Source organism: Capra hircus, unplaced genomic scaffold (assembly GCF_001704415.2).
Source record: "Capra hircus breed San Clemente unplaced genomic scaffold, ASM170441v1, whole genome shotgun sequence".
Taxonomy (NCBI): Eukaryota; Metazoa; Chordata; class Mammalia; order Artiodactyla; family Bovidae; genus Capra; species Capra hircus.
The window spans coordinates 1-120,885 of NW_017190149.1; the positions used below are offsets into that span (position 1 = coordinate 1).

Here is a 120,885-nt window from a genome sequence, read left to right on the forward strand (position 1 = left end):
AGAAGATGAATGCAGGACTGCAGCCCCAAAACCCAGACCTGCTGAATAATCATTTTAACAAGTATCAGGTGATTTGTATGCACAGTACAGTGAGAAGCACTGGTTTCTTAGGTGAACTTTTGCCTAGCAAAACTCTCTCCCTTCCTCCTTCCTTTTCTCCCTCCCTCCACCTCTCTTGATTTCTCTGATCCTTGTTTATATTGTAAGCTAACAAGCAACTCTATGGCTGGTAGCCTTAGTGCTCATGCTATACCCAGATAAGGAAAAGAAAAGAGTGGCCAGATAACATATTATAAAGCATGAATTTGTGGGGTGGGAAACCACTGACTCGGTTTCCCATTATACTGTGTGAATGACCTTCATCAAGCTTATGGACCTTTCTGAGCTTCAGTTCCCTCATCTGTAAAATAAAGGTCATTATAGCATTTGCCTCATTGTGCTGTTGTGAGGGCGCTTCCCAGGTGGCGCTAGTGGTAAAGAAACTGCCTGTCAAAGCAGGAGATATAAGAGATTTGGGTTCGGTCCCTAGGTCTGGAAGATCCCCTGGAGGAGGGCATGGTAACCCACTCCAGTATTCTTGCCTGGAGAATCCCATGGACAGAGGGTCTTGGCGGGCTGCAGTCCCTAGGGTGGCAAAGAGTTGGACACGACTGAAATGACTTGGCACCCACGCATGCTATTGTGAGGGTGAAATGAAGAGAAATATGGAAATTGTCTACCACAAGGTCTGTCACACAGTAGATGCTCAGTACATAGCAGTCATTATTACTGAGAGCCATCAGTTTTGAAGTGAAGTTAGAAATAATAAAGAACTAGTATAGCCTTCCCAAGTCCCCGAAAGTCCCTTGAGAGCCTCCAAAATGGAGTGAATTCTCCATTTTCCTCATCTAGTTCAACCTCCTTGATTCCAGTGCCAGCCAGCAGTCACACTAAAGAATTTCTTATTCCCTTGGACTATCTTCCTGTTTTTGCTGAATTAGGAAGATTTTCTACTTTTTCATCGCAAATAGCCCACAGTTCTAGTACATTAACGTTTAAAAAAAGTCTTTTATGGTCTGATCTGGAAATATAACTACCATTTATACCAATTTTTTTCTCCTATGGAAAAATGCATGTCACCTTCCAAACAACTGACTCCAGAGTGAACTTTGAGATCCTAGCCTGTGTACAAGTTGGAGGCTTCCTCAATATCAACATACAGAGCAGTGACAAAGGGCTAGAAAAACCGAGTCCAGAATTCCAGAGGTGGCTGAAAGGTACATGAGAATGCTCCAAGGAGTGGAAAGTAGGGTAAATAGATCAATCTGAGTGCACAGCATCAAGATTTAAAAAGCTAGTACAGGAAGGGAGATTCACCTTGGGAAAGATATTAACAGAGAGCAACAACAACAACACAAACCACTTTTCTACTATATTAAGTTAGGGGCCCCTAATCAGTAGCTTGGGATCTACAAACAATATAGAAGCCTTATAAGTTATCTCCGCAAGGTGGTTGCCCTCCTTTGCCTTGATGTCTGTAATTCACCTGGATTCTCAGTTCAGGGAAGAAGACAGAAAACATCATCCTGGCCCCCATCTTTCTCAATCCCACACCCTGACAGCCAGGTTCCAGGTTCAGTTAGCTTCCTTCTGCCCTTATCTCCTTCTTTCAAGAGGAGATCAAAGCTTCAGGAAAGTAGCACACAGTTTTTCCTTATGAAGAGGGAGAAACCACTGTATTGGGTTAAATGAAAGGACTAGTGAAAACAGGATCCCCAGGATGGAGAGAGGTGGAAAGCTAATAACAAAGAACCATGGAAAAAGCAAACGACTTGTGTGCCTTCTCACTGAAGTGTTTAGCAAGAAGATTGATTATATAATAAACAGGGGAACTCTGAGTTAATAGGGCAGCAAGCTAGCAATGGCGGATGCCCACCATTTACAAATGCCTATTACAATATCCATGAAAGTGAAAGTGTTAGTTGTTCACTCGTGTCCAACTCTTTGCAACCCCATAGACTGTAGCCTACCAGGCTCCTCTGTCCATGGAATTCTCCAGGCAAGAATACTGGCATGGGTAGCCATGCTCTCCTCCAGGGGATCTTCCTGACCCAGGGATTGAACCCGAGTCTCCTGCATTGCAGGCAGATTGTTTACCATCTAAGCCACTAGGGAAGCCCTGAGGTACAATATCCATGAAGCTCTGCAAGAACACTAAGAGTTGCACTAGCTAGTGAAACTGCGGATCAGGGGAGGGGGGTGGAAACTGATCATCAACTGCTAGTGAGGAAGGAGGACCTGGCTCTTGTGGGAAGATGGGATTGGACTGAGGACCATACTTGTGGCCTATATACCCTGTGATTCAGACAGTATAAGTGCCCAAGAAAGAGGAGAAACCTTTTGATTGACTTCTATCAGCTGTCTTCAGGGGCTTTACTCATCAGAAAACCAGAGATTATTCCTTTACTGGGTTTCCCAGGTGGCTATGGTCCATAGCATCACAGAGTCAGACACGACTGAAGTGACTTAGCACACACACATGGACTATACCTTGCCAGGCTCCTCTGTCCATGGAATTCTCCAGGCAAGAATACTGGAGTGGGTTGACATTTCCTTCTCCAGGGGATCTTCCTGACCCAGGGATCAAACCCAGGTCTCCTGCATTGCAATAATACATGACCACCATGAAACAGTTCTATAAAGATAGAGGCTGAGATAAAAATTGCTCTTGGCTGGCTAAATTGTGGGTGAATTTTGAGGCTTCTTCATACCATCCTGCAATAGCAATTTTCTAAAATAATCTTGTATTACTTTTTTTTTTTTTGGCTGTACTAGGTCTTTGTTGCTTTGCATGGGCTTTTTCTAGTTGTGTCAAGTGGGGGCTACTCTTCACTGTAGCGCACAGGCTTCTCATTGTGGTGGCTTCTCTTTCTGCAAAGCATGGGCTCTAGTGCAAGCAGGTTCAGTAGTTGTGGCTCATGGGCTTAGTTAGTTGATGACATGTGGAATCTTCCCAGACCAGGGATCAAACCTGTGTCCCCTGCATTGGCAGATGGATTCTTATCCACTGAGCCACCAGGGAAGTCCTTGTATTGCTTTTATATTTAAAAAAAATCTTGAATTTATATTAGTAAAACATACTGATTTTTGGCAAATGATAAAGCTAAAAAGTCCCTCTCCTTCACTCCTTTCCCCTCACACCTAATCCCACATCCTCCTTAGAAGTAACCCCTGTCACCAGCTTAGTTGGCATCCTTTCAGAGGGGATATATATTTCAAATTTAATCAAGAGAAAAATGTGTCAATTCTAAATAGAGTAAATCCTACTTGTGATAGAAGGATGGAAAACCAAACTGTAGTAAAATAAATCAGTATTTAAAGAAGATCTGTGGCTTCCAGGTGGCTCAGTGGCAAAGAATCCGCTTTGAACCTACATGTCTCATAGGTTCAATCCATGGGTCAGGAAGAACCCCTGGAAGAGGGCATGGCTACCCACACCAGTATTCTTGCCTGGAGAATTTCATGGACAGAGGAGCCTGGTAGGTTACAGTCTATGGGGCCACAAAGAATCAGACATGTGTGAGCCCTGAGCACTAAGAAGATCTAGAAAATAAATTCTTACGTTCTGGGCCTTATACTACTGCTACTACTACTATTAATTACGACTGCTACTATTTTTTAAATTATTACAATTATTACTATTTTTTGAGCCCTATGGGGAAGATTAGGCTTTCCAGGTGGTGCTAGTGGTAAAGAACCTGCCTGCCAATGTAGGAGACATAAGAGACACGGGTTTGATCCTTGGGTTGGGAAGAACCCCTGGAGCAGGAAATGGCAACCCACTCCAGTGCTCTTGCCTGGAGAATTCCATGGACAGAGGAGCCTGGGGGCTACAGTCCATGGGGTCGCAAAGGGTTGGACATGACTGGGTGACTGAGCACCAAAATGTATTATTTCTCTAATTGTCTAACTTCAACCTGAAGATCCCTGAGGGCAGTTTAAAATTTCCCCCAGTTGCTCATCTTCGTATTTTATTTCCTCTTGCATAATCAATCAACAAGTTTTTATTGAGTATTTACCATGTCCAAGCACTGTGCTAAGAAATTTTGTGGCTAGGAACCCAAACCTAGCTATCTGTAAGTATCACCCGGGGACCTTTTAAAATTACAGATACCTGGTCCCCACTCCAGACCTACTGAATCTGAATCCTTTTAATTGGGATCTCTTGGCCTTTTGGCTAAGATCAAGTGGTGGCTCAGACAGAAGGCATCTGTCTACAATGTGGGAGACCTGGGTTCGATCCCTGGGTCGGGAAGTTCCCTGGAGAAGGAAATGGCAACCCACTCCAGTACTCTTGCCTAGAAAATCCCATGGACGGAGGAGCCTGGTGTCCATGGGGTCGCAAAAAGTTGGACACGACTGAGCGACTTCACTTTTTTGTGTGTGGTGATATTGTGTTCCCCCTCAAAATTCACATGTTGAAATCCTATCTATACCTCAAAATGTGACTATATTTGGAGATGAGATCTTTAAAGAGGTAATTAAGTTAAAACAAGGTCATTATTTATTGTTGTTGCTGTTGTTTCGTTGCTAAGTCGTGTCTGACTCTTTGCAACCCCAAATTCTGCAGCACAGGCTCCCCTGTCCTTCACTATTTCCCAGTTTGCTCAGCCTCATGTTCATTGAGTTGGTGATGCTATCTAACCATCTCATCCTCTGTTGCCCCCTTCTCCTTTTGCCTTCAATCTTTCCCAGGATCAGGGTCTTTTCCAATGAGTTAGTTCTTTGCACAGGTGGCCAAAGTATTGGAGCTTCAGCATCAGTCATTATGGTGAGCTTTAATTCAATATGACTGTCCTTATAAAAGGAGGATATTCGGACACAGACACATACAGAGGGATGAACACGTGAAGACACAGGGAGAAGACAGCCATCTACAAAGCAAGGAGAAAGTTCTCAGAAGAAAACAACCCTGCCAACACCTTGATTTCAGACTCCTAGTTTCCAGAATTGTGAGAAAATAAATTTCGTTTGTTCTCTTCCACTTGCCAGCTGTGTAACCTTGGAAAATTAATTTCATCTCTCTGAGAGCTGTAAAGCAAGGCTACTTCATGGGCTTGCTATGAGGAATAAATGGAAAATGGTAGTAAAGCCCTTAGCACTGTGCCTTGCATATAGTAAAGGCTCATTCATGTTTGCTGTTGTTATTAATATTATACCATGGTTGGTCTAGAACAGGAACTCTTGAAAAATCAGGATAAATGAACTTCAAGGGAAAATATTACAGCTGTGTTTTCACTAATCTCTAAACTGAAATTTAGATTTCCTTCTTTTATACATGCAGAGAAGAGATCACAATAGTATTAGCAGTAACTGTGAGTTTGTTACCAGTAGGAATCACAGTTTTATGTCACATTACTGTTATTACAGATGTCTTTAAATATTTTTACACTCATTATTATTTTGAAGTTATTGAGGTTATCAGAGTTGCATCCATATCTTGTCATATACATTAATAACAAGCACTTATATATAATTATATGACAATTTCCATTTTTAATATTTTGGTAAGTGAATTTCAATATGATTTATTTCCTTTGTAACTCTACATATTGTATTCTGCATATCTAAAAACATTGTTCTGAGAAGGATCCATGCTGCTGCTGCTGCTAAGTCGCTTCAGTCATGTCCAACTCTGTGCGACCCCACAGACAGCAGCCCACCAGGCTCCCCCGTCCCTGGGATTCTCCAGGCAAGAACACTGGAGTGGGTTGCCATTCCCTTCTCCAATGCATGAAAGTGAAAAGCGAAAGTGAAGTCGCTCAGTCGTGTCCGACTCGTAGCGACCCCATGGACTGCAGCCTACCAGGCTCCTCCATCCTTGGGATTTTCCAGGCAAGAGTACTGGAGTGGGGTGCCATTGCCTTCTCCAAAGGGATCCATGGGCTTTATTTTATTGTCAAAGGAGTCCTTGGCATAACAAAGGTTAAGAACCCCTGATCTAGAAGGTTTTAAACCCTTACTAACTATTGCTTTGTTTAGTCTGGCTCTTTTGCAGCCCCATGGACTGCAGCCCCCTGGGTTCCTCTGTCCATGGGATTTTCCAGACAAGATTGCCATTTCCGCCTCCAGGGGATCTTCCTGATGCAGGGATTGAACCCACATCTCCTGACCTGGCAGGCAGATTCTTTACCACTGTGCCGTTTGGGAATCCCTTACTAACTATAGCAGCCTACAAACCTGTGAACAATTGTGAAAAGTTTCAGGAAGAATAATCTGCTTTCTCCCATTAAGAAACTTTAACAAAACTGAGTATTGATGATAGGGAAATGGGCTTGCCTAAAAACTACCGTATGTCTTAACTTGCACCTAATTATTAAGAGATTGCAAGTGCTTAGAGACAGTTTCTATTCTCTGCTGCTGCTGCTGCTAAGTTGCTTCAGTCGTGTCCGACTCTCTGCAACCCCATAGACAGAAGCCCACCAGGCTCCCCCGTCCCTGGGATTCTCCAGGCAAGAACACTGAAGTGGGTTGCCATTTCCCTCTCCAATGCATGAAAGTGAAAAGTGAAAGTGAAGTTGCTCAGTCTGTCCGACTCTTAGCGACCCCATAGACTGCAGCCCACCAGGCTCCTCCGTCCATGGGATTTTCCAGGCAAGAGTACAGGAGTGGGGTGCCATTGCCTTCTCCGTTCCTATTCTCTAGATACCCTATATAACCTCTCAGTGCTTTGGTTTCCTCATCTTTTAAGTGGATATGATGGTAGCATCTCACAGGTTTGTTGTGATAATTAAACTGGATAATACTATGTAAAGCACAGGTGAGGTCTCTGGAAGCACTTGGAAATATCTAGCATATGGTAATAATAAAGAAATTCAGCTATTATAATATTAATTATCATACCAGATTAATCAATTTCTTTTCTGGCTCTCTGCAGCACAAATAAAATTTTTTAAACATAATGGTCAGGGCAGAAGACCCGTATAGACATTTTTCCAAAGAGGAAATGCAGAAGGCCAACAGGTACATGAAAAGATGTTCAATACCACTATTAGAGAAATGCAAATCAAAATTACAATGAGACATCACCTTACACCTGTCAGAATGGCTGTCATCAATAAGAACACAAATAACAAACGTTGATGAGGACACAGAAAAAAGGAAACCCTTGTACACTGTTGGTGGGAACGTAAATTTGTGCAGCCACCGTGGAAAACAGTATGAAGGTTTTTCAAAAAACTAAAAATAGAACTACCATATGACTCAGCAATTCTACTCCTGGTTATATATCTGAAGAAAATCACACTAGTTTAAAAAGATACATGTGCCCCAATGTTCATAGCAGCATTATTTACACTCACCAAGATATGGAAGCAACCTCAGTGTCCATCAACAGGTGAATGGAAAAGAAGATGTGGGATATATATATATATACATACATACATATATAACAGAATACTACTTGGCCATTAAAAGGAACAAAATTTTACCATTTGGGGCAACATGGTTGGACTTGGAGGGCATTATGCTAAGTGAAATAAGTCAGACAAAGACAAATACTATGTGATATCAGTTATTTGTAGAATCTAAAAAATACAACAAGCTAGTGAATATAACTAAAAAAGAAGTAGACTCATATATAGAGAACAGCGTAGTGGCTCTGTAGGGGGAAGGGGCAATACAGGGGTGGGAGAGTGGGAGATACAAACTGTTGGGTGTAAGATAGGCTCAAGGATGTATTGTATAACATGGGGAGTATAGGCAATATTTTGTAATAACTGTAAATGGAAAATAACTTTTTAAATTGTATAAAAAATTTTAAACATTAAAAAAGGAAGTCATATATATGTGTGTGTGTGTTAATAAATCATTGACTGCACTTTTTTTAGAGTATGTGATCTTCTTAAAATAGATGTTATGCTTTGTAAATGTTTGATAAACCATAACTAAAAAGTCACCTAATGGTTAAAGGCACAAGCTTTGAAGTTGGAAAGGGGTGGGTTCAAATCCAAATGTCACTACTTACTACTTATGCGACATGAGAGCTTCTTGAACATTCCCAAGGCCATCTCATTACTGGAATCATAACCTACTTCATAGGATTGTTGTGAAGATTAAATAAGATCATATATGTAAAGTACCCAGCACATAGCATGACCTCAGTAAATGATACCTATTCCTTTTCTTAATAATTGCTAAATATGCAGCAAACTTGCGAAGCGGGAGGATTTCCTTCATGCTTCGCGTGAGGTGCCCTGATACTAGTCCCCAGATCTCTTTCTAGCCTTCACTCTCAGTGTTCCATCTTTCGCATCTTGCTCTCCAGGACACTGCACTTCTTTGTAATTCATATCCGCCCCTGCGCACTGCCGCCACCTCCAGGCCTCTGTTTTCTCCTCTCTCGGTGTAGCGTGCCTTTCCCTCCTTCCAGAGCTGACCCCTTCTCCACACTCCCACAGGAGTGCTCCCCCCCACACACACACACCAGGCCTCCATCGTCATTCCCAGATTGTGCTGTTTTTGTCTGTTTATGTCTCTGTTTTGCCAACTAGACCATGAATTCTTTGGGTGCTTGGGCTGTGTCTTACCTCTGAATCCCCACTCACCCCATACTTGGCACAGGGCGAGCAGAGAGTGACTGTTGATGACTCCATCTGAGAAGGTATCACTTTTTCCCCCCTTTCTACTCCACCCTGTCTGTAAGTGGGCCCCCTTCTGCTTGCTGGGTTTATATAAGAACGTTTTGCTACTTGGGAGTCTCTCCATCCAACACAGTATATGTGAGCAGAGGGAGGCTTCACAGAGAGGAGCCAAGATGGTCCTGCCCAGTCAGCCTTTTCAGGACGGTACGCTATATGTCAATACACGCTGGACTTGTGTGCAAATACACAACAGCTTTCTGAACTCTATCTCAGAACTATCTAGATTTTCTTCTAAGTTATATTTGCTCTTGATCAGCCTGGATATAGTATGCAAAGCTGTATTGAATTATTAACAATACTGCTTGCTAGTAAGGACTACAACAAGGGAAATGTCAAGGGGACAAACTCTGGAGTTTAATGGTGCCAAATGCCAAGAAGGAAATACTTCCACCAGGGCCTTGTCCCAAGGTTATGCACAAAGATAAAAGAATTCAGGCAAGTATAGAAGCAAAAGGCCCCTGCAGTTCTCAAAACACAAATTAAATAAACATTTATGAAGCTAATATATTTTGTTATAATGTTTAACATAAAATAATTATAAACAAGAGGGAAAATCTTAAACACTGTAATTAAAAAACAATTCAGTAGGCTATAAGTCTACATAATGCATATGAAATTTCATATTCTACTACCTCCTCTGGCTTTTAACCAAGAACATTTAAAAAAAAAGACAATGAAGAAGAAAAAGGGAAATTAATGCATCTAAACGACTGGCTTTTTTGAGATAAACAGTCTTCAACAGTCTGTGAGAACACAGGGACCATACCCTCAGCTCTGCTGGTCCAGCCAGTGACCTTGCAACCCCTCTTTCCTGTCTTATCTTGGGATCCTGTCAGGAGGCAGGGATACAGATTGGTTTTGGTTTTCTGTGTCTTACAGCAGAGAGAGTACTGTCCTCCTTCCATTTCTGAAAATTGCCAGGCCCCATAGAGCCTTGGAAACAGTTTGTTAGCTGTCCTTTGCTCATCATGGGGGTGATACTTGTGGCACACAGAAGTGAAGTGAAGTCGCTCAGTCGTGTCCGACTCTTTGCGACCCCATGGGCTGTAGCCTATCAGGCTCCTCTGTCCATGGGATTTTCCAGGCAATAGTCCTGGAGTGGATTGCCATTTCCTTCTCCAGGGCACACAGAGGGAATGTTAAATCTATGAAAGCCCGATCTCCAGAGACTCAGATAAGTGGAGCGGCACTAGACAGACAGTGGCTGTTCCCTGACTGGTATCCAGATGTACAGCCTGGCCAAGGAGCCCTCTTAGCTTAGAGGATCTGCCTCTTTTTACCTCGTGTTCTCAGGACGAGTGCAGTGTGAATCCCACTAGGGGGCACCTCTAGCGTCTCCGCCAAGATCTGACTCAGGCAAGAAACGTTCCGCTTTGTGAACACAAGATGGCAGTATGTACTGGTCTATCGCAAGGGCCATGGCCTTGTGAAAGTGAGCTGAAAGAAGGGTGGGGGAGTGCTGACTGAAATCCATTTGAGTTTTAAGCGAAAACTGAACATCAGGAATATTTTGAATTTTTCTCAGAAACTAATAATTACTGAATTCTATGTATACAAACTTCCAAGTCTCCAAGTCCTGAGACACTTCAGAACCATACCACTTACACACCCACGGCTGGGGTTAGACCTGCCTGCTTTCCACAAATCTGCCCTTTCACCTCAGCTCGGCTCCAGGGGTACTTTCTCCTCAGAGCCAAGAATCCTTCAGGCCAAGGTTTTAGGACACTCTACAGTGTCCACGAACAACGAATGACCACACCCCTCCAAAAGGTAAGGATAGAGATCACCTGAGATGGTAGGTAGGACTTCCCTGGTGGCTCAGATGGTTAAGCGTCTGTCTACAATGTGGGAGACCGGGGTTCGATCCCTGGGTCAGGAAGATCCCCAGGAAAAGGAATGGCAATCCACTCCAGTACTATTGCCTGGAAATTCCCATGGAGGGAGGAGGCTGGTAGGCTACAGTCCATGAGGTCGTGAAGAGTTGGACACGACTGAGCGACTTCACTTCACAAGGTGGTTCAGTTCAGTTCAGTCTCTCAGTCGTGTCCGACTCTTTGCAACCCCATGAATCGCGGCACGCCAGGCCTCCCTGTCCATCACGAACTCCTGGAGTTCACTCAGACTCACGTCCATCGAGTCAGTGGTGCCATCCAGCCATTTCATCCTCTGTCACCCCCTTCTCCTGCCCCCAATCCCTCCCAGCATCAGAGTCTTTTCCAATGAGTCAACTCTTCTCATGAGGTGGCCAAAGTACTGGAGTTTCAGCTTTAGCATCATTCCTTCCAAAAAAATCCCAGGGCTGATCTCTTTCAGAATGGACTGGTTGGATCTCCTTGCAGTCCAAGGGACTCTCAAGAGTCTTCTCCAACACCACAGTTCAAAAGCATCAGTGCTTCGGTGCTCAGCCTTCTTCACAGTCCAGCTCTCACATCCATACATGACCACAGGAAAAACCATAGCCTTGACTAGACGGACCTTAGTCAGCAAAGTAATGTCTCTGTTTTTGAATATGCTATCTAGGTTGGTCATAACTTTTCTTCCAAGGAGTAAGCGTCTTTTAATTTCATGGCTGCAGTCACCACCTGCAGTGATTTTGGAGCCCCCCAAAAATAAAGTCTGACACTGTTTCTACTGTTTCCCCATCTATTTCCCATGAAGTGATGGGACCGGATGCCATGATCTTCGTTTTCTGAATGTTGAGCTTTAAGCCAACTTTTCCACTCTCCTCTTTCACTTTCATCGAGGCTTTTTAGTTCCTCTTCATTTTCTGCCATAAAGGTGGTGTTATCTGCATATCTGAGGTTATTGATATTTCTTCCAGCAATCTTGATTCCAGCTTGTGTTTCTTCCAGTCCAGCGTTTCTCATGATGTACTCTGCATATAAGTTAAATAAGCAGGGTGACAATATACAGCCTTGACGCACTCCTTTTCCTATTTGGAACCAGTCTGTTGTTGCATGTCCAGTTCTAACTGTTGCTTCCTGACCTGCATACAGATTTCTCAAGAGGCAGGTCAGGTGGTCTGGTATTCCCATCTCTTTCAGAATTTTCCACAGTTTATTGTGATCCACACAGTCAAAGGCTTTGGCATAGTCAATAAAGCATATTTTTCTCTGGAACTCTCTTGCTTTTTCCATGATCCAGCGGATGTTGGCAATTTGATCTCTGGTTCCTCTGCCTTTTCTAAAACCAACTTGAACATCAGGAAGTTCACGGTTCACGTATCGTTGAAGCCTGGCTTGTAGAATTTTGAGCATTACTTTACTAGCGTGTGAGATGGGTGCAATTGTGCGGTAGTTTGAGCATTCTTTGGCATTGCCTTTCTTTGGTATTGGAATGAAACTGACCTTTTCCAGTCCTGTGGCCACTGCTGAGTTTTCCAAATTTGCTGGCATATTGAGTGCAGCACTTTAGGGGGATCAAAAAACCGCGAGTTTGGAAACTTTGGGGAAGCTAAGTGAAATGGGGAGGATGAGATGAAACTAAGGAGAATGAAGGGGTGTGGAAGTGAGAGGAACAGGGGGGGATAAAATGAGGGAAAGAAAAGGAGAAAGACAGAAACCGAGAGGAGTAAAAGAGGAATGGCAGAGAAAAATCCTAAATAAGGAAATCCAGGAAAGGGAAAAAAAGGAATAAGAAAGGGGGCAAGAAAGAAAGGAAAGGGCCAAAAGAAGTAAAGAAAGAGGAAAAAAGAACATAAAAATAAATGAGAGGAAAAGGGGCAAAGGAACAGAAAAATAAATATGAAAGAAAGAATGGAAGAAGAAAAGCAAAGAGAAGCAAGGCATGGGGGGCGGGCGTGCAGACAGAGAGAGAACTACTAACGCACTGGCATTCCGGGAAGCTGGAGCAAAGACCATCTCAGATGGGGTTCAGGGAAGACATGGGAGAGAGCAATTGAGGGGAAGGGGGGAAAGGAATGAAGGGAGAAGAAACGGACAGAAACCGAGGAGCGGTTGAGCGTGCTTCTGTGAGTTTTGTTGCAGGAGCGTATCGGTTACCCCCGAGGCGCGCACAGCACCCTCGGACACCCAGCACTGGCCACGCGCTCTCTGCACCTCACCCCACCCCCACGCCGCTTCTCGAAGGCGGCGTCTCTCCTGTAGGGGGACCCGTCCGCGGTGGGACCAGGCACATTGGTCCGCCCGTTGAGCTCGAGACCGGGGGTGGCGCGGCGGCTCTCGGGGATTCCTGGCCCAAGATGCGCCAGAAGCACAGAGACAGCCCGAGCCGAAGCGCGGCGAGACTCACGGAAGGAGGCCGAGCGGGGCCGGGCTCCCGGGAGCGCGGCAGAAGGTGCGGGCGGCCCTGCGGGTGCCGGGGCGAGATGGGGGCGGAAGCCCGGGGGCAGCGGGGCGGGGGAGGGGGACAGTACCGTGCCGCCGGCTCCCGGGCGCGCGCGGGCGAAGCTGCGGCGGCCCCGCGTGGTCGGCCGGCCCCCCGGCGGGTCATTTGCATGCTGTCACGGCTCCGCGCTGACACCCGGGCGCGCGGCTCGCTCGCTCGCTCACTCGCGCTCGGCTTCTGCCACCGCTCCGCCGGCGCAGCCCCGGAGAGCCTGAGAGCCGGCGAGTCCCCGAGCTGGCGAGGGAGGGAGGGAACCCGAGAGGGAGAGAGCGAGGGCGCGCCCCGGCTCTCTGTCGGCCCCGCCGCCCGCCCTTCCTGCTACCCCAGGTCCGCCCCCGGCCCCCGCTCTCACACTTGGGAAACTTGGGACGGCGCGGGGGCCGCGTGTGGCACCTCGGGGTGGGGGGGGCGGCCCTGGCCTGGAGAGGCGGAGGAGGAGGAGGGGGGCGGAGAGGAGGAGGAAGAGGAGGAAGTGAGCCCGAAGGATCCGCTCAGAGCTGTTTGTCCAGCTGTTTCTATTCGCACCCCGAGCGGCGCAGCCAGAAGGGGGCCGAGCCGACGGTGGCCGGCTTTTGACGCTCATTTCCAACTCTTCTTCTCCTCGCAGCTTGTCTGTCCCAGACACCCTGGAGTCTCCTCCGGCCGGCCCGGCGGGCGCGCACCTGCCGGCTGCCCCTGACCTCGCGGGCCAGGCGGGCCCCGAGCTGGAGAACATGGCCCAGCCCAAGTCCGACTGCCGCTCACCTGTCGGCCTCGACTGCTGCAACTGCTGCCTGGACCTGGCCCACCGGAGCGGGCTCCAGCGCGACAACGGCGGGGACAACAACAACTCGGGCAGCCCCACCGTGAGCAACTTTCGGCAGCTGCAGGAGAAGCTGGTCTTCGAGAACCTCAACACCGACAAGCTCAATAGCATAATGCGGCAGGATTCGCTAGAGCCCGTGCTGCGGGACCCCTGCTATCTGATCAACGAGGGCATCTGCAACCGCAACATCGACCAGACCATGCTTTCCATTCTGCTCTTCTTCCACAGGTAGGTGGCGGGGCACGCGCGGGTGGGCACCTGGTCCCGGCTGCCTCGCACCTGACTGGGCTGAATGCGCCCCTCCGGAAGGCCGAGAGGGGCACTGGAGGTTTGGGCGCCCAGGACCGCCACAACCCGACCCAGGAGGCTACCTGGATTCCTGTGTGGCTGAGGGGAGGCCTGGCAGGTGGGAGCCCTGTTTGGAAAGGTGCCTACGGAGGCTTTCTTGGGGAAATGCTGGAGCCCAGAAGATGGACAGAGCGATAGAGCGGTAGATGCTTTGGGGATAGCCGGCGGCACTTTCTACCCAAATGCCTGCATTTCTATGACCACTTTGGAGAGTCTGCCATGGGATGCTCTTGGGACCTGAGTTCTACGCTTATCAAAAGTCCATTTCCAAACAGGCAAACTTGGGCGGAAATTGCAAGGGCTTTTAAATTACTGAGTGGCCCTGACTGAGAATAGGGGCAAGCAAATTGTCCCGGCAGATTCAGCTGCTACTGGTGTGGGGGAGGGTAGGGAATAAGAAAAATTAGAGACCTGTGAGAATTTCTTGAAACTCTGGATAGGGGGACCCCTCCCCATCCATGATCCACCATGGATCACAGCCTTCCATTTCCAGTGATAGCTAAAAGCAGCCCCAAAGAGCATCCCAGGACAGGAGGGTGGATGAGTCCATGTCATGGCAAACCTGTTGTTGGAGTGCAGGTCAGACTTTCTAGAAATCCTGCTGAAGGGCAAGGAAGGGAGAGTGGAGGAGAAAAACACAATGGGAAGACCAAAGGTGGCTGCAGTCTTCCAGTCTGAGGCACTCTGGTAAGAGCCGGTCTTGGGCAGACAACTGCAGCAATTTTGAAGCAGGAGAGGCAACTTTAGGAAACTCAGCTGTGGGTTTGGTGTTCTTAGAGCCAGAGGAACGAGGCACTGGTGTGTGTGTGTGTGCATGCGCGTGAGGGTGGGTGGGTGGGTTTTCTTCTTCCTCAAGGTCACAGGTTATGTAAGAGAAAGAGAAACCCTCTCTGGGAGGCCTCGGTTGTAGTACAAGTTATGTGTCTAGTTCCCTGTGTGACCCTGAGCAAGTTGCTTGACCTCTCCGGTCTCTAAGCTTCCTTCTAGTTCTGAGGTTCCAAGTCATGGGCAGGTAATGTGCTCAGACAAGGTAATAAGTAATTTTGGGCTTCCACAGAGTAATTGAATAATTTGATGGTTTGTCGGTGAGACACAAATAGGAAATTTTAAAAGCCATCGAGCTAGGCAAGAGCTACCTCACTTAGTGCTCAGCCCAGGTTAGCTTCCACAGTCCCAGAAGTTCCAGGAGGGGACAAGCAAGGCTACCAACTTCGTTAGCATTATTATAACAGGTTGTATTTGCAGGCATTTTCCATGCCTTCAAAGCCCTTTCTCATCTATTATTTCACTTTAGGCATCAATTTATCTCATTGTCTCTAAGAAACCAGGCCGAGTTTCCAGGGAATCTTCATTTCTGGTGAAAGATTACTACAAGTGTATTCAGACCACAGCCACTGCAACCCTGCCGAGCGAAAGCCCTAACAGGTTCCTAATAGTCTGCTGAGCTTAGGGCTGTAGGTGGTGGGGGATGGGTGGCAGCAGCACCTGGAAAGAGGGCTCATGGCACTTGCACTCTTTCAACTGGGAGAGAATCTGCTCCAAAATGGCCTGACGAATCATAAGAGGGGACAGTTCCTCAGCTCTGGGTCCTAGGTTGGAGGCGTGGGAGGGTCAGACCTAAGTGAGTGAGATGTGAGGCTGAAAGTCTGAAATCAAAGTGTTTACTTGCGCCACACCTTGAGAGGCTTTCTGGTGGTCTGGGTTTCTTGAAAACGGCAAGACCTCCTTTGTCACCTACTCTGTTGACACCTCTTGGTTCTTAGCAAAGCCTGGAAATGCCACCAGGTTGGGTTGGGGGCTGAGAGCTTTGGTGGAGGGAACAGGGCATATCATTGGGAAGTTGTCTCTGAGCACCCTGCCTCCCCTCCTGGGAACAGAGCAACTCAAGCCCCCACGCTGAGGAGTGACAGGTAACCGCTGTGGTAACCACTTTAACAGTTCCAGAAACACAAAGCATTCTGTCATTTCTCTTCACAACTGAGACCTTAGAGACTGGAGATTCTGAATTTGGTTGAAAGTTTGCCTACAATGACACGCTCATTGGCAAAGTAGGAGGCCATTATTGCTGGTCATGGGGTTTCCCCAAAATCTAGGCTGGACAGTCTTCTGAGGGAAAATTTCCTCTTCCTATTTCATTTATTCCCTGGTTTTCTAGCTTCATACCACAGTCATCATTGTTACTTCTATTCCATTTAATTATTTGATACTTCAGATTCCTGCCTGAGTGTCTTTTTCCTCTAACTTGTCTCCTTCATGGCTTCTGGAGAAGCGACTCTTTCTGCCTTTCCTCCTACAGCCCACTCCCCAGCCGCAAGGACTCCAATATTCTTGGGAGGAAGCGTAGGGCAGATTCTTGATTGCCATCTGGTTTTTGCTTTGACCTGTCCCTGACTCTCAGCTTAGCTCTTGGATTCCTTGGAACACAAGAGTGTAAGCAATTTGAGGGTAGGGTGTGTTTTCCACTTACTTGGCTTTCCCTTGACTTCTAATTATACTGCCAGTACTCAATAAAGGTTTTTTTGGGCTAGATGACTGCTTAATTGTTGGTGTGGTCCTATGTAAAGATTTTACAACTTTAATTGACTCTTGGAAAATTCTTATAAGTGTTTAAATCTGATTTTTTTTTCTGGTATGAACCACATGCAGTAACTCTGATAGCTTGGTAGAAGCCCTGATGAACAGTGGTGTGTATATACGTATGAATCAGTGGTAATGGGCATGTAGCTCATTGGTGTGTAAATAGTCCCTCTAAACTACTTGTAAGGGGAGATGTGTTTTACACACCAGCCCTTCAATCTTGTGTTAGGTAACTAATAACTATAATAGATTAATAGCTAAACATCTACTGAGTGTTTACAGCGTGTGCTAAGCATTATATCTGCATAGGCTCATTTAATTTTACACCAACCCAATGAAATGGGTACTGTTATCACCATTCTTCATTTTTTAATGAAGGAAATTAAGGCTGGAGAAAATTAAATAACTTTCTCGGTGCCTTACAATGAAGAGCAGAGCCAAGACTCCACCTAAGATCAGGAGGACACTAAAGAATTGTCGATGAAGGAAGAATCGTTAAGCAGAGGCAAATATTAGCCCGTAAACTAATCAAATGGTTAAAATGTCCTAATTAGGTCAGCTGACCAACCATCCCAGGACTTTCCACCAACACAGGACTTTCAGTGCTCAAACAGGGACAGTCCCAAGGAAACTGGAATGATTGGTCAATCTATTATTAGGGGGCTATTGGCACCCCACTCCGTTACTCTTGCCTGGAAAATCCCTTGGATGGAGGAGCCTGGTGGGCTGCAGTCCATGGGGTCGCTAAGAGTCAGACACGACTGAGCAACTTTACTTTAGTTTTCACTTTCATGCATTGGAGAAGGAAATGGCAACCCACTCCAGTATTCTTGCCTGGAGAATCTCAGGGACGGGGGAGCCTGGTGGGCTGCTGTCTATGGGGTTGCACAGAGTCGGACACGACTGAAGTGACTTAGCATACTGTATTATTTGTTGAAAATGCTCCTAAAACTGGAAAACCTAAGAGGCAGATAGATTATGCTGGGCAAAGAGCTAATTTTTTTCAATTGAAATGCAGCCTACTAAAAAATTTGCTAAGTTGAAATTTGAGGGGCCTTAATTCTCTGATCTGGGCTGCTATGGTGGCTCATTGGTAAAGAATTCACCTGCCAATGCAGGAGACACGGGTTCATTTCCTGGGTCAGGAAGATCCCCTGGAGAAGGAAGTGGTAACCCACTCCAGTATTCTTGCCTGGAGAATCCCATGGACAGAGGAGCCTGGCAGGCTACAGTCCATGAGGTCACAAAAGAGTTGGACACAACTTAATGACTAAACAACAACAAAGTCTCTGATCAGTAAAGTATAGCAAGCTGAAAGGGGAGCTTTTGCCATATTCTGTTGTTGTCGTTGTAATTTCAAATTTATTTCTAAGATTTTACCCAAAACTACTTAATCAGCTCTATTCTTCAGCTCCCCAGCACCCCAGCCAGTGTGATTTGAGCTACTTTGAATCTGAGTTCTCTTGCAGCTCTGAGAGCCCTTGGACTCTACCTTTAAGCTTCTGTACCGGCAATAATTGGTCCCCACTTAGATGCTCAGAAAATAATAATAGCAAGATTTCTTGTTGTTTTACGTGTGTTAATTCTTGTAACCTTCCCTATTGGTGTGATATGTAGTAGTAAAGGCAAAGATGTGGATTCAGAGATCAAGCTTCCAAGAAAAATTTGCATAAAAATTATTTGTGCTTCTCTGAGTCTTCAAAGTAATGATTTCATAAATGTATATTCCTGAACCTGATTTCTGAGGACATAGAGGATTTAGGGGGCAAAACTCTCCCACCTGCCTGCTGTAGAGCTTAATTTTATACTCTAAGATCAGTTTTCTGTCCTTGCCATCTAAAGTTCCTATTCCATAGTGCAGCAGTATTTGGGCCACACCACAAGAAATTCTGATTTAGAGGTTGCAACCGTTTGTCAACTAATTTTGCCATTTGATTTTGAGGATGGTGTACTTTGCTGGGAAAAGGTTTTACGTTTCTGTGTGCTTAAGTCTGTTATTTTTTGCTTTTGTGAGTTTTGTTTTTGGTATCAAGCTCTGAAAGTCCTTTCCTAGGCCAGGGTAATTTAAAATAACTTTTCCCTGAGTGTCTAGTGGTCTGACAAAGAATAGGCACCTTGAATTAAGAGACATCTCTGTTAAAAACACAAATGCATTTGCAGACATGACATTCATGGTTTGTATACCTCATGAGAGCCCTGATGTGTTAGAAATTGTCTTTTTGCTGAGACACAGATGTGAATTCCATGTGCTCAGAGGCTTTGGGTGGTGAGTGACCCTACTCTACCAGCAACTACTATATATACTACATATGTGAGTGTATGTTATATATGTATATAAAGAATATGTATACATTAGGTATATGCGTATATACAATAACATATTTATAAGATAAAATTTGTCATTCTAATCATTTTTAAGTGTGCAAGTCAGTGGTATTAAGTATATTCACAATGGTGCAGTCAGCAATATTACCCATTCCAGAACTTTGGCACCATCCCAAATAGAAACTCTGTATCTATTTAGTACCTTCCCTGGTGGCTCAGGTGGTAAAGAATCTACCTGTAATGCAGGAGACCCAAGTTTGATCCCTGGGTCCAGAAGATCCCCTGGAGAAGGAAATGGCTACCCACTCCAGTATTCTTGCCTGGAGAATTCCATGGACAGAGGAGCCTGGTGGGCTACAGTCCATGAGGTCACAAAGAGTCAGACATGACTGAATGACTAACTCTTCATTTAATTAAGCAGTAATTCCCTGTTCTCCTCTCCCTCCAGTCCTTGGTAACCTCTGTTCTTCTATCTCAGGAATTTGCCTATTTGAGTTATTTTGTATGAGTCAAATTATACAAAATGTGGCCTTTTGTATAGCTTCATTCACGTGAGGTAATGTTGTCAAGGTCTATCCATTTATCAGCACTTGCTTCCTGTTTATGAGTGAATGACATTCCTTTGATGGATACACCACATTTTGTGTCATCCAGTTCATCTGTTCACAAACTCGGGTTCTTTCCACCTGCTTGATCTGGTGAAGTATGCTGCTTTGGACAGCTGTGTCCAGGTATCTTTTTGAGCTCCTTCTTTCAAGTCTTTTGGGTCTCTACCTAGGAGTGGAGTTGCCCAGAACCTACTTTTCAACCCAATTTTGTAGTCCTTTTCTCATAGTCAATTCATTCAAGTATAGTAATGCCCATGAAAAGAGCAAATGTCTATTTCTTTGGGGAGAAGGCCTCCCTCCCCGAGTCAGCTGCTAGTGCTAGTGATTACAATGAAAGAAAGCTAAGAAGTTTAACCAAATGATACAAGTTTTATGAGGGAAATGATGTGCTTTCAGGATGCTCATGAATTGGGGACTGGAAAAAGTTTGAGTGTGTCTCTCTCATGAATGGGTAGGATCTACCCAGGTTTGCTACCCAAGATTTCCTTTTTAAAAGAGTAACACGTACATGTTTTACTCACCATTGACCACTTTGTGTGAACTTGTTTATCAGAACTTCCTTTGGGGGTGACAGCTCATTGGGCATAGGGTTCTATGGGAATGAAACCTATGAAAGCCAAGTTTGGAGAAGAGAAGTAGAGAGATGGGGCCAGAGTCCTTGAAAGGCCTGCTGCAATGTGGGGCTCTGGGCAGCACAGAGCTCGAGAGGTCTGGATGGAAGATTCGTGCTCTTCAAGAAAAGTGACAAGAACAGAACACAAATTCCACCTCCTCCTCCTCCTCAGTCTTGCCAGGAATGGGCCCATGTGAGCCCACACCTCAGAAAATAACTCTTTCCAGGGTGACCTTATTTTCCCTCCTCGCCTGGAGAGAAGGTTAACTGCTTATATTTGCACTTCCAGATAAACTAACAAGCTCTCAATTCCAGGTAGAGCTTTGGCTCCTTTCCATAACAGGTCCTGAAGGCCGGGAGGTCTGGGTAAATGGAGATGGCTGTGTCTGGCCGAGGCTGCCAGGGTCTCTGGGTGCCCTGGGTGGTGGAGCCCAGCAGAGCACTTGCCCGTGCCCGTGGGCTGGCTGAGAGGGATAAGGCCAGCCATGCCTTTACCTTGGCGGTAGCCATTGCACCGTGTTCGCTCATCACGATTATGCTCTTACCTGAACTTTCTCCTCTTACGTAAGGGATCCCTCAAGATATCCACAGAGCCATAATCTGCCATGACTGGCTGGGTTTACATAACAAATTGGTTGGTGTCATGCAGTAGTCTCACTAGCCCTAGAGAAGCCAGTGTGCTGAGTGGGCCTGAAGCTTGGGCCCATTTGATGGGGCACTCTGTGCTCAGTGCACTCAAGGGAGAGCATTCCGTGACCACAGGGGTCAAAAAAGACCAAATTTCTCTTTTAGGTGAAGAAGGCAATAATGGCCCAGAACATGTTGCGCTGTCCCATTGCCTGCAATAATGGGACAAGGGTTAGAGCTCCGCTTGGGGCCACGGGTTTGGCAGAGCAGGACCCTGTGGACTAATGGGATCTCTGTGAAGGCTGAAGGCTAGATCTCGGCCTCAAAGCAGGTTTGATGAGGAGTCAGCGTGGGGAAATGGCTTATGGAAGCCACCACGTACCCATGCCAAAATCCAGCTTAGCTAAGGAGTCAGAGTGGGGATAAGATGGGAGGAGTCTAGAAAATAAGCTTTTTCAAATGCTAATCTGGGCAGGAGGGAGTCTTTTCATGGGGCAAAGCTAATTCACTTGTACCTTCTACCTGGAAATCTCTGCCCCAAAGTGGCTGTTGCCCTATGGGAAACAGTTTGTGAGGTGTGAGATCCCAGCCAGCACGAAGACTGACTGGGAGGTTTCCCATTGTGCAGCACTAGCCTGAGGGGAAACCAGAGCCCTAAGCTGCTTGGTCAGTGATGCCCCAGGCATGCAATCAGCCTTCCTCCCCTGGGAACCACTTTCCTCAAATAGGCCCAGCCTGAAATCAGGCCCCTGCCTGTGGACAAAGCCCCAAAGGGACCTTCCCCATCCTTCCTAGAAGGAAGAATTTACTCACGAAACAGCCTTGGGTATTCAGCCTACTTCCTCTTGTCTTCTCTTCAGGGGAGATGGAGAGCAGCTGCTCACAGCTCAGGGTCTGGCCGGGATTCCCACTCCGAGCTTTGTAGGCCAGTGATTGGCTATAGCTATCCCTGAGGAAGAAGGGGGTGAGAAGTGAGAGGAAAGGAAGTGGTTCCAGCAGCTCCTTCCTGGCTTACCCCCCCTCCCCACACACACAAACACACACCTCCCTTTTAGCCTCACTCCCAGGCTAGGCTGGGCCTGGGCCAGCCTGAGGTCCCTGACTCATATCTCTCGTAGTGCCTTATGTAACAGAGCCAGGTTACTGAGGCATCAAGCTTCTGCTTGCTCAGTGGCAGGCTTCCCTGGGGCCAGGCATTCAGAAGCCTGCTGGGGGTCTAAGTAGAGCTCACTACACTTCCAAAGGAAAAGCCTCCCCTGCCTAGTGTCAGGCCAAGAGTCTGCTCAGAGGCAAGTGCCAGGCGGTGAAGGTGATTCCTCCCTGAGGCCCCCCCACTCTGCAGCACATGTAAGCAGGTAGGTGAGCTGCTATGGACTTAAGCATGGTTTGGGGTGTTCTTGAGGGTTGGCATCTCCTGCTGTCACCTGATGGTGCAGTGCTGAAGTCAGCCTGGTGCATTGGGGGTGGGGGGTGCAGAACTGGTGTCAGAAGTTCTTCTTCCTTTTGTATCTGCTTGTTGTGTCAGGTACTGTTCTGGGGACTTTAGGGAGATGGGTTTAGAGGAAGCTGGGAGGCCCAATCCATTCTTCACAAAGTCTCAAAGTCTCCAGGCTGGCCTGAATTCACAGTGATACCTAGGTCACTTCCTGCTGCTGCTGCTAAGTCGCTTCAGTCATGTCTGACTGTGTGTGACCCCATAGATGGCAGCCCACCAGTCTCCCCCATCCATGGGATTTTCTAGGCAAGAACACTGGAGTTGGCTGCCATTCCCTTCTCTAATGCATGAAAATGGAAAGTGAAAGGTGATAGTGAAGTTGCTCAGTCGTGTCCGACTCTTAGTGACCCCATGGACTGCAGGCTCCTCCGTCCATGGGATTTTCCAGGCAAGAGTACTGGACTGGGGTGCCATTGCCTTCTCTGAGTTCACTTCCTAGCCTTTTCAGAAAATGGCATTACTGGTTTGGTGCAACTGAGCCCCCAGTGAAATGGGACTTGCTTAAGTCTATGACATTTCTCTAGTAAACTCACATGAATATCTACAACACAGAATAGCCCCATCAATCTAATAGTCCACTGGCTCAAAGTTTATATCGAAACCAATAGGTCCTCTTCTCTTTCCTTGTCTCCACCCAGCCTGTCACACTGTGTTGTCAGTGGGTGAATGGCTCACAGGCCTAGTGTCATGGGGGACTCTGCCCTCCTGTCCAAGGAAAGGAAGAAGAAACAGGGAGATAAAGTCAAAAGGTAGCATGGGAATTACTGACAGGTGTGATTTGTATGCAAATCTCAGACAAGCCCAGGACCACCATCTCAGGGCTCAGGAGTGCTGGGCTCCCCAAATTCCCTGAATCCAGTGACAGTTGGGGGTGGGAACTGAGGCAGAGGTGTAGGATTCCCCTTTCTTGAGGCCCCTCCCAGGCCTCCAGCCCCTCACTTCTCTCTATCCCTCACCCTTTCAGTTCATAGTCAGTTGCAGTAAAAAAAGAAAAAGAAACAAAAAGGAATAAGATAACCTGGCCCAGTCCTAATGCACTAAACTCTGCTTCCCCAGGTGCACATGGAACTGAACCACGGCAGGGCCTCATTAGACCTTGTACTGAGCGGCCAAGCACTTCAATTAATCAATCCATCATTTATCGACCATAGGTCTGCTATTTACCCAGCACCTACTGCAGAGTTATTGAATGCCTGCCCTGTTAGGCACGGTAGAGGGGTGGAGGAGGGAGGGGGCAGGACCAAAGCGGTTGCAGCAGAGACCCCAGCCACTGCAGGCTAGGCTGGGCCTTCTACTTCTTGAGGGAAAGGGCTCAAGTTTACTGTTTCTTGATCTGCAAGCCCAAAACTTCAGTTCTTGATCTGCAAGCCCAAAACTTCAGTTCAATTCAGTTCAGTTCAGTTCAGTAGTTCAGTCGTGTCAGACTCTTTGCGACCCCATGAATCGCAGCACGCCAGGCCTCCCTGTCCGTCACCAACTTCCGGAGTTCACTCAGACTCACGTCCATCGACTCAAGTGATGCCATCCAGCCATCTCATCCTCTGTCATCCCCTTCTCCTCCTGCCCCCAATCCTGCTCAGCATCAGAGTCTTTTCCAATGAGTCAACTCTTCACGTGAGGTGGCCAAAGTACTGGAGTTTCAGCTTTAGCATCATTCCTTCCAAAGATATCCCAGGGCTAATCTCCTTCAGAATGGATTGGTTGGATCTCCTTGCAGTCCAAGGGACTCTCAAGAGTCTTCTCCAACACCACAGTTCAAAAGCATCAGTTCTTCGATGCTCAGCCTTCTTCACAGTCCAGCTCTCACATCCATACATGACCACAGGCAAAACCATAGCCTTGACTAGACAGACCTTAGTCGGCAAAGTAATGACCCTGCTTTTGAATATGCTATCTAGGTTGGTCATAAATTTTCTTCCAAGGAGTAAGCGTCTTTTAATTTCATGGCTGCAGTCACCACCTGCAGTGATTTTGGAGCCCCAAAAAATAAAGTCTGACACTGTTTCCACTGTTTCCCCATCTATTTCCCATGAAGTGATGGGACTAGATGCCATGATCTTCATTTTCTGAATGTTGAGCTTTAAGCCAACATTTCCACTCTCCTCTTTCACTTTCATCAAGAGGCTTTTTAGTTCCTCTTCAATTTATGCCATAAAGTTGGTGTCATCTGCATATCTGAGGTTATTGATATTTCTTCCAGCAATCTTGATTCCAGCTTGTGTTTCTTCCAGTCCAGCGTTTCTCATGATGTACTCTGCATATAAGTTAAATAAGCAGGGTGACAATATACAGCCTTGACGCACTCCTTTTCCTATTGGAACCAGTCTGTTGTTCCATGTCCAGTTCTAACTGTTGCTTCCTGACCTGTATATAGGTTTCTCAAGAGGCAGGTCAGGTGGTCTGGTATTCCCATCTCTTTCAGAATTCTGCACAGTTGATTGTGATCCACACAGTCAAAGGCTTTGGCATAGTCAATAAAGCAGAAGTAGATGTTTTTCTGGAACTCTCTTGCTTTTTCCATGATCCAGCAGATGTTGGCAATTTGATCTCTGGTTCCTCTGCCTTTTCTAAAACCAACTTGAACATCAGGAAGTTCACGGTTCATGTAATGTTGAAGCCTGGCTTGGAGAATTTTGAGCATTACTTTACTAGCATGTGAGATGAGTGCAATTGTGTGGTAGTTTGAGCATTCTTTGGCATTGCCTTTCTTTGGTATTGGAATGAAAACTGACCTTTTCCAGTCCTGTGGCCACTGCTGAGTTTTCCAAATGTGCTGGCATATTGAGTGCAGCACTTTCATAGCATCATCTTTCAGGATTTGAAACAGCTTCCCTGGAATTCCATCACCTCCACTAGCTTTGTTCGTAGAGATGCTTTCTAAGGCCCACTTGACTTCACATTCCAGGATGTCTGGCTCTAGATGAGTGATCACACCACTGTGATTATCTGGGTCGTGAAGATCTTTTTTGTACAGTTCTTCTGTGTATTCTTGCCACCTCTTCTTAATATCTTCTGCTTCTGTTAGATCCATACCATTTCTGTCCTTTATTGAGCCCATCTTTGCATGAAATGTTCCCTTGGTATCTCTAATTTTCTTGAAGAGATCTCTAGTCTTTCCCATTCTGTTGTTTTCCTCTATTTCTTTGCATTGATCGCTGAAGAAGGCTTTCTTATCTCTTCTTGCTATTCTTTGGAACTCTGCATTCAGATGCTTTTATCTTTCCTTTTCTCCTTTGCTTTTCGCTTCTCTTCTTTTCACAGCTATTTGTAAGGCCTCCCCACACAGCCGTTTTGCTGTGCCAAAGCAAACTAGGAAGGGAGAGTCTGTTTATGGCAGCAGCTTCCAGCAGGGCCTTAAAGAATGGCCAGTGGGAAGAGCTGTGAGGCCATCTGGTTGGGAGGGAAGAGGGGGACCTTGCCTGTCCAGCAAGTGTCATGGGTCAGAAGGAGCTGGCTGGGGTGGGGACAGAGAAGAACACTTTCCATGTGTGAGAGGCCTTCTCTGGCCCTCCTCTTATGGCCCCTCTCTGAGTTGGAGCAAGCCTCCCCTCAGGGACCTAGCTAGTCTTGGGTAGGTGGAGGCCTTCAGGGCCCAAGAGCAGAAAGGCACCCTTCAAGGATGCTTGCAGAAAGTCCATCAGAACCAGGAAGGCTAAGCATGGGCGTGCAGTTGACAATGGGTACCAGAGGAGTCTGTGGGTATGGCTTCACATCTGTGCATCTCTGGCCTCGGTCTCCACCAGGCCCCTTCTGAGGGGGATAACAGAACCAGGATCATGTCAAGGCGCTGCCCTGAGAATACATATGTAGTGTGGTAGTGTTAGTTGCTCAGTCGTGCCTGACTCTTTGCGACTGCATGGACTTAGCCCACTAGGCTCCTCTGTCCATGGGATTCTCCAGGTAAGAATACTGCAGCGGGTTGCCATTTCCCTCTCCAGGGGATCTTCCCAACTTAGGGATTGAACCCAGGTCTCCTGCATTTCAGTCAGATTCTTTACTAGCTAAGCTATCAGGGAAGCCCACGAATACACACACACACACACACACACACACACTGTTCACCCAAATCTCTCTGGAAAAAAAGTTCCTAGTGGCCCCACAGGGTGTCATTTTAGCCTTATTTGTATCAATACCTTGGTCAAACCCTTCCTTCCCAGATGCCATATAAATGTAGGTCCTGCGGTTGGGCTGAGGAAGGAGGGAAGTCTCAAGCTGACAGGAAAGGAAAGGGAGCTGGAGTAGCAAAAAGGAAGCAGCCTTGGGTCATCTGGGGAAGCAGATTGCTGCTTATGGTCAGCACCTTGCTTTCTGGGGCCCTTGCACCAAGCTAATGTCCTGGGCATGCATGCCCACACCCTTTCCCATCAGTGCTCTGGAAAATTCACATTTAGGTTCACGAGCAGATTCAGTCAACAACAAATATTTCTCTCATGCCTTCCATGTGACAGGCTCACTGTTCAGTTCAGTCGCTCAGTCGTGTCCGACTCTTTGCGACCCCATGAATCTCAGCACGCCAGGCTTCCCTGTCCATCACCAACTCCCGGAGTTTACTCAGACTCATGTCCATCGAGTCAGTGATGCCATCCAGCCATCTCATCCTCTGTCGTCCCCTTCTCCTCCTGCCCCCAATCCCTCCAAGCATCAGGGTCTTTTCCAACAAGTCAACTCTTTGCATGAGATGGCCAAAGTACTGGAGTTTCAGCTTCAGCATCAGTCCTTCCAATGAACACCCAGGACTGATCTCCTTTAGGATGGACTGGTTGGATCTCCTTGCAGTCCAAGGGACTCCAAAGAGTCTTCTCCAACACCACAGTTCAAAAGCATCAGTTCTTCGGCGCTCAGCTTTCTTCACAGTCCAGCTCTCACATCCATACATGACCACTGTTAAGCACTGGGGATAGAGTGGGGAACTCACAAAAAGCATGGCCACAGCCATCATGGAATAGTAGAGTAAAGAGACAAACATTAACCTAAATAACCACACTAATGAATCCATAATTACAAAGAAGTACCAAGAGGGAAAAGGAATAAGCTCCTCCCTGAGAGTGTAACAAAGTATCAGACAAGGCTTCCTGAGGAAGTGATATTGAGCTAAAGAAATGAATCTCTATGGCTGAAATTCTAATCATCAGACCCAAGCCGAAGGAGATATGTTTAGACAGAGGCTTTCTCAGAAACCCCTGAAGTCATGCCATAGCTACTCACACTCTTGGAAATATTTCTAGGCTATGAGTGGCCAGCAGGTCCAAAAGGGGAGGTCTGACAACATTCTGACAGGAGGAAGAGATGGGGGTTGAAGCCCACAGGGCAGCCAGTACTTAATGTCATCTTTCACTAAAAATAGTCCATGACGGTATGGAAATGCGTAAAGGCTGGCCCTGGGGACCAGTGATAAAGCCTATGGTGGAGGAAAATTTGTTTTTGTAAATTATTTACTGTAAAGAAGAAAAGAACCACAGAGGGTCATCGGGGTTTTTATTTTCCCTTTGCTTCTAAGCTGTGAATGCTTCTCATTGTACAGTGGCCATGGGGCACAAAGCTTCAGGCCGCATTCGTTTCTGGGGCCCCAGGGTTAAATTTTTTGGGGTGCAAATGTCAGATAATTTGTCCAGGCTGGAAAACAGTCTGAATGCAGAAGGGAAGAGAAGCTTGCTTAGCCAACGAGCTAATGCCTGGGACTTCAGGGAGCTGTGGGGCCAAACTAAAGAGCCAAGATGATTGATTGAAGAGGAGCATAAGAATGGGCCAGATGGTGGTCAAAGAGAGGTTGATCTTCAAATATAAGAAAGTCACAACTCAGAGATGGTGACTAGCTATTTCCAAACCACACTAGAAACAGAACGAGAGGAAATAGGCCTCTACTGTAGCATGAAGAACTGTGATTAGATAACAGAAAGAACTTCCTGACTACCAGCAAGCAGAGAAGCTAGACAGAGTTACCAAGGGATGTTACATAAAATATAAACACGGGGAAGGTGGTGACTAGCAATAAAGAACTGAATAAAAGTATGAGAGGGCTGGTAATAAGGATCATGGACAGAAGGGGTCAGACAGGTGGGAAAAGCAAAGGCATCAGATGCAGGTGCTTATAAGGAAAAGAAAAGTGCATGTGTGAGAGATGAATGTTTTTAGGAAAATACTTTCGTAATAGAAACACGTATGATATTTCCATTGGAAATGGAAGTGAAGTGAAGTGAAAGTCGCTCAGTCATGTCTGACTCTTTGTTACCCCACAGACTATACAGTCCATAGAATTCTCCAGGCCAGAATACTGGAGTGGGTAGTCTTTCCCTTCTCCAGGGGCTCTTCCCAACCTAGGAATCAAACCTAGGTCTCCCACAGTTGCAGGCGGCTTCCTTACCAGCTGAGCCACAAGAGAAGCCCAAGAATACTGGAGTGGGTAGCCTATCCCTTCTCCAGGGGATCTTCCCAACCCAGGAATTGAACTGGGGTCTACTGCATTGCAGGCAGATTCTTTACTAGCTCTTCTAGGACTGGAATCATGTGGGGGAACGGACTAAGGAGCTATTAATTCCCCTCTGAATCTTTCAGCTTTCTTATCTCCTAGGCAGATTAGCTTCAGTGGGACATCCATCCTAATGGTCTAACAATTTTGGGGGGCATTCAGTGTGGGAAGTCATTGGAATAAGACTGCACACCCCAGGTGCTTGGGGACGAGGAGGATTTCTCCTTCCACACACATGTGAAAATCAGACACGGGGAGAAAGTGGCAGCCAACAAGTCAGGAAGGATCCCCGTGGCAGGAAATTTACAATCTAGTAGTGGAGACAGACATCAAATAATAATTACACAAATAGCCATATCATTACAATGGATCATAATGAAGAAGAGGTGCAGGAAGCTGTGAGAACACAGGCTGAGGGGTGTTCTAATCCTTCCCACAGGATTAAAAAATTCACAAAAACAAAAGTTACCTTGTTAAAACCTTGGGCATTGTATCATTTATGTCCCTCTGTGAGGGATTCTTGCCCCAAATCAGTAGCAATAAAAGTTAAAATGAACCCAGTCACTGCTAATACCCTAAGGTGTGGATTTTGAAGTTACTCTGGCTCACTGGGGGCCTCAGATAGAAGCAAAGCCCCAAAGAAATTTTCTCATTGCCAAGATCAAGCAACCATGATTTAGGCAGAGTGATTCTCTAAGGGCCCTAATGGCCTATCAGCTGAAAATCAAGATCAGAAAGGCTTTGAAGAGCTCTTCACCTGCCAGATGAACAGGGTGAATGTCAGTGAAGAGAATAAAGCACTAGTGCACTGAAAATTAAACTCGAAACTAGCCCCCGAAATGACTGTCTCCAAAATGTCTTCCGCTACCTATTCAGATGTGGGTGGCTTTGCTGGTATATTCTAGTATTAACTGCAAGGTATGTCCAGAGCTTTTGAATGCTGGGGAGCCAGGATCCTAGAGAGTCAGGGCCCCACTCTGTTTTTCCCAGGTTCTCTCCCAGTAGGGTGGGAGGTGCTTGCCTTTGTGGGGAGCTGGGGTGGGCTTCTTCACCTCAGAAGACCCTGGAGCAGCCACTGAGGAGTAGAGAAGGGCCTGACAGACGATGTGATGTTAGCAAGTGACTTCTCGACCTCAGTCTCCTTATTTAGAAAATGGCGGAAGTGAAAAAAGAAAAAGAAAATGGTGGAAGTGTGGTTGAGGGGTGGGGGTTAAGTGAGAGGACGTTCCAGAACAAAACCTTTTGGGACATGCCTTATCTCCCTTTCTCACCAGTCCCCTCACAGACCCCTCCCCTTGCTCCGTCAGTCATACAACCTGTCCTGCCCAAAGCCAGCTAACACCCGCAGCCCAGTCTGGCAAGCTTTATCTCTGTCAAGGCTTGCTCTCTGAACCTTCTTCATTCACACTCAGGTGTAAATGACTGACAAGGCTTCTCGTTTTCCTTCTGTTTGCGGGGGACAAACTGCTGGGAGCTTTGACATTTTTACCAGAGATTGAAACCTGAAGAGGCATGAGGGCACCCTACTGGCACTGCTGGCAAGTGGAGAAGGATTTCAGAGGGCAGTGGAACTGGGGACTGCGTCTTCAAGACCTTGAACTTCCATCTACCCAGTGTTTGGGGCTGGCACCTTCTGCCTTCACTTGCATCTTAGCCAGAGACACAGAGGCTCAGATCTGGTAGGGTTTCTACCAGAGAGCAGTCATTCAGTCTGACCCTCACCCTTTACAAATGAGGAAACTGAGGCCCAGAGATGGGTGGGTGCCTGTCACAAGCCAAACGGCCATTAGTAACCAGCTGAAAAGAGAAATCATGTCTCCTGATTCAATGGTCTTATGACTTCTCATCTCTAGATGGCTGTGCATATCCCATCCCAGTAGGTACACAGCATCTCCATGCCAAGAGACCAGCTTTGGGTCTCCCTGATGCCCAAAATGGTGGTTTTTTATTTGATTTTATTTAATGGAATTGACCAGTGGTTTGGGTGTTATGGAGTCCCAGCCCTGGAATTCTGCTTCTGTTCAGACTGGGGCTGCACGCCACAGCCACAGTCATGCAAGGGGGACAGAAAGGCTTGCTGTTCGGGTTGGAAAAGAAATAAGTTGCTGAAACATTGGTCTTTTTGAAAGTTCCAACCACAGGGGCTGGCTGGCAGAGCCACTGTCTGGGCTCCCCTGGAGGATCCGGCCCTCCCCTTCAGTCTGGGAGTTAGTTTAGGAAGCTGGCCCGGCCTCAGCAGAAGATCTGGAGGGCAGCACTTGCCCCAGGAGCTCCAGCCTTCCCTCGGAGCCTGGGAGCCCCCGAAGGCACTCAGGGCCAGGAACTTCCTCCCGCCTCCACAACTGAGCCAGCCCAGGCTGGCCCCGAGGCTCCCTGAGCACTTTTTCTTCTGAGCCTGGGCAAGAGTTTCCAGTTGATCCCGCCCTAGCCCGGCAGCTATAGAGGGAGAGCTAGAGGGAGAGCTAGAGCATGAGAGGGAGGTACAGAGAGAGAGGAACCAACCCCAGCCAGGCAAGAGAGAGGAACCAACTCCAGCCAGGCAATCAAGATTTCCCTGGGCAACAGTGACAATGAAGGGGGAAAGCCTGGAGGAGCCTCAGCTCATGGAAGAGCCCCAGTTGGTAGAGGACCCCGAATTCATGGAGGAGGCACAGTTCCTGGAGGAGCTACAGCTTGAGGTTGTAGAAAGTGGGTCAGATTTGGATCCAGAAGATCTGGGTTCGAGTCCCGACATTGCCACCAATCTGATGCTTGAGGTTGAGTAAGTAACTCCCTGCCCTTCTGTGGGCTGCTTTCCCTACTTACAAAATGAGAGAGGGGAGAGAGAAAATGGGTTTATTGACCCTCTTCCAATTCAGATATTCTGAAAGATCACACCTCTAGCATCTTGTGTATAGATGGGATGTGTGGACACATGAATATGTCATTGAACCCCTGAAGGTTAGAAGGATGGGAGGAAAAGGGGATTCACAGAAGCAAGAAAGGGAAAGGAGAAGGTGGTAAATGTGTAAAAAGTCATAACCCCAAGAGAGGATCTAGGCTGAATAGAACATTAGGGTCCACTTTGAAAACTCAAGGATGATGGAATGATTTAGTAACGAGAACCAAGGTGTTTGGGGGTGTGGTCTAGGTATAGTTGCTAATGAGCTCTCCACCAAATGTCTCCCAGTGACCCCTTTAGCCCCAAAGCTCAGCTCCTCAACCCAGAATAAGTTTCTTGAGTTCTTCGTGTGTGTCTTTGGAAAAATTATCATTTGAACTAGCAGGACTTTCTGGTCTTGGATGTTTGCATTCCATCTAAAAAACTGCCTAAGAAGAAGGACTAGACTGGTCCTTTGTCTTAGAAATCTGGTTTCTTGGTAAACCCCCACTTTCACTAGAACCACCGCTGCATGACTCAATGCAAGGCCCTTTGAGAATTTGACTGCTGCTATATATAGCTGCTCTCCCCCTCACTTATGCACAGATGAGCTACCAGAAACCAGTCTGCTTGGTGAAAGTCAGTGTTTGGTACATTTCACTGCATTCTGATTCCTTCATAGTGGACCATCTCTCCCTGGATTATATGATGAGGGTCCATAGCCACAGTAGGTGACACTTCACTAACCAGAGAGAGCTCCTTGGCAGGCGAGGCTTGAGAGCTCAGGGTTCGCTACATGGCAGATCTTCTCCAATGTCCTCTGCCAACTGTGTACCCACCAGCCTCTCTGCTGCAGTGGGGAGGGTGAGTAGAGAGAAGCCGGCCCCACCTATCAGGCACCTGCCTGCTGCCCTAATGTCCTCACCCTCAGAGTCACACACTCTGCTTCCTTGCTGCCAGCCCTCTTTCTTCTTGGCTCAGTTTGTTCACCAATCATTTCTTGTCCCTCGGTTAATCAGTCATAGAGTCCGGTGGTTGCAAGTAATCTTAGAATTCCCATAGGGAATAGCGCTGCAATATATAGACCCCTAAGGTCCTCCTTGGTGCCTTGGGGTCTGCCGAAGGAAAAGAACAGAGAAAGGGGGGAGAGAGTCGGGGGCAGAGGAAGAGAGGCCGGAGTGAAAGTGAATTTGAAGGGAAGGAGAATAAGAAAGAGTTTAGAGGAGGACCCAAAGAAAGACAGGAGGCATTGTACCACAGCCCTCATCTCCAAATAGAGGTTACACCTCCAAACAAGCAAGGTCACAAATAAAAATCTGTGTGTGTCTTCTAAACTTGAAGGGGTTTGGGTCTTCACCTGGTTTAATTTTCTTCACCACAGTATTTTCAAGCTGGACTGCCCTCAACTGGAAAGCATCTCCCAGTGGGTAGTGGAAGTTAGGGAGCTCTGGGAGCCTGGGGAGTAGAACGGGCAGAGCTCCCTGCCTTAGCCCTGCCTCCCTCAGAGCAGTTTTGTTTCTGGGGACTTTGCATTCAGAGACCCTGAGAGAGTCCAAGTTAGATGGGGTGGGGGATGGTGGAATGGGGAGTGATTATCTGTTTAATAACAGCAAAAAGGGCTCTAAGCCCCTAAAGGGCCTTAACTCTCCAGCAGACACAGGAATCTTGTAAAACATCCCCAGGGGGTAGACACACTGCTTCAGCCTGTAGGCATCTACCCACAAGCGGGTTCCCTTGTTGGCCAGCCCTGATTGTTAGATAGTCCTTGTGTTTACCCCACATTGGCACAATCTTTCTGGCCTGCAGAACACTTTGGCCCCGCTTCTCATGTTCTTGCTGCGGGCCTCCTTTGTCTCCTGACCACCCGGGGAGCCAGCTCAGTGAAAGGGGGGTTGCTGGCCTCCCAGGGAAGACGGTGTTCCCAGCTCGGGGCACCACGCACTCCACGCTTCTCAGCCAGAGGTGGCTGGGCCCCGTGTAAGCACTGGGCTGGACAGGCAGGCTACTGATGTGGGCTTGGGGGCACTCCAGCCAAAGCAGCCCCTGGGGCCAAGGCTGAGGAAGTCCGCTCCACAGAGAGCACTGTCCAAGTTAAGTGAGGTCTAGTGAGGAATTCTCAGCAGGGGAAATAGCTTGAGGGAAGGAGCACTTGACCAAGAATAAGGGCCCTGTGTTCTGCTGCAAACTGCAGCCTTGGCCAGGGTTGGCACCTGAAAGGAGGAAAATAGGAAGGGCTGGGCCCCTAGCCCTAGAGGAAGGCGTGATTGAAGCAGGCTCAGGATGGCATCCCGGCCACTCAGCCCTCTAAAGCCCTGCCGGCTTTACATTGCAGGAGGAAAGAAAGCCATGCTTGTTGGCAGTGGGGACCTTCTGCGTGCCTTATACAGAAAGCACTGTTCCCCCCAAGTGCAGTAAACAGGCGCTGGTGGTATGCAAGATCATTTTAGGTGGTACGTGGACTAACTTTTTCTATTTTTATAGCTATTTATTTATTCAACATGTATGGAGGGGGAGGAGTGTGTCTAACACATACACTGTATGATTTCTAAAATCTTTCTGAGCTGGAGGCAGTTTTAAAAAGCGAACCTCCTATAAGCTGTTTTAGAGAAAATGTTAAATAGATAAGGTTTCCCATGTGGCTTGGTGCTAAAGAATCCACCTGCCCATGCAGGACACTTGGGTTCCATCCCTGGGTCGAGAAGATCCCCTGGAGAAGTAAGTGGCAACCCACACCAGCATTCTTGCCTGGGAAGTCCCACGGACAGAGGAACCTGGAGGGTTGCAGTCCACGGGGTTGCAAAAGAGTCGGTACACAGCTGAGCGACCGACTAAACAACAAATAAAGAACAGTACTGGTGGCCCTCAGACATGGCCTAAATCTTGAAAGTGGTAGGCAAGTCACTGGATTCGGGGCCATCCGACCACACTGTGTTAGCAGAGGCAGGCAAGGGGAGCCGTACTGTATGATTTGAGATCCTCTTATCCATGTACGGGCTTCCCTGGTGGCTCAGCTGGTAAAGAATCCACCTGCAATGCTGGAGACCTGGGTTTGATCCCTGGGTTGGGAAGGCCCCCAGGAGAAGGAAACAACTATGCAGTATTCTGGCCTGGAAGATCTCTTGGACTATCCATGGGGTTGTGGGGTTGCAAGGAGTTGGACACGACTGAGCGACTTTCACTTTTTAACTTATCCATGTACACCTAGCTTGAAGGCCCCCTCTGACAGCCCACTTCCAAGTGTAAGAACACTCTGCTATTTTTATATCTCTGGTGTCCTGCTCTGCCCCGTGACACTCAACACTCCAAATCAGCAGCAGGCCTTTCCCCTGGCTCAAGGGCACCGCCTCTACCACACTCTGGGACACAGTCGCTGAGAAGTTGGTGGGGCTGTCCTCACCACCTTCCTCTGATTTCTTCTCAGCATTGTTCACAGGCATATTCAGCTCCAACTTAAGGAGTATTTCCGGGAAGTAAGTCAAAGAGGTTCCAGTCTTTCTCCAAATGCACAAAGCCCCAGTAGAAGGACAGGAAATATGTCATTGTGGCAATTTCACACGGACTGGTGCCGATTTCTGGACAGATTCAGGCAAGATTTGGTGGGGAATTTGTATAAAATCAAACTGTACAAGAGGGTTCTCATTTCTATGAAGAATTTGTGGTGGGCCCCTTCCTCCTCCTATTGCTCTGAGATAGGGAACATGATTATTAGTCCTGCTTCCTCCCGGGGCTCACCTTGTGGATTGTGAGGTGAGCCCTAGAAGGAAGTGGAAAGCCGATCAAGGTTCTGGGTCTGTTCTCCTACCTTCCACCTAGATTGTACCTCAGGAGCCTTGCATGTCTTTGCTATGTTGTCCTTGGAACTGTCTTTAGCCAAAGGCTCAAGCCGAGACAGCTAAATTTCCAACACCTCTAAGAAAGGAAATACTACATCCTTTGGTGGCCTAGTCCAGGGTTTAACAACCTTTGCTCTCTGAGACTGTTCCTCCCAAATTTTGTCCTCCTGCTTTCTGATCCACCTCTTTTATGCTTAATGGTAGTTCCGATGCCCTTTGTCAGCTTTCTTTTCCAAATTAACAAAATCTATTATAAAAAATTTGAACCAGCTTGTATTTCTCTATCCCTTAGACAATCTCCAAATTCTCTACCAGAAACTTCATTATGCCCTCTGTAACAGCTTTAGCCGGTCACCCCCATCTCTCTTCTTACCAGTGACACACATTTTGCAAGATGGCAGGTTTGGAAAAGAGCAAAATTAACTGAACCTCAGAGGACCTAATCACCTGTCCTAACTCCCTGAGCTAGCTGTCCCACGGGAGACTGGAGCAGTATAGGGTTTCATTAGTGGCCAATGGCCATGGAATAGAGAAGGAAGATGACCTCAGAGTTCCTACAGGCTTCTTCTCTATTTAGAGCATCCAGGATCATGCTTGTTCCTTAATAATACTAGATTGTGTACTTCTAATTCATTGCAGCCTCTGTCTTTAGCCACATAGATCCATTCTTGTATCTGTCACATTTTGGTTGTTCTTATATTCATTATCCACATTATCCATAGGCGTCACTGACTCCTAGGTTGCTAGTGAGCTGCTCTCTGGGTACTCAGGCATGCAGAGTCACTTTGACACCAGTCCAAGTCAAACATAAATAAAAAAGATTCTTGCAAAAAGAAATCATCCACTCACACACAGATTCCAAATACAATTACAGTTGAATTTCATGTATCTGGGGTAACACTGGACCTGTGGCATGGATAATTCAAAATAAAAGTTTTACCCCCAAAAAATCATGTATAGCTAGCTTTTAAATTGCAGTATGGGCCTAGTTTGTTTGTTTGTTTGTTTGGTTTTTTCAGTAGTTCTGCTTTCCTAATTATTGGGGCCAGTATGAAAGTGAGCCAGCATTCCTGGGGTATACAGAAACTAGGAGAAGAACCTGGGTGTAGGGAGAAGCTAAGCTGAGACCAAGTGTTGCCACAGACATTTCTCAAAGTGGAAAAGCCTCCCAGAAATACTTGGGAGCTGGCTTTCAGAAATCTTGTCTGTGTGTCTTAGGAATGTGTCATATGGTTGTTTATGCAACGGACTTGTCCAGGAGGGTCTAAGGGGCCTGTCTGCGGGTATCTAGCTTGCTTTGGGCAGACACAGAGCCAGGGAGCTGACCAGAAATCACAGTTCTCTTCTCCTTCCTCACCATAGCCTGATGGCTGTTGCACTGTGCCTGGTCTGGTCACCTGACCTGAACAAGTCTGAAGGAGGTGGTGCAATTCATCTGAAGAAAATCACGTCTGAGACAGGAAGGGGCATGGCAGCCTCTTCAGCCAAGGATTTATGTATCTGTCACAGGAGGGAAGTGTGAGCTGAGAAATGACTCCCAGAAGTGCTAGAATTGGAAGAGGCAGCACAGCTACCTTTCACAGTCACTAGTGTATTCATGCGGAATCTGGGCTACCTCAGGAGGCCAGCGTCCTGGCCCTTCCTCCCTTCCTGGAGTCCCTCCTCCCTCCGCCCTCCCCTCCTCCCTCCCTTGCTCCTTGCTCTGACTCCGCATGCACTTAAGAAAACAGAGCAGAGCTGGCCAGGTGCGTCCCACCAGGGGCCAAGCTGCAGGTGAAGGAAAGGGGATTGCTACTGCTTTTTGCCTAGCAGTGAGAAGCCAAGGGGACAGAGCCCGGACCCTTGAGCCAGGCATAACCCTTTGCAGCAGGTGTCATGTCACCATGCCAGGCACTGTAGCAGCCTAGGGGAATGGGGTTCCTCTGGTCCCTGCAGCCCACAGAGGCCAGGGGGTTCATTCAACCTGGCTCTATCTACACTTAATTCTTTGCGGATTTTGTGAATCGATTTTTGCATTTTTGCCTGCTGGGCGCGTTTTGGCTATGGGCCTCGGTAACATCATTAGGTTCTCGTGGTATCTCTGGGGAATATAAGATGGGCTGCAGGACTCCATCTATTGAGCTCTGTTGTCTGGATAACTTCTAGCCTCTCCAGTGCCAAGGGACCCCAGCTGCAACATCCAACCCACTGATCAGGTCTGTTCCTGGCCCCAGTGGAAACAGAGTCCTGGCATCCAAGTGCAGCTCTTTGCGTGTTCCTTTCCTATTCTTTGTCTCCAGGGCAGTGGCTTGGCCAAGGGGGCAGATTCCCGCCATGACAAAGACCAGGTCACACTCTTCTTCTCAGGAAGCAAGGAGTGGGCCATGCCAGGCCTTGAAGGGTGAGTGACACCCTGGCTCATGATCTCGGCCCTCCTCACCAGCACAGGCTCCCTCTGTTAAGTGGGAGGCGATGAGTCTGAATTCTGGGGAAATGCCTCTCTCTGGAGAGGAGATTTTATCTCCTTTGTTGTAAACCTAAATGTCAAATCTGAAACATTCTCAGCCTGGATAGAGGAAGCAGGCACATTCCTCAGAAAATGGCCAACTGGGTAGAATTTGGTTTTGACCCTCTTTCTTCTCCCCCATTCTGCTTTCTAGCACAAGCTCCCTCAAAGCACCCCCCCCCCCGCCCCCGCCAGCTGCTCAGGGTGATAGATAGCACATGTTCCAGAACTTTCCTGATCTCCCTGTCTCTTAACCATTCCCCTGCAGGAAGCTTGCTTTCTGCTACTGCTAATGTGATACTGTGAATCCAGCCAAGGTGTAAACAGCTGGTAGTAACTGAACGTGCTTCCCCTGCCCAAGTCACAATTCTCTTTAGACCTGGACCTTTGCCAAAAGTAAGCACTGTGAGAATTGCAGGCTTAGCTGGGGGCCAGCAGAGCTGACCTTTTGCGGCAACGTTCCTCTGACCTTTACCTCTCAAATCATACCAAGCAGGCAGCTACCCTCTCCATCCACATATAAAGCCATCCCTGGGGATGCTGTTGACGTTAGCAGAGGGGACTGGGAGAGTCCTGGCTGTGCCCTGACCCTACCCTCATAGAAGCCCAGACAGAGGGGGAGGTCTCTAGCTGAGCCTAAATTTGGCCTAGGCCCCTGTGCCCTTCTCGCAAGTGGCAAAGTGGTAAAAAATCTGCCTGCCAATGCAGGAGACTCAGGAGACCTCCCTGGGTCGAGAAGATCCTGTAGAGGAAGAAATGGCAATCCACGCCAGTATTCTTGCCTGGAGAATCCCATGGACAGAGGAGCCTGGTGGGCTAGTCTATAGGGTCGCAAAGTCTCAGATGCAACCTAGCACCCACACCTTCCCACCACCAGACAGACAGGATCTTTTGGAAGATGCTAGGAAGAGACTAGAAATCCTTCCTGGCTGTGTGTGTGTGTCTGTGTGTGTACCTGATTTAAATATCCTTGTAATAGCAAAACCATCCTCGTTTGAAGGGAGGAGCTCTAACCACTTACAGAGCAAGGGTTACAGTCATTCTGAGGGGTCTGTTGCAAAGCTATTTTTGGCTCATTTGCTCTTCTTTCCTCATTGAGTCCTGTTCCTCCCCAGGCCCCTCAGGAACCCACCTCTCTGCCTCCTTCCGAGTGTCTGTGCTCACGCAGGCTTATGCAGGGGAAGTAACCTCTAGCCAAGTGATTCTCTCATCCAACACATTTTCCGAGATGGTCCCACTGCTCCTTTACAGAAGAGTGGGGACAAAAACTGTCTGGGCTGGTGTAACGACCTCTTCCCCTCCGCCCAAGCACACCGGAATTCCAAATACTCTCGTTTCCTTCGAGCGCAAATGGCTTTTGCTGCTGATCCTTCTGCTCTGGGTTACCCATTTCCTGCTCAACCCTGGCACAGAGAACGTGTCTCTGTAGCAGCTACCTCAGGGTAATTTGAGAAGGAGCTCTAGGCCACCACATGTGGAAAATGAATCAGAGAAGACACATGTGGAATAAGAATCTCCTAAGAAAGATGTTGGACTTTTGCAAAGGGCCTGAATAATACAGACATACCAGCACCGGATGTTTCTCTGGTGCCAGCAGCATTTAGTCTAAGGTGATTTTATTGTTATTATTATTATTATTATATCCTCCCAGTTCCAGAGACTCAAAAGAAATCCCTGCCACTGTTCCATCTGCCTTAGGGAGTCAGCAACCACTCATGTCCTGGCTGTGTGAAAGTCTTAGGCACACATACCCCTATTGAGTCTGGAACACTCAGCTTGTACCTGCGGTATCTGATTGCTTTCTGCCTACTCAGTCAACTGTGCTGTGTCACTGAGCCTGTTCGGGTGGGGAGGGTGGGAAAATGGAGCAAGCACTTCAGGAGGAGGCCTGCTGTTTCCCCGCCCCCTCCCCAACTCTTCAGCTCTCCCTCCTTGTTCCATGTCTCAGGTGTCTGGACTCTAGTCCTGACCAGGCCCAAACACCCCCTGCTCAGAATGCCAGGCCCATAGTTGTGCTCACCTGTGTGTCCGCCGCTCCTCCTCTGCCCAGTCCCCGGAGCTGGTGGCAGCTTGCTGCCTGTCTGGCCACTGAGCCCACCTAAAGATGTCTGGCCAGTTCCTTCTGGCCTTTTCCTCATCCCATGCCAAGGATGCTCATGGACTGGAAAGAGCTACTCCAGGAGACTCCTTCCCCCTCAGAGCAAAGTGAGAAAGCAGGAGGCCTGCTCACATTCATTTGGTCCCATCCTTTGTTTCACCCATTTCTGCCTGTGTGCATGTTAGTTGCTTCAGTCGTTTCTGACTCTTTGCAGCCCTCTGGACTGTAGCCCACCAGGCTCCTCTGTTCATGCGGATTCTTCAGGCAAGGATACTGGAGCAAGTCGAAGTGCCCTCCTCCAGGGGATCTTTCCGACCCGGAGATCAAACCCACATCTCTTTATGTCTCCTGCATTGGCAGGCGGGTTCTTTACCAACAGCGCTACCTGGGAAGCCCCTTCACCCATTTCTAGACCCATGTGTTTCCGTAGCACTGATTTTGGAGCATTGATTCACAAAACTGCAGCCCTGGGCTTCCCTGGTGGCTTAGTCAGTAAGGAATCTGCCTGGATCGGGAAGACCCCATGGAAAAGGGAATGGCTACCCACTCCAATATTCTTGCCTGAAGAATCCCATGGACAAAGGAGCCTAGCAGGCTACAGTCCATGAGGTCGCAAGAGTCGGACACGACTTACTAAACCAAACCAAACCCAACCATTCTAGGGTTACCTCAGAATGCAGGCCTGGGGCTCAGACAAAAGCTGCTGAGTAAACTAAAGGTGTTGCCCCCAATTCTGCCTTTCTATGCCATTCTTCCATCCCCCTTTTCTGTGCCCTGTACTCCCTCGCTCCAGTGCCCAGACTGTGGCTGTCGCCTGCATGTCTGGAGCCCCAGATGCCAAACAAGAGTGCCTGCTCTACACTGACGATTTTTCCATGTGCTCCTTTGGAGCCCTAGGGACCCACCAGAGTGATCTTGAGGGCAGGCAGAGACTCCAGCCAGTGGGATTCCATGGGCATCATCCCAACTTCAACTCGAGTAGCTCTGCTCTCATCTGTTTTATAAACTGAGTTTTCCATGTGAGACTCTGTTTGAAGGAAAGGGTTGCCTTTTTTAAGAAAAAAAACCGCAACCCTAGGTCTTTCTCTCTCCATACCAAAGTAACCTACTCCTTCCTTGTCCTCTTTCCTCTGGCTTGAACTTTTCTAGGGGACAATGGGAGTAATGCTAATCAAAGAACCACCCCCACGGATGTGTTGGGTGACTACAGGCCAGCTGGCAACGCCAGTGCCTTCACCCAGTGAAGATGGTGATGAGAGTAGGCAAGTTGGCACTCTGCTCCCCCTCTTCTCACGTGGCTACCTCCTCACCCATCATTAATAATAATCCCTTGCATTTGCATAGCACTTGACAATTTCCAAAGAACTTTCACAGACTTTATCTTATTTGATCCTCTGAAAAGCCTGTGAAGGCCGCCAGGGCAGGGGCTGTTATTTACATTTTACAGACTCAGGAGACTCTCGAGACCATTTAATCATTGGTCTCTCTGAAGAGCTTGCTAAAGGGAACTAGTCAGTATGAGCTTAAGGGCCAGTTAAAAGGAATGAGAGTTGGAACAAGGATTATAAAAAGAATGATGGGGGAGGGAGATGAGGCTGAGGGAACAACAGAACCCACAGTGCCACCGGATCCCCCAGCTTGGTTTGTGAAACTTCTCAGAAATAGACTGGAGCTTTGGGAGGGGCCAACACCCAAAGAAACAGAGAGATTTCCCTCCTCTGTGACTCTGACTACTGCCCCCATCTTGTCTCAGCCCATTTTACAAAGGTGACCTGGTCACGCAACTCTCTTGGGGGTCAGGAAGCAGAATGTCAAGTCCTAGAACCGGAAAGGCCCACAGAGATCATCTAGTCCCACCTCTCACGTTATAGGACAGGAAACAGAAGCCCAGAGACAGAAAAAGTCTCGTCCAAGGTCACCCAGAGAAGCAGAGACAGAGCTGAGTTGATACCAAGATAACTTGCAATCCAGAGTGCTTTCCGCTATAATCTGCTGCTGCTGCTGTGTGTGTGTGTGTGTGCGTTTGTGTGTGTAGGGGAGTGTATGCAGAGGTGTGAAGGAGGGTTGTGTGCTGTGCCCAAATGCCTGTCTGGTGAACCACTGTGGCCTGGACTTTCTACCTATGTTCAGTGGCTGGGGTTTCAAGCCATTTGTAGCGCCTGGCGTATGATAGGGTGTGAGAAAGACAGAGTTCAGGGTTTCTCTCCCAAGGGGATTCGCCCATATAAACTGCTCCAGGTAATTAAGATCCCAGAAGAATTGGCAGCTGCCTGCTGAACAAATTAGACTCTGCCTTTATGGGCATGTTCTGTGCTGGAGATCAGAGGGCCCTCCCTGATGTTTGGTTCATTAGTCATTGTTCCCTGTCAGAGCAGGCACTCAGAAAATTGGATGTCTGGCAACAGCCTGTATTCAGAAATTAAATAGCAGAAGCAGCAATGGCAAGAGCGAGTGTCTGGGACTGTGCTCCATGCACAGTAGGTCCTTGGAAAATGCTTGTTAGCTAACTAATGAACTAAGTAAAGAAAGCCTTTAGTCCTCTGTACTATTCAGAATGAAACAGTGTCAATAACAGATCTGATTGCTTTTCAGCTGAGCCACATTTGAACTTTTTAATGGGCAGGCTGTTGGGGCCAGGATAAAAAGTAACTGGACCATAGACTTCCTATGCAGATGGCACTGCACAGATCACAGTGCCCACCACTTGAATCTTAGATCTAATAAACTAACTGCACCCTGTCAGCTTGCCCATGACTTCCTTTCGGTTGAATCCAAAAGCGTTTTCCCAATTCTAGTCTTCTTTGGCTAGTACAGAGGCAGCTTTGTGGGGAAGACAGTAGGGTTCCAGAGCATATATGGGAGGGAGTAGGAGCTCCAAGAGGACACCCAGGGCTGTGGGCTTTAAAATCAACTTCTCCTCCTTCACCATCTTGCACAGGCCAAACCTGCCAGGTGAATTTGGATAGACACTTTTAGTATTGTTCTTAAATGTCAGGGAAAGATGTTTGTTTTTGTTTTGTTTCTTATACTAAATGTTCTTAGTTCAAAATACCCAGGATTCCTTGCAAAGGTCAGCTAGCATAGCAGGACTAAGAGAGTCTTAGACACTTTTGGCAGCTGCTAAAGGTTACTGCTGGTGTCTTGTCTATAGGCCAAGGGAGTGAACTCTGTGAGGCTTTCAAATGTCCTTGATGGACTTTTCCACCGTGCTAAGACCCATTAGCAAAAGTACTTCTCCAGTTCACCTAGCTATCCAGTCACTCCTTCAAATCCCATCCACCAAGGGAAGAAAGCACTAGGATTTATTGAGCAGACCTCTTTTTGCCTTTGTTGGGAAGAAGATGTGTTTGAGTGTATGCATGTATGGTGGTGGTGGTGTTTAGTCGCTATGTCACGTCCAACTCTTTTGCGACCCCATGGACTGTAGCCCGCCAGGCTCTTCTGTCCACGGAATTTCCAGGCAAGAACACTGGAGTGGGTTGCCATTTCCTTCTCCAGGGGATCTTCTCCATGCAGGGATTAAAGCCATGTCTCCTGCATAAGCAGGCAGATTCTTCACCCCTGTGCCAGCAGGGAAGCTCATGTATGTGGGTAGGAGGACTTGGTTGTGTGGAGGGAGTTTCAGTAGTAATGTAGATATACATAAAAATATGTATAAAATAACATAAAAATATGTTATGTTATTTGAACATAAAAATATGTTCAAATCATAGGCAAAAAAAGCTATGGAAATATATGGGAAATATATTTATGTGTGGAGGGGGAGGTATACTTGTGTTTGTGAAGGGATAGCTGAAAGGATGGCATCAGGGAGGGTTGGTGTTCTTGTGTGTGTGACATATGAGTATGTAACTGTCTTGAGTCTATTCCTGTATTTTTGACTTGAGAGCCAGGATGAAGAAGGTTAGCTAGCAAAGGTCAGCTAGCATAGCAGACCTATGTGAAAGAGGCATGTGTGCCTCTGTGTGTGTGTGCGAGTGTGTGTGTGTGTGTGTGTGTGTGTGTGTATGTGTGTGTGGTGAGGGTTTGGTGAGGGTTTGTCTTAGGCTTGCCTGGGAAAGCCATCTTGGCCCCAATTTCTTTTTCTCCACTCACAGGTATCTTTAAGTTCTCTGCCTCTGCTTTATCCTCTTTAGGGAGATATTTTCTACCATGTATTCTCCCCCATTCTGTTTCATGATCTCTATCCTCCCTTCCCACTGCCCCCTCTCCCAGGCCACCTGCAGTCTCTACCAACAAAGTGGGGGTGACTCCACCATTGAGAAGGGCAGTGTCAATGATTGGGAAACAATCTCTGAGCCAATGAAATGTCTGCCTAAAGATTGTTCTTGGATCAATGGGAATCCTGTGGATCACCCTTGGACGGATTACCATCATTAAGAAATGTAATATAGATATTCAATCTGAGAATTTTGGTGACTTAATTAAAGCCTTGTTTTTAGTTCTGTTGAGAAGGAAAATCATTTATTATCTTAAGTCTGACCCTGTGCCTTCAGGAGAACTCTTATTCTGTGAAAATAAGGGCTGAGGTAGGCAATTCACACATACTTGTGAAATCTAAGCAGATTATCTCACCAGTGGCTATAACTGTAATAAACTAAAGTGACCTCGGTTTAAACAAACAGATGTTTGAGGCTGACAATTGAAGTGCAAACATAACCTTAATTAATGACTTGGTTAATAGTAAGTAGCTCACTCTTTAGAGATATTAGCTAAATTCCCAGTCTCAGCTATAACATAGGTCTCCAGGCTACCTCTGTGTTATTTCTGTTAGAAAAAGAAAGAGTTTTAGCTACTCAGTCTGTGAGGTTGCTTGTGAAGCAGGAGAGAAGGAAAACTTAGCGACAGTTCTGATTGGGATGAGTGTTTTAAAAGAGTGTTCCTAAGTACTCAAAGTTCCCATCCATAAATGTGTATCCACCATCAAAGCCAGTCCTCTAATATCTTCTACTAGGTAAACCCCTAAAGAAGATATACATTAAGAACCATTAATGAGCAAACATGATCTCTAACTTCAAATAATTTCCTATCAATAACTCACTCTGGGTCCAGTGGAGTCCCACAACTAGAGTCAGGGAACTGCCACATCTGGAAACGAAGCTAGAAAGCAGCCTAACACTCTGTTGCCAAAGAGGTGGATGTATCGGAGTGGAGGTTGCTGGGAAATGCAATGTCCAGCTTGTCGGCTTAATGGCCGCTTGGTGTGAGGCACCCCACCCTTGTCCCAACTGCTTATTTGTTGTTTCATCAAGATGGGATGAGAAGGGGGTGGTTAAGTCAAGTGACATGCTGGCTTTGGGTGACCCTCCCTTCAAGAATAGCTCTTTCTTTGCTGCAACGGATCCATCCAGCTGCAGATTTCCGTCATCACTGGATGCGCTCGCCGATGAATTCAGAAATTATGCTGGCCCCCCCCAGTTGTTGTTACTGTGTTGAACAAGCACAATTGAGACCATCCTCGGCCACACCACTGTCCTGAGTGCCACAGGGGGAGGGAAGAGGGGAGAAAAAGCCACCGAAGGCCTGCTTCCCACCCTTCAGGAGCTTTGGGGTCAAGTCAGGGAGATGGATTACATGCAGAGAAATCACTCCAGAACAATTATAAAGATAGTCCACACATGCAAAATAACACATGCCAAAATGTCCTGTAAAATGATCATCTCTATAAAATGATAGGTGGAAGTAAGTGGCCAGTGCAGCTGTCTGGAATCTTGATGCAGGACTTTGTGAGTGGGGTCAAGAAGGACTTTGTTCTAACTGTCGCCTGAATGCCATAGCTCTCAGCAAGAACAAGGGGAATGGAAGTGGGGACAGTAGGTTCTAAAGCATGTGTTTAAGTACTGAAAGTCTGGGCCATGACTGTCTTCCGTGCTGAGCTGTTTATTTTAATGGAGCTTCTTCTAGATATCCAGGTCACCCTGTCTCAGAAAACAGCATGTGCTGTTTCCACACTGGAGGGTTGGCTGTTTCTGAGAGGGTGGGGTCAACTCAGCTTCACCCCAGCCCATGGCTTGAAGACAGACTCAGTCGATATAATTTTGTCCTGAGCATCCTGCCAGGCTCAGCCTTGTGGGCCTTGCCATCTGCCCACAATCTGGCCTCAGAGCTTGCTCAAAGTAAAGAAAGCTAATCCATGGCTTATTACCTTCTCGAAGTTCATAGGCCGTCCCACCTGCCCACTTTTTCTTTCCTGTTCACAATTGGAGTATTGCATCTGGGCCATGAAGGAGCAAGGTGGGCTCTGAACCTCAAAGAGGTGGCAAAGGCTCCATACCTAGGGTTGCCCTCACACTGCCCTCTCCCATCAGTGGAAAAACTAGGTCTTAGTTTCTTCTCCCTTCCAGACCTCAGGCCTTGGTAGGAAGAATACTCTAGAAAACATGAAGGCAGGGAAGAGCAAGAGTCCCCAACCCAAGTCTGACTTGACATTGAGTCCCAGTTGTGTTGCTCACCTGGCCCCATAAGGTCAATAGACATATCCCTTGGCAGATGAAAGGGATTTCAAGAACTCATAGCCCCACACCAGCCTCATGGCCACATTCAACTCACCAGGCTACACCACCCATGTCAACCCTGAGCTTCTTGATCCCAGAATTCTTGGCTGGGCCTCAGGTTGGTATATCTACTCTCAGCCATGGCCAGGACCCAGAACTCTTTGGCTTGGTGCCCTGACTTCAAGTGCCAGCTCTTCTACTAACCACCTCACTCTGGACCCCCATATATAAGGTGAAATGGTTGGAACACAGGATTCCTGAGGTGCTTCTGGCTCTGCATCCTGGAGTCTAAGGGTCCCCCATTTTTTCATGAGAGGGCGTTTTTTTGCAAGGGGACAGACAAGGGATATTTGAGGACTTTCAGTTTGGAAGCTGGTCCAAAGTTCCCAGGTTGTGTTTGTTATCTTGTTTGCTACTTCCCAGCTGGCTTCTCCCATTGGTAAGGGCCGGCAGCCACTGGGCTTGGGCTTTGAACATGGTGGGGTGGTGGGTCAGTGGTTCAAGGCTGCCCTGGGCCTCCCTCTCTGGCTGCAGAGGCTGAATTCTGTATCTCCTGCCAGAAACACCATCTCCTCCAGGCCAGGCCGGCCTCCTCCCCTCAGAGGCAGCCTTGTGAACCAACTCCAGAGGTCCCCTTGGAGACACAACCAATGGATGCCTGGCACTGGCTGGGTGTGGGAGTGGGTGCTAGGCTGGGAGGGCCCCGAGGAACAGGAACTTATGGGGACTGTGTGAAGAGCCAGTGCCGACCGCCAGGATATCAAGTTCCTCCAGGATAGTCGGGCCTGAGGGAGGCCCTGTGGGGGCTGGTCAAAGTGTGGGTCTGGGGGCTATTTGTCATTAGGCTATAAATGATCCTGGGGGCGAAGGAGGGGGCCACAGTACGTGCCCTGCTTGTTCCAAGGGACCTGGGAGGCCTTCAAGCCTGGCTCCTTGTTTCACACAGGACAAGATGGAGGAGCCAGGCTTCTGTGAAGCCACGTGACCAGGGGTTTGAGGGAGGGCGAGTTGTTCTATGTGATCATATGACCCTGGGACTGCCCTATTTCGCAGTGCTTTCTGGGAAAGCATTAGTGGGCTGGAAGGAGCTTAGGTGGGGAGAACAGTGATGATGTGCCACACAGAAGGCCATGTCAGCCACAACAAACAAGCACAGCCTCTCAGACACAGACTCTCTCCCTCCCTCCCTCCCTCCCTCTCTCTCTCTCTCTCTCTCACACACACACACACACACACACACACACACACACACACACACACACACACACGCTGAGGCTTTACTGCACAACCCATGCCTCTGTGGCACTGACTTTCTGTGATGACAGGCTCGTGGCCCAGCCCATGTCACTGGTTGGTCCAACCTCACTCTAACCCAGGTGTCAGGGAGGGACGAGGTTTCCTGAAAGGAGGGGAGCATTTTTTTAAAAAGCTCCAGAAAAAAGAAAGAAAGAAAACAAAGCAAGGCTGAAGTCCTCCCACAGGCAGGCTCGTGCTCCGGGTGTGCTTCCACAGGCCAGAAACTACAGAACTGGGAGTACTGCCAAATGCTTTATCAAAGGAAACAGCCCGCCCAACAGCTGGAGATGGGCTCCTGCCAGCTGTGTGTGCCTCTTGGTTGCTCCTTCTGCTTTTCTCTCTTCTTCTAGCTCCATCCATCCATCTCCTGCAGCCTTGCACTTGGCTATGGGAGAGCCCACAGACAGACTTCCTTGGACCACAGAGAGTCCCCTTGATGCCGAGTAACTGAGTGGATTGCAGGCCCAGCTGGGGTTGAGGGTGGGATGGCGTGGCTGTCCTTTCAGGGGGATGTGCTGTCTGGAAGCCGGTCTCCTGGCATCAGGCAAGGGATTGCTGGGTGGCAGGCGCTTCTGCTGCAGCTGGCACCTTGAGGAGACGCAGTCAAGTAGTCCCTCAGAGCTTCCTTTTCATCCACAGTGGGAGGCGGGTGCCGAGCCGGGTTGTGTGTGTTGGCGGCAACAGGGTGTTTTCCAGCAACCTCAGCAACTTTGCCATCCATATTCATTAATTAGTTAATTACTTGGACTCATTTCTCTAAGCCTTGGGCTTCCCAGGGAGGGAGGAGATGATGGCCTGGTGGGGGAGAGCTCTGAAGAACATTCTCCCCTTACTGGAGGCAGGAGACCCACTGGCAAGTGAGAGAGGGCGAGGGTAACCTCCTGTGGCTTCCCCACCTCTCCCAGCCCTCACCCACTGCAGGCTCCTGGTGTGTCAGCTGAAGTGGCAGGCACAGCCCTGAAAGGCTGCTCCAAGCTGTGTTTTTCTCAGCAACCCCGGTGGGGAATGGTGCCAGCTGGGCTGTCCAGCTCTGTGAGTGGAGCTGAAGGCAGCAGCCCCATGTCTGGGAAGGCCCAAGGGCTTCCTTCTGTTCCTTGACTGGGCACAGCCTGCATCATTTGCCCCAGTTAACCCCAGGGACAGCTCAAGGCCCAACTAACATCTCCCCTGCTGATAACCTGGCCACATCTTAAGGGCAGGGTCCCTGTTGGGTTTGTCTCTATACCCCTGCTGTCTGCCATGTGCTGGGAGCTTAAGTAATGTCTAGTGACCTGGCCTGTGAGGAAGTCACTTTAAAGCTTGGGTCTTACCAAGGGGGAGGCAGCCATTTGGTCTGTGTGTAACCCCCAAGGTTGCCGTGTTGTTTGCTCCTTATCTGTTTTACTGAGTTGAGTACTGGTGTGATGGTAGGCACCATGATGGAGACCTTGGCAATTCCTGAGACATGTAAGGCTGCAAACTTAGATCACCTGAGCTTCTGGCATCTAATGGGCATTCTGCTGCCCGTCTTAATTGTTTTACCCCATGGCCTACCATCTCCTCCACCCAGGTGGTTCTTCTCCAAAGGCCCAGCTCTTGGATCTTTCCTTTTACCCCTGTGTTCCTTCCTTCCCTGAGGCTTTTTGTATAAATGGGCACATTCATATGCTTAGTCACAAGGGCCCTGTAATTTAATAAGCACAGGCTTTGGGCCCAGACCTCTGCTGAATCCCTATTCAGACACTGCACCTGATGGGACTTTGAATAAGTTATTTTGCCTTTCTGGACCTCAGATTCCCCCTCTGTAAACTGGGGAGGGTTAATTGAGATAAAAATACATACTGTATATGAAATGCTTTGAGCTATGTTTGGTGCAAAGTAGGTGCTTGGGAAGATCCCTTGGAGGAGGGAATGGCAACCCACTCTAGTATTCTTGCCTGAGAAATCCCATGGGCAGAGGAGCCTGGTGGGCTCCAGTCTATGGGGTCACAAAGAGTCAGATATGACTGAGCTACTGAACATGCACTCACAGGTGCTCAATGAATGTTAATTGCTGGTGTTCATTGCTGCTGCTGCTGTGTGTGTGTCTGTGTCTATGTGTGTGTGTATGTGTATTGAATGGGCTTCCCTTGTAGCTCAGTTGGTAAAGAATTTGCCTGCAGTGCAGGAGACCTGGGTTCGATCCCTGGGTTGGGAAGATCCCCTGGAGAAGGAAATGGCAACCCCACTCCAGTATCCTTGCCTGGAAAATCTCATGGACAGAGGAACCTGGTGGATTGCAGTCCATGGGGTCGCAAAGAGTCGGGCACGACTGAGCGACTAACACACACATGTGTATTGAAGGTGTCTATCATGCACAGCTGGGCTGATAGGATTGACTATGTGCTAAACCACAGATAAACTGGAGACCCTGACCAGGACACTCAGAAGGCATTCTGGAAATTCCATTTGCCCAGCCTAGGCAGCCACAATCTTGGGTGGAGCAAGGTTTGGAGGTCAAGAGCCTGAGAGAGTTCAACCACTTATCCATGATTCCATCCTTCCCAAGCACAGCTTACCCTCAGGCTATAGGCCAGACTAAACTTCCAGGCAGTGTGGATAGGGCCAGATGTCTTCTGGGAAATGCCACATTTCCCACAATTTCTCTGGACTCTAGCTTCTCAGCTTCCCTCATTTGGGGTCTCTTATATTTCACCTGTCTACCCCAGCCTGTGCTCTAATACACATGCTCTTGCTGCATTTTCTCCAGCATGTTGTCAACTCTGTGAAAGTGAAAGATGGTCACTCCTGCCCGACTCTTGCAACCCCATGGACTGTAGCCCACCAGGCTCCTCTTTCAATGGAATTCTCCAGGCAAGAATACTGGAGTGGGTTGCCATTTCCTTCTTCAGGGGATCTTCCCGACCCAGGGATCAAACCCACATATCCTGCATTGCAGGAGGATTCTTTGCCATCTGAGCCACCAAGGAAGCCCATTGTCAACTCTGAGTGTAACTGAAAAAACTAGGCCAGGACTCGAAATGACCATTTCTGTCATGTCGTGTTGATAACCATCTCCCTGAAGATGACGACAACGATGATGATGTGTATGTATGTGTGTGTGTATCAACAACCTGCAGCCTTGGGGTCCCAGTTCTTCTGTGTGTTTAAACGTCATGACATCAGGATTTCTCCTTCTTGGTATTTTCTGACTGCTCAACCTTCCCTCAGCAGCAGCATCTGAGAGCTGGGCAGTCAGAAGGATGTTGACGTGGGCATGTACACGATTTGCAATCTAGGTCTTCACGAATGGAGGTTTGTGGGGCTTGCCCCCTCCGGTTCCCTCACTGGGGCACTTCCGATGGTTGGCACCAGCAGCATGTCAGCTGCAGGGAGCAAATGGTGTGAGGAGAGAGATTCCAGGTCTTCTTTGGCTACGGCTGATTCCTTATTTCCTCTTCTTTCCCAGTTTGGGAGCATTTGTTGCTGTCTGAAGGGCCGGGCAGTGCCAAGACCACAATAAACAGCTTGTCCAGTACACACAAGCTCTTTGGACCCTGAAATGTCAGCTGGCCAACTGGCTCACAGCTAGACCCTGCTGCGTGCCATTTGCATCCGGCCCCGACAATGCCGCTCAGCACTTGTAGAACCCTGTATCGTAGCAACAAGCCTGGGAGTGGGGGGCCACAGTGACCTGGCCCAAGCCCTGGGATGCTGAGCTTAGGCACCACACTTCGGACCCCTAGTAAAAAGAATAACTGCATTAGGGACCCAGCTTTGCAGATCTCAGACCAGCAGAGTGACCCCCCCTCCCCGCCCCCACCTGGGCCTGGCCCCTTGGTCAGCAGTCAGCCAGACTGCCTATGCCCCATATGGCTGAACCGCTGACTGGTGTGAGACAGAAATATCTCACCCAGTGGAAGCTAGTTGGGTGCAGGGCACATGCCTCCAGACGGTTCAGACAGAGCACAAAGGGCAAGAGAGGAGAGCCAGTGGGGTCTGGTGGCCAGAGTGCCAGGCCAGGATCCAGGAAACCTGGGCTCTGCTCCCAACCCCTGCCACCAATTCCCTTGGCATCCTTGAGCAAGATCACCCAGAGGGCAAGGTCAGGGCACCAGGCACAGGGCCAAAACCATGCCTCGGAGAAGATGAGCTGCACAATTGAGTTCATGCATTTGGAAGGTGGGTGTTTAACCAGGAATGCTTTCCCCTGAAGAGCTGCCTTTAAATGCCTTGAACACTTCTTGAGCAGCAAAGGAAACAAACTCAAGTGCCCAGAGAATATATCAGAAAAGAGAGTACTGTTGTTCAGTCACTAAGTCATCTCTGACTCTTTGCAATCCTACCGTCTATAACACACCAGACTTTTCTGTCCTCCACTGTCTCCCAGAGTTTGCTCAGATTCATGTCCATTGAGTCGGTGATACTATCTAACCATCTCAACTTCTTACAAAATGTCCTGTCCTTTGCCTTGTTTGGGAGGTCAGTAGGTAAGGACTGAGGACAGAGGGCATGGCTTGTCTCTTAGCTGTGGAAGTTCCCCCGATTATCTACACCTCTGCCACTTGTGGCTCCCCAGGACGAGTGTGAGATTTGTCCCTGGTCCTAGGAGTCTGTGTGGAAGTGGCATCTCCCAGCTTACCATCCTAAGCGTCCATACCTGAATATCCCCAATGTCCAAAGACCCACACTATGGTACATACTTACTCTCAGGACCTACCTTTGTAGTTTATCCCCAAGCTTCCTCTGCCTGGTAGCAACAAACCTGCTATTTCATCTGACCTTACATGCTCATATAGGAGCTCATGAGGTACAGCAGTCTTCAGTTGCACAAAACACCGTTGATAGAAGCTACCAGTGTCTGACACAGGGTAGGTACTCAGTACATATTTGTTCAATGAATTCAGACTGGAATAAGTTCATAATACTTTCATAGAAAGGACACCATTTAATGGTAGAAATAATCAGGCTCAAGCTCTGTGGTCTGGTTTCAGGACCAGTTTCAAGACAGAAGGAAGAAGCTTGTTTGTGACCATGCAGATAACAGCATGAGGGCAGCCACCCTCTGTGTGCATGGAGGGAAGGTAGGATACACCCACTGGGGCCGAGGGAAGGATGTCTGGGAAAAGGGCCAACATCCACTCCAGTCTGAGGGCCTCAGACACTTCCCATTGCAGGAAGGCCCCATGGCATTGTCTAATTGGCTTTCTAGTTACTCTCTTCCTTAGTGAAGGCCCAGTGCGGCAAAGCTGGGGCTGGTTGAGCTTCCAGAATTGCTATTGGAGCTCTGGACAGCTTCGGATTATTCTCAGGGGCCAGCTACCAGGGAGGGCCTCAGATCCAATTAGCGTTGCCCAAGGAAGCCAGGAGGGCCTTGGTCAGGGTCTTCACAAATCATTCATACCTCGACATGCTCCTGCCACTCCCCATTCAGTTCAGGGGCCCTGGGGGTGGTGGTCTGGCCTTTCAGCTTTGCTTGCCAGATTCCTGTATTGTCTATGCCATCATAGCAGGGTGGGTGAGAAAGAGCAGCCCAGAAGGAGAAAACAAACAGAGGAAAGGTCTCTGAGTCTGTTGACGTTATAAGTGCTATTGATTTTATAAGATTTTTCCATTGGGAGGCCAGTGAACTGACCTCATTTTGCAGCCGGTTCGGGCTTTGACGCCAGTTTCTAGGCCATGAACTGAGAATCCGAGAGGCTATGGCTTTATCTCAACACATACTTGATAGTCACCACTCTCAGCAAGGCCAGGCTGGGGCCTCCCATGGAGGATAGGAGGATACAGGCAGTTCCAAGCCTCTGCTCCTTCTGCCTTTCCCCGGTGACACTGTGTCACCCTGGGCCAAAGCCCTCCCAGATCTTGCAGGACCTGAACATCATGGGAGGGGGACGGGTTTCCAGACAAGAAGAATTCTTGACAAAAAGCGCAGACGGGAAGAGGGTGGTTGAAAGAACACTGAACTAGGAGTTGGTGACTTGGACTTGGGTCCCAGCTGGGCCACTAATTAACTGTCTGATTTCAAGCAAATGACTTCCCCTCTCCTGGTCTCATTTTTCTCATCTGTGCAGTGATAGGTGAAACTAATGATCCCTGAGGTCCCTTCCAGCTCTAAAATCCAGCAGGTTTGTGAAAAATGCAGAAGTTGGGAAGGCGGATAAGAATATCAAGGAAAGAAGAAGCAAGAATGAACCATCCCAGTGCAGTACTGAAGGGGGAAATGGGGTAAAAAGAGAGGTGCACTGCATTGAGCTGTCATGGATAAGGCCCCAAGTTGTACCACTAGAGAGCTGCATGGCCTTAGGCAGCTCAGTTCCCCTTTCTGTACATCATTCAAGTGGGAGGAAGGATTAGCTCCTGCTGCCCAGACTACTTTCTCACGAAGGAAACCAGTAGGGAATAGAGTCAGTGCACAGTGGTGTGACATGAGCCACAGGTACATCTGAAGAAGGAGAGGGGATCGGCAGCTGGTGGGTTAAGGCCTTACCTAAAGGGTAAGGGAGCAGAGTAAAGGAGCAGAAGCCCCAGAATCAGGCAGACCTAAATGGGGTATTGGCTTTACCCCTGCCCAGCCATGTGACCCTGCGCACGTCATTTACTCTATTCAAATGTCAGTTTCCTTGCCCATAAAAGGAGGGTTGGAACTCACTAGCTGATCCTCCAGGTTCCTTCCATCTCTCTGAATATGTGGGAAAACAAAACACAGCGAAAAGAGGCCAGATTATGCCAAGTAGGCCAAAGGGGAGAATTGCATGTTTAAGGAGGAAGCCAGCCATTGTGGATCGGACTTGTTTGCCAGGAGAAAAGAGCAATAGTGAGCTAGGGGGAAAAGAGGACAAGGAGAAGAGGGAGGAAGAGGCAAGGAAAGGTCATCTCAGAGGAGTGATAGGAAGGGACATTGATGCATGTTTGGTGAGAGAGGTCTTGGTTGGAGGGCATGCCATTTAAGGAGCCACTGCCTGGCACCAAGTTCTTGAGTGAGTAGTGGACCAAAGATTAAGGGTGGTGAGGGTTACAGCAGACACTCCAAAGGGTAAGCTCTGAGTGGAGTGGGGGAAGTGGAAACACTTTCAAATGGGCAGGGCTTCTTCCATGGAGAGCAGAGGATTCAGGGGCCCATCAGTAAGTATTTGACACTGGGATTTTTTTTTTCATGAAGCTATTAAAATCTTTTTAACTTTTTATTTTATATTGGTGTATAGCTGACTAAACAATGTTGTGATAGTTTCAGGTGGACAGCAGAGGAACTCAGCCATACATACACATGTATCCATTCTCCCCTAAACTCCCCTCCCATCCAGGCGACCACATAACATCAAGCAGAGTTCCCTGCTATAGAGTAGGACCTTGTTGGTTATCCATCTTAAATATAGCAGTGTGCACATGTCCGTCCCCAACTCCCTAACTATATCTTCTAAAAAAGAATGATACAAATGAAGTTATTTTCAAAACAACTTTATGGTTTCCAGGCAGGAGTGGGGTGGTGCACACAGAGGGGAAGGATTAGTTAGGGAGTTTGACAACCTTGGATTTTATACATCACTGATCCGTTCAAAGCCCAGTACTCATGCATGACCCCTGTCCCATTCATTGGATTGTGTGCTAAGTTGCTTCAGTAGTGCCTGACTCTGCAATCCCATGGACTGTAGCCCGCCAGGCTCCTCTGTCTATGGGATTTTTCAAGGCAGATTACTGGAGTGGGTTGCCATGCCCTGCTCCAGGAGATCTTCCCAACCCAGGGATCGAACCTGCATCTCTTATATCTCTTATGTCTCCTGCATTGGCAGGTGGGTTCCTTACCTCTGAGCCTCCTGGATGCTCTTAAACAAATGCCTGATTGGAATTGTTAGCTTCTTGGTGGTGCGGAGGAGAAGGGGAGTGAAGTGAAGAAAAACCAATTCCAGGTGACTGAGGCTCTCAGTACCTTTGGAGGCAAAAACCTGCTGGAGAGTGCCTGGTATGCCCTTTGGCTGCAGAGCCCACACTGGGGGCAAGGGCGGTGAGGGCTGGGTAGGGGTGAAGAAGGGTTGTTTCAGAGTCAACTAGGTCCTCAGGTAAGCAGCTCCAGCTGAGTGACTTTGGACTGGTCACAACCTCCCTGAGTTTCTATTTCCTTATTTGTCATCTAAAAAAAATATTATTTTTTTTTACACAAAGTTATTGTGAGAAGTAAGTGAAATAATGCACTCGCAGTAACTAGTAGCTGCGGTTATTATCATTACTCTTACAGTGACTGGTTTAGCAAATGTGACAGTAGTAGTCTTTCTTACCAGTCTCCCTTTCCCACCAAGGACCCAGACTCTGCACTATCAACTTCCTTCTCCTCTGACTTGCCTCAGAATCCTGCCACCGCTTCAGCCGCTGGGCTCTGAGACTAACTTTGTCACCTCCAGTATGAGACCAGCTTTCCTGGGTGGCCTGTCCAGAGTCCCACCTCCTCCTGACTTGCCTGCCAACATGGGGCCCCAGCAGTGGGCGGAGGGAGGAAGACAGGTGGCAGAAGCCAACAAAATGAGGCTGTGTGTTGCCACCCTGTCACCGATTCCCTGCCAAGGCCTAGCAAGGTCACCTTTTGCTTCTGATTTCCTCCTTTGGGGAGAGGAGAGTTACAATAGCCCTGAGGGATAGAGGGAAAGGGTTTGCCCCCACAGTTTGGGAGGAACGCTCTCCAGTATTTGCCAGTCTAAGAAACATTCCAGCCAAGGGGAAAAGCCCAAGAGCCCCCACATCTGCAGAGGAAAACCCAGGTTTTCCTCAGGTGACAAGACTCCTAGGTGTGGTCTTGAGAGGGAGGTGATTGCTTGTGCTGGGAAATTCAGAGGGTGCTCCAAACTGCTCTCAGCCTCTTGTCCCTGAGGGAAAGGTGGGGTCACCCGAGAAACGCAGTGGCAGTAGGCCAGGGAGGCCTGAAATCACATTCTAGCATGCAGGTCCTGGAGATGAAAGAGCCCAGCCCATTCTCTGGGTTGAGAGGTGAAGGGGAAGATGGGTGGGAAGAGCAGGCAGGCAGGGCCCCGCGGATCTAGAAGTGGAGCAACCTTCTATCTGGTGAGCTGTCAGGGGCCGAAGCTGCCTCCACCCCGAAGTCTCCCCCAGCACAGGCAACCAAACAATGATGTGTTTCTGGAACGCACACTGGGTGTTCCGTGTTGTGCTCAGCCTCTGTATCAAATCGTCAAGTTCAGTCATTACCCCCGCCCCAGAGTCCTTCCCCTTCAAAGCTTTGATGGGGATGGGCTGAGGTCACGCCAGGAGAGCAGGGTCATTCGGCAAAGGGATGGCCCTGAGCACTGGGCTGCGAGAGAGGGGGAGAATGGAGCAAGAGGCCCTTGGATGGTGAAGGAAGGCCTGAGGGCAACTGGATGGGTGGTGAGGGGTATGGGGGCGGGGCGGGAGATGTTCTTGAAGCTGGGCGGAGGTGCACAGGAGACCAGATTTGGCGAAGACCCAAGCCCTGGAGGAGAAGCAGGGGAAAGGGGCAGGCCAAAGGCACACTGGCATTTCTGTAAAGAAGGGCTTTACCATGTAACCTGCATGAGTCCTTCAAACATAGCAGTGGGGAGACATAACCCCTGATACTTGTCCCAGGCTTTGGAGTTAGCTCCCCCACCACCCCAACACACACACACACACACACACACACACACACACACACACACACACACACACATCTTTAATTTTCATAACACCTCTGTTGAGGGTGGCAAGGGTAGGGCAGGGGTAATTACTCCCATTTGACAGATGAAGAAACTGAGACTCAGCGAGATTAAGTGACTTGCCCAAGGTCACACAAACAGTTTTAGTGGCAGAGATGGGACCAGAACTCTGGTCTCCCAACTCCCAGGGCAGCAAAAGACAGAATTGGTCTAAGAAGCATCCAGAGGATGGCATGTCAAACCAGGAATTCTGGGAGGGACCCCTGCCCCATCAATCAATCTCTCTCTGTCTCTCCACTCACTAATACCTGAAATTTCACTCTTAAAGACTCATTCTCGTGGATTGAAACTGTGGGTCCTGTTTAAACGTGAAAGGGTGCTGGAGGAGAGTGGGGACACAGGAGTATTCCTAGGAGAGGGCCCTGGCCATGGAGTGGGGTTGGGGAGGGGAAAGCAGGGGGATGTTAGGAGGGGAAGGGAGAGGAGGAGAGGCAGCCTTGCGAATGCACCTGTTTTGCGAAAGAAGGGGAGGAGTTGCGTCAGAGTGTGAATGCAGGCGCTGTGAAAAGGACCGGCAAATCTGCCTCCAGAGGGAGGCTGGGGGTGGACTTCACGTCACCTTGGGGGAGGGGGAGAGGGCGGCCACTGGTCGGTTGGTTAGGGAAGCAGGTTGGCCTGAGAAGCTAGAATGGTGGAGGGGTGAGTGGGGGTGGGAGAGCTATTCAGGGAGCTGGCCTGGAGCCAGGGGCCCGTCCCAAGGGGGTGAGCAGAGGCTTGAGAGCTCCGGGCCCCATTCCAGCTCCTGACCTTGAGTCACCATTGCAACTCGGCACTTTTCCTACCTCAGCCCAGACACCCATCAAGTCTCTGTTATCTCGGCTTCCCGTTTTACAGAAAACTGTGTAAAAGTTACTCTCCTGATTCTTCCTGACCGACCCTGCCCTTCCTACATTCCTCACTACCGCCCCCATCCAACATCCTGAAAGCCTCCTGGGCCTCCTGGAAGCTCTTCCCAGCTGCCTTTGGTCCCAGAGGCTGCCCTTCTACAGTGCAGGCTGCGCCCGTACCCTCTGGTCCTGAGGGCAAGCGCCTGGAGGCGTCACTCAGCCCTTGGCCTGGGCCTCTCCACTCAGAGGCACAACTATAAAGAGCTGCATTTGAGGACATCAAGGCTGGACTGGCAGCAACCTTAGAAGTCACTTTTGCCATTCCTTCCTTCCTCCCTCCCTTCGATTGTTCCATTTGTTGAGCACTTACTATGTGCCAGACACTGTTATAGGCCCTTGGTATGTAGCTTCATGGAGCTCTCAAGTCTAAATGAGGGTGCATGTGTGTGTGCGCTAAGTCACTTCAGTCGTGTCTGAGTCTGTGCGACCCCATAGACTGTACTCTGCCAGGCTACTCTGTCCATGGGATGCTCCAGGCAAGAATACTGGAATGGGTTGCCATTCCCTCCTCTAGGGGGTCTTCCCGAGCCAGGGGTTGAACCCTCATCTCTTATGTCCCCTGCATTGGCAGGCAGGTTCCTTACCACTAGTGCCACTGGGGAAGCCTCCTAAATGGGGGTATCATTCATCAAATAAGCACCTAAATTACTATACATTTGTAGTCTCAATCCTCTCATTTTGCATTTAGGGGAAACTGGGGCCCAGAGTGGTTATGAAACATTTCCAATGTTGTTCCGGCAGCCAGGGGCAAAACCACGCCAGACTCTGGTCTCCTGACTGTTACCCTAGTGCCCTGTCCACAGTGCTCTGGAAAGAATACACTGAGTGTAAGGGCAAAGTGCTTATCCCTCTATGCAGACCCAGACTTAACCTATAGTCAGAGTAGCACATGGCCTACTTGTCAGGACTTGAAGATCACCGATGAGCAATCTCCCCTCTCCCACTGTTGTGACCCTGCTAGCTTGTTCCCTCCCCACCCCCAGGTCCCCATCCAGGTGTAAAATTGTACCACTAACTGAAATCTAAGGGTTAGAGCCCCATGACCTGGGGAAAACCTGTTAAGCCATTACCTGCCATTTACACAAACACATTTCCCCAATTTGTCCTTCAGGAGAGGCTGGGTGCATATCATTGCAGGGAGGGAGAACAGCTGTCGCCCTTACAGGGGGCATTGGTAGGAAGGGCAGGGCACCTCCAAACATTAGTGAGGGGCCCCATGGAACCCTAGGCAGTAGGAGGGCACAGGTCACTTGCAGGTACAGGCAGGAGGAAGGTACCTGAAAAGGAAGTGGGAAAGTTCTGAACACAGGCTCCTCCTTCACAGTTTAGCCTGGAGGCCATCCCTACACCAACATCAACACTGACCAGTGACATTTTGTTTCAAAAATATGTGTTTACAATTGGTCTTTCCTTCTACTTGGATTATATTGAGTCTTTTGTCCCTGCCCCAGCCTGCTATGGGAGTAGTTTGTACTGATTTGCAATTAGAAAGGGCCTTCCCTGTGTCCAGTCAAGCAGTTGTCCTTAACCCTGGGGGTCTCCAACCTCTGTGCTGTGGACTGGTCCTCCTTTCAGATCATTGGCAGCATCATATTAGAAATGAAGGGCACGATAAATGTAATGTGCTTGGATCATCTTGAAACCATCCCCCGACCCCCAGTCTGAGGAAAAATGGTCTCCCACGAAATGAATCCCTGGTGCCAAAAAGGTTGGGGACTGCTGTCTTAACCAGTCTGCCAGGCCTGAGTTGAAATGCAGATCCATCCCATCCTGGCATGCTGGTAGGGCCACCCTCCCCATGAGAGTCTTTTAGTCAGTGGAAGGAACCAGCCCCAATCTGGGGGCTTCCCCACCCTAACCCTGATAAAGGCCTATAAAGTTCCCCTGCAAACTGTGATGAAGGGGGTTCAGTGCAAATGGGCATTCATGCCTAGAATGCAGCCCTGCTTAGAAATCTCAAAACAAGGTAAAATCCCCACCCAGAGACAGCCTGGAGTTTAGAATCACACACCAAAGGTTCATGTCTCGCCTCTCCAACTGCTAGCTGGGTAACCCTAGGCTAGTCACTTAAACCTGTCTGAGCCTTGGTTTCCTCACCCACAAAATGGGCCTAAGATAATATGATACTCTATTCCTACTATCAACTATCCTGGGGCTTCCCAGATGGCACTAGTGGTAAAGAACCCACCTGCCAATGCAGAAGATGCAGGTTTGATCCTTGGGAAGATCCCCTGGAGGAGGGCATGGCAACCCACTCCAGGATTCTTACCTGCAGGATCCCATGGACAGAGGAGCCTAGCGGGCTACAGTCCATAGGGTCTCAAAGAGTCGCACACAACTGAAGTGACTTAGCACATAGCACAGTCACTGAAACCTGTGTGAGCCTCAGTTTCCTCATCCACAAAATGGTCCTGAGATAATCTGATACCCAATTCCTACTACTGTCAACTATCCATAGCTATTGACAAGGTTCAGAAGGCTAATGGATATAATCTTAGCACAGTGCCTGCTAAGCAATCAGTACACGGGAACTACTGATGTTATTATTTGGACCAGATGTGGCTGTGAGATCTCCCAGGGATAGGTCAAGACCTAACAGCTGTGCATCCCTGCCCTCTTGCTGAATTGAGGTTTTCATATGTCAGGTTTGCTTAAAGCAAGGCCCACCTGCAGGGCATTCCCTGAGCTGGTGATTCATGGGTGGGATGCGTTCCACCCACCTATTTTAAGCTGTTCTACATTTTCTTCCTCTTGATATGGACGTGTTTACACAGAGGAGGACAGTCCCAGTCAAAACAAGATGAAAATACACTGCTGGCTGGGAGCCCCAAGCTAACTGGTTTCAGGTCCTCTCCCAGCTGTCAGCACCTCACAACAGAGCCACAGGGGTTGGGGGGGTTGCTGCCCAGTCCTGCTCCCCTGCCTCCCTCCATCAGCCCAACTCTGCCTGGTATCAGGCAATTGGCCATCGCCTGGTAAAGCTAGATTGGGATTCTGGGGCTGAGGTTTTGCCAGTTTTACAAGGGCAAGAAGGAGGGGTGCTGAGGGGCAAGGGCTGCCCTGGCCAGCTCTGGTGTGAGTATTGTGTCTGCCGCCAGGGCCGCCTGCTACACAGGCAGAGAAGTCAGCTGCCAACAGAGAGTGGCAGAAAATGGCCAAAGAAAGCTCCCCCAGCAACCTGACCTGCCTGGCATTCCCTGCACTGGACTCATTCCCTGGGATTAACAGGAGGCTCTTGGTAAAAAGAAATTACCCCAGGGAAGGAGAACCCAGGTACCCCTTATCAGTCACAGAGCTTTCCTGGGGGTCAGTTTCTCACCTGTGTCAATTTATCAGTGAGTTGGTAGGACCTGAGGAGAAGATTTACAGGGAGGATTCTTTGATGAGCGTGCAAACCAGGTTCTCTGCACAAGGAGCACTAAAAATAAATATCCCCAGTAGGGCTTAGACATATATTTGATTGCTCCTCACGGCCTCTGCAGAACAGTTTGCTTATGTTTACCAAGAAGAGCAGGAGAAAACAAACTGCTTTGTCATAAACTCTGCTATTTAGACGTGCCCACTCAGGTAGGTTGGTTTATTTACAGTGAGTTCAGGAATGTTTGGGCCCATTTGCCTGTCCCCTGAAAGCTCAAGGCCACCAGTTAGCCAGGACCCATTGTAAGGCCTCACCTCAGGCCCAGTCTATACTTAGTCAGCCTGGGTCACTAATCCCAGAAGCCCCGCAACTCATTTTCAATACTCAACTTAGTACTCCAAATAAAGTAAGTATATTCAGACCACACTGTTCTTCCCTGAGACAAACGAGTTTCCCTTCTGAGAAAGACTTTTCATTTCAACAGGGATCCTCAAGAGTTCAAAGCCAAGGGTGACATTAGTGGTGAGAATTTCCTCTTAAGTTGGTGGACATCAGGGTATTTTTAATCAGGATTGGTTTTTTATCTGCACCCCCACCCCACTGCACCATCATTCCAGTTATATGGCTGTCACTCACTCAGAATCAGGCTTGCTAGTCTGAAATCCCTCTTTGATGTTACTGCCAGCTGAGACTTGGCTGTCCTCCTCCCAGGCTTCACCATCCTCTAGTGCTCCCTGTGGGTGCCCTGTTCCCAACTGATCAAGCCCCTCCAGCTAAAGATGGAAAGTGACTGAAGTCCCAGTATTTGCACAGAGCCAGGTACACACACATGGATGAATTATCCTTTTTATTGAAGAGGTCTGGCCTTGATTCCAGGTCATTAGTGGCCACTTAGATTGTGTTTGGGTTGGGTTTCCCAAGTATGTTTGATTTTCACAGGTCTTTTGTGTTTTTAACTCTGACAATGATTGTCACCAAATTAAAATATTAACAGGAAGCAAATTCATGAATTTGCCTATAGTTCTTCCCTGTGGGGGCCATGAACCAAGTTCAAATACTTATCTAAACCTTCTGTGTACTTATTAAGCACAGGTGTATGGCATTGAGGCTGTGTGCCAGGCACTGGGCCAAACTCTGAGGGATACAATGATGAATAAGATAAGCCCCTGCCCTCAAACAGCTTATATTCTAGTCTAGAAAGCCAGTCACTGCTCACTTGAGAACGTATGCACTGCCCACTTCTGGTGGACATGTTCTTATCTGGCTGTGCCTTTAGTCCTGCTTGAAAGACTGAAAGTGATTACTGACTGCTGGTGCCATTTGGGGCTTTCTTGGGGGCTCAGCAGTTAAGAATCTGCCTGCAATGCAGGCGACGCAGGAGACGCGGGTCTGATCCCTGGATCAGGAAGATCACCTGGAGAAGGAAATGGCAACCCACTCCAGTGTTCTTGCCTGGAGAGAGACTCTCAAGGCCAAAACTTTATGCAGGTTACAAGTCGTCCAGGCAGGAAAGGATTGCTAAGACTTTCAAGAGACTACATTTTACTTGCTGATTCCCATTTGAACATCAGTCACTCAACACTATCCCCCTCTCCATAGGCAGTAGCCACAACTTGTGAGACCATGGAAGCAACAAACTGGAACTGGACAGGAAATTAGAAATGCTAGACTTTGAAAGAGCAGTGATAAGGCTGCTCATACGGTGAGCCATGTTAGCAGCAGTGTTTGGGGACAGGGCCCTTACCCCACATTCACATGGCCCTTCATATTTAGAAGCCTTCTAAGTGTCCAGGGGGTTTGGGGTTAAGGTGGAAAAAAACTCTGGCCTTCTGATATGTTTTCTTCCTACTTGACCAAGTTCATTTAAAACAGGTGCTAAACGAAGACAGAAATATAGATCAATGGAACAAAATCGAAAGCCCAGAGATAAATCCATGCACCTATGGACACCTTATCTTTGACAAAGGAGGCAAGAATATACAGTGGAGAAAAGACAATCTCTTTAACAAGTGGTGCTGGGAAAACTGGTCAACCACTTGTAAGAGAATGAAACTAGAACACTTTCTAACACCATACACAAAAATAAACTCAAAATGGATTAAAGATCTACACATAAGACCAGAAACTATAAAACTCCAGAGGAGAACATAGGCAAAACATTCTGACACAAATCACAGCAGGATCCTCTATGACCCATCTCCCATAATAGTGGAAATAAAAGCAAAAATAAACAAATGGGACCTAATTAAAATTAAAAGCTTCTGCACAACACTCTGTATAATCGGCTCCAGTTTCATCCACCTCATTAGAACTGATTCAAATGTATTCTTTTTAATGACTGAGTAATACTCCATTGTGTATATGTACCACAGCTTTCTTATCCATTCGTCTACTGATGGACATCTAGGTTGCTTCCATGTCCTGGCTGTTATAAACAGTGGGAGAGGGAGAGGGTGGGATGATTTGGGAGAATGGCATTGAAACATGTATAATATCATATAAGAAACGAATCGCCAGTCTAGGTTTGATGCAGGGTGCAGGATGCTTGGGGCTGGTGCACTGGGATGACCTGGAGGGATGGTATGGGGAGGGAGGTGGGAAGGGGGTTCGGGATTGGGAACACATGTACACCCGTGGCAGATTCATGTTGATGTGTGGCAAAACCAATAAATATTGTAAAGTAAAATAATAATAATAATAATAAATTTAAAAAAGAAAAGCTTCTGCACAACAAAGGAAACTATAAGCAAGGTGAAAAGACAGCCTTCAGAATGGGAGAAAATAATCGCAAATGAAGCAACTGACAAAGAACTAATCTCAAAAATATACAAGCAACTCCTGCAGCTCAATTCCCAAAAAATAAACGACCCAATCAAAAAATGGGCCAAAGACCTAAACAGACATTTCTCCAAAGAAGACATACAGATGGCTAACAAACGCATGAAAAGATGCTCAACATCACTCATTATCAGAGAAATGCAAATCAAAACCACAATGAGGTACCATTTCACGCCAGTCAGAATGGCTGCTATCCAAAAGTCTACAAGCAATAAATGCTGGAGAGGGTGTGGAGAAAAGGGAACCCTCTTACACTGTTGGTGGGAATGCAAACTAGTACAGCCATTATGGAGAACAGTGTGGAGATTCCTTAAAAAACTGGAACTAGAACTGCTTTATGACCCAGCAGTCCCACTGCTGGGCATACACACCGAGGAAACCAGAATTGAAAGAGACACATGGACCCCAATGTTCATCGCAGCACTGTTTATACTAGCCAGGACATGGAAGCAACCTAGATGTCCATCAGCAGATGAATGGATAAGAAAGCAGTGGTACATATACACAATGGAGTATTACTCAGCCATTAAAAAGAATACATTTGAATCAGTTCTAATGAGGCGGATGAAACTGGAGCCGATTATACAGAGTGAAGTAAGCCAGAAAGAAAAACACCAATACAGTATACTAACGCATATATATGGAATTTAGAAAGATGGTAATGATAACCGTGTATATGAGACAGCAAAAGAGACACAGATGTGTAGAACAGTCTTTTGGACTCTGTGGGAGAGGGAGAGGGTGGGATGATTTGGGAGAATGGCATTGAAGCACGTATAATATCATGTGTGAAACGAATTGCCAGTCCAGGTTCAATGCAGGATACAGGATGCTTGGGCCTGGTGCACCGGGATGACCCAGAGGGATGGTACGGGGAGTGAGGAGGGAAGGGGGTTCAGGATGGGGAACACGTGTACACCCGTGGTGGATTCATGTTGATGTATGGCAAAACCAATACAATATTTAAAGTAATTAGCCTCCAATTAAAATAAATAAATTTATATTAAAAAAATAAAAGGCCATTCTTATAAATGCCTCATAAAAAAATAAATAAAAATAAAACAGGTGCTAGAGCCGTGTTTCTCAGGGAGACCCTCCCCTGCCATGCACAGTGGTAGAGTTCCTCTCACTTCTTGTTATTACTCTCTGTCTGAGGACTCAACTCCGTGGACCAAGCCCCTTATTGCAGCAGCCTACTGTTGGATAGAAATCACCCAGCAAGATGACAGATGCGTCTGGATTGTCTCCCAACTGTGCTCAGGCCCTGCTGCCCCAAGAGGTCCAAGGGGTGTCTGAGAAAGTCCATCTTCTCAACTGCCGAGTTAGTAATTGTCTACACTTGGCCATTCCTCAGTTTCCATGTTTACTTTAGTTCTTCTGCGACTCTGTCAACAAACGCCACGGTCTTATTAGTTTTAGCAAATAACAGGATGTCAGAACTGTTAACCAGGATTCACTACTTTGCTGTTATACCTCTATCCCAGGACATAGGGGCCAGTGTTCCTCTTATTTTTTAAGATGTATGAGATTTGGCAGGAAGCCTTTCCCGGGCAGGCCCAATGCGCTCTGCTCCGTCTATAGGCCTTTAAGGCTGCTCACTGCCAAGGCTCCGCCCACCAAGACCTGGGCTTTTCTGACTTTGCTTGATGGCACAAAGACATCGGGCTTCCCAGGTAGCAGTAGTGGTAAAGAATCTCCCTGCCAATGCAGGAGAAGTAAGAGATGCGGATTCAACCCTTGGGGATCCCATCCCTGGGTCAGGAAGGTCCCCTGGAGGGGGGCATGGCAACCCGTTCTCTTGCCTGGAGAATGCCATGGACGGGGAGCCTGGTGGGCTACAGTCCATGGGGTTGCGCAGAGTCAGACACGGCTGAAGCTGCTTATCACTGAAGTGACTTAGCATGCACAAAGATATCTGTCAAAAGAAAAAAATCAATGTGAATACTTTGAATTTTCCTTTTCTTGTGCTTTACCCTTACACTCTTACAGTGCCCTTTAAAAGCAGTCTGTACTTGGTAAGGCAGCTTTGGGACTTAACATTCACGTGGAGAAGGGCGAGGGGATGGTATTTCAGGCTGGCACTAAGGGTTTCCAGGCTTTTGATGCAAAGTATGTTGTTCTTCCAATCCCGCCCCCAACACTGCCTGTCTCAAGGAGTGAGAGGTTAAAAGGGTCACTCGCTTGCTGACAGAGAACCAGGAAGTCCAAGCCTTGGGGGAAACACAGCCTTTGTTTACTTAAGCCCCAAACCTAGCAGGCAGTGTAAATTAAACATAAAAATAAAATAAGATACCAAAACACAGGCCGGATGCATACCACAGAGAGCAGTGAATTCCCCTTCTGCTCTCCCTGGGGAGAGGGGGAGTCAGTGAGCCTCAAGGGCGCCCTCCTGGCCAGGCAGATGCTAGCAAGCCACGGGATGGGATGAGGTGGTAGGGGCAGGGGAGAGCAAGGCTTGGCTCAGGGTGGGGATGGGCACATTGGCAGAGATCCTGGCCAGTCTTTATCGTTAGCCCAGCAAGCTCCTGAGGGGGCACTGAGTCACAGCCCTCCAGCCAACCTCAGAATGGATCCATGTTTGACCAGGCAGTGACAACCACAGGGCTGGAGGAGAGCTGGTTTTATAGAAGGGAGGTAGGGCTGATTAATTGACCAGACTGTGCTGTTGGAAAAAAAAGCAGCCTCTCTCCATTCTCACCCTCTCTCCAGGTTCTTCTTCTCCCTTGTCACCCTGATGCCCACCCCCATACCTCCAACCTCCCAGGCCAGGAGTACCCACCAACAGCTGGGAATTGTCTCAGAAGCAATCTGTTCCTCATAATGGAGAGGCCAAATTTGCCAAAGGTTGACTTATAAATCAGAGCAGATTGGGGTTATCTTTCTAATAGTGGCTCTCATTCATTTTCTGATTAAGCGTTTAGGAGTGAGAGGGAAAGAGGTAGCCAAACAGGAGAGGGAAGGAGATGACTGAACAGAAGTTAGGCTCAGAATGGTTGGATGGCATCCCCAACTCAAAGGACAGAAGTCTGAGCCAACTCCGGGAGATAGTGAAGGACAAGGAAGCCTGGCCTGCTGCAGTTCATGGAGTCACAGAGTTGGACATGACTGAGCGACTGAACAACAGTGCTCAACCCCATCATGGTGTGTGACACAAAGTGGGTCATGGTGAGTGGCATTATGGTGACTCTTCAGGTAGACCCTCTCGTGGCTCTCACCTGTAGACCAGTGACTCCCAAAAGCAGTTCCATGGACTGGAGCCACAAGCGCTGTATCCACATCTCCTGAAAGGACCCTTCCCAATCCACAGACATCCGTATTCTCCTCATCTGGACGCATTTCTTGCCCTCCGCAGCCCACCAGCAAGGTGTACCTGCTGTGTTTGCTCATCTTATGCTGATCGGCCACTGACCACTCTGTTGAAAGTAATAGAAAAATTGAGTTCATCCTGATTTAAATATTTGTAATTGATAGTGGCAGAATGTGGCACTCTCCCACGGCTTTTGCATGGGGAAAAAAAATTCCTAATTCCTCAAAGTGTCAAGAATTCTATTAGAACTCTAAGGTGTGACTCGGAGGGTGACATTTGTAGGCACTGCAGTAGTCTGGTCAGGCAAACAGCTTGGACTGAGGGGGAATTTTCCTCAGTGCCATTCAAATCATGCTTCTCAGACCATCAGTCACATATGATGCCTATGCCAGGACTGGGTCTCCTTAGAACTGATCTCATGAGGAGCCTGCAAGAATCATCTCTTAGGCATTCATATGATTGATGGTACACAAATGGTGCTCGTTTTTATTTCTTTGAATGTGTAATTGACCTCTTTGAAAACTGTGGGCCTGGCAGCACCAGCACTTCCTGGCAGCCGATGGACAGTGTGTAATATCAAGCTGGTTCCCCCTATACCCACCTGACTTCCACTCCCAAGACCCTGTCACCCATGACCCTTGCACAGTACTCAGTCATCCTTGGATGTCAGAGTAGAGGCTGTGGCTTGTGACACTCTGGCTGGGTCTAGAGTATCCTGCCCTGCCACCTTGCCATGTCCTATTGCTTTACTACCCCTTTGGGGTCACGGGGAAGCTGGCATCAGCTGAGAGAGAGAGAGAGAGAGACAGAGACTGAATGATGCCCTGGGCTTGCCTATCTCTATGAATTGCACTTAGTTGCTCAGTCGTGTCTGATGGTTTGTGACCCCATGGACTATAGCCTGCCAGGCTCCTCTATCCATGGGGATTCTCCAGGCAAGAATACTGGAGTGTGTTGCCACGCCCTCCTGCAGGGGATCTTCCCAACCCAGGGATCGAACCCAGGTCTCCCACATTGCAATTGGATTCTTCACCATCTGAGCCACCAGGGAAGCCTAAGAATACTGGAGTGAGTAGCCTATCCCTTCTCCAGCAGATCTTCCCAACCCAGGACTCGAACCAGGGTCTCCTCCCTTGCAGGCAGATTCTTTACCAGCTGAGCTACCAGGGAAGCCCCTCTCTGTGAATTAGACTTCGTCGAAGGCCGAAAGGGTGTTTGCATAAATGTGTGTGCGTGTGCTTCTGTGCTCCTCTTTCCTCCTGATAAGGTGTGTGTATTCCTTGTCAGCAGTTCTCAAACCCTGGGCAGGGGGCCTTCCTTAACCTCTCCCAGAACTCCTTTGAGCTCCCTGGCTCAGTTCCCATGTCTGGGGAGGGTGGGGGTAGGGGGCCTGTCCAGGGAGGAGCTTGCCTTGTTTCTCTCCTTTTTTTCTGTTCTGGGAGTAGTGTGTAGCCTGCCCCTTCCTGCCATTGCCGCACCTCAGCTGGGCTGCCTTCTTTCCATCCAGGAAGCCCGAGGGAGGGGGGAGGTGGCTGGAGAGCCAGAGGCCCACAGAGTCCCACAACAGAGGATCAAGGAGCCACCTCAAGTGAGCCTCCTGTGAATAGCTCCACTGTGAGTTAAGCAAGGGCCTCAGGAGTACAATGTGGGAGCCCGGGGAGGCTCATAATGCTTACCCATCCTGGCCTGGGAGCCTCCCTGCGCCTGAAGAGGCCGGCATTATTACCAGCGTTTTGTTCCCCAGGGAACCTGGACCACTTCAGAGGTCACCCATTCTATCGCGGGGGCCCGCAATAGAGCCAGGTGCTCCACCTCAGAGCCCCTGGCCTCTTCACAGGCCCCTCGTCTGCTGGCTCAGCGTCCCCAACAAGATCCTCCTGGTTCTCATCTTCCAAGCATTGCCAATCATCGCAAGTCCTTCACATACCACTCAGAGTAACCCCAGCAACTGCCAGAAAAAATAGCTTGCCTTGGAATTTCGGCTCTTGTGGCCGCTCCATAGAGCAGAAGGGCTGGGAAGAGGCCCTGCCAGTGTCGGTTGCCCTGGCCCAGAGAAGCTGGTGGAGGGCTGGTGCAGACGAACACACGTGGAGAGTGGCCGTGTTCTTGCTGCTTCCTCTCCCAGCCTCTGGGAGGGCTGTTGAGCACAGGGATTCCCAGAAGGTGGGCCACGATGAGGGGGGTTATTTGCCCACCTGAAGATGCTCACTAGTTGGGAGGGCCATATGAACAAGGATGAGACCACTAGGGGCTGGGCAAAGAGGGGAGACCAGGAGGTTGGCAGACAGAGGTGAACACCCCGCCCGTGCTAAACATAGATTCCCCCCCCACTCAGAAGGAAGACACTGGCAACTGTGAGACCCTTAAGGACCTGTGCTTTGTTCCCTTGGTTTACAAAGGAAGGGAATCAGAGTGAGGGACCCTGGCACTATCAACCACGTCACAGGAGCCTTAGGTCCCATGGAAATTCCAGGTTTTAAGACTGCTCTGTTGCATGCTAAGCGGCTTCAGTCGTGTTTGACTCGTAGCAACCGCATAGACTGTAGCCCACCAGGCTCTTCTGTCCATGGGATTTTCCAGGCAAGAATAATAGAGTGGGTGGCCATTTCCTTCTCCAGGGGATCTTCCTGACCCAGGGATCAAACTAGAGTCACTTATGTCTCCTGCATTGGCAGGTGGGTTCTTTACCATCTGAGCCACCAGGGAAGCCCCTGACTGCTTTGTTATCCCTGTCTAGATGGACAAGGACCAAATGACAGGGTGGGGAGAACAAGCGTGCCCAATTCTCGGGAATGGAGTGATGATGGTGGTATGGCCCTCCCAAACCCCAGACTGCCATCCTGAGCAGCCTGAAGCCCTAGGCTTTTTCCTGAAGCAAACATTTCACAGAGATCTGACCAGTAGGGAGACTTCAGAGTTCGCCACAGGCCGAGGATATTGTAGAAGGCAGCACAGCTGTTGACCTGTACTACCAGTTTGTTCACTTGCTTTTTTTAATTTCCATAAAATGTGCCTTCTACTTTGAATAGGTGTTAATCTACTTTGAGTTGAACTGAACTGAATTGAATGATAATGGCAACTAGTGTGGGGAGGAGGGACGAGAAGGGTATTCCATTTACTGAGGTGAATTTGACATCCCTTTTTTTTTTTCAGGAATGTCTGTTTCATACTTGTAGATGGGTAATGGGGACAGTGGAAAATGGGAAGAGAACTTAGAAAAATTATGCAGGTAAATTTTCCCAGCTGCAAGGCATAAGGAGAAGGGAGACAAGCATAAATATTGACACAAGGTTCATGAAATTTAAGATTCACTGAACTAAACTGCATTCCTGGATAACGTTGCCAATACTTCCAGTCTTGCTGAGATGCCAACACAAATCGCCCCCCCCCCGACAAAGTGAGATGCCAGAGGTGGGGCAACCAAGGTGATTTGACAAGAGCCCTTTCCGGCTTCTTTGAATGAGGGTCAAAAGGGTGGAATGCCTTGTCCAGATGGCGCTTGGCTTCTGCCTGTCATCCATAGTGTCACTGGGAGATTGTTTGTGAAGCTCACGTGGGACCCCGTCCGGAGGGAGCTGAAAGGCACAATTCATTGCTTCTGCCACCATTCGGTGCCAAGGTTTGGCCCAAATTGGTTGCTAGAGCCACTTTTCCAAGACAGTGTCCCTCTTGCCACAGTTCCCCTTGGGCTCCCTGCAGCCCACCACTGCCTTCTGCATCTTCGCCTGCAGATTCCTCCCCATTTGCCTGCCCCCCAGAGTCGACATTCTGGGTCCCAGCCATGTGGGGCAGTTCACGTGACCCTCTGAGGACAAGGCACTTTGTCTGTCACTGTCTCTCCTTCTTGCTTCCCTCCTTCTGGACTTTGGGGATTTTCCATGAGGCCAGAGTAACCATGTAAGTGGCAGCGTCCTTCCTGTCTGTACTCTCCCACCCCTGGCGTGGAACCTGAGGGCAAGAGAGAAGAGTGAAGCCAGGACAAACTAGATGATGGCCTTTCAGCCTCCTTTCTCCCCCAGCCTCTTCAGAAAAAGGGACAAGTAAGTACTTAGAGGTAGACGGAGCTCCAGGCAGAGGGGGCGCGGAGGGGAGTGAGTGGGGAGGGTTGTTTGCAGCCACCCCGTCAACTGTGCTCAGTAGCCTTTATGATTTCCTTGTCCGGCTCCTAACTCAGCGTTTCTTTGGTGGCCAGTCCCATACCTTCCCTCATCTCCTGACACAGACCCTGTGTTTTGCTGGCAACAGGGCTGAATCTTGGGGGTGGAACATATCCTGTAGAAAATAAGGAAGACTTGCCTATAAATAGTTTCCTCTGGGCTGCGTGGCACACAATGCTTCAAGTGTGACAGAAAGGGAAGTGAGATGTTCCCCCTCCTTACCACCCCCAACCTACCGCACCCACCCCAATCTGGTCCCCACACCTCGGCAGCATGCTCAGATCCTGCCCACGAGTTCTGTGGCCCAGACTGGCCACTCTCCGTCTTCCTGGGCTGTGGGAACCCAAAATAGGAAGGGGCTCCAGCCCTAGAGAGTCTAGCTTTTGAAGGAGAAGAGACTGGTGATAATGTTGAGACACTTCTTCCAGTTCCGAGGGAACAAGTGTCTCAGCATCCAGCCTCAGGTGGCTTCCAGGGCCACCTGAGATGGTGGGAGTTGAGGACCTGACTCGCCCTCCTGCTGCCCTCCATCTAGAAGGTCACCCTGGGAGGGGGAGGGTCAGCTGTGTCTGTTTAACCACAGAAACCCCCCGCTGTAGGGATAGGATCAGAGCCGGCAAAGGAGCCGGCTCATCAGCTGGGTGCTGGGACTATGGGGGCTTTCAGTCCAGCCTGTCATGTAACTCACAGCATGGGAGAAAGGGAGTCGGGAAATACACACGTTGGCGCGGCTGTGCTGTTGAATCCTTAGGCCACTGTTTCCCGCCTGAGGCCCACGTCCACAGGGCACAAGGATGCTGACAGCCTCATGGATCAGCACTTTACTCAGAAAACTCAAATCAGATCACAGATACCCTATACAGCGCACACTTCCACTCACTGCAAGGTCTGGTGCAGCTATTCCGGACAGAGGAATTTTCCAGTGTGCCCAGGGTTCAGCAGAAAGCCTTCTGGGTTCCTCCAGTTTCTCCCTCTCCCACTACTACCCACCGCATCTCTCTTATGCCTGCTGTTTGAAAATCTTCCTACAGGGACAGTTTTTATTTAGGTTGGTGGCCTTAGTTTAGCAAACCCTGGGGTCCAGGGATCCAGCCACGATTTGTAAACTGAGAACCATGAGGCCTCATAGGGAGTGCTTCTCACTACTGGTTGGTGAACTAGAGGTGAACAGGGGAGAGAGATCTGCTGAGTGTGGGCTGAACCTGGGACATACTTTCCAAGTTGTTTTCTTAAACTACATCCCTGATACGAGCTTGTTTTCTTGCTCTTGGTTTCATTCTTCTAAAAGCTGAGCACAGCAGGAATGAGGGGAAAGAGTTAATTAAGGGCGTCAGTTAGCGGGGCCCTGGGGACTTTAGGTTTGACTGGATTATTATTCCGAGACTCCCTACGTCATGTGGGGCACTGTGTAGTCCATCCTGGGAGCCACCTGGTGGGAGTCATGGTTTCAGTTTTCTAGACAGAGAGGGCTTTCATTGAGGACTGCGTAGCTGCCTTTTGAAATCATGCGGGTGAGCAAAGCCCTCTTATAAAGCTCATTTAGACACTTTGGATATTCTTCTGGTCCCACATGCTGCTGGTGTCCTAGACACTTCTAGGTGGGCCTGCCCCCACCTTTTCTTCCTCCCTCACTACTTTCCTGGCACCTCCAACACATCCACCAACTGCCTTGATTCACTCATTCAATAAACTTATTCCCTGCCCCACTAGTAAGTGTAGTAAGAACAAAGTTGGTCTCTAGGTCAGGAAGACCTGGGCTGGGGTCCCAGCTCTCTAATTTATTCACTGTGCCACCACCTTGGGCAAGGTAGCCTCTCAGACCCTCTGTTTCTTCATCTGTAAAAATGACAGTAACAGCGCCTACACTGCCAGGTTTGTAACTCAGCCAACACAGCGTCTGGCCCATAGCCGAAGCTCAGTGTATGGTAGCAGTTACTGTCAGCGGGTCTCAAACTGAGCTTATTTCTAATCGAAGTATAATTAATGTACAGTTACAGTACACGACTTAGTGACTGAGCAACAACAACAATGTACAGTTCAAACACAGCCTCGCTAGCAAACTTCACCTCTTTGCTTTCCCCTCCCCGAACTACCTGGAATTTTATGCCTCTCTCTCCATATAAGGGAGTTCCCATTGAAGGAGCCGGTTTTTCTCCTCTCCTATGCCCTGTTTTCCTGGTGGTGTTTTCTCCCTCCTGACCTAGCTTATTTATCTCTTTTCTTTTCATCATCTCCCTTGGAATCTTGAGGTGGGTAGCAATACTGAGTTTAAGAAAGATTTACAAGCAAATGAAAGGTCAGCTCAGACCCTTTCTGGACCAGGAAAACTCTCTGTGACACAGAGGGCAAATTAAGATATCAGGGAATTCCAATATCAATTAAGCTCCAGATTTAAGAAGGTTTGTTTTTTTGTTGTTATTGTTGTTTTTTTTTTTGCTCAGATGATGTTCCTGATGATCTATAAATACAGTCTGCACTTTGTTCCATATACTACACGCAGTTTAGTGTGAACACCTTGTTCAGAGAGTTTGTGACCTGAGGATAACCTGATATCCTGAGATTGGAATTGTCTTCCAGCCAAACCGGGGTGAAGAAAATCACCATCCGGGGCTAGTGCAGTAGGTTTGCTTGGGTAGATCTGTTTGTCAGTCCTTTGCAAATAGAATGGTCTTTGTCCATGTATTACTGCTGGTGGGGTCCAGTGGAGGGCTTCCTAGGTGGTACTAGTGGTAAAGAACCCACCTGCCAACGTAGGAGACATAAGAGACTCAGGTTTGATCCCTGGGTCAGGAAGATCCCCTGGAGAAGGAAATGGCAACTCACTCCAGTATTCTTTCCTGGAAGATCCCATGGACAGAGGAGCATGGCAGGCTACAGTCCACGGGGTTGCAAAGAGTGGGACACGACTGAAGCAACTCAGCACGCACACATGATCCATTGGGAGCTTCACATCATGCTAAAAAATGTTGGCTGTTCGGTGGCATAAGTGCACTGGCAGCCTAGAGAAAATTAAGGCCTTCAGACTCGGCTTAACTGGGGCCTTGGCCAGGGTGTCCATGCCAGGCGCCTGGTTAGGTGAAATATTCTGAAGCAAATAATAATAGCCTTTGCTGATAAGCCCCCAGTACTTTTCCAATAGTGTGATTACACTAAGTTATTTCTTTGGACCATAGCCTGAATCACAAACTGATTCATGGGTACTGGCCCTAGCTTCATCCAAACTATTGTATATGTGGTGGAACCCGATGTTCTCCTTATGGTCCTGAGTTGGTGTAAATAATACTCCCAGTTGCATCAACTGTCCCCTGTTTCTCTAGATTGCTCCATCTGTCTGCAGTTCTCCTTCTGTCCACTAGGTGCCTCACTTAGGAAAGAGCAGGATAAAAGGACTTCGAGCCTCTGATGGTTTGGTTTGTTTTTGTTTTTTAAGATTGAGGCTAGAAAGACTGAAAATATATTTTGATAGAAACGTGTAAATTTTCGTAGGCAACAATCACCTCATCCTCCTTGTGACTTGGAATCTGTTTATGAAGTACCCTGTAACCCTGTATATAACTGGACCCCATCACAGGGTATTCTCCTAGGATGGTTTATATATAGCCTCGACTCATAATTTTGTTGTCATTAGCTGTTTCTAGGAAAGTAACAAAATCTTGTCTTTAAAAATAAGGACATGAGGGACTTCCCCAGTGGTCCAGTGGTTAAGACTCTAGGCTTTCAATGCAGGGGGAGTACGTTTGATCCCTGCTCAGGGAACTCTAAGATCCCACCTGTTGTGCGGCATGGCCAAAAAATTTAAAAAGTATTTTCTGGCATCTTGCGGTCACTGCAGTGCCCACTCCCCTACTGGCTCCTCCCCATCCCCTCTGCCACCTGCCTGCCACCAGCTGCTCCCCTGTGCATGTTCCCCAATTCATCTGAGTTCCTAAACACTTACAGTGTCCTCCATACAAGCACACTGGCAATACAGATTGGCTAGTCTGTACATGCCACAGATGTGTGCATGTGTCAGTACATGGACAGGTACACCTGAGGATGAGGTGAGTGGATAGGTACTGGGGATAGGGGCAAGCCAGTGGGCAAGCTGGCTGGGAGAGGGGACCCGCAGGTGACAAAGTCTGTGTGCAGGAGAGAGGCCAAGAAGGCAGGTGGCAGGAAGCAATGAGGAGACTGGTGGTGAGGGTGGGTATCCAGGGCGGCAGACTGTGATCGCATGGCAAAGACAGGCGAGTGTTCTGGCTGACATCTGAGGAAGAGCTTTTAAAACCAGCGCCACCCTCTACCAAACGCTTCCTAGCTCCTACAATGGCATTTCTACTTCTCATTTCTCTAAGAAATCAGCTCCAGTTTGTTTTTTACCAATCTCCAGAGCCCTCTTTGGAGATGCCAGTTGGCACAAGAAAGTGCTGAACTGTTTACAGTCCCAGCCTAAGGTTCAGGGAGGGGATGTGGTTTAACTGGGCCACAAAGCCTGGTACAGGACTCATTTGCATGGCCCCTGACGCCATGTGACGCAGCCGGCTCCTCCTATATAAAGAAGAAGGAGCCGAAATATCTCCGAGTCTGGGTTGGACCGGCGGCCGTGGAGTTTGTGACACACTAGGTGACACCCCTCGAGTCACTTCCCTTCAACTCTGGAACGTCCGCCCGGCTTTGGGTCCTCTTGGCAGCCTTCGCCCCCTTCCTAGCTCCAGGGCCCAACGCGCAGAGCCCAGCCCCGCGCAGCGCGCCAGCCGCCGGCGGCCGCCCAGCCTGCCCAGCCCAGTCCAGCCGGCAGCCCGGCCAGAGCTCCCCGGCAGCCCGAGCCATGAACACCGAAATGTATCAGACCCCCATGGAGGTGGCGGTCTATCAGCTGCACAATTTCAACATCTCCTTCTTCTCTTCCCTGCTTGGAGGAGATGTGGTTTCCGTTAAGCTGGATAACAGGTAACAGCTGGCCACAGCTCCGGAGCCCGGGCGCCGGCGGCGGGGGCTGGGCTGCGAGCGGGATCTCCGAGCGAGCCGTGTGCCGGCGGCCCCCGTTCCCCGCGGTGCAGCATCCTGGGAAGGGGCGGAGGTAGGGGACGCGGGGGGGGGGGGGGGGAGGTCACCGCCGCGCTGGGATCCGCCGTCGGAGCGTCCCTGCGGCCGCTGCGCCGTAAGAACGAGCTGCCACAGCCGGAGGCAGAGGCGGCAGGGCTGGGCGGGAGGCTGGCCGCGCGCCGTGCGCCGTTGGGGAGCAGGCCGGAAGCTTCTGAGCCGAGGAGGAATTCCTAGCTAGCTACAGAGCTCGGTAGGTTTGCCTTCGACCTTGTGGGCCGGCGCCGTAATGGGCCGGCAGCAGGCGACTCGCTGGGCCGCGCGCCCCCATTGTTTGCACGTCGCCGAGCAGGCCACGCTGGCCCGTGCACCCCAGGACCTGCGCGCCGCTCCCCACGGAGCTCCATACAGCAGTGGCCGGCAGCTGGCCTGGGTGGGGAGGTGCAGCTTCCTGCAGGGGCCAGAGAGGGACCTGAGGACAAAGTGCCTGAAACTCCGGGCCAGGGCTGCGGTAGAGAGGAAGAGCTGGGCCAGAGGGAGGACCTTGTGGCCACCACTACCAGGTACTTAAGACTGTGACCAAATGGGTAACGTGGTCGCTTTCCTTTTTGTTTTGACAGTGCCTCCGGAGCCAGTGTGGTGGCTATAGACAACAAGATCGAGCAGGCCATGGTGAGTGGCATCACTGCGTCATTGTCATTCCCAGACCTGTCTTCTGCTTATGTAACTCAGGGCAGTGGTGAGGGGGTGGGTGCGAAAGCCAAGAGCCTGGGGAAGCTGACAGCCTGTCTCCTCTCCCCTTAGAGGCCTTGAGTAGAGTCCCATAGGAATGGCACCTTTTAGGGCATTTCCAGTCCACACTTGCTGGGCCCTCTCCTTTCCTCCTCCTCCTCCTTCTCCAATCGCAGGGCTTTACAGCCATGTCTGGCTCCCTCCTGGGCCCATGGCAGGGCAGGGAGCTCAGACACCTGCATTTATCTACATCCCACACTTGGCAGGGGCCAGAGCTCATTGGATATAAGCACACTGCAGTGCCTCTGCAGAGCCTGGGCTGGGGTCAGGAGTTGGGAGGAGACAGGAGGCAAAGCAACCCCCCTACAATCCCTTCTTCCTCTCCTTAGCAGGTAGAGGTCATATTCCACCAAGCAGCCACAGTGGCTACAGGGCTTTGGGGCATCGAGCAGTTAGCAACCACGTCATTGTGCCCAAGAGCCTAAGGACATTGTTCTCTGCCTCCAGTGCAGTTATCCGAATTTAGAGAGGATGCAGCCATGCTGGTAACTTCCCCCAGGGCCAGTGTCCTGTCTGGCCAGGCTGCAGAGCAGCTGCAGCTCAGTATGCTGGCTTATGAGGAGTGGGAGAGGCTCCAAAATAGCCCATTTTCCTCTCTTGGTGAAGATGTGTCAAGCAGACTGACAGTAGGGGGTGCATTGCAGGTGTTCCCTGGGATCAGGGCCAGCAGCGGGACCTTATATGGAAATGGAGATAGAGCGAACCACCACCAGCCAGCATTAGTCGCACCCCAAAGGCTCCCAAGAGGCCACCTTTGAAAGTTATTAGAAACTTATCAGGGAAGAATCCTATGTAGTTCAAAGCTGGGCTCCCAACTCAGGCATGGCCCTGATCCCACAGCTCTTCTGAGCATGGCTTTAGGTGCTTGGGAGAAAGGGGTGGGAGGGGCAGGGCCACACAGGGCCAGCATGCTGAGGGAAGTATGGTGGTCAGTGATGTGAGAGACAGCAGGCACCCTGATGGCCAGGGTGCAGTGCTGCAGAGGGGCTGCCATGGCTAACGGATGCCTCTGTCGTCATCTTCTCCGGGACAGGATCTAGTGAAGAATCACCTGATGTATGCTGTGAGAGAGGAGGTGGAGATCCTGAAGGAGCAGATCCGGGAGCTGGTGGAGAAGAACTCCCAGCTGGAGCGGGAGAATACTCTCTTGAAGACCCTGGCGAGCCCAGAGCAGCTGGAGAAGTTCCAGTCCCGTCTGAGCCCTGAGGAGCCAGCTCCCGAAACCCCAGAAACCCCTGAGGCCCCCGGTGGTTCTGCGGTGTAAGTGGCTCTGTCCTCAGGGTGGGCAGAGCCACTAAACTTGTCCTACCTAGTTCTTTCCAGTTTGTTTTTTGGCTCCCCAAGCGTCATCTCACGTGGAGAACTTTACACCTAGCCTAGCTGGTGCCAAGAGATGTCCCAAGGACATGGCCACCTGGGTCCACTCCAGTGACAGACCCCTGACAAAGAGTAGGTCTCTAGAGGCTGAGTTGCATGGGGCCTCATCACCCCAAGCCAGTGAGCCTCTAATGCCACTGCGCCCTGTGGGCTCCCAGAGCCTGAGCAATTTAGCTGCAACTGGCAAAGGAGAATGAGACGGGCCGCTCCAGAAAGTCTAAGGGGTCTGTTTTTTTCATTTCCATGGACATCTTCAACAGCTTCAACCTGACAAAAACTGTCCTATGGAGAAACCAATTGTGGTTTAAGCAGAGGCAGCCTCTCTCTCCTCCATTGCCTCACCAGGACAGGGCCACAGTTGGGAGAGATTGAGCCAAGTCAGCCTTCTGTTGGTGAATATGGTGTAATGCATGGCTTTGTGCACAGCCCAGTGTGCGATTATGGCTTTGGGATGACCGCTTACAAAGTTCTGTTTGGTTAGTATTGGCATAGTTTTTTCTATATAGCCATACATGCGTATATATACCCATAGGGCTAGATCTGTATCTTAGTGTAGTGATGTATACGTATACACATACACCTGTGTGTTGAAGGGCCTAATCAGCTTTGGAAGTATCGAGTGGTCCCTTATCTCTTAAGGCTAATTCTTAGATTTGTTTATTTACCAAGTGGATCCAGTTTGTCCTTTAGATTAAGTAAAATTAAAGAGTAAAGGCACGTGTATACCCGTGGCGGATTCATGTTGATGTATGGCAAAACCAATACAATATTGTAATTAGCCTCCAATTAAAATAAACAAATTTATATTTAAAAAAAAAAGAGTAAAGGCAGGGAGGGGGCCAGCCTCTAAATGCCTTGCTGCTGCAACCTTTGCCCCATATGTCCCCTGAATACATGTGAGGTCCCCTTCTGAATGCCAAACCCACCATTCACTGGTGCTGACTACATAGAATGGGGTTGAGAGAAGATCAGCTGGGACTTTGTCATCTGAAAACTTTGTTTTGTTGTTAACGGTTGTGGAAAACTTTCAAGTGCAGAGAACGATCAGCTTGCCGGTGTCCTCTCATGGACAAGGGAATAACTCTGACCCGATGATGCCTGGGTGATGTGCTCAGGGAGCTTGTCTCTAGGGAGTTCTGTGGCAGTTGAACACTTCCCACTTTCTAACACCTTATCCTGATGTTATGTCTCCAGGATTTGGATTTTGATTTTTCAAATGTAGCTTGAAATTTCAATAAACTTTGCTCTTTTTTTTTTTTTCTAAAAATAAACCTGGTGTCCGCCTGCGCTTAAAACAGAGTGGGTGGTAGAGGCCCTAATGGTGGTTGGGGGCACTGTTTTTCTGACTCATCTGCTCATGGGCACCACCTGAGTGGCAGGCCTGTGCTACACCAATGATCTTGCATAACTGTCACAACACCCCCATTGTACGGGTGAGTAAGCTGAGACTCAGCCCGCTGAAGTGACTTGCCAAAAGTCACATAGCTGTTATGGCAAGTTGGGACCCAATCTTCCATCCATCCCTCTCTCCCACTCCTGCTTTCATATGGCAGCTTGGGAGTGAGTGGTGAGGTGACTACTAATGTACAACTTCAGCTTGAGGGGTGATTTGCAAGGAAGGGTACCCCAAGAAAGGCCCCAAAAGAAAATGGCACAGTGTCCATGTGAGGGAGCAAGAAGAGGGGAACCAAATAAACGCAAATGGGCCTCTCCCCTTCTGAAACATCATCCAGATCACTTAGTACATTTACCTTAATGCCACCCACAGGAGACCACTGACACTGGAAAAGGGGCTAAGAGGGCCTCAGTGAGAAAAGGGCACACAGTATATACGATGGCCCAAACCCCATCCCATTCCCCCAAGGGGAGATGCTCTCAAGCTCTGCTGCTGCACTTGTTACTGCTGGGATTTTGCTCACAAAACCCACCAGCCCCTTGGGCATGGCCAAGTCTAAGTATCCCGACTCCACTTCCCTCCTCTGTCTCTCCTTGGAGGCATCCTTACTTACCCATCACCCTTTCCTGGGCCCCATGTCTCTGGCATCTGGGGTCCAGCCATTTCTCTGATTCTGGGCATTCACTGTCTCCTCCACTGTGTCCTTACCTGGAGCCACTAGGGGCCCTAAGCTGTGGTCTAAGCCCCCCAGTTTCCCAAGGGAGGGAATCACTCCTGTGTGAGTGACTCTGTTCCATCTCAGCTTCCTGTAGCATATGCACCGACCTCTTTGTCACTTGAAATTTAAAAGAACTCCTTGACCATCCTGAGCCATAAACCTCAAGGGCCAAGAGGTCTTGGCTCCTTTTCTTGCACCCATCACTAACCGGATATATTTCCAATGGCAGGCTTCTTTCACTGTAAAGGTCACACATGTAGGCCTATTCGTTTAGAATCACTAAACCTCTTCTTCACAACCTTACCCTGCTTGCTGGTCTCTCAAATCCCAACTTCTCTTTCTGCTCCTCACCTCTCAACTCATGATGCCAAGCTCATTGTCTGCACCTGCCCATTTGATCAATTTCCTGGCTGTGCAGACTTCACAGCTGGTAGAATGGACACAAAGGTTGCATCAGGCAGCTACTCCCCCAGTTCCCCTCATCTCTCCACCCAACCCGGTTCTCCCCAGTTCCCACTTACTCCCATCCCCTCTCCATCTCACGAACTGAGGGACTTTTCCACTCTTAGGCTCATCTGCAGACTTCCCATATGCTGATTTCCAGCCAAATAAGAACCAACAGATGAAAAAAGGAAACTCAGGAGATGACCCAGCAAACATACAGCCCTCTCTGGTCATCCAGCCCTTCCCTATGAGAAAGGGGAAAAACATACCCACAGTCACACAGTGGGAAAGAGAGAACAAGTACGTTGCCCAGGCAACCATGACTAAACAGAGACAAACACTGCACCTTCTGAGGCCACAGCAGTTGCTAGACTAGATAAGAGGAACTTTGTGGCTGTTTGTCAGTCACATAGAGGAGCAGCTCTTGTTGTTTTTGTTCCACAGAAAACCAGCAGGGGTGGGGAAAGGCAAAAGAAAACATGACTCCTGGAAAGACCTTCACAGCTTGGGGCTTCCGGGCCCAGCTGGTCGGGCTGGACCCAGTACAAGGAAAAGAACCATAAGTACCGAAGCGGTATGTTCCCCTGCCTGGACATGCTCCCTCTCCCAGGACCCTCCTACCACCGTCTCATCTGATCCTCATGCAGCCTGCCGCCCCCTCCCCACCGCCACAGCCATGTTTCCTGCCCTTACAGAAACAGATGCTTGTGATTCACCTCCATTTCACAGATAAGAAAACTCAGAACCAGAGAGCTCAGTGCTACTCCCACTGATCCCATGGGACCTTGGTGACATCAAGAGCCCCTTTTAAATGTCAAAACTCTTCCCCAATCTATCCCAACCCAAAAGTAGTTGAACTCTTAATATAGTCATACCTCACTTTATTGTACTTCGCAGATATTTTTTTTTAAAACAAAGGTTTCTGGCCACCCTGCATCAAACAAATCTATCAGTGCCATTTTTGCAACAGTGTTTGCTCACTTTGTGTCCTGGTATGACATTTCGGTAATTCTTGCGATGTTTTCAACTTTTTCGCTGTTGCTATATTTTTATGGTGATCTGAGATCTTTGATGATACTATGACTTGCTGAAGGCTCAGATGATGCTTGGCATTTTTCAGTGATAAGGTATTTTTAAATTACGGTATGTACATTGCTTTTTCTGAATGTTGAGCTTTAAGCCAACTTGAAATAGATGGGGAAACAGTGGAAACAGTGTCAGACTTTATTTTGGGGGGCTCCAAAATCATGGCAGATGGTGATTGCAGCCATGAAATTAGAAGACGCTTACTCCTTGGAAGGAAAGTTATGACCAACCTAGATGACATATTCAAAAGCAGAGACATTACTTTGCCAACAAAGGTCTGTCTGGTCAAGGCTATGGTTTTTCCAGTGTTCATGTATGGATGTGAGAGCTGGACTGTGAAGAAGGCTGAGCACTGAAGAATTGATGCTTTTGAACTGCGGTATTGGAGAAGACTCTTGAGAGTCCCTTGGACTGCAAGGAGATCCAACCAGTCCATTCTAAAGGAAATCAGTCCTGGGTGTTCTTTGGAGGGAATGATGCTGAAGCTGAAACTCCAGTACTTTGGCCACCTCATGTGAAGAGTTGACTCATTGGAAAAGACCCTGATGCTGGGAGGGATTGGGGGCAGGAGGAGAAGGGGACGACAGAGGATGAGATGGTTGGATGGCATCACCGACTCGATGGACATGAGTTTGAGTGAATGCTGGAGTTGGTGATGGGTAGGGAGGCCTGGCGTGATGCGATTCATGGGGTCGCAAAGAGTCGGACACGACTGAGCGACTGAACTGAACTGAACTGAACATTGTTTTTTAAGCCCTAATGCTACTGCACACTTAATAGACTACAGTATACTGTAAACATACATTTGATATGCACTGGGAAACAAAAAAATTCACGTGACTTGCTTTATTATGATATTCACTTTATGGCCACAGTCTGGAACTGAACACATGGTGTCTCCAGGGTATTATTCACTGAGATAGAGAAAGAGAATACGTAATGACAAGCAGTGACTGTGAATTCAGTGGGGCTTTTAAAGAAGCTTACTGTATTTGCCACACGGGCATAGAGGTGGGTTTGAAAAGTAGAACAGAAATGTGGGTGGTAGATTATTTACAGACTAAGACTGGAGAGGCGCAAGGCACAGGGCTCTCAGACTGGGAACCACTACAGAAGAAGGTACTTCTGGTGAAGCTCCAAAGGAAGAACCCACGGAGTGAGATGAGGAAGCAGGGCCACTAGGACCTGAGGTATAGGGAGAAGGAGTCTAGAAAGACCAGAGGAAATAAGCTGCACATTCTCTTTAGGGTATTTTGAAGTATCCTAACATCATCCTACCTACCCTGGAAAAATCTTGATTTCAAATCTCACCTCCTCTCCTCCTAGTTGGCTAGAAATTAATGGACGTAATTAACACTTTGTAGGCAGCCCAGTTCCTCAGGTTGTCTCATGCAGAGCTGCTTATTGGAACCCAAATACTTAGCAATTAACCACCTCTGCCAGATCTGGCAAGGTCTGACAGAGAACTCAACCAGTTAGCTATTCCAAACAGAAGTGGTTTCCAGGGAAGAGCTCGCTGAAAGGGGCCATAATAACAATGATTAAGTAATAATAGCTACCACTTACCATGGCACTTACTTCATGTCAGGCAATATTCTAGGTCCCCTTGACACCTAGTTCTTCTTTTCATTGTCTCTGCAAACGTATGAGGATGTACCATTAAGATCTCCATTTTACAGATGAGAAAATGAGAACACTAAGGCACAGAGAGGTGAAACAACTTGTGCGAAGTGAACGGCCAAGCTGCGATAGGGGGAGGAGAGATGGATGTGCTGAGAAACGGACTAGAGAGTCTCAACAGTTTTCGTAATTCCCCCTAAGTCACAAGAGGTGTTCTGGGCACGGTGCAGCGGGGGTGGGGTGGGGGTAGAAAGAAGACCACCCCCAACTAGCAGAGGGGCTAACATAACATTAAAAGTGACCAATGAAGCTGGCTGGCTGGAGTGACTAGGAAAGGAGGGGAGAGAAAGAGTGGGAGGCCGAGTTGGCTGGCTCCCAGCTGGTTGACTTAAGCTAGGATCTCATAGATCTGGGGGAGCCATGGTAAACTTCTGAGCAGGGAAGTGATGTGATGCCAAAGATATTTGCAGAAGATGGGTCCTGGCAGCTGGGGAGGCTGGAGCAGAGAAAGGCTAGCTGAAGGCAGGCCAGCTGTTGCAGTAATCCAGGTGTGAGGTGATGAAGGCCAGCCGGGGCGGGAAGGGGTCGTGGAAAGGAGACAAAGGGACAAAGCCAAAAGGAGGTGAAGGGCAGTATTTCTCCAAGTGTGGTCTACGGTCCACTCGCGTCAGGTTTGTTGGGAAGTAGGTTTAAAATGCAGATTCCAGGGGACTTCCCTGGTGGTCCAGTGGTTAAGAATTCGCCTTGCAAAGCAGGGGACATGGGTTCAATCCCTGGTTGGGGAACTAAGATCCCACATGCCACTGGGCAACTAAGTCTGTGCGTGGCAACTATTGAGCCACGCACGACAACTAGAGATCCTGCCTGATGGAATGAAAATCCTGAGTGCTCCAACTAAGACCCAATGACCCAACTAAGACCCTTTAGGTGAGACCTACATAAATAAATAAATATTTTAAAAGGCAGATTCCAGGCCCTACCCCCAGACTAAAGAGGGAAGCAGGTGGGCCTTGGGAACTGATAATTCTAACAAGCTCCCCTGGTCATGCTGCAGGATGTGAAAGTTTGAGGAACCTCCGCTAAGTGAAAAATCAGCATGACCTGGTAACACAGTGAGTTGGGATGAGAAAGCAAAGTAGCCACAGGCCAAGGATGACTTGAAAGTTTAGTGTTTTCTCTTCTTTTTAACTGTGACAAAGTATATATGACATAAAAGGGACCACTGCAACCATTTAAAAATGTGCAGTCCAGTGGCATTAAGTACATTCACACTGTTGTGCAAACGTTGTCACCATCCATCTCTAGAACTGTCTCCTCCTCCAAACTGAAACTCTGGACCCATTAGACACCAGGTCTCCATTCCTGCCTCCCTACCCCCTCAGCCTCAGGTGATCTGAAAGTTTTGTGTCTGGAAGACCGGGGCATCCTGGAAGCCCCAAAGGAGACAGATTCGCAGAGGAAAGATAAATTCCAATTTTGATCTCCAATGGAGCTAACCCTATTTACATAGGGAAATACCCCAGAACCAGCTATGGAAAGAACTGTCAGCTTCAAGGCTAGAGCACCAGATGTGGGTGTGTCCACGTGTCACAGGAGCTAGAGTGATGCGAGGGGACATGTGCTCCAGGAAGTGGGTGCCGAGGAGGCCCAGCAGAAAGCCTAGAGCTGCACTTCGGAGGCTACCCACAGTGAGGCTGGGTGAGGCAGGATGGAGGGCCGGCTGAAAAGTGTCAGAGAAAGACAAGACAGGCCCCCCAGGGAACACTGAGGTTTCTGATCTCTTCCCCATCTTTATCTTTTTGTCTATTCTTTTTGACATTTCCTCTTCAAAGTCTTTAGCACAAGCCCCACCAGCTTATAAAATTAAACAAGTCCCTGAAGGTCATTTTGGGGTAGAAGGAGGCAGCTGAGATATTCAGAGAAGAGGAGTCAGGAGTCTGGGCTGTCATCCTGTCTTCGGCCAATAAGCTATAGGACCTTGGGCAAGTCATTGGCAGTGTTGCCAGACCTGAGCTTCCCAATCTGCTAAACAAAGCAGTTACCCAGAATCAATTCTCAGCCAGGTACCTAATAAGTACCCTGGCCAGGAAGAACCCTCTTGGTGTGAGAGTGAGATTTATATAGCTTCCTCCTTCCTCTAGGCCTGTTTCCCTTCCAGCTCCCAGATTCTATTCATCCTCATACTGAGCTCTTAACAAGTTGCTGAAGAAACAGACACTTCTTAAAATTTATGTTTATTAAACTTTTTATTTTATATTGGAATGTAGCTGATTGATAATATTGTGATAATTTCAGATGGCAAAGGGACTCAGCCATACATATACATGTGCCCATTCTCCCCCAAACTCCCCTCCCATCCAGGCTCCCACATGACATTGAATAGAGTTCCCTGTGCTATACAGTAGGTCCTTGTTGGTTATCCATGTTAAATATAGCAGTGTGTACATGTCCATCCCAAACTCCCGAACTATTCCTTCCCCCCACCTTCCCTTTCCCCTCTGGTAACTATGCTGCTGCTGCTGCTAAGTTGCATCAGTCATGTCCAACTCTGTGCAACCCCATAGACGGCAGCCCACTAGGTTCCTCTGTACCTGGGATTCTCCAGGCAAGAATACTGGAGTGGATTGCCGTTTCCTTCTCCAATGCATGAAAGTGAAAAGTGAAAGTGAAGTTGCTCAGTAGTGTCTGACTCTTAGCGACCCCATGGACTGCAGCCCACCAGGCTCCACCGTCCATGGGATTCTCCAGGCAAGAGTACTGGAGTGGGGTGCCATTGCCTTCTCTGTCTGGTACCTATAAGTTCTCTAAATTTGTGAGTCTGTTTCTATTTTGTAAATGAGTTCATTTATATAATTTCTTTTTAGATTTCACATATAAAAAATATCATATATTTGTCTTTGTCTGACTTACTTCACTCAGTATGCCACTCTCTAGGTCCATCCATGTTGCAGAAACAATCACTTTTAAAGGCCAGTACATTGCTCCCTGACACTCCATGTGAATTTATAGAAGGAATCATTGACAATCCTTATTCCCCAGGTTTTCTCGTTGCATGAATCACTTCTGGTTGCCTATATTGTGACAACACATTTATGAGTTCTTGGTCACCAAATTCATGTGGCAGGAAGGAGGGCGCGTGGCACCAATGATGTCTCTGGTCGGCAGAAGGGATAGGCTCACCTTCAAAACACTTGTGACTGATGCCAATACATAGAGAGGGCAGGAAAGGCATGAAAAGGAGATGACTTAGCAGTGGGTGGGCAGAGCCGGACACAGAAGAGGACAAATGTGGGCCCAAGGGGCATCCCCAGCCCATTAGGCCTTTCTTAGCTGGGCTCCTCTGCTGTTTCAGTGGTGAACATCCTGCTAGAGATCAACTGTCCCAACCTCATTTCCCAGAGGAGGACACTGACCCCCAGAGACAGAAACAGGCTTGTCCCAGCCACTCAGGCAGTCGGCAGCAGGGCTGGGACGAGCCCACAAGTTACAGATGACCCCCATAATTACTCTACAAGTCAGTATTTCCGTTGGGAAAATGAGGAACTGGGTCAGAGCAATGGTGTTTTTGCTTTCACAAAAAACTTAAAAAAAAATTTTTTGGTTTATTTTTGGCTGCACTACATGGCATGTGGGATCTTAGTTCCCCAACCAGGGATCAAACTCACAGCCCCTGCAGCGGAAACACAGTCTTAACCACTGGACCACCAGGGGATTCCCAAGAGCAATAGTTGTTAACTTTGGCTGCACAGTGGAATCACCCGGCAAGACTTGAATGGGATACTGTTGCCTTGAACTCTGTCCCCAGAAATGTTGATAAAACCAGATTATAACATGGATTGTAACACGGGCACTGGCATTGGTCAGCTTCCCAGGGAATTCCCGGATGATCTGTGAGGTTGGTTTCAATTCTGACATCCATTCATGCCATGCACATGGGCACCTGCTGAGTGCCAGGCCCTCAGCTATAGCCGGGCAAGAGCAGAACTGGACACTGTGATCCTGGGGTTGGTTTCCTGTTTCTATGTGGACAGGGTGGTTGAGACAGGCTGCTCATATTAGCAGCCTATTCACAGACAACTCTACTTTCTCCAGGCAGCCTTATGATTAATAGAGGTGATATTCTTATCTCCTGTCTGACTCATAAGTGTGTCTCTTTTGATTGATTCTGATTTTAGGTGGAAGAAAAGAGATGTTATTTATCAGCCTCCTCGAAACTCTAAACCATTCTGTTGGAGAGGACAAGCAGTATACAAATAACCTTAAGGCTCCCTTCTCAGCCTCCCTTGCAGACTTGTCTTTCTTTCAATGTTGAAGCACCTCTAGGCTTGGCTCTACCCTACTCTCTCTCTCTCTGGTTGATTCCATCTATTCCAAAGGTCCTCAGTAACAACCCCAGGCTAGTGACTCTCAAATTTATATTACCAATCCTAAGCATTCCCCTGAGCTCCAAACTGAAATATTCTACTTTCTCCTTGACAGCCCCATACAGTATATTTTACAAGTACATCAAAATCTATGTGATCAAAATCAAAGTCTTGACTCCCACCTCCCCCAGCATATCTGACCTCAGTGTAAGGTAGCACCACCTACACAATTGCTCAACCAGACACTTGATCCCTCCCCACCCACTCAGCTCCCACATCTAATACATCACCCAATGTGGGCCACTCTGCCTCCAAAACACACCCTGAATCCCTCCACTTCTTTCCAGCCCCATCACCGCTCCCTGGTCTAAGCCATCCTCATCTCTCACATGGGGGCCGTCTCACACATTGGTCTCCCTGCTTGCATGCTGGCCTTTGTCCAATTCCCCACAGCAGCCAGAGTGACTTTCTTAATGCAAAACTAGATCCTCGTGTTCCTTTACTTTAAGCTTATCAAAGGGCTTATCATTGTGCTTAGAATAAAGTCCAAACTCCTGCTCATGGTCTGCAAGTGCCCATGTGATCTCACCTGCGCTGACCTCTCCGGCCTTTATGTGTCACTCCCCTCTCTTACGAAGCTCCAACCCCCTTTCATCCCTGGAACACACCTCAGAGCGTTTGTGCATGTGGTTCCTTCAGTCCAGATGATCCCACTAGCTCTGCCATCCAATTCTCTTCATGGCTGTTTGTCCTTTTTTTAAAAAAAAAAATTAACTTATTTAATTGTTGGCTGTGCTAGGTCTTCATCGTTGCTACACAGGCCTTCCTCTAGTTGCAGTGAGCTGGGGCGATTCTCCATTACGGTGTGTGGGCTTCTCGTTGCAGTGGCTTCTCTTGCTGTGGAGTACAGGATCTAGGGCATGTGAGCTTGGCAGTTGTGGCTCCTGGGCTCTAGAGCACAGGCGCAGTAGTTGTGGCACACGAACTTAGTTGCTCCATAGCGTGTGGAATCTTCCAGGACGGGATCAATCCCATGTCCCTTGCATTGGCACGTGGATTCTTTACCTCTGAGCCACCAGGGAAGCCCATAGCTGTTTGTTCTTGTCCTTTAGCTGTCTCCTTTCCTGACAGATTTCACCCCTGACCTTGTCCACAGGAGTTTCCCTCGTTATTATTTCTTTCCTTGCTCTTATTCCGAATGGTAATAAGTAGTTCACATGCATATATATATATTTTTTGGTTGCACCACTTGGCAAGTGGGATCTTAGTTCCCCAATTAGGGACCCAACCTGTGCCCCCTGCATTGAGAACATGGAGTCTTAGCCACTGGACAACTAGGGACATCTTTAGTTCACATATTTTTGTTTGTTGTTTCTGCCTCACTGCACTGAAGCTCTCTGACCTGTTCTGCTCACCACTACCTCCTGTGAAGTTGAACCCATGACCTGACACATGTTGATCAATAAAAATAGATATATATGGGGGAGTTCCCTGGTGGTCCAGTGGTTAAGACTCCATGCTCCCAGTGCAGGGGACATGGGTTTAATCCCTGGTAGGGAAACTAGATCCCATATGCCTCAGGGCAACTAAGCCAGTGAGCTGCAACTACTGAGCCCACGAGCCCATTCTCTGCAACAAGAAAATCCACTACAATGCCCATGCATTGCAACTAGAGAAAGCTCACATGCAGCAATGAAGACCCGGTGCAGCCCAAAATGAACAAATAAATAAACATTATAAGAGTTTCAGATATTGTAGCAGGTAATGGTAAGTTAGGGAAGAAATTTTGGATGGGGACAAGGTGGGAACTTTCCCAAAGTTTTTCAGATCATACAAGTAAATTGAGCTGTTGATTATGTCAATTATGAAAACAACAAGCTCTTTATTCTTTCAACAATTTTTACTTGGGCTTGTCCTACGCGTGAGGCACTGGCTGAGGCACTGGCTGAAACACTGAGGATACTGTCATAAATCTGAGAGTATGATGTGGGTTCTCACGGGATTTGCTCAGAAGAGAAATTGCATACAGCCTAGTTGTATTCCTACACCTCTTTCCTAGGGAAATTCCCTCTGTTATCCCTTGCTGCTGCTGCTGCTGCTGCTGCTAAGTCACTTCAGTCGTGTCCGACTCTGTGCGCCCCCATAGACGGCAGCCCACTAGGTTCCTCCGTCCCTGGTATTCTCCAGGCAAGAATACTGGAGTGGGTTGCCATTTCCTTCTCCAATGCATTAAAGTGAAAAGTGAAAGTGAAGTCACTCAATCGTGCCCGACTCTTCGTGACCTCATGGACTGCAGCCCACCAGGCTCCTCCGCCCATGGGACTTTCCAGGCAAGAGTACTGGAGTGGGTTGCCATTGCCTTCTCCGCTGTTATCCCTTAAGTTAGTCTAAATGCTCACTTTTCTCCACATCCACATTTTCACCTATAAAACTTCACCACATTACCTAGAGCTACTTGTCAAACTCCAGTCTCAGATTAGGGAGAGGGTATACTATTAGTTAGGATTAGCTCTGGCTGCAATAATGGAAAAAATAATGATAGTTGCTTGAATAGATGTTCATTTATCTCTCCCATAAGAAAAGTCTGAAGGTAGGCAGTCCAAGGTTGATAGAGTGACTATAACGTCACCAGAGACCCAAATTTCTTCCAAGTTGCTGCTCCACTAGATATATAGCATGTTGCTTCATTGTTGACAATTGCTGTTCAAGCTCCAGCCATTGCAAAAAATCACTGCTTCCTTTTGAGGAAGCTTCCCAGAAATACAGTATACTTCTGCTTACATCTCATTGGCCACATCTTAGTCTGGTTACTCCTAAGGGAGGCTTCTTTTAAACCATGTGCATGGCCACCCCCAAAGAAATTTAAGTTTCTGTTTTTGTGAGACCTTTTATTTTAAACTGCCTCAGTTATCTACTGCCATGATCACACTGCATAGCAAACAACCATCAGAATCAGAAACAGAAAACAATAAATATTTATTTGGCTCATGAGTCCGTAGGGTTCAGCTGATTTGGGCTGAGCTCATTTTCTTTCAATCACACTCACTTATGTGCCTTGATCTTTTCCTAGAACCAGCTTTGGTTTCATTGACTTTTTTCTATTTTTCTGTACTCTCTATTTTATTTCCATATTTGCTTTTATACTTTCTTCTGCTTACTTTAACTGGTTGTTTTTGTAGTTCTTAAGATGAAAGATGAGGTTATTGACTTAAAAATCTTTATTTGAAATATAGATGTTTCAGTTCAGTTTCAGTTTAGTCACTCAGTCGTGTCTGACTCCTTGTGACCCCATGGACTGCAGCTCTCCCTGTCCATCACTAACTGCTGGAGTCTACCCAAACTCACGTCCATTGAGTTGGTGATGCCATCCAACCATCTCATCCTCTGTTGTCTCCTTCTCCTCCTGCCCTCAATCTTTCCCAGCATCAGGGTTTTTTCCAATGAATCAGCTCTTTGCATCAGGTGGCCCAAATATTGGAATTTCAGCTTCAACACCAGTCCTTCCAATGAACAACCAGCACTGATCTACTTTAGGATTGACTGGTTGGATCTCCTTGCAGTCCAAGGGACTCTCAAGAGTCTTCTCCAACACCACAGTTCAAAAGCATCAATTCTTCGGCACTCAGCTTTCTTTATAGTCCAACTCTTACATCCATACCGGACTACGGGAAAAATTATAGCCTTGACTAGACAGACCTTTGTTGGCAAAGTAATGTCTCTGCTTTTTAATATGCTGTCTGCTGCTGCTAAGTCACTTCAGTCGTGTCTGACTCTGTGCGACCCTATAGATGGCAGCCCACCAGGCTCCCCTGTCCCTGGGATTCTCCAGGCAAGAACACTGAAGTGGGTTGCCATTTCCTTCTCCAATGCATGAAAGTGAAAAGTGAAAGTGAAGTCGCTCAGTCCTGTCGGACTCTTCGCGATCCCATGGACTGCAGCCTACCAGGCTCCTCCGTCCATGGGATTTTCCAGGCAAGAGTACTGGAGTGGGTTGCCATTGCCTTCTCCAATATGCTGTCTAGGTTGGTCATAACTTTCCTTCCAAGGAGTAAGTGTCTTTTAATTTCATGGTCGCAGTCACCATTTGCAGTGATTTTGGAGCCCCCAGAAATGAAGTCAGCCACTGTTTCCCCATCTATTTTCTATGAAGTGATGGGACCGGATGCGATGTTTACAGCTATACATTTTCTTCTCAGCACCACTTAAGCAGTATAAGTTTGGTACCTAGTGGCTTCTTTTTATTCATCTCAAAGTATTTAAAAATTTTGTTTGTGATTTAATTTTTGAACAGTGTTTAATTTGGTTTTGTGTGATTTGCACATACTTTTTCATTTTTGTGGAGTTTTTTTAAATTGAAATATAGTTGGGTAGCAGTATTATATTAGTTTCAGGTATAAAACAAGGTGATTCAATGTTTTTATAAATTATACTCCATTTAAAGTTATAAAATAATGATTGAGGGGCTTCCCTGGTGGTTCAGTGGTTGAGAATTCACCTTGCAATGTAGGGGACACTGGTTTGATCCTTGGTCTGGGAAGATCCCACATGCTTTGGGACATCTAAGCTTGTGTGCCACAACTGCTGAGCCCATGTGCTGCAACTGCTGAAGCCCGAGTGCCTAGAGCTGTGCTCCACAACAAGAAACTGGCACGCTGCAACTAGAGAGTAGCTCCCATTCACTGCAACTAGAGAAAGCCCTGGCACAGCAATGATGACCCATCACAGCCAAAAATAAATAAATATTTTTAAAAGATGTGTTTTTAAAAAATAAAATGATGATTGGGACTTCCTTGGTGTCCAGTGGTTAAACTCTGGTCTTCCAATACAGGGGACACAGGTTCCATCCCTGGTCAGAGAAGTTCTGCATGGTACAGGGTGCATCAAAAAATAAAATAAATAAAAGAAAGTAATGGCTATATTTTTCTATGCTGTACAATCTAAACTTGTTGCTTCTCGATTTTATACACAGTAGCTTGAATGTCTTAATCCCCTACCCCTATTTTGCCCCCCGCCTGGTTACCTCTTCCCATGGTAATCAGGAAGAGAAGGACAGATGTTGGAGTAAACAACCAGAAGTTTCTTCTTCAGGTGTTTGGATATATTGAAAGATGAGAAGGAGGAAGAAGAAGAAAAGAGAAAGAAAGCATAGCAAACTGTATCATAAACAGGCCTGTGGCCACTGACTTCTGCATAAGAGGATGTGCCTACTCCAGTGGGCCAAAGCTGGCTGGCAGGTGAGATCTGTGCCCTGGGAACCAAGTGAGCAGAGCAACCCTTGGGGGTGTAGTGTCTCTGCTACTGCAAAACTGTTTTCCCAGAATTTTCCAGCCAAGAATTTTCGGGCCTTAGAAGCTGACCCAAGAGGCCTCTCATTGGAGAGATTCCAGAGACGATATCCTCTTAAATGTCTCTGTGGAGGCAAATGGGATAGTGATATGTGAAATACGTGGCTCCAGGTCAAAATCTGGGGCTTCCCTTGTAGCTCAGCTGGTAAAGAATCTGCCTGCAATGTGGGAGACCTGGGTTTGATCCCTGGGTTTGATCCCTGGGTTGGGAAGATACCTTGGAGAAGAGAACGGCTACCCACTCCAATATTCTGGCCTGGAGAATTCCATGGATTGCATATCCATGAGGTCGCAAAAAGTCTGACAGGACTGAGCAACTCTCACTTTCAATAGGTCAAAATCTGGGACACCAGTAGTCAAAGTCAGAATTCCAGAGAAGATTCTCTTAGTTTTAGGTGAATATAAAGGGAACATCAGCACACAATCTTCAGATTTTGGGACTGCAAGGGGTCTTGCAAATCACCCAGTCTATCCTCATCCTACCAATCGTCACTGTCTTCCACCCTCCAAAACCTCACAGTCAAGACACGAAATTCCTTGGTGGTCCAGTGGTTAGGATTCCAAACTTCCACTGCAGGGGACAAGGGTGCTATTCCTGGTTGGGGAACAAAGATCCTGCATGCTGTGTAGGGGCAGGGAAGACAGGCTGCATGGAGAAGACATTTATTTGAGGGGATTATTTGTTACGGGAATGTAGCTTTTTGCAAAGCTAAAAGATTTCTGTGGGTAAAAATTACCCAATCACACCTAGTTCCCCAAACCTAGGAATACAGGATCTGTTTCAACAGTCTTCACATTTGCTGAAGAGCAGTTGCTGACCTTATGAAGAATAACAGACGATTCAGTGTCCCTGAAGGACCAACTTGCTCCCTCAATTCCCTTCTCCTCACTCCAAAGGCATCCATGTCATCTTAGCAGCTTCTGCCTTGCAGAGAGTCAAAGAATGGGTTTGTTTTGCTTTTAGCAAAAAGCAAGGGACTCTTTAGAACTTTGGTCCTCCAGGCTCCCAAATGAATTCTTCTACAAGAGTTTCCTTGGAAGGTCCCACAGGTTAATGACTTAAGATTCTCCCTGTCAAGCCCATAAAATGGGCCACCAGGGAATGGTTGGGGAATGCTGAGGAAACGAAGACTTCAAGAAAATATTGCTCCTGTTTCTGGCCAAGCTATGGAAGTCAGTCACCTGACCCTGCCCATCCAGCAAGCAAGATTCCTCAGGCAAAACATAACTCCTGCCCCTCCCACAAATGCTGAGCATTCTGTTTTTTGCCCCGAGGAAGAAACTGGTAAATAACTGCCTTATCGTCTCCCCGTTGCACACTCTCTTCCTTGCAAAACCAAGGAGTTGGGTGACATTATCTGAGTCTATGTGGTTTAGCAGGGCTCAATATCAAGCTTCAAATTGTTGTCAGACACACATTGGAGTGCAGCCTGTGTTCTCCTGGGTGCCACGAAGGGAAGCCACTGAGCTCCAAATTTCAGCAAGTTGTTTTTCCAGACACTTCAGATCATCTTAACTCAAGCGACCTATTTCTGTCCCTGTCCTAGGGAGGCATGAAGCTCTCGTAGAAGTACATAAAACTAGTTCAGACAGGCATGCCCGTTAGGGTATGGGAAAGGGAAAGTTCCCAGAAATTTCTGCCATCAAATTACCAAGGCTAACCCCCTCCTTTAGTAGATTAAGTCAGTCAGTCATCCATTGCTTCATTCAAGAAATATTAATAGAGAAACTATTGTGTGCTGAGCGCTCTGACAGATGAGGTTCCTGATCTCCCGGAGCCTACATTTTAGCTGAGGGAGACAATCAAGACCCAGAGAGATGGGATGGGGAGGGAGGGGAAGGGGGTTCAGGATTGGGAACGCATGTACACCCGCGGCGGATTCATGTAGATGTATGGCAAAACCAATACAGCATTGTAAAGCAAAATAAAGTAAAACTAATAATCATAAAATAAAATTTGCAACAACAATAAATAAATAAAAAGAAACAAACAAGGACTTCTCTGGTAGTCCAGTGGTTAAGACCACACTCCCAATACAGGGCCCATGGGTTCAATCTCTGGTCAAGGAAGATCCTGCATGCTGCACAGCCAAAACAAAGAGGCAAACAAACAGCAGCAACATGGGGTAGTGAGGAACTGAGGCTACAAGACAGGAAGAGACTTGCCCAAGATTATATTGTCCATGTCTTCTGACCCTCTGTCTCTCAGTTTTTCATTGAATATATTTTGAGTGTCAAGTACCTACTATGTGCCAGGCACAGTGCTAGACACTGAAGATACAAGATAAATAGGACAGACGGGGTTCCTGTCCTTACAGAGTTTATAGTATAATCAGGGAGCGTGTGCATGCTCAGTCATGTCCAACTCTTTGTTACCCCAGGGACTGTAGCCTGCCAGGCTCCTCTGTCCATGGGATTTCCCAGGCAAGAACACTGGAGTGGGTTGCCATTTCCTCCTCCATGGGATCTTCCCAACTCAAGGATCAAACCCACGTCTCCTGTGCCTCTATAAATAAACACACAGAAAACCATAGAAACTTATGGTTTCTAGTCCAATATGTAAGGAAGCCCTGGTGGCTCAGTGATAAAGAATTCGCCAGTAATATAGGAGAATCGGGTTTGATCCCTGGGTTGGGAAGATCCCCTGAAAAAAGAAATGGCAGCCCACTCCAGTATTCTTGCCTGGGAAATCCCATGGACTGAGGAGCCTGGAGGGCTACAGTCTGTGGGGTTGCAAAGTTGGACACAACTTAGTGACTAAATGACAAAAAAGAAACACGTAAGGAGTTTAGAAGTCAGCACTCCATTGAACAACAAATAAAAAGCTTAGATTCATAAGAGAAGTGAGGTCACTGAGTAAACTGTTGCCTTCCAAATTGGAGAGACAGACAAGGAGATACAGACTCACAACTTAGAGCAGAAACCTTCACAGAAACCAGTACTGGAGTAGGAAAATCTGAACGTAATTAAGGAATTGCTGGTGACTCAGTGTGGACAAGCTGCAATTTTAAAATTCCAGGGGATGCAGTCCACAGGGAGGCCATGATACTTTTGTTAACTTTATATCCAGGAGCTCAACCAGGTCCTTAGAGTGAATATTGGAAAACAAGAAACTTCTTGTGTTTCAGGCAGAAGGGAGGCAAAAAGCAATCATTTTGAAATATACCAGATCATTCTGCACTTCTTCAAATGACCTGCCTTCTGGAGAAGCCAATTAACCAATGCCTAACCTTCTGGGGTTTTATCAGAGCCTAACTGACCCAGGAGAAGGAAGTAGTCAATTCTAACCATCCTGTCCCATCAAAGCTGGAGGAAAAACTGAGATGCAGTGGTGGTGTTCAAAGTCGAGGGGCACAGCATCATGAAGGGTTGAGACCTAATCACAGACCTGTGGAATTCTTCCCCTCCCTGACAATTTACCACCATTTCACTATTACCCTGGTTCCTTTTGCCCAGTGCATCATGTCCCCCTTTCAACAACAATGAAAAAAAAATACAAAGCCTATTAAAAGGCAAAAAACACAATCTGAAGAGACTGAACAAGCATCAGAACCAGGCACAAATATGGTAGGAATGTAGAAATTATCAAACCAAGAATTTTTTAAAACTATGAAGAATATGCTAAGGGCTTTAATGGATAAAGTAGACAACATGCAAGAACAGATGGATGATGCAAGCAGAGGGATGAAAGTCTAAGAAAGAATCAAAAAGAAATATTAGAGATTGAACACACTGTAACACAAATGAAGAATGCCTTTGATGGGCTCATTAGTAGACTGGATACAACTGAGGAAAGAATCTCTGAGGTTAAGGATATGACAATAGAAACCTCCAAAACTGAAAAGCAAAGAGAAGACAAAAGTGGAGGGAAAAAACACAACAGAATCCAAGAACTGTGAGACAACTACAGAAAGTGCAATATATATGAAGTAATACCACAAGGAAAACAAAGAGAAAAGACATGTTTGAAGCCATAGTGATTGAGAATTTCTCCCAAATTGTTGTTATTGAGTCACTTAAGTCATGTCTGACTTTGTGACCCCATGGACGGCAGCACGCCAGGCTTCTCTGTCCTTCACTATCTCCCAGAGTTTGCTCAAATTCATGTCCATTGAGTTGGTCATGCCATCTAACCATCTCATCCTCTGCTGCCCTCTTCTCCTCCTACCCTCAGTCTTTCCCAGCATCAGGGTCTTTTCCAAATTAATGTCAGACACCAAACTACAGATCCAGGAAGCTCAGAGAACACCAAGTGAACAATGCTAAAGAAACTGCATAAGGGCATATCGTATTCAAACTTGAGAAAAATCCAAGATAAAGAAAAAAACAACAACAACAAACTTTGAAATAAAGCCAGAGGGAGAAAAACACTTTACCCATAGGGGAGCAAAGATAAAGATTACATTTGCCTTCTTCTCAGAACCCATGCATGTAAGAAAAGAATGGAGTAAAATATTTAAAGTATGGAGAGAGGAAAAAAAAGACACCAATAGAGAATTCTGTAGTTTGTAAAATTAGCCTTCAAAAGTGTAGAAGAGGGCTTCCCTGGTGGCTCGGTGGTAAAGAATCCTCCTGTCAATGCAGGAGACATGAGTTTGATCCCTGATCTGGGAAGATCCCACATGTTGTGGAGCAACTAAACCTGTGCGCCACAACTACTGAGCCTGTGCTCTAAAGCGCAGGAGCTGCAACTACTGATCCCATGAGCCACAACTACTGAAGCCCGTGCACCCTAGGGCCCATGCTCCACAACAAGAGGAGCCGCCCCAATCAGAAGCCCACACACTGCAACCAGAGAGTGGCTGCCACTTGCTGAAACAAGAAAAAACCCTGAGCACCAATGAAGACCCAGCACAGCCAACATAAATAAACAAATAAAATTACTTTTTAAAAAAAGTGAATGAGAAGTAAGGACTTCCCTGGTGGTCCAATAGTTAAGACTTCACCTCTGTGTGTGTGTGTGTGTGTGTGTGTGTGTGTGTGTGTGTGTGTGTGTGTGTGTGTGTGTGAGGGGTGGTGGTGCAGGTTCGATCCCTAGTCAGGGAGCTAAGAACCCATGTGGCTTCTGGCCGAAAAACCAAAACACAGAACAGAAGCAAAGTTGTAACGAATTCAAAAAAGACTTTAAAATGGTCCACATTAAAAAAAAATCTTTTAAAAAAACTGAAGGAGAAATAAAGAATTTCTCAGACAAATGAAAATTGAGGGAATTTGTTGCCAGTAGACATGTGTTGTAAGAAACATTAAAAGAAGTTCTTTAGTGACAAGAAAAATAATACAGGTCAGAAACTCAGATCTGTATGAAGAAAGGAAGAACATCAGAGAATGAATAAGTTAAGCTAAAATAAAAACTTTTTTATTCTTAATTGATCTTACAATAGTAGTTGTTTTCAAAATAGTAATAGCAATAATGTATTTGATTATGTATGGGGCTTCCCAGGTTGCTCAGTGGTAAAGGATCTGCCTGTAATGCAGGAGATGCAGGTCAATCCCTAGGTTGGGAAGATCCCCTGGAGAAGGAAATGGCAACCCAATTCAGTATCTTTGTCTGGAGAATTCCATGGACAGAGGAGCCTGGTGGGTTACAGTTCACGGGGTTGCAAAGAGTCAGACATGACTGAGTGACTAAACAACAATAACCATTTGATTACGTATGTTTGTGTTTAAGTGAAATGAACAACAGTAGTAGTACAAGGGACAAGAGAGAGGACTGGAATATTGCGTGACTATAAGGTATGTGCACTGCCCAAAGGATGGGATAGTATTATTTGAAAGTCGATTTGGATGAGTTGTAAATGTATATTGCAAACTCTCGGGCAACTCAAGACTGAAGGAGAATGGCATTGAAACATGTATAATATCACATAAGGAACGAATCACCAGTCCAGGTTCGATGCAGGGTGCAGGATGCTTGGGGCTGGTGTACTGGGATGACCCGGAGGGATGGTGTGTGTGGAGGGGGGGGAGGTGAGAGGGAGGTTCGGGATTGGGAACACGTGTACACCCATGAAGGATTCATGTTGATGTGTGGCAAAATCAATACAATATTGTAAAGTAAATAATAATAATAATAAATTTTAAAAAAAGACTGAAGGAGAACAAAGTCAGAGGACTGACACTATCTGATTTTAAGACTTACTATAAAGCTAAAGCAATCAAGGCAGCATGGTATCGATGAAAGAATACACAAAGAGATCAGTGGAACACAAAAGAGAGCCCTATAAATAGACCCAAATAAATATGCTCAACTGATCTTTGCCAAGGGAGCAAAGGCAATACAGCAGAGCAAAGGTAGTCTCCTCAACAAATGATACTTGAACACCTGGACATCCATATACAAAAGAAAATGAATCTAGACACAGATCTTTATCACTGTGGCTTCATAGTAAGTCTTCACATTAGATAGTGATCAGTCCTCTGACTTTATGTGTAAATGTAAAATATAAAACTATGACAACGTTGAGTTCTAGAAGCTAACACAGGAGAAAATCTAGATGACCATGGGTTTAGCAATGACTTTTTAGATGCAATTCATGAAAGAAATAATTGCTATGTGGGACGTTATTAAAACGAAAACTTCTGCTTTGTGAAAGACACTGTCAAGAGAATGAAAAGGCAAGCCACAGACTAGAAGAAAATATTTGCGAAAGACACATCTGTTAAAGGACTACTATCCAAAATACACAAAGAACTCTTAAAACTTAATAATAAGAAAATGAATGGCCTGATTTAAAAATGGACAAAAGACTGAGAATTCCTTGGTGGTCCAGTGCTTAGGACTCTATGCTTTTGCTGCTGAGTGCCCCGGTTCAACCCCTGGTCGGGGAACTGGGATCTCGAAAGCCTCGAGGTGTGGCCAAAAAAAATTTTTCAATAAAAAAAATAAAAGTGAACAAAAGACCTGAAGAGACATCTCACCTGAACAGTCATTATACAGATGCAAGTAAGCATATAAAAAGATGTTCAACATCATATACCATCAGGGAAAGGCAAATCAAGACAGCAATGACATACCACTACACACCTATCAGAATGGCCAAAATCCAAAACACTGAAAACATCAAATGCTTGGATGAGGATGCAGAGCAAACAGGAAATCTTATTCCATGCTGGTAGGAATGCAAAATGGGACAGCCACTTTGAAAGACAGTTTGGTAGTTTCTTAAAAAACTAAACATACATTTTCATAAATCCATCAGTCATGCTCCTTGTTACTTACCCGAATGAGTTGAAAACTTATGTCCACACAAAAACTTGCATGTGGATGTTTATAGCAGCTTTACTCATAATTCTCAAAACTTGGAAGCGACCAAGATGGTCCTTCAGTAGGTGAATGGATAAATAAACTGGGATACATCAGACAATGGGATATTATTCAGCACTAAAAATAAGTGAGCCATCAAGCCATGGAAAGACATGGAAGAATCTCAGATGCTTATTACTAAGTGAAAGAAGCCAATCTGAAAAAAATTACAAACTGCATGATATCAATTATATGATATTCTGAGAAAGGCAAAACTATGGAGACAGGGAAAAAGTCAGTGGTTGCTAGGGGTTGAGGGGAGGGAGGGACAAATTCTCAGAGCATAGAGGATATTTAGGGGCAATGAAACTATTCTATGATGGCAGATACATTTGTGAAAACCCCATAACATGTGCAACATGAATAAGGACTTTTGAGTGATAATGGCATGTCAATGTAGGTTTATTGATTGTAACAAATGTACCCCTCTGGTGGGGGGTGAGCGTAGTGAGGGAGGCTGTGCATTTGGGGGGACAAAGGGTATTCAGAAACTCTATACTTTGCACTTAGTTGTACTGTGAATCAAAAGCTGCTCTAAAAAATAGTCAATTAAAGAAAAAAAAAAAAAAACAGAATGTTGGTGCAGCAGTTCCCTTAGAGATCATCTGTCCACTCTACTGATTTGGCAGATGCAACGGCTGAGGCCCAGAGAGCAGAAGGTACTTGCCTAAAGTCACACAGCAAGCTGGCAGCAGAGCCTGGGCCAAAACCAAATGTTGTGTTTCTCTGTCTGATAAATATCACACCAGGTAGCAAGGGTCAGCACATTAGTGCTTTTGTTTTTGTTTTCTTTTTTAGTTAGAAATGATTTGCATGAACACATCTGAAATAGCTTACCAGCTCCACTGTCTGCAAAAGGACAGAATGTTTTAGCCCGCAGTCCTTCACCCTTGGAGAACAAACTCTCTGCTTCCCAGATCGGTGCCACACCCAGGCCTCACTTCTATCCAAGTTCTACTGAACCGTCAGGGTTAGGGGCGGCCCTTGAGGCCAAAGCCGAAAAAGGAGCCTGGGGCCCAGCTCTCTGTCCCGTTCTCAGCCCTCCAGCTCTTGCCCAAAGTCCAGAACAGGGAAGAACAGTTGGTAAACCCATTCATTAGGTCCTATTTATTCATCGTAAAGTCTCATAATTTGTTTTAGGGGAGACTTTTTACTTTAATTAACATCCAAAGCTCCCAAGCATGTGTGAAGCTATGTTTGAGTCTGTACAAACGTACCTGAAGTGTGCGTTGTCTGCAGTTCCCTGCGGGCAACTAGTGCCTCTGTCAACGCTGGCCTTTGTAGATGCTTCTGACCACGGCCCGGGGTCCTATTTGAACTGACACATGACTACACCCTCACTCTCTGACTTTGCAGACGGCCCCAATTCACACGTGGATAATTTGATCTTCGCTCTTTCCTTCATGTTGAAAATGATTCCACGGGCAGATAGAGAGATATATGCTTTTTCCTGCTCAACCCTAGCCCCAGTCTCTGGGCTCTCCATGTCATTAGGCCCCCACCTTCCTCTGCTGGAGAAGGATACTGCAACCCACTCCAGTATTCTTGCCTGAAGAATCCCATGGACCGGGGAGCCTGGTGGGCTCCAGTCCATGGAGTTGCAGAGTCGGACATGACTGAGTGACTAACACTTTCACTTTCCTCCACAGGTGAATTCCTTCCTTTTCTGGGTTTTCAGTCTTGTGTGTCTACTGACTCGGGAGTTAAAAATGAGCTTCCTTGTTTCTCCCTTATAATAATGGCTCTCTTCCAATCCTTCACCGTCCCCTCCTCCAGCTGCCATCCCACCTCACTCCTTCCCTTCACAGTCAAAGGTCCTTGGAGAAGAACCCCATCACTGAGCCCTTCTGCTCACTCTGCAGCCCTTGTAGTTTGCCTTTAGCTGCCCCCATCCCCATCTGTGCAGCTCTTGTCTTGGGCCCCCCCCCCATGCAGCCCTGGGCACTGCTGAGCGTGCTCCTCTTGTAACCCCCTCCCCCTGGGCCTCCAGACCCTATTCTCTCCTGGGCCTCATGCTATTTCTACTACAATTTCATTCTAGCCACCTTCATGAGGTCTTCATCTTCTGCCTCTCCTGTTAGTGTTCCCCAGGACTCTGCCCTTGGATCTCTTCTCACAGTGATACCTACGCTCTCCCATTCTGGCCTCATCTTTCCAACCTCCATCTATATGGTTCCACATCTATGGTCCCTGCCCAGACTTCTCCCCTGAGCCCCAGACCCATACATCCAACAGATCCAATCTGCTGACACCTCACACTTAACACATCTGAGGTGACTTGACCTTTCCCCACAAATTCTACTCTTTCTACTGTCGTCCCCATCTTGCTGAATGGCTCCATTAGACACCCAATCACTGAAGCCAGATAGCTGGGAGTTATCCAGACCCCTCTTCCTCTTTTGTCCTTCCCTACACCCAATCCATCAGTCTGTCCCACCAGCTGCACCTTCAAACATATCCAGCACATGACCACTCTTTTCCATTTCTACTATTGGGTTGGCCAAAAAAATTCATTTGTGTTTTTCCACTACATCTTACGGAAAAAATCTGAATGAACCTTTTGGCCAACCCAATACTACCTTCCTGCTCCAAGTCACCATCCTCTGCTGCTTCAAAGTGGCCTCCCTGCTTCTACTCTCTCCCACTTCAGTCCACAGCCCACATTATAGCCACAGGGATCAATGTAGCATAAACTGACCATATCACTCCTCTGCTCAAAATATTCCCACAGCTTCTCATGTTCCTAAGAATAAAATTCAAACTCACTACCGTTGCATAAAAGAAAGTCTACTTTCGGATTCCCGCCTGCCCTATCCAGCCGTTCTCACAATAGTCTCCCATCCCAGCCCCTTTCCCTGCCACGCTCTCTCCCCTTTCTGGACTTTGCTCACAATTCTTCCCTCTGCCTGGTACAATCTCTCAAAATGGCCAGCCAACAATTTGACCACAGACTCATGTTTCAAGACGACAATAGAAACCCTTCCTGTTATTCCCAGCTGAATCTACCATTCCTTCCACAGTGTCCTCTATAGCACCCAACGGTCATTATCAGGAAATGCCTGTAATGCACCTACTATGTGCTGCCCCCACCCTCTCTGTAGGTAACCAATTCTATGAGTTTCCAGCTTCTACTTGTTGTGTTTCTGTACAAATGAGCAGATGCATCTATATTTACTTACTTCCTCTTCTTTTTACACCAAAGGAAGCATACTACAGATACTTCTTTTGTTTGCTTTTGGCCTTTTTCATGTACCAACCTATTCTAAAAATCACTCCCTATCAGTTCATAAAGAGCACCCTCCTCCTATTTTATAGCAGCTTGGGACTCCATCCTGTGGTTGTACCAAAGTCTGTACAACCACTCTCCTCTGTAAGGATACTTTAGTTCAGTTCAGTTCAGTTCAGTCGCTTAGGTAATAATTTCAAATATTTTGCATATATGTAAACAAAGCTGTAATGAACAACCTTGTGCATATACATTTTCACATTGTTTGAGGTGTATTGTCAGGGTGTCTGTGTGTGTGTGTGTGTGTGTGTGTGTGTGTGTGTGTGCTCAGTCATGTACAACTGTTTGCGACCCCATGGACTGTAGCCTGCCAGGCTCCTCTATCCACGGAATTCTCCAGGCAAGAATACTGGACTGGGTTGCCATTTCCTCCTCCAGGGGATCTTTCTGACCCAGGGATTGAACTGACATCTCCCACATCTCCTGCACTGCAGGCAGTTTCTTTACCACTGAGCCACCTGGGTAGGTTCCTGGAAATGTGATTGGTAAGTTAAAAAGTAAATGCATATATGATTTTGTGAGATATTGTCAAATTCTCCCCTGAAGGGTTGTATCCATTTTCTTTTCCACCAGTAATATATGAGAGTCACCTCAGGAATTTTTGGAAGAGGGTTTTCTCAGGGCATGAGCTCTGTTTCCTAGCTCACCTGTCTTTGTGACTGATCCACCCCAGCACATATGAAGGCTGCTCAGCCTCTCAGCACACAATCCTGCCCTTTGAGAATTCTCCTTCTGGGTGGAGCAAGGCAGAAACCCACGCCCTGCATTGCTGGCAATGTTCCTGCATCTTCTGCCTTTCACATTATTTGTGAAAGAAAAACAATCAGCAAATTTTACACTGGCTCCATGTGCACAAGGCTCCAGACCTATCAGAAGGTTCTTGTCTCAATCAGCTTGAGGAACAAAGGAGGAAGTTCAAGGAAAGTTTGGTACTTTTCTAGGCTCAATGAGTACCAATTTGGTTTGTTCAAAGGTATCTAATGAGGACAGGCATCCATCTTGTAAATAAATAAACCATCCTATTCAGAAAAATAATAAAAGTAATTTACTGTGCTTCAAGGATCACAAAGGACTTTCATACACAGACACAGACACAGACACAGACACACAGACACACACACACACACACACACACACATTATCTCATTTGATCCATACAACAGAAGCATCCATGCTGGAACAATTGCTTCCTTGGCCAATCTTTGATGTACATTAAGTGGTTCGTGGACTTTAATTGTAATTTATCTACCCAGACTTCAAAGGGTTAATGAGAGTTGAACTCCCAGCAACCTGAACTTATTAGAGGAACAGGGTTGGAGGGAGCCTGGGAGCCAGAAGTGGTCAGGAAGCCCAGTCAGCCCCAGGCTCGAATTTCCCTGACTGAGAGACTCCAATGAATTATGATGGAAAACCCCCAACTGCACTGTATCCTCTCCCTTTAATTTAGGCATTTAATAAACAGATTGCATCGTTCTCCAAAAATGAGGAAGGTTAATAATTTCCTTGGACAAATAGTTCTAAGCAGCCCTTGTGGCTTTGTGCAGACCTTCAAAAGAACTTCTGCAGACAGAGTCTGTGAAACTTTTTATACTTGTCTATTAAATTTTCACTAAGCTCCCCTGCCTCATTAATATCATTAGGGTATAGACTTGAGAACTTGTCCAGTATTTGTCAGATATCCCAGAACCCAGGGAAGGGATCTGAAGCTATAAATCGGATGATGCCCTCATGGGGCATTTCTCCTGCCAGTTTTCCCAGCTGGCAGTGCCCTCCTGCTTCTCCCTGGGCCCCCAGGACTCCCCACCATTGCACCCTTGCCAGGAACTAGTTGAAAGAGGCCTTCTCTTGACCCGTCAGCTCATGGCAGAAAAATGCCCATCTACCAACATAACAGGCTGGCACACAAAATGTAAAATGAGGAGGCAAGGTCATTTGCCTCTTGGGCCTTCCCAGCTTGTCTCTTGGGCTCCAAGGGCAGTTTGGATGGTGTGGAGCCTGTAAAGTCACAGCTTAAGGAAGCAATTATGAGTATGGGATGTGGGATCAGATAGACCTGAACTCAGATCCTGGCTCTGCCTTTTGCTGGCTGTGTGTTCTTGGGTAAGTCACTTAGCCTCTCTGAGCTTCATTTTCTTTATCTGTAAAGTCGGAGGAGGTGAGACATAATAGTACCTATGTCACAGGAGTTGCTGTGGGAATTTAATGAGATGAGGAATGTAAAATGCTTGGCCTGGTATCTGGTGCACCGTAGCTATTAGACTCCTAATAAAAGAACCAGGGTTAAACAGAAGCAGACTCAACAGATAGAAAGAACAAATTAGTGGTTACAGTGGGGAGAGGAAAGGGGGGAGGGGCAAGATAAGGGTAGGGGTTAAGAGGTACAAACTACTATATATATATATATATATATATATATATATATATAACAACAGGGACTATAACCAATATTTTATAATAACTATAAATATTGATACTAATATTGAATCAATGGCTTAGTGAGTAAGGAACCTGCATGCAATGCAGGAGACGCAGGTTTGATCCCTGGGTCAGGAAGACCCCCTGGAGAAGGGAATGGCAGCCCACTCCAGTATTCTTGCCTGGAGCATCCCATGGACACGGCTACAGTCCAAAGGGTCACAAAGAGTCAGACACAACTGAGCGACTAAGCACACACACATGTTGTAAATCTGAAACTTACATATTGTAAATCAACCCCAATAAAAAATAAAGAAAAGGAAAGATTCCCTGACTCTTTTCAATGCACCTTTTCAATGCCTCTCTTGCCCAAGGAAGGGCACTTGCAAAGCAGAGGGTAGGTAGTGAGGCCAGGCCTGACCCGGTGGGGCCCAGGGAGAGCAGATGGCAAATGCCTCTTTGGCCTGTGCAGTGTATGGAGGCACCAGAGATGACTAGCAAGCGAGGCTTTGTAAGAATTTTCCCGTCTAGGGTTATTTTCGTGATTAGCTACACCTAAAGGCTATAACCTTGGTTGACTATCCATTTGGAGTCATTTCTCCCTACTAGAACTAAAGAGCCTCTTGATGAAAGTGAAAGAGGAGAGTGAAAAAAAATGGCTTAAAACTCAACATTCAGAAAACTAAGATCACGCATGTGGTCTCACCACTTCATGGCAAATAGATGGGGAAACAATGGAAACAGTGACAGACTTTATTTTAGGGGGCTCCATAATCACTGCAGATTATGACTGCAGCCATGAAATTAAAAGATGCTTACTCTCTGGTGGCTCAGAGGTTAAAGCGTCTGCCTGCAATACAGGAGACCTGGGTTCAATCCCTGGGTCAGGAAGATCCCCTGGAGAAGGAAATGGCAACCCACTCCAGTATTCTTGCCTGGAGAATCCCATGGACGGAGGAGCCTGGTGGGCTACAGTCCACGGGGTCTCAAAGAGTTGGACACGACTGAAGGACTTCACTTTCACTTTACTCCTTGGAAGAAAAGCTATGACCAACCTAGACAGCATATTAAAAAGCAGACATTACTTTGCCAACAAAGGTCCACCTAGTCAAAGCTATGGTTTTTCCAGCAGTCATGTATGGATGTGAGAGTTGGACTATAAAGAAAGCTGAACACTGAAGAATTGATGCTTTTGAACTGTGGTGTTGGAGAAGACTCTTGAGAGTCTCTTGGACTGCAAGGAGACACAACCAGTCCATTCTGGAGGAAATCAGGCCTGAATATTCATTGGAAGGACTGATGCTGAAGCTGAAACTCCAATACTTTGGCCACCTGATGCAAAGAACTGACTCAATGGAAAAGACTCTGATGCTGGGAAAGATTGAAGGCAGGAGGGAAAGGAAACGACAGAGGATGAGATGGTTGAATGGCATCACCGACTCGAAGGACATGAGTTTAAGTAAGCTCCAGAAGTTGGTGATGGACAGGAAAGCCTGGCGTCCTGCAGTCCATGGGGTTGCAAGACAGGACTGAGCGACTGAACTGAACTCCCTAATAGGTCTTCAATGGAGTTCTCCCCCCAAAGCAAACATTCCGCTTTGGGAAGCAAAGCACTGATACTCCTTGGACTGTGAGCAGGACGCCTCTTCCCAAGGCCTGGTGTGAGGTAGCAGAGGAAAGAGACTTGTCTCCCCAGCTCACTTTGTGGTGGGAAGTTCTGTGGTTTTCACAAGGACAAGTGAGGGGCGGGGTGGAGAAAGCAAGGATGTTGTGGCTCTTGTGATTGGCCATCCACGGAAGTGGTGTGTCAACAAGCAGCCAATTCCATGCAAGCTTGGGAGTGCAGGCCCCGCCCCCTGACCTCACGTGGCCCTGCATGAGGTTGCTGCTTGCTTGCTTGCTCCTGGACCCAGGAGCACTGGGAGTTCTGCCCAGCTCAGCACTTCATTATACTATGGAGGCAGGAAGGAACTGGCCAGTAAGTACTTAGCTCCTGGTTGGGCCACGGCCAGACTAAACAGAGCTGAGATATGTGACTGAAGGTTGGTGCTGGCTTCACTGCACCCCCGGGCAGTGGAACTACAGAGCACCCCCAAATAATGGATACCAGAGTCACTTCATTTCCTTCCCCCTCCAAGCATCTGCTTTGGCTGCCAGAACCCAGATGTGCCACGAGGCATCCATGAATTCATCCTACCAGAATGCACTCAGCTTTCTCTCCTTGGTCCTCTGTTAACCTCTCTTTTGTGGGAGAATAGGACTGGGGGCAGGGTGAGTGTGGGCAAGTCATTCCCTTTCTCGGGGCCTCAGTTTCCTCATCTGTAAAACGTGTGGGCTGAACACTTTCACTGAGGTCTCCATAGCCACTATTCTCAGCCAGGTCACCATCATAACCTCCTGATTTGTCTCTCTGCTTCCACTCCAGTCCCCCTTTTCATCCATTACTAACACAGCAGCCAGGGGACCCTCTTTAAAATGCAAATTAAATCGTAACTCTTCCAAGGTTAAAAGCCTCCCATCCCACTTTAAATAAAATCTGAAGTCTTTACCACGAGCCACAAAAAGGCCCATGTGATCTGGTCTAGTCTCTTCACCTGCCCCCCACCCCCTGCCTCCTCACTCCCTCTGTTTCAGTCCCAGCATTCCAGCACGTTCCACAAGCATGTCAAGCTTGTAACTGCCTCAGGTCCTCACATGGCTGTACCCTCTGCCTGAGATGCCCTTCCCCAGCCTTTTGCCTATTTACCTTCTGGTTATGCTTATGGTCTTGATTCAAGGTCAGCTCCTTGGGAAAATCCTCCTTGTACAGACAGCATGCTACTGCTAAGTCGCTTCAGGCATGCCTGACTCTGTGCGACCCCATAGACGGCAGCCCACCAGGCTCCCCCGTCCCTGCTGCCCCTCCCAAATATACGCTTTTACTGGACACTGTTTTTTGCCTTCATAGCTCTCTCACAACTATAAGTCTTTCTACAATTATTTGACATCTGTCTTCCCCACAAACTGTAAGCTCTGTGAGGGCAGGAGTCTTGTCTGTCCTGTTCCTCTTTTTATCTTTAGTACCTTCCCTGACTGGTAGCTCAGACAATAAAGAATCTGCCTACAATGCAGGAGACCCAGGTTCAATCCCTGGGTTGGAAAGAGCCCGTGGAGGAGGGCACGGCAACTGACTCCAGTATTCTTGCCTGGGAAATCCCATGGACAGAGGAGCCTGGTGGGCTACAGTCTGGTGGGCTACAGTCCATGGCATCACAAAGACTTGGGCATGACTGAGCGAATAAGAATGCACCTTGTGCAGTGCCTGGCACATTTGCTTCAGTGAACGAATGAGTAAATGAATGAAGCTCCTTGCTGCCCTGGGCAGCCCACAATGTCAGCCCCATAGCTCCTTAATCTGGTCACTGTGTTCCCACCCTCTCTGGGGCTCGAAAACAGCAGTGTTGATCTATTGACCTCCCTGGCAGGCAAACATGGTCTCCGAAAGGCAAATGTGAAGGATTTTGGTTTATGTCATTCAGTCCTCTTGCTCCTTTCTTTAGTGATTCATTCCCCCCTAGTATCCATCCAGCACCTACAGCATGCCTGACCTTTCCTCAAGGCTGCTGGTCTAAATGTATTGGGCTCCGAAAGAGCTCATGTGTAAACAACCAGTTCTCACACGCTGCAGCCTGTGCTGAGTGCCGGGAGGACAGAGGAAAGAGCAATTGAGAATTGATTGTCCTGTGGAAATTTAGTGGGGGAAGGTGGGGGGCAGAAGATTGTGCAAGAGGGTGATCTAATTAGTGGTGGGGCAGGAGTGCTTTTCCTGATGGAAAGAAGGATGCCCATGTCGGAGGCAGCATTTTGGGGTGGACTCTGTCCATCGGGTGGCCACCAGGGACTGCCTGCTGGGGTAGCAGGGCCACCAGTGCCCCGAATACAGTCACACATTGCTGGCTCTCACAACCATACAGGCAATTTCTGAAATATGTGGAACCCACTCCTTCCTCCTACTCAGCCCTGTAGATTCTGATCGAGTGGGGTCAAGTGTGGAGTCTGGCTATCTGCCTGTTTAATAAACACCCTCCTCCATACCTCGCCACATCATCTTGAGGCAGGGGATCTAAAGAGAGCACTTAGAGGGATACTGGCCCATTGCTCTGGCAGGCGACTCATGCCTGAGTGGGAACTTAAGTGGAAGCTTAGGATGACGGTACTTCCTGAGCACTTGGGATGCATTGCTGATGGATGCGGGAGGGGTTAGGGTTAAGTAACAGAGTCTGGATGAGGGTGGCGGTTAAGGATGTAAGAGTCCTGAGCCCATGACAAGAGTCCTCAGGGCCTATGGGGCCTTCTGTTCCCACGTGTCCCCCACCCCCAGACCAAGGATCCCTTGTGTGCTCGGGTGGTTTTGGGACCAGAAGGGAAAGAATAAGATGAGGGTTTCTTAGAGGTGAACCGGGAACAGTGGAATCTCCAGGCTGCTCCGTCTACAAATGGGCAGTGAGTATACCGGGGTCCAAAGGTCTAGCCTATGGGTGAAATAGAGCGACAGAGCAGGAGATGACACGAATGCACTTCATTCATTCATCCAATCATTTCTTCATTCCACAGACCTGTGCTGAGGGCCAAGCACTGTACTAAGTGCTGTGAGGTTTGATGGTGCCACCACCTGGCCACCCATCAAGGTCAGGAACCAGAGTGTTGTCCTAGACCCTTCCATCTCTCTTCCTTATCCCCTCCAGGCAATCTGTTAACCAAGTCTCATTGATTCCACCTCCTAAATGTCTAGTGATTTCAGCCCTCCTCCCCCAACCCCTCCAGCACTGCCTGAGCACTGCAGCTCGCTCTTTCGCAGACCTTTGCAGAAGTTTCTTCACTGCTCTTGCCAAGCCCAGGCTTGCCTCACTCTGATCCATTTCCCACACTGTGACCAGACTGATGGTCTTATTCTGAAACAGCTTTATTGAGATGTATGTTATATACCATACAATGCAGGGCTTCCCAGGTGCCACTAGTGGCAAAGGAATCACCTGCCAAAGCAGGAAACATGAGAGATGTGGGTTCGATCCCTGGATTGGGAAGATCCCCTGGAGGAGGACACGTCAACCCACTCCAGTATTCTTGTCTGGAGAATCCCATGGACAGAAGAACCTGGCTAGCTACAGTTCATGGGGTCAAAAAGAGTCAGACATGACTGAAGTGACTTACCACTCAACACACAACACCATACAATTCACCTGTTTTAAACATATAATTCAGTGATCTTTGTATATTCAGAGTTGTGTAATCATCACCACAAGCCAATTTTAGAACATTTCCGTCACCCTGAAAAGGTCCCTCGTGCCCATTAGCAGTCACTTCCTTTTCTCACCCCTAGCCTCAGACAAGCACTCATCTACTTTCTGTCTCCATGGATTTGCCTTTTCTGGGTATTTCAATATAAATGGAATCATGCAATATGTGGTCTTTTGTGTTGGGCTTTTTGATTGCTTCTCTTAATATACACATGCTCAGTTAAAACCCTTGGATGAAATGATAATTAGCTGGTGGATGGGACGTGTTAACTAACCTTACTGTGATAATCATTTCACAACATAAATGTATATCAAATCATCAGATACACCTTAAGTTTACACAATGTTTTATGTCAATTACGTCTCAATAAAGTTGGGAAAAAAATCTTGAGCAGCTGTTCATCATTCACCCATCATACACCTCATGTTACTGTTCCAGGTTATTTATACCTTACCCTATGGTTCCCTAACATATAGGAATGCACTTTTTGGCCAATCCAATACACTCTTTCCTGCCTCCACACCTTTGTGCCTGCAATTTCCCTGCCTGGAATGTACTTTGTTGTTCAGTCACTAACTTGTCTCTGACTCTTTGTGACCCTAAGGACTGCAGGATGCCAGGCTTCTCTGTCCTTCACTGTCTTCCAGAATTTGCTCAAACTCATGTCCACTGACTGAGTGCTGGATGAGTCCAACCATCTCATCCTCCGTCATCCTGTGCTCCTCCTGCCTTCAATCTTTCCCAGCATCACAGTCCTTTGTAATGAGTCAGCTCTTGGCATCAAGTGGCCAAAGTATTGAAGCTTCAGTTTCAGCATCAGTCCTTCCAATGAATATTCAGGATTGATCCTGTTAAGAACTGACTGGTTTGATCTCCTTGCTATCCAAGGGACTCTCAAGAGTCTTCAACACCACCATTCAAAAGCATCAACTCTTCTTCACTCAGCCATTTTTACAGTCCAACTCACATCCGTACATGACTCCTGGGAAAACCATAGCTTTGACTATATGGGCTTTTGTCTGCAAAGTGATGTCTCTGCTTTTTAATCCACTGGCTAGGTTTGTCATAGCTTTTATTTCAAGGAGCAAGCATCTTTTAATTCATGGTGGCAGTCACCATCCACAGTGATTTTGGAGCCCCCCCCCCAAAAAAAAAATCTGCCACCATTTCCACTTTTTCCCTATCTATTTGCCAAGAAGTGTTGGGACCAGATGCCATGATCTTAGTTTTCTGAATGTTGAGTTTTAAGCCAGTGTTTTCACTCTCCTCTTTCACCCTCATCCAGAGGCCCTTTCCATTCCCCTAAAGAGGCATAATCTCCGGTAACATGTCTCCAACATTCCATATCCCAAATTCTGCTTATCACTTCCTCTGTAAGCACTTTACACTTTGTATATGCTTTATTCATTGTACAACTCATGTTGCTCTGTAAGTAACCATACTGATCATACCTCTCTAGACACACCATGAGGTCCTTGAGCAGTAGCACAATGCCCCCTGTATGCCATCTCTGTATCCTCAGCAACAGAGACGCAGACATAGAGAATGGATTTATGCGCATAGCTGGGAAAGGAGATGGTGAAACTAATTGAGAGAGTAGCACTGACATATATACACTGCCATGTGTCAAACAGATAGCTAGTGGGAAGTTGCTCCATAGCACAGGAGTATGGCCTGGTGCTCTGTGAAGACCTAGAGGGGTGGGATAGGGGGTTGGGGTGGGAAAGAGGCTCAAGAAGGAGGAGAGATAGATTAGATTAGATTAGATTAGATTAGATAATTATGGATGATTCACATTGTTGCATGGCAGAATCCAATACATTTTAAAGCAAGAATCCTCCAATTTAAAAGAAACAGTTGTCAAACCAAAGAGAACTGCATGAGATTGAGTCCACAGACCACCCTTGAGGAGCTCACCGTCTTGTGAGAGAGCAAATAAACCACTGATTCACCAGTGTACATTGATTGAGGCCCCATTCTGTGATGGTGGGGGAAGGAAAGAATAAAAAGCACGAATGGTTAAAAAAACAAACAAACAAAAAACAAACGAAAAACCACCTGCCAGTGCAGGAGACATAAGACGCTCGGGTTTGCTCCCTGGGTGGGGAAGATCCCCTGGAGGAGGGCATGGCACCTCACTCCAGTATTCTTGCCTGGAGAATCCCATGAACAGAGGAGCCTGGCGGGCTGCAGTCCGTGGGGTTGCAAAGGGTCAGAGAGGACTGAAGCGACTGAGCACCCACACACGATGGCAGCCATGATGAGGATGCGGACAGGATGCACTCTCCACTGATCAGTGCATTGCAATGAAACCACGACATAACCAAGTGTTTAGCCGCAACAGTGCGATGTCCTAAGGGCATTCCAGAAGACAGGGCAGTGACCGATGTTAAGACTCTTGAACAGAGCATAATGGAGGAAGAACTCGAGTGTGGAGAGGAGTCTGGACAGGAGCAGGAAATGTAAAAAGCAGTCTTCCATGGCAGCAAGAGAATGACCCAAGCAACATCTTGGGATGGAGGGTAGGATGGTTTGGAAGAGGGAGAGCCCAGGGGTGAAGCAATCAGTTTGGATGCTGATTCCTTGGCAACTTCATCCAAGAGAGTGTGATGCCAAGGGCCTGAAATAGGGCTCTATCAGGAATGGCAACACAGCTGAAGTAAGGTTTCCAGATTTAGCAAATGAAAATACAGGACACAATACAAGGGACACACTAACTAAAAAAAAATATGTTGTGTGTATTTGAAACTCACATTTAACTGAGCACCCCTGCATTTCACCTGACATGCCTACACTGGTGGAGAGCAAGATGGGGCCAAACTTGGAGAAAGTTGAATGCCACACCAAAATGTTCACCCTGTGCCCTGGTGGGTAATGAAGAGCCACTGGAGGGTTTTAACCACAGGTGAATAGATATCTTTTACGATGGTTCAGGTAGTGGCAAGGGTAATGGGCTCAGGCATGGTGGTGGTGGCTGGAGGCCTTAACAGTAATTCAGAAGACAGACGCTCAAGGGTCTGAGTCCTGGCAGAAATGGTGGGCACAGGAAGGGGTGGAGAACCCAGCTCAAATCAGATGATGGTCCATTAATGCTAAATTCACACGGCAGGAGTAAGGCATGGGGGCTGTGACTCAACACCTAGGGCCTTTGTGGGAGCTGCCTCCAAGTTGGGGCACCCGTGAGTGATTTCACCTGCTACTTCCTGCCACCCAAGGTGGGGAATCCAGCGTCAGTGGTGACACTTAGGAGGAGGAGACTGAGCAGCTGCCAGAGCAGAAGCCCCTCCCAGTCTCCCCACTCTCTTCCATTCTGCACTCTTCCCTTTCCCCTCAGGCTCCAGTGCCAGTCCAGAGCACACAGTGTTCTCCCAAACAGATGCATGAATTCTGGGCTGGGTGATTCACTCTCCCTGGCCAGAAGGCCCTGCCTGCTGGGATAAGGACCAGGCCACCCCAAAGGGCCCCCTGGTGCAAACCCTTACAGAAAAGTACACGCCGAGGAAAACAACAGGTGTCTAAACAGTGCTGGCTTTCTCTGAGGGACAATTTTTAGCATGGCTGATGAAAGAGATGCCCCATCTTAGCCCTGCTTGCCAGGAACATCTAGAACACTCTCCCAGCTCAAACCTAGGGCTCCCTGGGGCTGCAAGAGCCAAGAAGGCCAAGCCTCCTGCATGTTGATTTGTTTCCCACCAGCCAAGACATCTGCACCACCCTCTGGTCCCGCCTGGTCCCATGATCCTTGGGGCTGCACGTGGATCTACACACGGTTGGGGTAGACACCTATTGCTGACAGAAGGAAAGGGCTCATCACAGGCTGCAAAGCTGGGCACAGAGAATGGGATGAGATTTTTTTCCCCACAAGCCCCACTGTCTTTCTTCAGGATCTCTGGGAGGCAGTGGTCCCTCAGGGCCTGGGCTGGAGTTGCCAGCACCTTTCTTGATAATTCTGAGGCCATTATACCAGTGGTGAGGAGGCTATTGGTCCAAGGGTAACGGCTCTAAACTCAGATGGAGCTGAGGTCTAGGCTTCACTTTCTTTTTACTACCTATGGGCCTTGGACAAGTTATTTAACCTCTCTGAGCCAGAATTGCTACTAGCCATGGGTAAAACGGAGCCAATTAGGGTAGTTGGGGGACTTTCCAAGTGGCACTAGTGGTAAAGAACCCACGTGCCAATGCAAGAGACATAAGAAACGCGAGTTTGATCCCTGGGTTGGGAAGATCCCCTGGAGGAGGGCATGGCAACCCACTCCAGTATTCTTACTTGGAGAATCCCATAGACAGAGGAGCTTGGCAGGCTACAGTCCATAGAGTTGCAAAGAGTTGGACATGACTGAAGTGACTTAGCATGCACATAGTTGGGAGGATTAAATGAGATTATATACGTAAAGCATTTAGCCCTGTACCTGGCACTTAGGAAGCATTCAATAAATGCTAAAGGGTATAATTGCCCACCTTTATGTCCATCTCCCTTTACCAGATTTTTCCCCAGGGTCACAGCTCAGAACCATCCCCTTCAGGCCACCACTGCGTGGTCACAGAGCCCTGCTTAAGAACCCTTGTCTCAGGGACTCAGTCCTTGCTCCACAGACAGTGGTCCTTCCAGGGCCTCTCATCCTAATTCATAGCACCTTGCCTCAATGGCTCAGCCTTTTGCCTTTTATCTCGTGTGCCATTGTTGGAGAAGAAGCCAGAGACAGAGGGCAAAGGGCAAGGGCAGAGAGCCAGCAGGCTACGCCAGGTGGGGCCGAGGAGATGCTGACAGTCTGTCCAATCAGCACTTTTTCAGTGTGGGGAGGCAGACCGCCAAGGGAGTAAGTTTTGTAAGAATGTCCAACCTTGCTCTTGCCGTAAGCAGGCATACTGGGAGGTAGCAGCAGGTGTATGTGGCGGAGGGAGGGCGGGGTGGGGGGAATGGCCCCTTCCCACCCCCCCCAAGCTCTGATCTCTTGGGTGGAAGGAACAAGGAGCTCAAAGAACTCAAAGATCACCTCCTACCTAGCCATCCCCGTGGCCGCTCAACTACCCTCCTCCAGTGCAGGCACCCATGTGCCCAGATTCATACCACACACTGAAAAACGAAGGAGAAAAGCTAGTCTTGAAAACAGAGGGAGTCTTGGAGGGCCAGGCAGTGACCCACCACTGGAGGCATCTGTTTGCTCTCCCAACTGTACACCAGATCTCAAAGGCACCTCCTTGTTCCTGCACCTCCCAGGAGTTATCAAGAGCAAGTGTGAAAATGTCCCCGCTGCTAAATCAATTAGGATCGCCTTGGCAATCTAGCCTTTAACAACAGCTTTTACTGCACCTTCTAGATAGAAGCCAATTAGATCTTCTCCAATCTCTAGGAAGAGACAAGCACTTGAGAAAAAGAAGACACAAATAGCTGCATTCAAGGCAACTACACAGAGAAAATAAGTAGTCAGTGGGGGAGAAAATATAGATGTTATCCTTAAAACATCTGGGAAATGGTGTCAGTCCTATAAAAGCAAGGCTGGTTGGGGGGGGGGGCTTTCCATTGGCCTTGCCCAGATGTCTTCCTCCCACTCAGAACGAAATGTTCTGTCTTTCCGTGGTTATAACCTCTTTTCACTTGGAATGACTTGCCCGTGTCTGGACCTTGCTCAGGGCTGCCGCTCTAAGACGCTCTCACGCAATCACAATCGTGAGTTACCCAAGTCAACCTCAGCGGACGCTCTCCTCCCCCGCCCTCTCTCCTGCCCCACTGCTGCCCTAATCCCACAGGAAGAGTCGCTGTGGTTGGTTCTTAAGCGGCATCCAAGGCATCCCTTGCCTCCCGTTCACCCTCCCCGGTGGGCACATGGCTTCCCATGCGGCGGCGGCGGCCGGGGAAGCTAGAGGGCGTGTGCGTGGGTCGGGCGGCCGCCCGACGAGGGCTGGGTGGGGAGGGGAGGCCCGGCGGCCGCGGAGCCCTACCTGGGTTCCTGGCGAGTCCCGGCTTACTTACCAGAGGCACCTGGGAGGATCTGGGGCTCTTTCGATTTCCCAAAAGCCTCTGGCAAACGTCCTCACCCAAAGCTGCCTGGGAAAACCAAACGACCTACGCGAACTCCCAGACACTTGGGAGGAGTTGGGTAGGAGATGTTTGGGTTTAGAATCCCAGAACCAGCGTGGGATGAGGGCGGTGGGCAGGGCCAGGGTGGCCAGTCACGGCCTTCTTTCGGGGGTCTTGGAGCGGAGCAGGGATTCAGATGTCTTGGGGAGCGCCAAGGAAGCAAAGGGGAAAGCAGCCACCGGCCAGGACAAGGGTTCTCAAAGTTGGCTGCCAAGAAGAATCAACTGAGGAGCTTAAAAAAAAATCCCGGTGCCCGGGCTTCACCCCAGACCAAAGTGATCTGAGTCCATGGGGGTGGGACCCGGATGTGAGTAGTTTTTAAAAACTCCCTAAGTGGTTCCAGTGCACACCCGAGGTTGAGAGCCCGCGGTGTCTAGAGCCTCAGTGAGCTGGTCTCCAGCCTCACAGCCCTGGCCACGCCCGGGAGCTTGTTTGAACTTCGGGCTTCTCCAGCCCCACCTCTGGCCCTACTGAATCAGTTTCTGCATTTTTTAAAGTAACCGCTTTATTAAGATATAATTCATGGCTGGTGCACTGAGACTACCCAGAGGGATGGTATGGGGAGGGAGGAGGGAGGGGGGTTCAGGATGGGGAACACATGTATACCTGTGGCAGGTACATGTTGATGTATGGCAAAACCAATACAATATTGTAAAGCAATTAACCTCCAATTAAAATAAATAAATAAATAAATAAATATAAGATATAATTCACACACCACAAAATTCACGCTCTGAAAGAGGACAACTCAATCATTTTTACTATAAGTTTCACAAATTTGTGCAACTACCACCTCTTGTCTGATTTACTTTTCATCACCCCCCAAAGTAATCTGGTACCCATTAGTAATCACCCCGCCTCCCCCAATTCCTCCTCCATGCAGCCATTGGTCAGTGGGTTCAGTCGCTCAGTCCTGTCTGACTCTTTGCGACCCCATGAATTGCAGCCTCCCTGTCCATCACCAACTCCTGGAGTTCACCCAGACTCATGTCCATCGAGTCAGTGATGCCATCCAGCCATCTCATCCTCTGTCGTCCCCTTCTCCTCCTGCCCCCAATCCCACCCAGCATCAGAGTCTTTTCCAATGAGTCAACTCTTCACATGAGGTGGCCAAAGTACTGGAGCTTCAGCTTTAGCATCATTCCTTCCAAAGAAATCCCAGGGCTGATCTCTTTCAGAATGGACTGGTTGGATCTCCTTGCAGTCCAAGGGACTCTCAAGAGTCTTCTCCAACACCACAGTTCAAAAGCATCAATTCTTCAGCACTCAGCCTTCTTCACAGTCCAGCTCTCACATCCATACATGACCACAGGAAAAACCATAGCCTTGACTAGACGGACCTTAGTCGGCAAAGTAATGTCTCTGTTTTTGAATATACTATCTAGGTTGGTTATAAATTTTCTTCCAAGGAGTAAGTGTCTTTTAATTTCATGGCTGCAGTCACCATCTGCAGTGATTTTGGAGCCAAAAAAATAGTCTGACACTGTTTCCACTGTTTCCCCATCTATTTCCCATGAAGTGATGGGACCCGATGCCATGATCTTCGTTTTCTGAATGTTGAGCTTTAAGCCAACTTTTTCACTCTCCTCTTTCACTTTCATCAAGAGGCTTTTTAGTTCCTCTTCACTTTCTGCCATAAGGATGGTGTCATCTGCATATCTGAGGTTATTGATATTTCTCCCAGCAATCTTGATTCCAGCTTGTGTTTCTTCCAGTCCAGCGTTTCTCATTATGTACTCTGCATATAAGTTAAATAAGCATGGGCAGCCCCTATTATACTTTCTGTGGATTTGCCTCTTCTGGATATTAGCATGTGCATTTTAACAGAATACTCGTCTGCCAGTGCAGGAGATGTAAGAGACATGGGTTCGATCCCTGGGTGAGGAAGATCCCCTGGACGAGGGCATGACAACCCACCCCAATAATCTTGCCTAGAGAATCCCACGGACAGAGCAGCCTGGCAGGCTACAGTGCACAGGATCGCAGAGTCCGATGTGACTGAAGCAATTTAGCACCTACATCAGGTGATTACTCCGAGAATTACAGTTTGAGAAACACTGGTGTGAGGAGCGACCTTGCAGAAGCAGCACTTGCTGGCTCCCTTCCCATAATCACTGTCATGCAAACATGTGGGTCCAGGATTGCTAGATTTTCTGCTTTCTCAAGAGAGGCCAGAAATTTG

General features: G+C 47.9%; 1 protein-coding gene across 6 annotated transcripts; it reads left to right on the top strand.

Moving 5' to 3' along the window:
• The first annotated feature begins 12,795 nt into the window (after window positions 1-12,795).
• On the top strand, window positions 12,796-80,641 carry TSC22D3 (TSC22 domain family member 3). Of its 6 annotated transcripts, none has more exons than XM_018045120.1 (4): window positions 12,796-12,977; window positions 13,636-14,061; window positions 77,822-77,873; window positions 79,027-80,641. In XM_018045120.1, exons 1-4 carry the CDS (start codon window positions 12,883-12,885, stop codon window positions 79,255-79,257), a joined length of 804 nt encoding a protein of 267 aa, XP_017900609.1. In that variant the 5' UTR covers window positions 12,796-12,882; the 3' UTR covers window positions 79,258-80,641. The 6 variants fall into 6 exon arrangements, with proteins under 6 accessions (XP_017900609.1, XP_017900610.1, XP_017900614.1 ...); XM_018045121.1 differs by lacking the exon at window positions 12,796-12,977 and adding an exon at window positions 13,164-13,355; XM_018045125.1 differs by lacking the exon at window positions 12,796-12,977 and adding an exon at window positions 13,185-13,249.
• Window positions 80,642-120,885: the final 40,244 nt, after the last annotated feature.

Bases quoted from the DNA above. Each gene is read 5' to 3' on its own strand.
- TSC22D3 (XM_018045120.1), top strand. From the start codon at position 12,883: ATGCGCCAGAAGCACAGAGACAGCCCGAGCCGAAGCGCGGCGAGACTC. The intron at 12,978-13,635 runs GTGCGGGCGGCC...TTCTCCTCGCAG, and splicing joins TCCCGGGAGCGCGGCAGAAG to CTTGTCTGTCCCAGACACCC. The intron at 14,062-77,821 runs GTAGGTGGCGGG...TTGTTTTGACAG, and splicing joins ATTCTGCTCTTCTTCCACAG to TGCCTCCGGAGCCAGTGTGG.